Below are 103713 nucleotides of genomic sequence, written 5' to 3'. Positions count from 1 at the left end.
ACCCACCATCAAAATTTGTTAAAAAAAAATCAATTTTCAAAATTTCTTGATTTTGAGTTTATTGCGAATTTAAAAACGAAGCAAAATTTTTTGAGTAATAAGGAAATTTTTCTTATCTTTATAAATTCAAACTTCAACAACTTTTTGAGGTTATATTTTTTGGCGCGTTGAGAGTAAAATTTTAATATGTAACGGAAGTGCGCGCGCATCATTAACAAAATTTTGACAGTATGGAGTTGGCCGTCTAAGATAATTGAAGGCATTTTTTTCTATACAAAGAGAACTCAGAAGAGACCCAGAATTTGAACGAGGTCGTAGTACTATACTCCAGGCATGCGCGCATCATCTATCCCTATTTTATAATAAACATGAAAAATATTTGAAGCCAAACTATTCGTAACGTAATTGGTCGAAAGCAAAAAAATATATGCAAATGATACAAAAATATACATTAAAATAAATATATGAAAAACGACACGCACGCGCATGCGCGCGAAACATGTGCGCTAGTAATATACTATCATATAAAAACGTGAGGTTTACAAAATAACAATTATCATTTTTATGATTTTATTCAAATTATGAAATTTTTTTATCAAATTCAAATAATTTCAAAAATAAATTTAATTATCTTTTCTTAAGAAATTGATAATTTATAATAATAACATAAATATTTTGAACGGATTTCTTGAACCAAGAAATTCTTGTTTGGACAATATTACTTTATTTTCTCAGTGTAGTTGGCTTTCTTTTTCTAATTTTAATAAAAAGTACGAACAGTCTTCAATATATTTATTTTTTTTACGTATGACAAAAAAAATAAGATTAAATTTCGCTCTAAGAATTATGCAATTTCCATATTCATTAGAAAAAAAAAGAAGTATTAAAAATAGTCTGATTATTAATGAGGAATAGATTTTTTTTTCTATCTCGCTGAGAAAAGTTGCCATAAAAAATAGTAATCTCATTCTACCGAATGTTATTACTAAAGGGGTTAATGCAGTGAAAGTATGAGTAATAAAATACAGTTTATATAAAATTTGTTAAAACATTTTTAGAGTTACAAAGTGATAAAAATATTTGATCGTTAAATAAAGTAAATTATTAAATTATAAAATATAAAAATTCTTTACAATATTTTTGAGTTTTCATTTTTGTTAGATAAAAATATATAAATATTGATTCTGTTTTAAACTCATTTATATACGATACATAGATTATACAATAATTTGGTTTGTAGTCTTTGACAGTAGAGATAATTTCCATCAAATTGAGTTTGTGAAGTAGTCATGCTACAGTTATCACGATAACTTACGAAACTTGATGATTAATAATACGTGAAGCTGGTTAAAATTTTCCTTTAAATTTTAAGGAAATTACTTGAAGTTTATTAACAAGTTCATATCAGTCATAAATATATATAATATAAATAAACTCCCGGGAGAAGATAATTTAGATTTTCGTTGATCTACGGAGATCTTATTTTCAAAAAATTAAATCTACGTTACTTTCAGCAAATCTACGGATCATAGTAGATCTACTAGTTGCCAAATTTTTTTTTAAGAGATCTATGAAAATTTATGAAAATCCACGGAAATAGTCGAAGATTTCCGACGAATTCCGAAGCTCTAATAAAAGAAATTGATGATCATGACTTGTGGATTTGCGTAAATCTAGAAAATTCGTAAGATCTGATGAGATAAATTAAGATCTTTTACGATCTGATACAAATCATTTACGATCTGCCAAAATTATCAAAGATCTGAGAACTTCTGAGTCTATAAGTAAATATATTTTAAATTATATTAATTTTTAAAATAATAATTTAAAAAATCTGAATTTTAATTGAAATTTATTTTTTCATAAATAATTAGTTTTCAAAGGCTTGGAATTTAACAGCAAGACTCTAATAAACTAGAAATTATTTAAAACTAATTGCGTTTTTTAAAAAGATTTGAATTACAGTTGACCCTGTGGGCCAACCCCAAAACTTTTCGCTGTTTTCGAGCTCGAAAAAGTTATTGTTGACAAACTTTTGAGCTCTTTGAGCGATTCGATGTTCATATAAAATTAATAAATTTTATTAAATTTCTATGGCAATAGTCTTTGAAAAACGATAAAACTTTGAACAGTATTTCAATATGGCATTTAGCAATTTCAAGGGAAATTTAAAAATATCAAAATGATAAAACGGGCTGCAATAATATCAAAGTTTTAATCTGCATTTCCTGTTGCTTACTTTTTATTAGTTATGCAGACATATTTTTTATTTATTATTAATATTATATTTTATGAAACTATATTTATATTTAATTTAAAAGTGTCGCCTATCGGTCTCGGATATTTTTTCATTTCATAGTTAAACCCCGACAAGCCACAGTGATATCAGCCATTGTTTATATTCGATCGTCGCGTCCTTTTTTTCGTACCTGCAATTATTGAATAAAAATTAATGCCACCCGATATTTCGAGCCACAACAAAACCTATACCGAATATCCGCTGGCACACGGATGGCTTTGACGCTATCGTTAAATATATATATCACTCTATCGATCAAATTATTTTTTGTTTAGTTTATTTAGTATTCATCTCACAAAGTTGCTTGTCAAGGATGAGTTATTTTAAAAATTTTTTTATAACTCAGGACGATATTTTTCCGGTCAAGTTAATGAGCCATAAAATATTTAAATATTTTATTTTTATAAAAACTCAATTTTTCAAGAATTCCACTGAAATCAATAGTTTTTATTTCTTATATATAAAATTAAAATTTTTTCGGGCTGATTCGTTTTTTTACCGCGAAAAATCGCGAGTTGATTTGGATTTTGGTCAATATAGATTTTTTTTAATCCGCATTCACTCTGTTCTAGTTTTAGCGTTAAAATAAATTCTTCTACACGGGAAGAAAATTATGGGAAGTTTTGCTATGCCTTATGGGAATAGTTCCCATAATCGTATCGAAATTGTACCCATACTATTATAGGGATGGTTCCTATATATTATAAGAACCATCCCTATCATAGTATTGGTTAAATTCCTATACCATTATGGGAACTACTCCCATAGTATTATAGGAACCATCCCTAGTATATCATAAATTTTTTTTTTCGCAAAATAGGGTAAAAATTTTCCTCATGATATGGAGAGATTCAAATGGAGTTTCCTCGACTGTGAATTTCTATCGAAACACTAAATTAAGCTTAAAATTACCTTTACTATAACAAGGATAACTTTCATGCACGAATAAATATAGATATAGATATAGACTTGTTTTTATATTTAATAATATTTCTGTGTATTGTAGAAGTGATTTCCACACTTTTGTTTAATTTAATATTTTCATGATACCATGGGAACCATTTTCATAATATTATAGTAATGATTTCCATAATGGTATAAGAACTATTCCTATAATATTATGGGAATCGTTCTCATACTATTATGGGAACCATTCCTATAATGTTATGGGAATGGTTCCTATAGTTTATAGAAACCATTCCTATAATTAGAGGAACTATTCCTATGGTGTTATGGGTATTATTCCCATAATTATAGGAACGGTTCCCTTAACTTATGGTCGTAATTTCTTTGATGGTATAGAAAAAAATTTCACAAAATTATAGGAACCGTATCCATAATTTTCTTTCCGTGTACAGGATTTCCGGTTTTATTAATAAAAGTTAATTATAAATAAAAATTAATAGAAAAATATAATTTAAATAATCATAATTACATTTTATTCTCAAGTCAATTTCATTTTAGTTTTCCTATTTAACTATATGTAAAAGCTAATCATTTTTCTTAGCAATCCGCGACATATATATAGATATATATATAAAGTTAAAATAATTTAAGGAAGCAATAAATGAAAAAAATTTAAAATAAAATTTAAACAGAATATTAAACTTTTCTCCTGTGTATTCAATTTCGCTAAAGAAAATTTAACGGTTGAATTAGCGGCCAGTGAGTTTGAATAAAATGATTTGTGGTTCGGTATATACTGTACATATATACACACTTTATAAAATAGACTATACAATATTAGTTTCAAAAGAAACCGCTTTGCCACCGTTTTATACAGTGGCTTTCTGGCATACAATCTATTGAAAATGAATTTTCACTCTTTTTCAAGGTAAATTATTTTTTTAAAAAATAGTTCTACTTGCTGTCTATAAATATATATGTATAATATAAAAATAGTATAGTTTTTTTAGTATAGTGTGTGCAGTGTATAAGATATATATCGAATGGAAAAGTTTACAAAGAAGGTTTTAAAGAACCTTCGATGAGTTCTTTTCAAGGACGAAGATACTTAAGCCGCCGCCACCACACAAGTTTATACTACTTTTCAACGCCTTTCAATGTGTATACTGTGGAGAATATGCCCTCAAGAAAAAGAGATTGGATAAGTGAACGTGAATGAGATGGAAATGGTAGTGAAAAAGTGAACTCGACATCTATGTAACTTCTTGAGATTTTTTTTACAAAAAAATGAAAAGGAAATAAATTTACAGATTTCACGGCATGCATAAAGACTTAAATAATATAAATTTTTATACTTTATATGCAATAAAAAATATTAAGAAATAAAATACGTGTTATAAGGACGCACTCTGATAAAAAGTACTCGTGACAGGGTATAACGACGTGTGAAAAATATTTTTAGTTCTTATGGTTTCAGGAAACGAAACCACGAGCCATTAAATCTTAAAATGTTTTTTTTTTATCGACAATTGATGTAATTTTCATTTAAAAATTTCAAAATAAATAAAAATGTGTACGCCCTTATGGTTTCTGTTACCATTCTCTGTAACCGTAAGAGCGTATGAAAAATATTCAAAATTATTATTTCAAACTTCCCGCTATAAAAATTTAAAATTTTCAAAAAAAGGCAAGGTCTAATTTTCGAAAATGTTTAAACTTTTTTAGTCCGACGATATATTTGGAGCATTCTGAGCTGGAAAACAGCAGGAAGTTTTGGGTTTGTCCCATAGAGTCAACTGTTTTTCAGATTTTTTCTTTTATCTTTCTATAAATCCATAGTAAAAAAATCAGCAAAAAAACAATTGTATACGACCTTGTGGTCCCCGGAACCTCATTAGTGACAGGTATCAATGAGAAGATATAAGAGCGTTTTAAAAATTTTTTCCGCCAAATTGACGTCTTTCCGTCTAGAAATATAAAAATTGAAAAGCATAAATTCTATAATTTTTTAATAAGCCCTTATGGTCCCAGGGGATGGTGCCGGAAACCATAACCCGAGTCGAAATTTAGCTTCGCTTCAAGTACTCAATATACTTGAATATACCTATTGTAGTACTTGACATTCTTAAGCGGACCTAGATAAGCATTTTTCATACATTATACTCTTATTAATTTAACAACTAAACATGACATTTTCTCACGCAACTGACATTTGTAGGATTTATATAGGAGTTGTTTTTCCGTACAAATTAAGTACTTAGTAAATCCTTCTCTTTCTTGATCCTAGAATTTCAAGGTTTTAGCAAGGTTTTAAATGTTGACTCGGGAATTTTTTTTTATTCTATAGTTGATATTCATTTAACAGTTTTAAAATAAAAAAACATGTATACGCCTTTATGGTTCCCGGTACTATTTTCTGTAATCATAAGAGCGTTTAAAAAATTAAAAAATTTTTATCTTTTTTATTGTCTATACTTCGAGATTCAAAGTATAACAATCATAAAATAAAAATGACAAATTTTTTTAACTTTTCTGGTTTCCAGGTGATATAAGGGCCTATAATTATATTATCTATACGTACCTTTTATGGCACCTGTAACCGTATAGTTCCACGTTAGCAAAAAAAAAATATTTTAAGCTCCAAGTATTTTTTTTCCACCCTCTTATTTACAACTCTTGTGATTATTCAAATTTTCTACCGTAAAATAGTAAAGTGTAATCTTGTAACTTAGAGAGAGTAAAATAAATCATATTTAAGTAAGTAGTAACTTCAGTACATAAGGTCTCTCTAAGTTTAAGAGTATAATGTTTAAGGTTTGTTGGACATTTAGAGTGATTTTTGTTTGTGAGTATGTCGTACAGTTGGTAATAATAATTTTCAAAGTGTCGCGAGTTGGTTGCTCGAGGGCGGAACGCTATAGGTGTTGAGTGAGATACGAAGCAAGTTTGTGGTCGGACTTAACTCACTAGTGCACCACCAACTTCATACCTTACGACTTACAACTACTTCTATTCCAACTATATAATACATATATTTATTTATTTATTTATTTATTAGACCGATTTTAAAAATCGACTATTTTTTTTTCTTGAAACCCGCTATTAAATAGTTGCAGGGAGGTAAAATAAGATGCTTGTTAACAGATGAGCTCTTTATATTAATATTTAGTAGTTGCTCATCACAATTTTCTATTTTCCATTTAAATAACATGGGAAAAAAAAATTTTAAGTTTGGAATTTTATACCTGGGCAATGGCTCATTGCACAGATAAGCTCAGGACATAGTTTTATAGAGAATTAAAGGCTTGACAAAAAAAGTCTCTTATCATTTTTTGATAAATTTATTTGTTCAAAAGTTATTGGAGCTTGAAGTCAAATTTATAGTAAATTTCGAGATCTTTTTACGTTTCCGGCGAAACTATCAGACTTATCACAAAAGATCATAGAGTCTTTTTTTTAGACAATTTTATCCTTTACAAATTTACTCTGATAAAGTTTTTCAAAATCCCGCATTGTTTTCTAGTTATTCTCATTTTAATGTCAAGCTCTTGAAATCGTTCAAAACACTATTTTTTTTTAAAGCTTGACATAAAAATGAAAATAACTGGAAAACCATGCGGAATTTTGAAAAACTTTATCATAGATAATTTGTACGAAATAAAATTGTCTACAAAAAAGATTCCATGACATTTTGTGATAAGTCTGATAGTTTCAATGGAAAAGTAAAAAGATCCCGAAATTTACTATAAATTTGACGTCAAGTTCCAATAACTTTTGAACAGATGAATTTATCAAAAAATGATAAGAAACTTTTTTACACAACATTTAATCCCCTACAAAATTATACCCTGGACTTATCTGTGTAATGAACCATTGCCAAGGTATAAAATTTCAAACTTAAATTTTTGTTTCCATGTTATTTAAGTGGGAAATAGAAAATTGCGATGAGCGGCCTCTAAATATTAATATTAAGAGCTCATCTTTTTATAAGCATCGTATTTCACCTCCCTGAAAATATTTAATAACGGGTTTCGAGAAAAAAAAATAGTCGATTTTTTTGAATCAGCCATATATATATATATATATATATATATATACATATATATATTTATATTTATATACAGATAGTCTGCAATAGTATTCAATACCAGCAGCAGATATTTATTGTAATAATAAATTTGTGTATAGAAGACATATTATTATATGATGAAATTGGTATGATGGGATCGTTATTGGGTGATACGTATTGTTTCAGTAGAGCAAGAAATTTTCGATCAGACAAAAGTTATATTACAGAATACGTAGACATTCAGAAGCTATACGATCAGAAGTTTCAAATCCATCCAATTGGAAATACAATGTTGTAATACGGATACTCATCCGATTATTGCTATGGATTACAATAGGATACACACGTTGATCCAAATAGTTTGTAATACGAGTTGGTAAAATAGTGGAATGCGGGTGAGAGAATCGGGATGAAAGGTTTCACGACTCTTCTATTCAATAAATCCTATTAATAAACAAGGTTTATTATTTTAATCGAATAATAGTGAAAGTGGGGTCAAATGGACTCCAATCAATTTTATTGTTACATGGGGTAAAATAGGCCGTATCATATTTTTTATAAATGAAAATCACAAGGGTTACAATACATTTTTCATCAATGGAAATTACAACTTTACAAAGACAGTATGAAGATTAAAACATGTGCTACTGAAAATTCTCAAAACATTTTTTTAAATTTATTATTTTCATCTAAATAATATAATTAGAATTTTTAAAAATATATTTTACAAAATTTCGTTTAATTATTTTTCGTAGTCAGAAAAAAATTACTATGGTTATTCTTATTCCTATCCCGGCGTTCAAGACCTCATGCTCAGAAATTTAAGTTAAAAATTAAAATTTGATTTATTACAATATAACTTCCGCACTGACTTACGTCAACACCAAAATTTAATAATTAATTTTTATAATTATTAATTCACTTCAAATTATCTACATTCAATTTTTCAATCAACCGCTCGACAAAACCTCATACCGAAAAAATATCTCAGTTTCTAAATGTCCTAAAAATTATGTACTAAAGATCGGAACGTTTTTCGCGAAACGAATAATACTACCTTTAGGCAGTCAAATTACATAAATTTTTAATTTTCGTTGCGCGAAAAATTTTCTGATCTTCAGGTACATTCAAAATTATTTTCTGCTAATTGTAACCGACATTACCCTCAAGTTTATTAAATTTCAAAGTAAATGGAAGTAACTGCTTAAAAAAAAATTTCCAAAATTTCATAGTTGCCGTTCTGTCCTAATTCTCTACATCAATAGACCTTTTTCTCTATGCTCAACGCGAAATAAATTATACTTAGAAAAAAAAAATTTAATTCAGCAAAAAAAAAAAAAAAAAAAAAATTGCTTGCATCAAAAGCAATTTCATCAAACTCTTTTTTCAGTAAAAAATAAAAAAGAAATCATTTCATTTTCCCATACCATGCAGTTAAATTATTTAAAGTACCTTGCCTACTATAGTACTGAACACATGTCAAATGTATATATTTGAAATACTTCACAATCTCATGGTCTAGCATCAAACGTTTAAACATTTATCGTTAAACAGAGTTAATACTACAACGAATAAAATTGCTTTCATTTAATTTAAGTACTCTTTATTTTAACAATGGTTCCTATATATACCACGTACACTCAATTATTTAAAAACCAATTGAAAAAATTCCCAACATACAAATACTATTGAAATACCATCAAATTAATTAATAAAAAAATTCACTTAAAATTCTTTCATGTATTATGTACATATATATATTCATAAATTACCTTGAATTTATTTTTTTATCACCACACAACACAAAGTTTATTTTTCAAATAAATTTATCAGCAAAAATTTTGATATTCATAAAATAATGTATCACATAAAAGGAAAAATTGGCTTAAAAAAAATAGAGAGTCGTCCCTCGTGACAAGGAGATGATCGTGATAATTAGACGTCGTGTATAAAGGTAGACGTCGCGGCGCTTACTGCAGAATCGTCGTGGAGCAACCGCCCTTATAGGCATCAACGTAACCTCCCTCTCCCCGTCGCGATGTACTGGGAATACAACATATCTGTGTATACCTATGTATATATAGATATATGTATATACATAAGGATGTAGTGAAAAGCGTGTTGGATGCATCACGCAAGCGTCATTCTATCGGGGGTAGTCATAGAGCGAACGAAGCAAGAGACCGAGGAAAAGCTGCCGGGACCACATTGCAGTCTCGAGCGTGAACGAGGCAAGGGGAGAACGCGTTCCTCTACATCACTTGGCTGTGATGCCGCTTTACTAACTTCCTGTTAAAATCAAACTTTTACTTAAGTTTTAACGTTGGATGGAAATAAGCTTCTACAGCAGACTAACCAGTGCCAACGACTTATGCTCTTATTTTACTTAACTTTTTTTTTATTTATTTTATCTTCTTCTTTGTTTTTGTGGTCAAAGTGAAATTACCGGAAATCACTATTTATTTTATTTAATTATCTATTTTTTTTTAATAGTTCTGTTTTTAGTTTTTTAAAAACTGGGATTTGGTACTGAGACTTACAGATTTTTTATAATTTTGTGATCATAAAAATTTTTTTTTTATCAATTAAAATTATTGTAAGGAAGCCGCGGGAAAGTGACGTATTATTTTTGAAATAAAAATTTTTTTTATTCAAAATTCTAATTACAGTTCGTAGGAAAAAAATTATATATATGATATTTTTTGACTTTCTGGGTCTTTTTCGGGATTAAAGGGACACCTAAAGCCAAGTTTCTTTCCCAGAATTCTGATTATTATTATTCAGAAAATTCCGCATAAAATGACCTATAAATGAGTTAATTTTAATAAATATTTAAATTTTCTGAATGTAGATAAAAATAAAAAATTTTTTTACTGGTTTTCTGGGCCATTCCTTAAAATTACCGGGACATCTACACAGAAAAAAAGAATTTCTTCGTCCAAAAAATTTTTACTCACCCCAAGAAAATTTTTGCAACACAAATTGAAAATAAAAATTTTTTTTAGTCAGGCATTTTTCTAGTTAGAAAATTTTTGTTTTCATTTCATAATGTAAAATTTTTCTTACGCTAAGAAATTTTCTTGTCTGTGTAGGGTCGACTTAGTTTCCAGACTTCTGATACTTATTTTTCAGAAAATTCTTCACAAAATGACCTATAATTGGGTTAGTTTCGATGAGTATTTAAATTTTTGGAATACAGATATAGATAAAAAAATTAAAATTTTTTGATTTTCTGGGCTTTTACTTGAAATTTCCGCGACTCCTGGACTCAAATTACTTTTCACAATTTCTAAGCAAGTTTTCCATTTTTTGTAGTGGGACCAACTTGTCCCAGTATATAATATTGCACGGATGAACCATTTTGCCTCAAAACAAAGAGTGACAATAAATTGAATCTTTACTCAAGACACTTTTTTGAAGTACCCTCCTGATCTCCCTTTTTATTTATCAAAAAAAAAAAAAAAAATAATAATAAAAAGTCAAAAACAAAATATTTTTGGGTTGCTGTAAAATAAAAAATCGTTAAAATGAATGACAATATATTACACTAAGAAAAAAAAATCTTTGTCTATTCGTACCACAAGAAATTATGCTATTATAAATTTTCAATCTTATATATTTTTGGTTTAAAAATTTGAAAATTGAATTCAAAATAATTTTCTTAATCGAAGAAACCCGAGTTAGTTTTAAAATATTTTGATATTTTTCTCGCAGTAGTGTAAATAAATTTTGATTTTCTTTTGTCAAAAAAATATCAATTTGCTTGAAAAAATATTGTTTTCACAAGTTATTTTTTTTCTCAGTGTACATAGATATTTAAATAAATTTTTTATTTTAAAAATTTCACAGTTATATATAATAATATTAATAATAATAACAACATATATAATAATAGCAATAATATTTACTAATATACTATTATTAACAAGAAACGTATATCAACAGAATTAATAATAATTGGATGGCAATGATCCTTAGACAATCGAATGGTCTTCGAGTAGCGTCTCACCAAAGTGTGTTACTACGTAGTCGTGATAATAGACCATGATACACAAGGGTTGACCGATTATCAAGCTCGACCAGACCACGATATTACCCCATCTGGCGCCAAATCTCCGCTCAACGTGTTTACTTATGAACGACAATGGTATCTAATAACAAACATTGGTTCATTGATATTAATAACATTTGATCTTGTTATGCTTTTCCTAAATTAATTTTAATATTTCAAGAATTTCCGCCGAGAGATCACGGCTGTATATCTTGTGTGGTAGAGAAATCTTTGACAACTTGAGTAATTTTAATATTTAAACTCACTGATGAAGGCTTAACTTCTTTTAGCTACTAAAGTACTTTGCGAATGGTATTACTCATTCTTGACTCCGAACCAGTCTTTATTTATCGACTTAATAACGAACATTTCATTCGAATTCTTAATAAGCCATACATTTATTCATCGTTTATTAATACGAATTTTATTAATTCCTGTAATTCATTAATGCAAATATAACTGAGACGTTTATTAATATTTTGACTCGGTGTCAAATTTTTGAAATTATTTTACGACAAGACCACCCAGGGAAAAATAATTTCGATCTATGTAAATTTACTACTGTAGATTTATATACATAGATCTTAAATTTTTAATAGATCTCAGAAGATCGCTGATAATTTTGGAAAATTGTCAGACTTTAGATCTCGGTGATCTTTAAAGATCTTCGATGATTTTAGATCTATGTCAAACTCAAAAGATCTCTATTGATCTTATTAGATCTTCTGAGATTTCACAATAATATCAATGAAGATCTATTAAGAATTATGCAGAGCTACTCAGATCGGCAAGTTACAAACATCAATTTGTCTTATTGGAGTTATAGAGGTCGCCGATCTTCGATTCTCTTAAATTTTAAAAAATTTTCATAGATCTCTTGAAAAAAAAGTTCTGACAAATTTGAGATCTACCTTAATTACAGATCTGCTAAAAGTAGCATAAGTATAATTTTTTGAAAAATTAGATTTCCGTAGACATATTGTAGATATAAAATTTGAAATAGATCTCAGATCATTGATGATGTTGAAAGATCATCGATGATTTTAGATCTCTAGTGATCTTTGAAGATTTTCAATGATCTCAAATCTTCGATGATTTTAGATCTATGGCGAACTCAAAAGATCTTTACTTATCTCACTAGATCTTCCAAAATTTCACCATAATATCAATGAAGATCTATTTAGATTTATGGAGATCTACGCGGATTAAGTCATAAATATTAATTTTTTAATAAGGCTATAGATCTCGCTGATCTCCGACAATTTCCATGAATTTCTACAAATCTTTGTAGATCTATTAAAAAAAAAATTCTGATAATTTTGAGATCTATCTTAATCACAGATCTGGTAAAAGTAGCGTAAGTATAATTTTTGAAAAAATCAGATCTCCGTAGATATAAAATTTGAAATAGATCTCAGATCACTGATGATGTTAAAAAATCATTAATGATTTTAGATCTCTAATGATATTTGAAGATCTTCAATGAACTCAAATCTTCGATGATTTTAGATCTATGGCGAACTCAAAAAATCTCTATTGATCTCACTAGATCTTCCAAAATTTCACAATAATGTCAATGGAGATCTGTGTAGATTTATGAAGATCTACGCAGATCGACAAGTTATAAATAGCAATTATCCTTAATAAATCTACAGATCTCGCCGATCTCCAACGATTTCCATGAATTTCTACAAATCTTCGTAGATCTTTTAAAAAAAAAACCCTAAAAACTATCAGATCTATTTTGATCGTAAATCTGCTGTAAGTAACGTAGATCTAATTTTTTGAAAAATCAGAAAATTATTTTTTTCCGGGTAGTTGAAATTGAAATTTTTTTTTATAGTGAAAATCAAAAATCATTGATATTTTTATTGCTTAGATAACTTATTTTTCCACATAAAAAGTGCACAGTTCAATTGCTCATATTATAGTAAAAAATAAGTAAGAATTCAAATGCGAAAATATCTAGAGGGTCGAGAGCGGGCGGGCGAAGTGAACTATCCGAAAAATTTGTTAAATTTTTTTTTTACTTTTTTCGGCTGATCCACTTTATGGTCCGAAAAAAATTCCATAGTAACTGGGAATGTGGTTCGACTCTTCCTCATATACATTTATATTTTTAATAGCGATGTAATAACAACTTATTAGACTTCTAATGAACATGGTTGAAAGACTAATCAACTCTAATAAATTTTCAATAGCGTTCATTATTACCATCAATCAGCTTCCATCCATGAGATTAAACCTTTTTTTTGCTTATCATTTTTTTCCAAACATAATTATTATTTTTCCCCAATAAATAATTGTTTTAAAAAGACATAAATTTCATTATTTTTACATATTTTAGATAAAATTTTCCGCATTTATGATATCAGATAAGCTTTAGAATTTATTGATTCGATTATAAAAGCATGAACCTTCGCATAAGAATGAATTCACACTTCACCGATTTTTTTTCATCAGAAGATCCGTTAAATTCAACGGAATATTCATTCAATAATGTTATCGTTACAGACTATTTTAAAGTTGTTTTCGATAAACAATTTATTCAACATAACCGTAAAAAATAAATTTTATTTCATGAATAAAAAAATATCCTCTCAGTAAATAAATATTTTCGAAATTAAAAAAAAAAAAAATCTCTCACCACTTTGTAACAACAATATTATTGAAATTTGATATGTTTGAACCAACGGAAAAAATGGTATCATATGATAGCATAAGCAGGCGGTTGAGAGATATTATGAAACCACTTTTTCGAGGTTAGTCGGATAAGAGGATTTTATTCACATCAAATGAATAAAAAAAATTTGAAACTTTTTTAATATAACTTTGAGAGCAATTAACAATATACAATATAAAAAGGGTGGGCAAAACGGTATCGCTGAGGAAATTATGGATTTTTCTACAATTGAATACCTTTAATTTTTTTTTTTTTTTTTTTAATTTTATTTGAAGTAATTAAATCCTATTTCCAGTTGCCATAAAAGTAATTTTTTCCCGTAGGCGGACAAAACGGACCACCCAAGAAAAAAGTCAACATTTTTTATTTCTTTAATAAAAAAAAAATAACAATGAAAAAATTGTTTATTTCTAATCTAAGTGAGAAAAGAGAATTGCAATACTTTTAGTAAATGAAGATACGGAAAAAAAAATTATTGAAGATAAAGTGTCGAACTCCATTAACTCGGACGGTTAGTCTTTAAAGGAGCGGGAATTTCTTGAAATTTCGGAGTTAACAGATGCCCCTTCTCTTGTAAAAAGTAAACTATACGCATGCGTTCTTATATCTCGAGAATGATGATATATAAATATACATAGGCACATATAAAAGTATAGTATAGGGTAGGGAACAGTGAAGCTCATAGTGGGGGGTCAAGATTAAGGGGAAGTTCCTAGTTTAATGGAGTTTGGCTGTAACATATAAAATTTTAATGTAGCAAGAAGACACCGTATGTGTTTTTTGTGATCAAAAATACATTGCGTCTACTGAAAAATTTATAAAATAAATTTTGAGACACTAGAAAATTGTGAAGAAATAACAAGAGTCGTAAATGACAGTTGAAAACAATTTTGAAAAAAATATCTTTCATCAAAGTCTTATGCTGGTCCGTTTTGCCCACTATTCCTTCTACACGGTGAAAAATTTCCAACAAATTTTATTATGGGTGCATTGTAACACCAGACCATAAGAAAACTGGTATAAAATTTACAAGTGTTCCATAGTAAACAGTATGCGCATCGGTCCCAATCGTGTTGTCTGCGCATACGTGTACTATGCACCCATAGTAAAATTTAATGGGAATTTTTCACAGTGTATACATAACTTTTTTTCTACTTGAATACTAAAAAAAAAATAAATAAATAATAATTTACCTGACCCATCATACCCATGAATGCCCAGATTTTGAAAGTTTTAAGCGGCACACTGACGAGGTATTCGTGGAAAAATGCACTGATGAAAAATACTGTCACACTAGCTGTCCTTTTACCGTAACCCATTTCAACTATAGGAATATATAAATGTCTGAAACAAATATGAAATCAAAATAATTAATATTATTTCATAAAAACATCTGCCGTAAGACAGGAAATGCATTACTAGCTTACAATATTTTTTTGATCGCTCAGCGTTAAGTTTTTTCACACGAGATTCTAAATATTGCTCATAAAAAAATGAATTTAATAAAAAAAAATCTCTTCTATTATGTATATAAATAAGATAATAATAAAATTACATTAAAAAAATATATAAGTTTCATGAAAGTCTTAATAAAAAAATAATAAAACTATAAATTCTGTCAGTTATCTTTCAACTGACGAGTCACGGAATGTAAACGAGTAAAATTTTTTAGAAACTCAAGGAAATTAAATAATAATAATAGTGGCAATAATAAAATAAAATTCATAGACTAAGAAAAAAGTTATTGCACATCAGATCTTTTAAATTTTTTTATGAGCTTTTAAAATTTTTTTTTATTCTTTTATTCTATTTCAATTTCTCGCGGTTTCTTATTTATTTCAATTTTTTCCTAGCTCTTTACATTTCACAGTTGAAATTCAGAAAGATGTAGAGTAGAGACATTATAAGATCTGTGAGTACTGTAAGGAGTTTTGAGTGTAAACCATTGCGATGTATATCGTCTTTTTCCATTACAAACCAGCTCGTAAGAAGAGGCTCTAACATTATATAAAGACTAACCTCAACTTTCTCGTTTAACCTAAGAAGACTTTATTTATTTATTTTTTATCCTTTTTTTAATTTAATATTTTTTTTTATACTTGTCCTCTTTACTTCAGTACTATCTCTTCACTTTGCCCTTTTTCATTCTCATAGAATAGACTTCCATGGACTTGTGCCAGTTGCAGACTTAGATTCTCAACGAGTGATAAAAGACGCTTAAGAGGGTTTGAGTGTGAATAAAACGAGTTCTGAATACATACGCGCTAAAATAAAATTTCATATTTTTTTATTTAAAAAAAAAAAAAAATAAATAAATAATAAAATTCCTATTATTAATTTTAAAAAAATATTGGAAAACGAGTCGGGCCTATCGATGCCTCTAGTGAAAACTTTTTACTTTTTTTTTTTTTTTTTATTTCACAGAAGCAAAAAACCAACATAAAAAATCCATATAAGAATACAGCCTAGACTCCTTTATGGCGTATTCGGATGGCTACCTGTAGGAATCCAGCACAGATCTCGATATATATTCTAACATGAGTTCCTATGGGAATCCACACCATGCCAAATCCATATGGGAATCGAGTATGGATTCTTACCTCAATTTCCCATGGGATTTTGCACCATGTGAAAATTTATATGGGAATCTTGTATGGATTGTTTGGACAAAAAAGCGTCACGTTATTGATACAAATACCATAAAAATCCTACTTGTTTTCATAAACTTTCCTGGGGTACATTACAAATATTTATATAAAGAGCATCAATTAATCAATTTTTTGTTAAAAAGTATTCTGCCAATAGAATATTAATTTTAATTACTTATATAGAACCCCAGATTTCTATATGAGTTTTCCATATAGGAATCAAGGTGCCCATAATTTTCTATGAAGGTTTCCTATATGGGAATCCAAATACTGATGGTTTTCTACATGGATTCTTATATAAATCCATACACTCCTATATTGATTCTATGGATTCTTACATAAATCCATACTTTCCTATATGGATCCCTATGGGTTCCCATGCGATCCCTTGTGAATTTTTATGATAAGGAAAATAAATTAGTCTGCTAAAAAAAAAAAGTTTTCTCAAATTTTTGATAGAGATAGAAAATCATTATGGTTACTTCAAATGATTGATATTTTATATATAAATATATATATATATATATATATATATATATATATATATATATATGTATATATATATTAAGATAAGAATTTCGGAAATACACAAAAATTGAAGGCTCACAAAATAATTGGAATTTTATGTATAAATTTTACTAATGTAAATTTTATGGCATTTTTTTTCTTTTGAGAGTTTCATTTTCTTAAAAAACCATAAATATATAAAATATGGATCACCCTAATATACATGTCTGACTATATTTTTAATACAAGCATTTGATTAGTTAAAACAGAATAAATAAAATATATAATATACATATTTACTATTTTCAATAAATTTAAATATGTTTGACCTTTATAAATTTTTACAAATTTATTTGACTTAGTAATGGCAAGAGGCCAAGCTAAGAAAATAAACACGCTCTACGAAATATACTTTGTTGTTCAAAGACCGGAAAAATTCAGAATTTTAAATAAGAACAAGTTAAATAAATACTACATTTTTTTTACTCCATAACCAATCAATATTCCGGACAATTTATCCGTAAAAAAACAGAATTACTATCACCCTCTCTCTACTTTACATCGCTGAATTTCAGAGTGATTCCGACACTTCTTTTGACAATATGGTCACTAAAAAAAATTTTAATTAAGTTTTCTTTGGTGAATTGAAAAAAAATTCTGTTAATAAAATTTAGTGAAAAAGGGTACGATCAAATATTTAACGATGTTAAATATCTCTACATTTATATATATATATATATATATATAACATAGCCACAGCCTATGGCTTACTCATTTTCTCTAGTATTTTCTTCCACTACAGCCTTTGTAGAAAAGCTTCATCACTGTAGAGATTACATCCGAGAGATCCTTGGAGTGAGAAAATGAGGTTGAGACAGAGAGAAGATAGCAAAGAGAAGCTTTCTATACTCTACAAATATAACTGTATGGTTACTACACATACTAACTTTCATGACAAAGCTATGTATGTATATGATATATATAACAAGTCCTATGACTATTGCAAGTACGACTTAAGTGACTTTAGAGAGTACAATAGGAATATCGAATGAGGATAAAGGAAATTGAATGGTGAGTATACTGGTACCCGAGGTAAATTCCAAACGATTGTTATCAATGTATATATAATAGGGATAGAGAATATTTGACTTACCTCACAGCCCAACGATGAACTCCTAAGTTCCATGTGCGCCAAAACGTGTCAATGTTGTTAGAATTCCACCAATCCCCATAAAAATTACGATCAGCAAAGTGTAACAGTTCCCCCATTAAATTTAAATATGAATGGAAAAATAGATAAAAGAAACATAGCCACATTAAATGATTCGGAATCTGTAAAACGAAAAGTAATTTTTGGAATTAACTTCTGAATCAATAAGTCATTTATGAGGAAAAGTGGGTTAGTGTTGCTTTGATTGACTATAGATCGTAATAAAAAAAATTAGGATTATATACCCATGTAACAATTTTTATCACAAGTTTTTGGTCAAGACACTGATCACTAAAGTCTTCCATTAGATACTACATGGATTTGCACAAGGAATACGACAGACAGTTTAGTAGCAGTCTTGTGTTAATTTTGTAAAAGTGTCTTGGGGAAAACCCCGAGATGTTTACGTCTTTATATATCTATAAATTCGTTACAAGATTTTTATGCATGATTTAAAGTCAAGATTTTGTATTACTTGCTCATGATATTATACGAAATAATATTGCAGATTTCTTACACATGGCTCGTTGATAAAATCACTTACGCATTTCTTGAACAAAACTTGCGCAAGAAATTTATTAAAGACAAACTCACGCATTACTTGCGCAAGATTTGCTCAACAGGCGCTATATAACTATCTCTGCCACTTCGTCCCTTCCTTCGGCCTCTAATATACATAAATATATATACATATTTACATATATAACGCCTGTTGAGCAAATCTGCCGCAAGCCATGCGTGAGTATCTTCAATAAATTTCTGCCGCAAGTTTTGCTCAAGAAATGCGTGAGTAATTTTATCAACAAACCATGTGCTAGCGTGCGTAATTCTTTAGATACACCATAATACAGTTTTTTTGTAAGTCTGCACAAAACTTTCAGTTTAAAACTCTTTACCAGTATCTGTAGCAAGACTTAGTCATTTAAAGCCGCAGACAACTAGAATACTGGTGACCAGGCTTGCGCAAGACTTTAGTCAGATCGTTATAGGGGTTATTATCAGAAATTAAAATGTAACCTTAAAAATGTCATGGAAATGGTAAATAAATAAAACAAACAAACGAATAGTACAAATATAAATAATTTAATGGAAATAAATGGCGAGGTCGAGTGGTTGAGAAGAATTTAGAGGAGCTTCGGGCAGTTTGCGGAGCTCAAAGGACACTCTGGGGTGTATTTCACATGGCTCAGAACTGTGTGGCTTTGTGGCTATCTGTGACGCGTCACAAACAACCCTCAGCTACCGCTACAAGTATTTTGTCTGATGTCTGAACGATGAAAGTCATCGGTCACCAGGGAAAAAAAAAAGTAAATAAAATACCGGATGGAAAGGTTCCTTGGATAGTTAGGAAGAAAATACGATAAACGACAAAGGAAATTAAAACTACTGAGCCAGTCTCGAGGACTTTAAACTGTATTTCGATAAATAAAAAAAAAGGTCAAGTGCAATACAAAATGGCCGTCGAGTAGATTAATGAGTAGTGTTATAATTGTTCCTGACCATTGCGGCTCTTCTGAGTCATAAAAGATGTTGGATTTTTTTTTTTTTTGAGAAAAATTAAATTATTACTTGACCGCAAGATTTTTTTAGTTGAACGATTTGTCACAATGATAATAAAGAATCTTTAGGGTTTAGGGGTCAGAATAAAAGACATCTTGGTATTAGGGTGCAATTGAAATACGAATAACTTCAAAATTCTTAGGATGAACAAGATAAATGGAAGCACTTTACCTACATTTAAACTTCTTACTTGTACTTTGTAGTGTTATATTTTATTATATATTTTTTTTTTTTAGCTCATACTTTTTGATCCTATACGCCTTGTTATACTTTTCCTGCATCTATAGATCCTACTACTTATACTATTTCTTTTATAAACTTGTTTATTTTGTTTTTTATCTTCCTGTAACGTCTTGTGTTTTTTTATTTTTTTTATTACTCACCGGGGATCAAAGGATTCAAGTTTAAATTGCGACCACGCCCGAGAATATTGCACGGGTCAAATGGATCACTTGAGACTTGAGGATGGGAGTATAAAGGACGAGAGTCAAAACAGTCCATTGGACATAGTATTATTTTCAATAGAGTCATTTTAATAATTTTATAGTACCTGGGAGAAAAAAAATTTAGATTGATGTAAATTTACGCAGATCGAAATTTGAATGAATCTCAGATCTTTGGTCATTTCGGCAGATCGTCAATGATTTTAGATCGACAGTCATCTTGAAAAATTTTTAATGATGTCATCATATTTTCCAAGATTTTACAATAATATTAAAGAAGATCTATTCAGATCTCTACAGATCAATCAGTTATAAAATCAGTTTTTCTTACTAAGGCTACAGAGATCACCGAAGATCTACGATAATTTCCAAGAATTTCTACAAATCTTCCTTGATCTCTTGAAAAATAATCCCTAGTAACGATGAGATCTCGATCTCTGTAGATCTACGTAGATCTTAAATTTATAATAAATCTCACAAGATCACTGATGATTACAGCAAATCATTAATGTTTTAAAAATTATGGTGATTTGCAAAGATCTTCAATGATCTCGAATCTTCAATGATTTTAGATCGGTGATCGATCAAGATCTCGCTAGATCTTCAAAGATTTCACAATATCAATGGAGATCTTCCTGGAGATCGCCGGAAATTTCCGACGATTTTTGTGAATTTCTAAAAAGTTTTGTAGATCTCTTGAAAAAAAAGACCCGGAAACTATTAGATCTGTTTAGATCTTTGTAGATCTGCTACAAGTCACGTAGATCTAATTCTCTAAAAAATAGACCAACGTAAATCTAATTTATTTTTTCCCTGGACTTCCGGTATAGAAAAAATAAAGCTAATAATTGTATATACTTATTTACATATTTAAATACTTTTTAGTTAAATCTCAATTATTGTCTTAAATCAACGGATATAAATTTTAAATTAATAAGTAATATTCCCGGACAATGAATAATATAACCAACTTATTACCAGAAGTTATGAATATTTAAAAGAACGTAGTATTGAAGCCACTTAACTTGTCATCATAAGTATCAAATTAATATTTTATTATGTCATATTTAAATAATTTATATGTTTAATCTTTATCATTGTTGAGAAAAAAAATAATAAAATATTTTATTCTTTACTTTTCGTGATTCAATAAATCATTATCTTTTATATCAACAAGAATTGATATCAAAAAAATATATATACAGAAAGGACATTACTAAAATATTAATATTTAAATATTTAATGATGATCATTATATTATTTGGTTACCACTGACAAAAAAAGTAAGATAAATTTTATTGTTAGTCGAGAAAAATATTTTGTGAAATACAGACAGGAAATTTTTTTATCTATTTATAAATATAAAAAAAGATTCTATATATTTGATAAAAAGCAAAAATTGGTAATGTAGTAACTACATATTGATAAAATGTACATTTTATAAATTATCATTACATTTAATGTGAATGAATGAGGCGATTTTTTATCTATATATGTCATATAATATGAAATCAAAGTTATTGAAAATAAATACATTTGACAGTGAATTGGGGTTGCTTGTCCAGTGTTTGAAATTGAATGGATTGTGGCCGTACACTGATAAATATAAAAATATAAAATTTTTGTTATGCTTTATCATATCATTGTGCGGTGTATTAAACGGTATATTTACAATATTTAATCAAAAGAATAATCATGATCGAATTCTATCAACATTCCAAGCGACACTTTACATACATACATTTACACAGCGTTGTGTATTTAAATGGAATCAACTGAATTTTAAAATAGTCTTTAATTACATGAATAGTGACTGGCAAGAATCAAATCATTTGAAAACTAATGATCTTAACATAATGTTCAATTATGTTAAAAAATCAAGACATGTCGTTAAAATGATCTTTATAACATTTTTTATTGCGGGATTCGGTAAAGAAATTTTATTATTTACAACTAAAAACATGGTTTAGATCTATATAGATTTACGTAGATCTAAGTAGGTCGACGTAGATCTTAGATTCAAGTAGATTTGAGAACTATGAAGATGCAAGTAAATCCGGGTAGGTCAATATAGATCTAAGTATTTATAAGATCTGGATAGATCACGGATTTATAAAGGCCTCAGAATCTACATAAATCTAAGATCTACTTTGATCTTAGATTCTACATGGACCTCATATCTAAATGTCTGTAGATCTACATAGATGTTAGACATACATGCACCTGAGATCTGCATGAATCATATGTTCCTTAGATTTTGATATATGTTGATCTACATAGATCTTAGATTTACATCAACCTCAGATCTACATAGATCTCAGATCTAGATATATGTAGATCTATATAGACCTTAGATTTAAACGAACCTTAGATTTCCATTTATCATACCTACATTTATTTTAGATCTTGATATAAGTAGATCTACATGGATCGTACCTACATCAATCTTAGATCTTGATATATGTTGATCTACATAGATCTTAGATTTACATAAACCTCAGATCTACTAGATCATATCTACACAGATCTCAGATCTAGATATACGCAGATGTAGATAGATCTTAGATTTAAACGAACCTTAGATTTCCATTTATCATACCTACATTTATTTTAGATCTTGATATAAGTAGATCTACATGGATCGTACCTACATCAATCTTAGATCTTGATATATGTTGATCTACATAGATCTTAGATTTACATCAACCTCAGATCTACATAGATCTCAGATCTAGATATATGTAGATCTATATAGACCTTAGATTTAAACGAACCTTAGATTTCCATTTATCATACCTACATTTATTTTAGATCTTGATATAAGTAGATCTACAAGGATCATACCTACATCAATCTTAGATCTAGATATACGGTGATCTACATAGATGTTAGATTTACATGAATCTTAGATCTACTAGATCATATCTACACAGATCTCAGATCTAGATATACGCAGATGTAGATAGATCTTAGATTTAAACGAACCTTGAATTTCCATTTATCATATCTACATTTATTTTAGATCTTGATATAAGTAGATCTACAAGGATCATACCTACATCAATCTTAGATCTAGATATACGGTGATCTACATAGATGTTAGATTTACATGAATCTTAGATCTACTAGATCATATCTACACAGATCTCAGATCTAGATATACGCAGATGTAGATAGATCTTAGATTTAAACGAACTTTGGATTTCCATTTATCATATCTACATTTATTTTAGATCTCAATATAAGTAGATCTACATGGACCATATCTACATTAATCTCTTATTTGTATAGATCTTAGTTCTAGATGGGTATAGACCTACATAAATTTCAGATTTACATGAATCTGAGATCTGCATGGATTAATATCAGCATAGATCATAGATCTACATGGATCTCATATCTACAAAGATCATAGATTTACATAGATCTCATATCTACATAGATCTTAGATCAATGTGGATCTTATTATTCTTTACTCGGATCTTAGATCTACTTAAATCATCCAATTTTGTAATCTAAGATCTACCTAGATCTAAACAAATCTGAGTAGATCAAAAAAGATCTGTGTAGATCTAACATCTACATTGAATAAGGTCAACCTACATCCATATAGATTTCAGATCTGCATGATCTAAGTAAATCTAGAAAATGTAGGAAAGTCACCGAAGATCTTAATAGATCACTGGAGCTTTGTATAGATCTAAACTAGTTTTTCAAGTATAACGCAATAAATTTAAAAAAATCATCAGCAAAATTTTTCCTCAGGCTGGGCAACAAATTTATTAATTGAAGTACTTGTTAACAACAAAAATGATTTATTAATATTCGAAAAATGGAATTCAGAAACATGGGATCTATTATCAAGTCCAAAATTATTGAGATTGACATTCCAATTATTAGCAGGATTCAATGGTTTATTCGGAGCAGCGACTATCGACAGCTGTATTGTCTTATTAATTTTGCATTGTTGTGGGCAGTTAGAAATATTGTGTGAAAAAATTAAAAAATCTCGTGGATTAATACGTCATAATCTGATAAATAAAAGTATTTATTGTCGTAATACTATAAGAATTATAAATAACTGCTCCTGTTTACAATGCATTGTTGACAAACATAATTATTTAATTCAGTAAGTAAATATAAATCAACATTATCTAAAGCCCACCAAATACGGATCTACTGCACATGCGCATTCGTTCTGCCATAATACACATGCGCAGAAACTTTCTTATATTCATAACCATGAAATATATATCCTATAAGGTCCTATTATTTAATTTTGTTTTGTAGTTTTGTGAAATTATTGGACGAAAGTATTCATAGTTTGATGTTACTTCAATTAATACCCGGAACAATATCATTCTGCACAAATGGTTATGGGCTTATTAAAGTAAGTTTTTTTTTTTTTTTTATCAAAGATTAATATTTTACTCAGCAACAGGCATATCGCGGAAAAATTATAGTACACTATAGCTTCATTATAATAAAGAAAGGATCAAATTATGCTAGACTCGGACAAAAATATATAAGCCCGATCCTAAATTTCTATAACTACGGAGACATTTTTTATAAGTTTGATAATATTCTATATAATTTATTAGATTTTGAAAGCTGCGAATTATTCGTATAAAATAAGAAAAATCGATTGTTTCTAAACTATACGAAAAATTCGAATTATTAGGACATTATTGTAATTATTTTTTTATGATTCCTATAAATGTTGTGGCAGAAAAAACAAATCGTTCTTACAATAAACTTTTAATTAAATAATATTTTTTTTTGTTCTTAGAGTTATAACAATGCAAATGTATCATTAATGATTTATCATATTATTTATATATTAGCAATTATGCCAATATTTCTAACGTTCTGCTGGGTATCCAATGATTTATTAGAAAAGGTATGATGTTTATATTTTGACAGCACACTGTTACAAAAAAAATCTAAAACACACATATGTATATTTTTATATATCGATACTGCCATTCTAATATGCCCTATCCCATATTTGAGAAATTTTTCAGGAGACGATAAAAACTTTTCACGGTCGGCAAAGAAAAATTATTTGTATTATGTTTACATTGGTATAACCTACTAATTTATTTTCATGTTTTCATAAAATACACGCACTTGTAGTGAATAAATAATTTTTAATTATATGCTGTAAGAAGAGTCAAAAATTATGCATCATTACCTTCTTACTCATGTCGTTAATTGCTTCCTTAAAATTAACTTAAAATTAAAAATGTTAAACTTGACTAAACCTATACGATTGTGGGATACGACATATTAGAATGCGCGAAAATCTGCGTGTGGGATACGACACATTAGAATATTTATTTAAAAATACTAAATAAACAATTTGACCTCGAAAATTTTTACGTAAGCTGCACATTGTTACAATTATTCTTTTTTTCAAAAAAAGTAAAAATGTCAAATTTTGTGGGATACGACATATTAGAATATCAGTATCGATATATATTTTTGGAATCATTATATTTCGTGTTTGAAATGATTTGACATTAAATTTAAATTAAATTTTCTGTAATTTTTCATAGAATGAAAATATAAAACACATGCTATATAATCTCGAATGGTACAATTACAATAATAAAACAAGAAAATTTTTTATCATCATGATAAACCATGCTAATCAAGCTATTAAAATAACTGGAGGTGGATTTTTTGTTATATCATTGAAGTGTTATAAGAATGTAAGTCTTCTTTATGATGAATATGTAGTATAAATTATATACAAAAAAAAGGTTTATTCGCACAAGAAAAGTTTTTTCACCCAAGAAAAATTTTGTTTCTAATTTATTACGCGGAAAATTACTTCGGATGAGTACAAAATTCTTGTGCGAAAAAATCCTTTTTTTCTGTGATGAGGATCATGGGCTGCAGTGGAGTAACTGAATCCAAAAGCAATTCACACAGTCAAACATCGAAATACCCTGGGAAAAAATAATTAAGATCGATGTGGATCGAAAGTTTAGAACAGATCTCAGAAGATTTTTGATGATTTCGGTAGATCGTCAATAGTTTTAGATCGACAGTGAACTTTAAAGATCTCCGATGATCTCGAATCCGAATTTGAAATCTATGGCGAACTCTGAAGATCTCCAATGATCTTAAATTCGATGATTTCAGATCAATAGTGATTTCAAAAGATCTTTCATGATTTCACAATAATATCAATAGAGATCTACGCAGATCTACGAGTCAAAGCATCAAATTCAGGGCTACGGAGATCTCTGACAATTTCTGTGACTTTCTACAAATTTCCATAGATCTCTGTAGATCTGCTAGAAATAACATAGATCTAATTTTTTGAAAAATCTGATCCCCATTGACCTATTGCAGATCATCGTAGATCTAAACTATTTTTTCCTGAGAAACATCAAATTTTAAACAATCCTGAAGTTTTGAATAAAATTTTTCAATGTTCGTATATTTGACTGACAAGTATTCCATCGCGCCCCATTTTTCTCAATAATAATAAGCAACTTAATTAATATTTATTTTAATAATCAAATTTCAGTGGTTTATAAATGGTGTGGAATATTTATCTGTACTAGCAGCGATAATGACAAGAAGTTAATAAATTTACATAATGTACAATATATCTTTAAAATTGTATTTATATTGTTTTTGAATAATAAATATTAAAGTCTGGTCTTCATTCGTTGTTATTGACGAAAATAACACATTCAGCTGAATGAATTATCTTAAAAACACCATTAATAATTTAAATTCATTAACTTAAATTTAAGAGCAACTTAAATGTCAATTATCGAATTTTTATATTTGATGCATGCTCATTCATTTTTTATGATCGAAAGTTTCAATCTAATTTGATCACTGTATCATGTCAAATGTCATTCTAAGTTGGCTGAGTTTGATAATGAAATTTATTATCTATCTGATATTTTCATTTTTAATTTGAATTGATTTTTTTTTTATCGGCTTCGAAGAATTATGCACATGTATATGAATAATTTATTGTGCCAGTTCAAAAATAAATTTGATCAAATAACGCATGAATGTACCATTGGATAAAGTTTGATAAAATCATAATTTAAATTAAATGGAAAATACACTGTAGAAAATTGGGAGCGAATACAGATTTTATTTTAATTCGAATTTACTCCGTCAGTCGAGTTCCGGAATTAAAAAATGGCCAGTGAATCGGGATATTTTTTTGAGCGGAGCGATTTCGAAGTGACGTGGATTTTATTTCAATCCAGAGTTGAATGAAAGTTCATAATAAGAAAGAAAGTAAATTAATATTATATAAAAAAAGTGATGATTAAAAAAAAAAATTTGTCTATCGGTTGACTCTGCGGGACAGCCCAAAAACTTCCCGCTGTTTTTGAGCTCCTTGAGCTCGAAAACGTTGTTGTGTATACATTTTCGGGATTTTCAATCTCGAAAATACGTTTGTATGCCATTACTTTCAAGAAAAGCCGTTTTTTTTTGCTTTTGATGCTCTCACGATATTTCGTGAACGAATTGACTGATTTTTAAGGTTGAAGCGGCAATCGACGTCTTTTATTGAGCTCCAGAGCTGATTAAATTTTAAAAAAGTTTGATTTAGTCGTTTCAAAGATATTCGTAAAAAAATGATTTTTAACATTTCTTTCTCCGACGATATCTCTCAATCGAATTAGCCAATTGTGATGTTCAAGGTAAAAAACAGTATGTTTCATTGTGTTTTAGAGCTGATTATATCTTAAAATTAATCGATCGAGTTGTTTATGAGAAACTAAAAAAGTCATTGAAAAAAACACTTTTATTTTTCCGTACTTCCTAAACATCTCAGAGTCGATTTAACTAAATGATCTAAAATTTCCTAAAAATCTAAGTTCAGGAGGAATGTTTCGAAGCCCTTGTCTGAAGCTTCCATAGAAAATACACTCAGCACGTAAACAATCCATACTCGGGGCTCGGTGTTCGGAAAAAAGATGATTTTCCTTCACTTTGCTTCGCATCATGAGTCGTGCAATAAAATGAGTAATTAAAGTGTGCACATTCAAATTTTCCGAGATTTGTTTTTTTATAATCAATATTTTCCAAGATATCCCTTTGGAGTGAATTTTTGTTGGAATAAAAAAATCAAATATCTTATGAAAGAGCGCAATTTATCTAAAAATGTATTATAACATATGCATAAAAAAGTAATTTGAACTTACCGCCAATTTTAAAAGTCTCTCAGCAGCTTTAGCAACATCCATATTCTGTAACAGCAATAAAGTAAAAATAATTAAGAAAACATATAAATGCATACATAAAGTAGTAACATTGACTAATTTCGTTCAAAAATTTTGTTATTCAAAAATTTAATGGCTTATCAAAATGTGTTTAAAAATTTCAAGCTCTAGGGCGCCACTTTGTCTAGTGTTTTTTTATTGATAATATTTGTGATTGGTGAACTGTATTGCTGAAATATAGAATAAAATTAAAAAAAATTTTTTTGCTAATATCAGCCACTGTTTATAATAACATTTGACGTCAACGAAATAGAAAGCAATTAAAAGAGAGGTGTGCAAAAAAGCTGTTTGGATGTTACACCGGTAAAAGGCCCATAATGAAACATATCTATTTACAGAAAAATACCACGCATGCGCACTTGTTAAGATGGATGCCCATACATATTTAGGATGAAAATGAAAGAAAATGCGATTTAATTTTTCATTAATTATAATTAAACGACACAAAGTTAAAGAGCTATTTTCAATAGCAAATCCTTCTAGGACAAAACGGGTCTTTAAAAAAAAAAAAAAAAGAGTTAAATAATGTTTTTTTTTTGTTTAGATATCGAGTTTTCAAGCCACAAAATTTTTTAGTTTATTTTAATGATTTTCTCATTTCTATTGCACGAAATTAGTTTTGAAAACTGCAGAAATAATCTCTATTACATTATCTGTAGAATGACGCATAATTTAAGATGGTTCTATGGACTAGTAAAGCGATAATAGAAATAGTTCTAGAAAGGAGGCGAAAAAATTTCGTTGACAGTAAAATATTCTCTAATGCTTTGCATTATGAGTCCTGCAATAAGTTGAGGATGGCAAAAAATAACTCATTGAATATTATCTTTTAATAATGGGGCGGAGAATTCGAAATTTACAAAGTAATATTATTTCGAATAATTCCATTTTACAGTTGATATTATTTTTCAAAACTTTGCAAGTATGTAATTTAAAAATTAATATGAGTGAACAGAGCAAGTTGTTGTAAAACAAAATGTGAGTAACTCCTCAGGCAAAATATGCCAAGAACAGAAAACTAAACTTAGTAATTGGACGCAGTGTACTTTTGAACTAAGGGTCTATGATATGAAAATTTTATCGTGAGTTGTATTTATCTTTATTTATTCTACATATGTATATATACATTTATATTTATATATATATATTAGACTGACTCGAAAGAAAAATGTATTTTTAATTTTTGTTTAAAAAAAGACAGTAAAAAATTGACATTTCAACACGAAAAAAAATCTATAATGTTGACCTCTGTCATAAGCGGTTAATATTTGTAATTACTAATTGATAAAACCCATTAATTATTCCTATCAAATCATCTTCGCAAATGAACAAAACACATAAAAAAAAAAGAATAATAATTATAATTAGTGAGCTACATTATTAATTTAATTACAAAAATAATTAAATGATAATCAATAGTTATCTCATAAGCATCTTTTAATTAATTAAATATCCTCTTAATCTTAATTTTAATTTTATTTTTTGTACATTAAATGAATACATCTTTTGCCTGTACACACAGATTGTACGACTATCTCTCTGTAGCAGTACCGCTAGTACAGACTACATGATGAGAAATGTTCTTGTGAATTCCACAGTCAAAAGCACAACGCCATCCATGAAATATCTCAAGCTTTTACTAAAACTCGACAAAAATTCATTTCAAAGTACTTTGTCAAGCAACGAAATACGCGCGACTTTATTTATTCAAGACTAACCTAACCAAAAAAAAATTTTAGAGTTAAAAGAATATCAAAAAGATATTTCAATATTAATAAAAAAAAAAAAAAAAAAAAATTAAATGAACAAACATAGTGGAAAATTTTGTATTTAAATAAACATAAATTAAGCGTTGGAAATGGTCAACATAAGCTTCGTGTCATACTTTAACAAAATGGCTCATATTAAAATTTCATCACATGAAAATTATTTCTATTTTTTTTTAAGTTATATTTTAAATGTCATCAAATCGAAATTTTATTTAAATCTCACGCAACCTGGTCACCAGTGTTCTAGTTGTTTGCGTCTTTAAATGACTGAGTCTTGCTGCAGATACTGGGAAAGAGTTTTAAACTGAAATTTTTGTGCAGACTTACAAAAAAACTGTATTATGATGTATCTTAAGAATTGCACACGCTAGCACATGGTTTGTTGATAAAATTACTCACGCATTTCTTGAGCAAAACTTGCGGCAGAAATTTATTGAAGATACTCACGCATGGCTTGCGGCAGATTTGCTCAACAGGCGTTATATATGTAAATATGTATATATATTAATGTATACTAGAGACCGAGGAAGAGGTGAAGTGGCAGAGAAAGTTATATAGCGCCTGTTGAGCAAATCTTGCGCTAGTAATGCGTGAGTTTGTCTTTAATAAATTTCTTGCGCAAGTTTTGTTCAAGAAATGCGTAAGTGATTTTATCAACGAGCCATGTGTAAGAAATCTGCAATATTATTTCGTATAATATCATGAGCAAGTAATACAAAATCTTGACTTTAAATTATGCATAAAAATCTTGTGACGAATTTATAGATATATAAAGACGTAAACATCTAGGGGTTTTCCCCTAGACACTTTTACAAAATTAACACAAGACTGCTACTAAACTGTCTGTCGTATTTCTTGTGCAAATCCATGTAGTATTTAATGGAAGATTTTTGTGATCAGTGTCTTGACCAAAAACTTGTTACTGATACTTGGGCAATATAACCTAAAATATGGTTTATCATAATATATCCATAAACCCTATTGTAAATAAAAAGTTTTGTTGGTTTTTCTTGTATATCTCTTTTATTCAAATTTGTTCCTTACTAGAAAAGATATATATATACATATATAATTACAACAAACAAGGTTCTATACAAGTAGATTAACAAAAAGATACTTTGTATAAAGTACAAAAGTAGAAAGAGATGGCGAAAACAAAGAGCGAGAAAACTGTACTCATTGTATAAAGTACAGGGATAAAGATAAATAAAATTAAAAGTCACTCAGCGCTTCGACTTATTGCTTTATAAAACATTTGTATTATAAAACGAGCTTCATTGTTGGGAATAATGAAATACTAAGCGACTAAAAAAAGTAATGAAATTAGTCACGAATGTACTGAAGATTCCATCAAGCAGTTGAATAATTTAAGAGTAAAAAAAAAAAGTTTTATAAAATCGATTTTACAATTTTAAGCTTTATTGACTTCTTTCTGTCTTATAAATAAGATACTTATTTTACTGGTCCATGATAATGGACTGGTACTTAGAATTTTAATCATTTATAAAAGACAAGTGATTATTAGTAATGAATAAATTATTTATTTATTTTTAAAATTTGAAAATCAGTTAACACTGCGGGTCACTTTTAGGTAGATTTTTTAAAAATCTAACTATTGTATTTGTCCTCAAGGTCGATTTTTTATGGAATTTTGTCATAACCTATCATAATTGGTTGAGTAGGGTTCAAAAATACCACTCATCAAAAAATTTATATATGTACGTAATGTAACTAATTTTGTCATCACGATTACGCCTACAATTCTTATTGGATCCGAATGAAATTTTCTAAACTTAGTCTATAGACGATTATCACGGTTAAGTTCGAAGATGGGCTAAATCGGTCAATAAGCATAGAAGTTATAACTGTTTGAAATTTTCACGATTTTTCGAAAAAATAAGCTTTTATTCTTTGTTAAACTTAATATAAAAATAAAGAATCTATCCTACGTATGAGTGATTAATGTCGATTAATAATACTGAATTGCATTATTTAAGGGTTAACCCGTAACGGCCACACCTCACCCAGGCCACATAACGGCCACATGGGGTAACTCCCGTTTTTTGAGTTTTTTGACCAATTTATTTGAAAGGTATTAGACCTCAAATTCCACTTTTTTTAAGCCTGGGGTGACTAGTCACCCCATGTGGCCTTTAAGGGTTAATATGCGCACTGTAATACCATACATGAATTAAATATAATCGAATTCTCAAAGATGTCAATATTATAAATACTTTAGACCGTTTAAATATTCTAAAAAACTAATTATCAATTATACAGGTCAGTAAAGCCGTAATACCTTTAATCACAAATATAAAATAGTCTGATCGTTAAATAGATCCACCATCAAAAATAATAATAATAATCACAAAGGCTTAGTCATTAAAAGACGGAAACTGACGTCTTCACCAGCAGGTAGTTCGATTAGCACATTTCAAAGTTTTGGATTTGCTATGAAACTTTAGGATTAATTGTGTGGTTTAAAGTTCTCCTTCTCTCAGTAACTAAACACATTAATATATATAGACTCACATAAATGTATACATACATCAAGAGCTTTGACGAAGACGGTATATCTCCTACATCGGTGACATAATAGTGTGGCTAGATGTGCGGAAACTTTATATATACATATATATATATATATATATATATATATATATATATATATATATATATATATATATATATATATATATATATATATATATATATATATATAAAGATAGTTTAGAGTATATGCACGTTCGATGGTCTATCATCTGGGTATGGGATGAATCGTGTTTGAAAATACATATACTGGATTACATTGTGGTAAGTTAAATAAAGAAGGTCAGGCATAGTATATATATATATATATATATATATATTAGGTTAGTTGGTGCCAGTGGTAGAGTACCCTATAAAGGTTGATAAAGGTACATATGTTTGAAGTTAATGTAGAATAGAATAGGGTTCTCTCGGTTAGAGTACAGTAAGTACGACATGTCTCACCAAACTTTTGCATTTACGATTAACCACTTTCGGTGTAACGGCGAGAACATATATATATATACAACACTTGACTTACTTGACATTCATGCCAACCGACTAACTATCTGTACTGGGCTAACTCTCTTGTGTAAGTTATGCAGTTTTGTATTAATTTATGTATATATTATATATATTGTATAAATTTTTTTTCCCATACGTCCGAGAATAATATTAATTTGATAAAACTTATAAATAATGAGTGCTACTCACCGAAAAAGGAATAAGTGAATTCTTTACTGAAGGTATCATCCATTGTTGACAAAGAGACATTACCACTTGAAAGCCAACGAATACTTCAAAAATCCGTTTCATAAGAAATCTGGAAATGAAAAAAAAATTTTGATTATCAGTCTATTATAAAACTATGAACAATTAAGGGGGACAACTAGTGTGAAATTTTGAAAAAATCAAATTTTGTTTTTTTTTGCATATGTTGATAGTCTATAGCTTCAAAAATGGCATGCTAAAATTTCAAATGCATATCTCGAAAAATTTTTTTGAGTTACAACCATCTGAACAGCAGCCGCTTATCGGTTCTCGAAAATTCATTTTTCAAAATTGCTGCAGTTATAACTCGAAGACGAATCATCCGATCGATTTGATTCTTATTTCAGCTTCTTTTTTACATTTTTCTATGTCCTATAAACCTCCAGTTTTCCATTCGATTCAACAATATAATTTTGGCAGGCCAGAAATCATCAATTTTCACGCAAAATTTTGAATTTTTTATAAAACGCCATTTTGTTCAATTTGAATTTTTTTCTTAGCCTGAGGGTCATGCCATAGAAAATACCTTCTAGTTAAATAAACTTTTTTGTTTTTTTGATTTCATGCACTGTGAAGGTCGCTATCAGTCGCAGCAGTTGGGCACTTTCTTTTTAGAGCGTTGAGAGATTGTGAATAACTCACTGAATTTTGAACTTTTTGGTCCGAAAACTTTGTTGTGTATTTATTACATACCCGCAAGTATATGCTTATAACATTAAAACATCCCATGCAATAGCTTTCTTTAAAAAAATTCCCAAAAATTATCTTTTTTTTCAGGTGGTCACACTAGTCGTTCTCCTTAAACGTCAGTGTTAGGCTATTTAGCTTCTGATAAATATAAAAATAATAAAAAAAATTGATTCGGATTTTTTGAAAAGAGACCATCATAAAATATGAAACCGACTTGCTCCCCACCCTCTTTTTCTGTTAAAAATTGGTATTTTATTTTACCTCTCTCTTCCCTAATTACTATGATAGAAAAAAAAAATAAATAAATAAGAATTGAGAGTTTAAAATTGAATAAAAACAAAATATATATAAAACCAGCTGTCTTATAAATATATTCTTTTATTATTTTTGTAAAGTGAAAACCACATAATTTAGACCGGAAAGGTTAAAACCAAAGTGTAAAAAAGTGCAACTCGTATACATCAGTTGAATCTATCGATGTAGTTGCCTCCTTTTTACGTTTCACAACAATAGTCTTCACTTTACTATTTCAGTAACTGAAATCTAATTCAACGAGTGCCTTCTGCTAGCACTCGTTCTTTTTATTCTTCCTATCCTCCATCAACTTGTTTACTTTTTTCAATACTACCTCTGCAGTGTGGTGTTATACGTTTTATTCTTTCCTCATTTCCTCGTTACTTTTAACTTTTGTTTTATGTGTATATATATATATATATATTTTTTTTTTTTTTTATTTTTTATTTTGATTCTTGTTGCTCATGAAGAACAGAGGAATAAGAACAAGAATAAGAAGGAAGATACTGAAATGAAGAAAATAAAGTTTAACGATAGAAAAGACTTGTAGATGAGCAAGAAACGAGAGATAGCAACTTGAAGCTCATTAAAGAAGCGAAAACTTCTCTGAGAAAAAAAAAAAATTAATTTTTTTTAGTTTTATCTTTTACTTTAGTATTGAATACTGAAATTGAATATAATAAAATAAAAAAGATAAATTTATAAAGAAAGATCTTGTTAAAAAAAAACTGAATTTATAAGAATGTTTGATAAAAAGTTTCAAGAATTTATTGAATAAGTGAAATGATGAACATTAAAAATCAAAATATTAAATGGCGATTGTTAAGGAAATTTCTTTTATTACATTTCCAAAAATATTTGGTATCTATAATTTTATAGAAAGAAAAAAAAACAGTTAAAAATATGACTATCCGAATGTTTTTAATGAGAAACTTAAAATTTTTAATTCTATGACTTTTAAAATAATATTCCCGGAGTTTTAAGTGTACGGTGAGGTAAAAAAATTTGAAACGTTTTAAAATTTAGTGGATTTGTTCGAAACAATATAAGTAACAAGAAAAAAAATTGTTACAGAAAAAAAACCCAGTGCGACTATTTTTTATAAATAAAAATAGTATATTACACACTTAGGGAGTAAAGTAGGACATTCCCACCCGTGTGTGTATCAAATACTCAGATTTTTCATCAGACCTCCACTTGAAAGTTTAAAACTTTGCCGCTGTTTGCGGCAAGAATTGCGCATGCACTAATTTTTATACTTGGTTTATTCATAAAAGGAGAGAATGGCATTCTTTCGACTAAACAGGGCAGAAATTTTAACTTTCAATGCAGGTATGGTGAAAAATAGTATATACACAACGGAGGAAGATTCGACATCCCGATCCGCGTGTTTGCCACTCTCACCTTCGGCTAGGGTAGACAATTACACACGTGGGTCGAAATGTCCTACTTTCTCCCCTAGATGCGTAATCAACTAATTTTCTCCGCGACCGTGTAAACGAACAGCTCTAACATGAAAACTATTTTTTGAATCAGATCGCCCAAAATTTCATTTTGAAGGGGAAGAATCATAAAAACTGTGTACCAAATTTCCAATCAAAATGTGTAAAACTTTTCAAGTAACAAATATTTAAAATCAAAATCGCAAAGATATAAACAATAAACACTATCTATAAGAAAATATTGATACTTTCTCATAGATAAGCATATATTTTTGTAGGTAAAAGCCGCATCTTTTGTAGGAAAATAAAAAGCCGCTTCTTTTGAGCTCTGGCTGAGCTCCACAGTTCAATTTACAAAAAAGCTGTTGTGAAATAACTATTTTTTATTAAAGAATTTTTTACTTCTATGAAGAAGGTCGTAGCGTATTAAAAAGAAAAACACTTAGAAAAGATGAAGTTTTAATGTTATAAACTTTAAAATATAATTTTTTTGCAAATAACTATTCATTTTTTAATTTTTTAGAACTCGCGCGGTTAAAAAATTAAAAAATTTCAAGAGCAGATCTGAAAACTAGACATCTGAAGCTACAATTTGTTTTTTTTTTTTTATTTCTGCTATCCGCCGAGTTACAGTCTGTTGAAAATCACTTCAAAATTTTGAATTTTATAAAATATTTCTTAATTTTTGTGACTAGTGTAAATAACGATTTCCAACTCGTGTTACATTTTTCTTTTATCAATTCGCAATCAGTAAAAATAATGATTATTTTGACAAATTGCAAGACAGAGAAATCTATAGTTTTAATTATTTTATATTGCGGTATTGTCATTTTCTTTTTTTTTTCTTTTAATTAATGTAATAAATAAATACCTTTTGCGGATCCTCTCCGTACGTGGAAAATTTAACTCATAACATAGTGTTGGAGCAAGAATGTAGTAAAATAAATCACCCATATGAAGATTATCAGGATATTGTACTAATGTTATTTTAACGTTATTAGTATCATGATAAATGTCATCATTTTCATCGTTTAGATCACCTGCCGACGCTGTAACAAAAAATAAATAAATCAAACTAGTAATAAAATAAGGTACCTGCTGGTAATAAGGACTCAGTTAATAAGTCCTAACCAACGAAAATCGCTTTCATTCAAGGCTACACACTGCCGTTGCACAAAAATATCGTATTTTTGTAGCAGATTTCATACACGAAGAGAAAGAATAGCTTTGATTCCTATACTAGGATGGTAACCATTACTATGTTACATAGACACGAAAATTTTTGTGAAAATCCTGAATGAATTTGCTGGGAAAAATCTTTAGAATTGTGGCAAAAATATGAGTGATAGCTCATTCGATGCGGAATCAAATTTTGAGCAAGATGTTTTTTTTATTTTTTTATTTATCAAAATTTCGATTTTTTAGTAACACAAAACATAAACAAAACACAGAATCTTAGCTTTTGGTTAATAACTCAATAACTATGAGTGACATCGAAAATCTAAAAAAAGATCTTTAAAGAGGAGGAAATTTCTGAAAAAAAGTCACGACTCCCTGAACTCTAGCTCCATAAATAATAATTTTTATTTAACGTCGAAAATGGGGTTCTGTCTTACTCTAACCTCGACCCGCCATGTGACATCAGCCGCGCGGAATCCTATTTTCCAAAATACTATTGGTTCAAAAATTCATATATATAATAGGTGGTCCTTATTATGATTATTTTTAAGTTTTTATAGTAAAAATTAGAAAAAATTCCTATAAATTTTCAGCTCTTAATTTTAATATTGACCCGACTCCCAAGGGCGGAAGTCTTAAATGAGAAAACACGTATTTTTTAAAATTAAACATTGAATTTTTATAACTTTGGTAATAATCGACAAATAACTTTTAATTTGACACAAGTCTACGTATGTTGATCTCTGTGAATCAAGTATTTTTTGGCTTAGGTGTCATTCATCACATTCTGTGTCTCATATAAAATGTTACTAAATATATAGACTACAATTTAATTCATTAGAGTCTTTATTTAATTTATGAAAGACGTGTTTTCTTATTATGAGATGTAAGAAAATGCTTGTTGGAGTATTTATCTCTGTTATTGGTGATAAAATACCGAAAAAGTGATATTAAGTATAGTAATGATGAAAAAAAAAAATTATGAGAATATTAATATTTATTACAGAGAATATTTTTCAATTTACGGGACATTACCACCTTCGGACTTAAATTTCAACTCTAGACATTTTCTATTTGGAAAAAAAAATCTCACAATCTTTGATAAAAATAAAATTTTTGTAATACATAAAAATATATATATATATATATATATATATATATATAAAAATTTACATAAGTCAAAATCAAAATCAGTGTAATAAATTTTCGTAAAGGCAGTAGACTGTAAAATAAATTTACCATCACGATGGTTTAAATCAAATCATGGATTTTCACTTTTTATTCTATTGAAAGTGTTTTATGAAAAAACAATGAAATATTAACATAATTTAATTAAATTTTTCTATTAAAAAATCCTGATTATTAAAATAATATAATATCGTATTATAATAATAAATTAATATATTTAAATAAATATGTTAAGTATATTCAAAAAATTATAAATTTAAAATAAAGTTTTTTAAAAAAGTACAAATTGATCTAAAGTAGTATGAGGGTGACTGATAGAATTTCTTCAATTATCCAAATCCGATAATCTCAATCTGGAATTCAAATAAGGACGATTCGAGTTTATATATATATATATATATATATATATATATATATAGAACAAATGATCAAAAAAGTAGATGCACATTTTATAGATCGACATCTTTCGATCACGATAAATTCTGTTGAAAAATTTTCTCACCCGTTACCACTTTTTTCATCTATTTATATCTATATCTATAGCTATATAGTGTCCTCTCATTTATATATCCTGCATTTTTCGTCTTATCTTTTACACTTTGGCTTTTCATCCCCTTAAAAAGAATATCCTCGAACTGAACGACAAGATATCAAGGGATTACGGCAACAACGCGCCAAGGATCTTTAACCTCTTTCTCTCTCTCTCTCTTTCTCTTTTTTTTATTCGATTTTTTTTTTACTTCTTGTCTCTTTTCACCCTCTGACTAGGACGTTTCGCTGTCATCATCTTCTCGAACAGGGCTTCTCACTCTTAAAGCTTAAGCTTTCGACGCCTTCTTCTCGTGCCAACAACGTAACGAGCGCGAAGCGTTTGCCCCAAATGAAATTCCCGACATTTTTCTTTATTGCTTGTACTTCAAGATGATCCTTGTTCTATAACATAGACTGCTTCTTTTGATAATAACAAATAACAAAAAAAATATCTGTGTACATAAAAAAAGCTCAAGTTATTTAACGTCGTCGATGCTACTGAACTGATTTTTCTTTTATTTCATTTTGTTTTTCGTACACCTCAAACGTGAACCCATCAAAATTATTTTTTCGACTAATTATCTCTGCACTCTTATGGTTACATTAATATAGATTAAATTGTGTACTAGTATAAAGACAATTTGTTAAGGAATAATTTCGACCTGATACTAAGTTGATTCATTACTCCATTAACTTTAAATGCATTATTTTAATTCAAGAAACCAGTGCTGCCAACTGTCCTGTACGAATCTTCGGAAGCACGATAAGTCTAGAAAATATAACAAATTGTCCTCATTTTTTTTATTAGCTTTGTATTTTTTCTCGCAAGAATACTTTCAAAAATCATTATCTCAATGCTTTTTATTTAATTGTAATTAATGAAAAACTTAAAATCAGTAACTCATGAAAAATTAAGCTGCCATTTTTTACTATAATTTTTTTTTTCCACTAACTACTGGTGGCAGCACTAGTATGACACCAGGATTAGGAAAAAGAAAAAGCGACATCTAAGAAAAAAAGGCGGGATATTTTTAAAAAATTTTAAATAGTGAGAATTAAACTGAAAAAAAAAAAAAAAAAAAAAAAAAACTAAAAAAATTGAATTAAAGATCAAAAATGAAATTAATAATTCAAAAGTTGAATAAAAACTAATGATTAAAATATTAATATAATCAAAGTATTGATAAAAAACTTGAATGTTAATAATTGTCATGAGTGATTAAGGGTGCACTAATGAATTTCCGACATTTTTTAATTTTTGTATAGCCAAGTCAAGGAAATACTAATTAAAGCAATTTTAAATGGGCGAAGTAACCCGTAAATGTACGACTTGGGAATAACTCGTCACAATATAAACGTTTTTTGTTCATTACAATGCCCTCTAATAGGAAAAACCCGAAGAAGTCTTAAAAACAATTTTTTTCTTCAACCAGGGGCATGAGGCCTTATGCACTTTTATGAAAAGTGACCCGTAGATTCATTTCTGTTGGGAATAACCCCTCACAATATAGACATTTTTTGTTCATTACAGTGTCCTCTAGATGAAAAAATTCAAAAAAGTCCCAAGAAAAATTTTATATTCACTTGTTACTCATATGACGACGGATAAAGATGACGCTCTCTATGTGCATTTATGAAAATTAATCCGCAATTTTGCTTTCATTAGAAATAAACCCAGGTAATATCATTTTTCGCTCTTTATAGTGTCTTCCAGCATAAAATACCATAAGAGGTCTCGAAATAGTTTTTCTAAAATAATTATTTTCATTTCTACAAAGCGACATTTAGGCATTTTGCTCGGCACGTATAAGATGTGAGAGTTTTATTTAATATGAAGTAAAACATATTCAGATGTTGTAGCACACAAGTCGAAAAATACGTGCTTACATTTTCATATGAGTGATGCACATAAATCTATCTACATATATCTCATCAAGTATTTTACTCACTCTACTAAGTTAATGATTATTTAATAATTATCTCATTTCAAATGCGCATTTTATACGAACCGTTGGCTCAAAACTTTTGTAAGCGGGATAATATGGGTCCGTATTTAATTTTCCGTAAATCGTGATTACTCGAGACCAAATGGACACTCAAAGCTTTTCCAACAATTATACAAAGAGGTAACATGGACAGACTGGACAATATGGACCTCTTGAAATTCGTCACTAAAATTTTCAAAATTTGAAAACAGGCTTACGAAATTTTTATTGAGACAATTTGCTAATATCTTTTCCAAATGAATAATGAAATTTATGGACTTGAAAAGTAAATCTTCAATTCTAGATTTTTTCTGTTCGCGTGACTGGATAGTCGAGTAAAATAATGCGGCTATTAAATGTGTGTACGAGAGTACACAGTCGCAGGTATCTCTGGATTTGCAGTACTGCGATTGTTAAATCACTAGACTAAAATGCTCAAGAAACCATAAGCTTATTCATTCGAAAAAATTTTAACTGAGTACTTATTTTGAATTTTTTAATGTATCTGAAAATCGGAACGTTTTTCGCGAAACGAAAATAAAAAAATTTGTGTAACTTGACTACTTAAGAGGTAATATGGGGTGGCCTGCCATTTCCGGCTGACATATTAGAGCCTATGCGAAATATTTGAAAAATCTAGACCCAGTACATTTTTTACTTTTCATTTTGTTTTCTTTATTTTCGTCCCGCGTAAAACGTTCCGATTTTCAGTTACATATTTTTTAACTAAAAATAATTCGATTTGAAAAATTTGGAAATATAAAGAACGTAATAAAAAATAATTTAATCAATTTAGAATTTTTTATGATTTTTATCAGAACTATTTGAGATCAAGATCAGAGGATTAAAAATGTTCTAAAAATTTTACCTTCGCTATTACGGACGTTTTCGGAACGAATTTTTTTTTACAGAAAGTATTCAATTATTTAATAATTTATTTTCATAAAACTTAAGAAAAGCGATTAAAAAAATTTATTTAAATACTTAAGGAGTTAAAATATATACATAAATTAAGATCTATCTGTGTAAGCAATGAATAACTTCTTAATGTTGGCGTTTTGCCACAGATTTATCAGTAAGATAAGTTTTAAACCCATTAGATAGAAAGAGCTTGAAGATTATCCGTGTACCTATGGGGTGTGTCTTTGGCGTTCCGCAATTTAAAGGCGTCCGCACAATTGCCTGGTGAAAATTGCCGACGCTTGTTCTTACCAAGAAAGCTCGTTGTCGAAAGCTCGAGCCTCAGAGTTAATTTGCGAGATTCTTTTCTTTCTTTCCAGAAGTTTGCCTTTCCTCATTTTTTTACTTTTATTTTTTTTTTCCCTTCTTTTCATTCTATGTCTTCTTTGCGTTTTATTTTTTCCTTTTTCGTTTCTCAACGGCGTCTTGTAAGATATATGAACCCATGCTAGAACTCAAGAAGGTATTCCAACGGGACACAAAGAAGGAATTACGTTGGATAAAGTCTCGTGGGCGTGATTGAAAAAAAGAAAAGTTATATAATGCTTGTTATAAAAAAAAAAAAAAATAGTTAAGAAGGAAGCGGCTTTAAAAAAATCTTTTCAGTATTCATCATTGAATAGAATTTATTAATTTTGTAATTTTAAATTAATTAGTTATTTATGAGGCCTGAGAAAAAATCATTGTGAGTATTGTCAATTTATTTATAATAATAAAATATTAGTGTTAATGCAAATTAGGAACATAAATATAATTAATGAGCTAATAGCAGTGACGTAATATTATTTGCCGCTAATGGACAATGCTCTCATAACAGCTATCATATCAATGACACTGATAGTGATAATTTTAATACATTAGTGTACATCAATTATAAAATATGATAGACGATCCGTCTTATCAATATTTTGAGGCCTTTGTTTCAAATTCATTTTTTTTTAATTTTCGAGTTCTCAATAAAATAATTGACACTTCTTACGGTAAAAAAAAAAGCATAGAAAATTGATCCTGTACACATACACGCAGAGAAAAGTATGGTAACAATTACAATATATTATGGGAATGGTTCCCATAATGCATGGTAACCGTTTTTTTTAATGTTGATTATAGGAACGGCACTCATATATATATATATATATATATATATATATATATATTATGGTAATCATTATTATAATTATGGGTATTATTCCTATATGATATCAGAATAGTTCCTATGGAATCATGGTAATCTTCACCATGTAACTATGATAATGGTGATCATAATATTATGGTTACGTTCACCATAATATAGGAATAGTTACCATAATATATAGGGCTTATTCCTATATACACTTCGGAACCATTACAATGTGGTTATAGGATTGGCTACTATTTACTTATGGGAACTATTCCTATGAGTATGGTAATCATTACCATGATTCTTTCACATGCGATATGGAAACTGTTACCATAATGACAGGAATTGTTCCCATACTTATGGGAACTTTTCCCAGAAAGTATGGGTCTGTATCCCATAATCCCAAGTAATCATTACCATAACGGTATGGGATGATATTTCATAAACGTACTAGAAACGGTTACCGAAAATGTCTCTCCGTGTATATCCTACACTGTAAAAAAATTTTTGGATTCGATGTAGTGTCAATGACGGTGTAAAAATTTTAGTGTGAAAATTACACCAAATATCGTGTTAAATTCAAGCGGTGTGAATTAAAAATGTTTACTCCGTCAAACGTGTAAATGTATAATTTATGATAATTTTGCGTTAAGAATTTTTTTTTTAAATTAGATCTACGTTACTTCTAACAGACCATTGATGATCTGCCGATATTGTCAGTGATCTTCTGAAATTTATTTCAAATTTTAGATCTATGGGGATCTGGTTTTTCCAAAAATTAGACCGACGTTACTTTTAGCAGATCTACGAAGATCGAGCTAGATCTTATACTCAGGACTTCTTTTTCAAGAGATCTACGAAAATTTGTGGAAATTCACGGAAATCGTCGAAGATCTTCAGTGATCTTTATAGTCCTAATCAGAAAAATTGATGACTTAACTTGTCGATCTGAATAGATCTCTATTGATATTATTGTAAAATCATGAAAGATCTGGTGAGATCGTTATAGATCTCTTGAGATCACCATAGATCTTAAATTACCGGATTCGAGATCATTGCAGATCATTAGAGATCCATTACAAATTTTAGATCTACAATGATCTAAATTATTTATTCCCAGGTTGTCATAAATAACTTCACTTGCGGCGATATAAATTACTAAAAATTTATAACCAATTGTATGACCTTTTTTTACACTGTGAAAAATTTCCAACAAATTTTACTATGGGCGTATTGTAACACCGGACCATAAAAAAAACTGATACAAAATTTACAAGTATCCCATAGTAAACGGCATGCGCAGACGACACAATTAGGACCTATGCGCATACGTTTACTATGGGACTCGTAAATTTTGTATCAGTTTTCTTATGGTCCGGGGTTACAATGCAACCATAGTAAAATTTAACGGGAATTTTTCACAGTGTACAAAACATAACAAAGCATTTCCAACCTAAAAAGAAAATTTTTACTAAAAAATATTGTCTTAATTTGCCTCAGGCACTTTTTTAAAATGTATGACAATATGAAATTAAATATTTTAATACTTAATTGAATAATTAACAAACTTTATATTCTATATTAATGAATCCAATTAAAATTCACAGTTTTTATTTTCATTTTTATTGTCACTAAGATGGCTTCCGCAGACATATATGTATATAATATATGTACGTTTATAAAAATTTTAATAGATCTGTCCGTTGAATCGTGAGCATCACGCGACGATTGTTTAGGTTGATTGACTTTCTGTGAAATATATAGGATAGTAATAATTTCCAGAAACTAATTTTATACAAAATTACTCAACGACACGCAATAACGTGCAGAGATACTTTTATTACTATTCTTAATATTTTTTTTTATTTTAGTCGCACTTAATATTTTTAACTTCCCGCTAAGAAAATCGCAAATTTTCAAAAATTCGGGAAGTTATTGGATTCACCCCGATTTGTGAAAATCGAAATTCCAACAGATGTCGACGTTTTGAGGTTCTAGGAAGCTATTCTGACTAAATTCAAGACGATGTCCGAGTGTATGTATGTATGTACGTATGTAAATATTCTGTAACTTTTGAACGGATGAACCGATTTGATCTTCGAGGCGTCATTCGACCCGGCTTGTTATTTACTATAAACACTGAGAATTTGAGCTTAATCGGTAGGGTACGTTCGGAGATATTTCAAAAATAAAATTTTTTCCAAAATGTTTTTTTTGAATAACTTTTAATTCGCCCAATGGATTGATTCCAAAATTAATCAGCTCTAAAACTTTGTAAGCCACGTCGAATGCCGCCTCAACAATCAAAATCGGTTCATTCGTTCAAGAGAAATCGTTAACGAAAGAATTAAAACAAAAAATTTTTTTTAGTATTTTGGAAATTTCTCAAAAACGACTGATGAATCAATTTCAAAATCTGATTAGTTGTAGAAATCAACAAAACGCGTCGATTGCCACCTTAAACGTCTCAATCGGTTTATTCGTTCGAGAGATATCGTTGTAGAAAAAATGGTAAAAAACGTTATTTTTCGAAAACAAAGGCATACAAAAGTATTTTCGAGCTCGAAAATGTATCCACAACAACTTTTCGAGCTCAAGGAGCTCGAAATGAACGGGAAGTTTTGGGGCTGGTTCACAGGGTCAACCGACAGACCGATTTTTTTTATTGCAATCCTCTCTTTGATATTCTTAATATCAATTTTATCATTAATGTCTTACCCCCGTTTTATAAAAACCTTTTTCAAACATAATCAAAATCATAATATAGTCATAAATCATAAGTAATAATAGATTACGTATACTTACATTGTAGATTGTCGTAGGACAATGATTGTCTTCTCATACGTGGCGTCGAAGGATCCTTCATGCTTAACCGACACCACATGTTTACTTGTACGTATGACCATAATTTTAAAAATAGGACTGCGTACAACATACACACGTACATGGCCCCAACTATAATTTAAAAAAAGAAATATATATAAGTATATAAATTGAATTTTTTATAACTACGAATATTAATCGACTTAAATTATTCATATTTCGCTGAACTAATCCCTCAGCAAAAATACATGTTACACATTTAAACCGATTACACATCACGCAGTTGAAAGAGTTAATTTTGAATGAAATCATTTAATTTATAACAGCATTGTGGTTTTATTATTAATGCAAATACTATGAGTTTTTGAATTTTGTTCATAAATATAATAAATCATAAACAGTTTATAATCATAATTTTTTACAATTTATTTAGATTTTAAATAGCTTATGATTAATAAAACTTTCTACACACTTGCAAACGTTTTAGAAGTGACTACAATGTATTTAAATAACTAAACACTTGGGGGTTTTAAATTAAAACGCTTCGATTTACAGTGATACTCTTATAAAAAATTAAAAAAACTTTTAAATTCAGTGATAATATCAAAAACATTTCCGTTAAATAATTAATTAATTATTCTGATAATTACAGAATATTTTATTTCAAAAATTTGCAAAAAAACTAAATGAAAAAAAAATTTTTTTCAAAGTTCATTTTATTCCAAGTTAGTCTTTTTCTGATTTGTAATAATTAATAAAATAACTTCAATAATGAACAGTAAGTAATGAAGCTGTAGAAAATTATTTTAAAAAAAAATTTTTTTTTTGGTAAAAAAGTGTCTGATTTTGGCCCACTCTCCCCTACCATATATATGAGAGTAAACATTTACATATGTGAATATATACCACTAGAATAAATCTATGTTATTTCTCTCAATTCGTTGTCCTGAATCCTTACACCGGCGGAGAAAATAATACAAGAAGAATAAAGTACTAAAATGGGTATTGTATATATAACTATAGAGATTTGATATATATATATATATATACCCTAGCTTTGTCCCTCAAACTTGATTATCCCATGGGAAATTCACGAGAATACGTTCGTATTATCCAAGCCCTTCTTGTACAAGTAATTCGTCTGACTTTGTATTTACCTACATCACTTATTCTATTTACTCTACGGCACTTAATATAACTCTTCTATTGAAATTACTTAAATAATAGCATTATAAATATAACTTTCAATCTAAACTATAATTACAAATAAATCACACGGGATTTATTATTTTAAAGGTTTTAATTTATTCATTAACTGTTTATATACGATGCAATCATTGAAAACTGACTGTAAATAAATAAAAAATTATAAGTCATTTTTCTTGTCATGCTTGGTTTTATTTTATTTAAAAATTCAATCGTTTTGCATGACTCATAACAACGATGACAAAAAAAAAGTTGTTTGCAACAAACAAGTACAATATATCAGATAAATTTATATATATATATATATATATATGTATATATAAATAAAATAAAACATTTATCCAATCATGTTAAAGATAAGCGCGACTCGTAAATGTCTAGACTAATTGCAGGATGTCGTGATGTAGACATCAAATGCAAACGTTGTAACAACATATTATACATGGGTTTATATAAATTCATAATATTTTATCATAAAATTATTATCAACATTTTTTTCATTCTTATAAGATGTAACATATATATATATATAAAGAGAGAGAGAGAGAAAAAGGGCAAAAAAAACGGAACTGGGGAACTGGGGAAAAATGGACTACATCAAAAATTTGGTAAAACTATTTTTGAAAATTTTTTTAGGACTTTTTCAGTCAACTCAATATATTATTGCCCATAAAAAATATGTATAGTATCTTCTTCGCTATATCTAAATTTTATAAAAATGATTTATCATCACTAATTTTTTTTCGGCATCTATATTTACTAACAGTATTGCAATTCTCTTTTTTTACTTTGATTTGGTATAAACTATTTTATTATTGTTATAATTATCTTTTAAACAAGAGAAAAAAAAGCTTTGTTATTTTTTTTGGGGATGATCCGTTTTGTCAGCCCGGGAAAAAATTTTTTTTTTTATGACAACTAGAAATTTGAATTGATTACTTCAAATTCAAATAAACAAAAAAAAGATTTGCTGTATTCAGATACACAAAAGTCCGTAATTTCCTTTGCAGTCCGGTTTTTCCTGCCCTTACCCTATATAAGTTTTTTTTAAATATTCACATCCTTCTCAATCGAGACCGCAAAGAAAAATAAATTCTCTCCAATCAGTTTTTAAATTAATCTTTTATAATTAAAATAAAATTCTTCTTTTTCTACCACTGATACCAAAGTTATTGGTTTCCATTAAAGAATATGATCTCCGTTAAAGTAATTAAAATATAATTCCATGGTAAAAATTTTAATTAAACAAATATCATTTGATCATTCCTCATACAATTTATAAAATATCTCGATGCCCGATACACGAAAATAAATTACAATTCAAACTATACACTGAGAAAAAAAAAGTACTATTTTCCAAACAAGAATTTCTTGGTTCAAGAAATCCGTTCAAAATATTTATATTATTTTTATTAATTATCAATATTTTGAGAAAAGAGCATGAAATTTTTTTTTGTTAATATATGAATTTGATATTATATTATGAGTAAACAAAAGAATAGCTTTACTTGAATTAAATAAAAATTATTTCCTTCAATTCTACGAATTCTTGAGACAAAATTATATATTCTTGAAAATTATCAAGAATATATGTTCTTATATCAAGTAAATATTCTCAATAAAAGTATTTTTTTTTCTTAGTGTATTTGATTTTCCCATTTACTGTTCTTCAAGGTGAATAGTGCAATGTAATTTATAAAAATTGCGACACTAAATCGTACTTTAAAATAGTAACTGTCTCCACTGTAAGAGGCGTCCTCATAATTCATGACTATTTATATTATACACTGTAAAAAAAACCGGGGTAAGTCTAGGCGGTGTAGGTTTTAAAATTTTCGGTGTTAAATTTCAATACTGAAAGCGGTGTTAAAATAACACTGCCACCGATGTAAATATTTTTTGCCGGTGTTAATAGTAGTTTATCTACGAGCGTCTTAGACTCGATTGTACTAAATAAATAAATTAGATTTGTGACAGATATTTGAAATTTACTGCATTTAGTGCCTATAAATGGCAGGTTATAAATCCGTGTCTATTTATTTGATAAGATTGTTTTGAGTATTCGTTGAAAATAAGAGAGAAGTCGGTAAGTGTATGAACTAAAATGATAATAAATTTTGTCACAAGATAGCTCGTTGAGCTACTTCGATATTTTTTAGTCGTTTGCTATCGCACATGTAACCGAAAAATATTTTTCGATCCGTTGATGACGTCACTATTAGAACGATTAGGTATCTTTCTTACCAGCTGTATCTTATCTAATATTTTCAGCTTTTGATTATAGACGCTAAATGTCGTAGATTTAAAGAGTCTGTCACAAAAAATATTTTTCGATGTTCAAAATATTTAACTTTGTGAATATTTTTACTTACTCGATCACTGCAGTTGAAAAGTTATTTTTTAAATTAATTAAATTATTGCACTCTAAAACCAAGTGTGTTACAAACGTATTATTCGCCATAAGCGAAACTATAATTTTTTGTAGTCATTTAAAACACGTTTCACGGTGTATTATATCTATAGATTGCTTATGGCGTTTCAATGTTATTTGGTAAGTGTGTAAATTTTGACTACACATTTAGTAATCAATATCTAAATAAAATATCAATCAATTATCTAAATAAGTACATAGCAAAATTGAAATTTCCTCGGTATAATATTCATTAAATTTTTATATTTTTTAAATGCAATAATTTTTTTTTTCTAATTTCTATATGTAGAAATTTTCTTTTACACCGATTTAACACCCGTATTTTAACACCACCAAATTATACCACCTACATTGGTGTTATTTCATTTTAACACCACGTGGTGTTAAATTTAGTCTATTTTTAAAATCGCTCTTTTTATATATATATATACATATCGTACAGCATTTCATAATGAAAAAAACCCGAAAAGTATCCTAAAAATATATATCACTATCAAAACTCAATTAATGATACACGTTATATCTCACACTACAGTACAACACTTAAAAAAAGTAATAATAATAATAATTCTTTTAATTTTTGTTATATACATCACTCTATATAAAATATCTAACATATATTTTATTATTAGTAATGAACGAGTTAAAAAATCAATTATCGATAGAAGTATTTTTTAAGCTTATCGGAAAGATACTCGGATATTTCCAGAGTCATTAGGTTTAATGACCATTATAGATTTAATTAATCACTGTTCTGATGATAAAATATAAAATAAAGAAATATTACGATTATTAAAGTCTCTATAAAGAAAAAACAAAAAAAAAAAAGATACTTGGGAGCATTTGTACTTCTTTGTGTTGTCATCAAGTTTTAAAAGTAAAATAAATATATAAAATTTATTTAAAGTCATACCAACGCTTTGACGAGTTGATAATTTACCAAGTTAAAAATATATTAAAACTATGTTATATATAAATTATATAGTTATTTTAATTGTTACATTTTTGAAAAATAGTGTGATAGCCTCTAATCATAATTTAGATTTAAAAAATGTGACGTCGATTCATAATTATTTGAAAAAAATAGAACAAATAGCAATAAATGATTATAAATTTGAGTTTAAATTAAATGACAAAGAAAATAAAAAAATATTGGATACAATTTATACCGATAAATATATAATATTTAATGAATTACATCATATGTCAGCGAAATTTAATGATCAGTATGATGATTCTGAATGGACAGATGTCATGTCAATGATTGGAGTCTATGGGTTCAAAATAAAGCCTGCACATATGGTTCATTACTTTTTTAATTCCGAAAGTAAAATATCGAATTTGTTGAAGACAATCGACACATCAATGGAATTATTTAAATCGATTGGTCAAATGAGTTCGTACAGTGGAAGTGTTGGAAATTTTTGTAATTTTTCATTACCGATTCTCAATTCATTTTTTGATAATTTACGTCGTGAAAGTATATTTAAATTGTATACCAAATTTATTGGCCGTATGGTCAGAACGGAAATGGGTTCAATAATTTCATTACAGGTATTTATTAATTGTTAATAAATCAATAATTAAGAGTCTTTATGTAAATGCGGTTGGATGACAGCCGAACTATAGATAGATATTGAAGATTTAAATGAGCATTGATTTCATTTTTTAGACTAATAATAAAATCGATTTATGTGGCAAGCTTGTGTCATTTAATAGAGCTCTGTGGAATTATTATCATTTGATAATGATGGGACATATTAAATATTGCGTAATGATGTACTTCAAATGGGCGATGGAAGTACGATGTGAAAATCGTATGTATTATTTGATCAATAGTTGGGTATTTATTCATTTACTGTACTGACATCTTCAGAGATCACCATAAATCTAAAACCATACACGATCTACTGAAACCACACTGTTAATCGAAGTGTTTTAATTTAAAACGCCTAAGTGTTTAGTTGCCATTTACATACATTGTAGTCACTTTCAAAACGTTTGCATGTGTGTAGAAGTGACTACAATATATTTAAATGGCAACTAAACACTTAGGTGTTTAAAATTTAAACACTTCGATATACAGTGCATCAGATGTTTTTTGAGATCTATTCCAAATTTTAGATCTACGTAGATCTTCAGTCGTAGATCTAATTAGATCTACAATAGTAGGCGTACTTATATTTAATAGTATATTACACACCAAAGGAGAAAAGTGGGACATTTTTACAACGTTTTTTACAACCCTCGTTTTCGACTCGAGTAGGCAATCACACATGCGGCTTGAAATGCCCAACTTTCCTCCCTAGGTGTATAATGTACTATTCCCTGGTTTATAGAACATGTCTTTCAGCACTTAAAAATACTATTCAATAAAAAATCACGGTTTAAATTAATTATTAACATTATATTACAGAGCCTATAGATTACAATATCGAATGGTTGAAAATAGCATCGGAGCAAGCCCAAAAAATAATGAATGAAACAAGAAAAACCATTCGTAGCATAAAATACTACATTTATAATTGTGATCCAACACCTGACGATAAAAGTAAATGTACACGGAAAAAACAATATAGTAATGGCAACTCTCTGGGATAGTACTGAGTACTTTCTGTAAAAAAAAAATTTCAGGCAGCACTACATGCTACGTATACTGTACTCAGTACTATTCCAGAGAGTTGCCACTACTATATTTTTTCCGTGTAGTTAGACACCTCTAATAAATTTAATTACAAAAAAAAAAAAAACGTATGTGATCAATACTATTTTCAAATTAATCAAGGGTATGACAATACGGACATTGAATTAAAAAGAATGATTCAAGCGATTATTATCAACGAAAAAGACTTAAGTACAACGCAATCTTGCAGTCATAATTGTGATCTCGAACTGATTGGTGACACCGTCAATAATACCGACTGCCAACAATTTCGCGATTGTCGATATTTTGCTCACAATATAGATATATGTAAAATGGTAAATAGATATTCTTATTTACATATGGGAATGCTTGTTGGTAGCACTGACCTTCGGTATACGTAACAATCTTTACACTTTATTAACTTAATATTAATTTGATACCCTAGGAAAAAAAGTCAAGACGTTACAGGTGGTTTAGTGATGACAATGGCATCATTTATGGGCACCAGAAAACTTGCCATGAATATATAAAATCAGTACCGCGTAAATTTACATCTACAGATAAGGAATTTTGTGGTCACTGTCTCTGTACTTGTATAACAAAACCTAAAAAATCTCTGTACGTCACTACAGCGATGAGTTTTAGAGAGCAAGTAACAGATATTAAGAATAACATGTTGAGTATTTTCTAAATATCACGAATCGGAAATAAATTAGATTTAACGAGTTAAATTTTTTAGGGTAATAGTTGGGATACAATTTACAGAACAAGATTACATGATTCAAGTTCAGTTAATAGAAGGCCAACTATCACCTAGTGGGATAATAAAATACGATCGATGGACATCGCTGGAAAATTTTGATTACGATGAAACAAGTGAACAATATTATATTAGAAATACCAATGGAACACATACTCCCCTCTCAGTAGGAATCGATTACGCACATCCTGAAATTATTAATTTGGATGACGTAATAGCTCCTTCGGGTTACCTGGTCACCGGGATAAGATTCAGATTTGCCGGGGATTCATTTGAGAATCCGCAATTACAAGCAGGCCCGATTCAGTTACAAATTCGTGTTACGCCTTGTGATTATCCCCGAGGGAAACTTATTGATATTCATAAGACACGTTGGATTGCTGCTCAATCTACAACCCAAAGGTCAGTTTTTCAACCCTATACTGGTTGAACTAAGAATCGAGCCATACTTCATATCACACTTTTTCGCGCTTTATTCCAAACAGAAGAAATAGTTTTTTTTTTAACATTCAGCGGAATGTAACCTAGTAAAAACAAACAACACTCTCGTGTGTTGGCAGCATTAACCTATGGCTTGTAAGCAAATTGAGACATCAAAAGCCTATTCTACAATAACAAAATACTATGTTCTAATAAAATTTTTGTAAAATTAAATCTTTTAATGTCAATTAAATGATTTAATGAGTTTCTGCCGAAAGTTATCCACCGAAAAATGATCTAAGTCTTCATAGATCCAAACCATTTTTAGATCTGAGTTTTACTAATAGAGTGTATTAATTTCAGGAATGAATTGAAACTAGAAAAACCGAATAAACCAACAAGATCACAAAAAAACAATCCTGACTCATTACCAAATCAATTTATAAGATTTCGTGCTTCTGATTTGCGCAAAGATGCCGGACAATCTACGGTTCCATTTTTCGATGGCCAACTAGTGTACATCGATGATTTCTCACCAATCGGAGGAATTGGAATATTCCATCGTGGTAACAAAGGATTTGGTGGTTATGTATCTTTTAGAATTTATGATCCTGATGTATCGAAATTTTTAAAAAATAAATATTGATATTTTATTTTAAGTTACATCAAATTGTGGTAATTTATCAATTTAAAACTTCCCGGGGAATACAATTTAGATCTACAGTGATCTTACAAATATTTCTAAGGATCTCACCAGAATTCAAGGAATATTTTTCAGAAATATATTCCCCTACAGCGCCAAAAGCGGACACTTTCAGAGAGTCAACTGTGAAGGTCTATTTAGATTTATGCAGATCTATGCAAACCGTCGAGTTACAAACATCCATTTTTTGTTATGAAGGCTACAGAGGACGCTGAAGATCTTTTGAAAAATGAACCCTAGCAACCATGAGATCTTCTTAATGTCTGTAGATCTGCTAGAAGGAACGTACATCTAATTTTTTGAAAAATCAGATCTCCATAAATCTACTGTAGATCAACGTAAATCCAAATTAATTTTTACCGGGATTTTTTTTTTTTAACTGAAAACTGACTTATGCCAAATAGATAAAAAAGTTTATTTTTAGAGATGAAAAAAATCTTAAAATATTTAGGAATTTCCCAGTAATCAAAAGTAACTCGAGTCCATTTATCTCGACGTACTTCCCAATAATATAAAAATAACTTTATCTTTTTATTTATTGTTTTTTTTTTTTTTTTTTTTTTTTAACAACTTTTTTTATTTCCGAGTGTCATTAAATTTTTATAACGAAATTCGTCTATTAAAACAATTTAGAAAACAGTTTTATTTATATATATTTCAAACACTTTATAAGACAGTTTAGTACTGCCTGGGATTACGAGCTGAGCGACAAAAAATAACAGTAGAAAAAAAAATTTTTTTCGAAAATGTTTATCAATAAATTTTCGAAAATTTTTATACTTCTAAAATTAACTAATTATTTAAGTTTTGCTACGGCTGCTTTAGATTTGAATGATATTGAATCAATATTCAATTATTTCAACGGAATAGAACACAATGCAGTAAATCATTATTATTTGAACGTAAAATTAAACGATGAAATCAATGGAATAATAAATAGAATTTATAATGATCAGATAAAAATACTTGATGAATTGAAAAATATGTCAAAAAATTTTGAAGACGCTGACAATGACAGGGAATGGAACAGTGTTATATCTTTTATTGAAAGTTATGGACTCAAAGATAAATTAAAGAAGCACAATATTTACCAGTTATCAAAATTAAAAGAGACTGTGAATTGTATAGATAGAAGAATTGACCATATGATAAAAGCAATCGATAATATTAATGAGATTCGTAAAAGTAACGTTGAACATAATTTTTGTTCACATATATTTTCAACTGCTTTCATTTTCTTACAATCACTTTCATTTGAATCAGTTTTTGATAAATATAGAGAGCTGGTTCAAATCATTAGATTTGAAATGGAGTCTATAATCAATGTTAAGGTAAAAAAAGTTATATACACTAAGAAAATATTAAAAAATTTCAACTTACACAAAAAAAGAGGTTTTTCTGTGCAACAAATTTTTCTCGCGTGTGTACTTGTTCACCCGCGCCGAAGGCTAGGGTGGCAAACACGTGGATTGCGACGTCCTACTTTTACCCCTTAGTGTGTAATATACTAATTTCTTGCTTTACGAAAATTTTTATTTCTAATTCTGAATGAAAAAATTTTTTGAAGCAAATAAAAATTTTTAGTGTCAAGAAATCTTTTTTTTTGTTCATGAATTATTCGTGTCGAATCAAGTACGCGCAGATAAATTTGTAGGTAAAAGTACCCGAAAAATATGATACTGTAAGGACATGTAAAAAATAACTAAATTTTTCTCATGCATATTGTAAAATATACTATTTGACAGCATATAAATGGAGTGCGATTTTTACTAAAAACATTGTAAAAATTTATTTACTGGTTAGATGTCCTTAAAGTACCAAACTTTATGGGTAATTTTTACTCAAAAATTCTCTTCGTGTAGTAATACTTGATTCAAATTTAAAATCGAAGAATTCGAATTATTGGTCAAATTTTATTATTAATATTCAAAATTTGTTGAAGGGTAAAATGGATAAAAGAAATTTTTGTGGCGAAAATAAATCATTTCAACATCCAATTTATAACAATTTTAGACAAATAATGTTAATTCATATAAAACTGAAAGCATTGAAATATTTCAATTGGATTACCAACAAAAGATGCGAAAACAGTATTTATTTATTTTTTTTTTCTTAAAAGAACTGCATAGAATTATAATTAATTATATTCGTTATGTAGATGCGTTCGAGTATACATACAACCATACCAACGAAATAGTATATGAATCTAGAATAATTATTAATGAAACCGTCTTTACAATGAACAGTATCAACTATCATGTTTATAATTGTGACCTTTCAAACCCAGGTATTCCATCAATTTAATGATATCATAGTGTGAATAGTCTAAATTATATAATAGTATATTGTATGACAAGGGACGGAAGAAGACAATTTTAATATATTTATCATATATTTTGACCATATATGTTATTTTCATACGGGTGTTCATTGAACTATATCACAGTTAAAACAACTATGATATCATCGTACATTTTACAAGTATATATTAGTTATCTGAACTGAGGGCAATAGTGGAGGCTTCATTGAACTATCTTTTTCATAGTTCAGAAAACCAGTTTTTTCTCTCATTTACGTATATAAAATTAATAGTCTGAAGTTACTATTAAATAAATGACAAGTATCAGAGTTAAAATTGTGAATGCCTGCGTCGGGGTGCAGAAGCATTATTTGTTTTTTCCCGAGAGACAAAACACATATGTTCCTGCCCACTGACTGAAGGCAATCATGGTTTACGCGGTTGCTAATATTCATTCGCGGCATATATTTGAATTGTAATATTACACTTAAAGATGAAAACATTGAATTGGAACGAATGATGCAAAAGATTATAATTAACGAAAGAAACTTGAGTCCAACAAATTCGTGTGATCTTCAGTCCATTAATTATATGGCCGACCGATCAGAATGCCGAGAACTTCGGGATTGTACAAATCTTTCCGGCAGAATTAGTATTTGCGAATCGGTAATCAAGTTTTACTTAGCTACGTTATCATGTTATGAATAATCTAGACAAATTATCTATTTTATCAATCAGAACGATCCAGTAAGACGTTACCAGTGGCTTAGTCTAAGCAATGGAATTGTTTACGGCAATAATGATACATGTCATGGACGTATAAGCTCCATTGGTAATGATAGATCTAGCTCATCGGATAGCTTTCAATGCTGTAGTTTCCTTTGTACCTGTCTAATAAAACCATCACAATCACCAAGGGTCGTTACTGCTATCAGTTTTAGAAACCAAGTATCGGACATCAATAAAAACAAGTTTGCTATTTGTTTCTTTTTTTATTAGACAAAATAATAATTTCATTAACGAAATGGATTGAAAGATGAGCTTTGAATTCGGTCGTTATTTCAGGGTCGTCGTAAGCATTAAATTTGTAAAGACATTTTCGATGATTCAAGTTCAAATATATGAAGGAACATTGCTGCCTCTTGGAAGAATTAGTCTTGACCAATGGAAACCATTGGAAAATATTAGTTATGATGAACGTGGAGAAAAATATTATGTTACAAATAACGAATCGTGGCAACTTCCATTACTACTGGGAACTCATTATGCATACCCAGAAATAATGAATTTTGATGACATTGTTGCACCTCCAGGTTACGTGGTCACGGGAGTAAGATTTAGATATGCTGGAGATTTATTCATTTATCCACAATACAAGTATCTCCCTATTCAATTACAAATTCGTGTTACGCCTTTCGATTTCGTTAGAGGTAAACTTGTAGATATTGATAATACACGTTGGATAGCTGTCGAATCCCAAAATGCGAGGTCATTATTATCTATTTCTATATCTTCTACTGTATCTATTAGTATCAATAATAACATCTACTGATTGCTTTGTGCTCATTTTAGATATGAACTGCCGCTAGAAAATCCTGACAAGCCAACAAAATCACCAAAAAATGATCCTGATTCGGCGACAAATGAATTCATTAAATTTCGTGCTTCTGATGTCAGTAAAGATGCTGGACAAACTACAGTACCTTTTTTTGATGGACAAAACGTTAAAATACTCACAAGACCTATGGGCGGCGTTGGTATTTTTCATCGTGGATGTAAAGGATACGGCGGATATCTGGCTTTCAAACTCTTTGACATAAATTTGTCTAAATTTTTAAAATATGACCTTTGATATCTTTATCCATAAATTCCGTCTGGAAATCTGGACTATTAAAAATAATTAACAATAAGCGAGCCTAGTATACAGTTTATGATGTAATAATGTTATGATTTTACCTGAATTTATTCAGCTACGAATAATTTTCAATGGGAATCAAAATAAATTATTATTAAGAAGTATGTTGTCTTGAAATTGAAGTTGTCTTGAAATAGATTAAACATGAGGATTTTTTACAAAAGGGATGTTTACTGAAACCGAAGGCAAAGACTGCCATCACACAAATTCTGAAATTGTCATATATTCCGTAACAGTTATTTTTCATGATAACCTTAATTGAATCAAAGTTTAAACGATTCCAGCCAGTTGTAATTTGACAATTTAAGACCAATGGCCACTGATTCAAGTCAACATTGATTCCGTACTAAATCGTCATCAATTTCATACTGGATCCACACGAAATGCGCATCAGCTCCACACTTACTCCTGAAATTTTTTTAATAATTCGACTGACTGTTGAGACATTGAACATTTTCCTGATTACAAAACTCCAATTGAATCCGATTGAAACTCAATCGGATTTCTATCAGATTCAATCGGAAACAAATATTCAATCAGAATCGCTCAAGAGCGTTCTAAGCATCTGATTGAATTTCAATCGGAAAAAAATATTTATCATTTTCTGATAAAATCTAATTCCAATTTTTTCATCTGATTGAATCGGAAAACAATAACTTTTCTGCCAATTAACTTTCAATCAGATTAATTCTGAACTTTCCCATTGAATCTGATTAAAACTGATTGAAAGTCAATCGGAAATTTCCGATTAGAAGTTTCCGATCGGGTTCAATGGGAGTTTTTAATCAAAGATAATGCCTTAACTCATTTGTCATGAAAAAATAAGGTACCGGCGGGTAGTAAGGCCAAGCTAAGGGAGATTTTGAATAGAATCGAAAATATTGTATTTAATTATCGAAATGTATCATTAATCTTTATTTCAATACATTAGCCATAAAATGTAATGAAGTAATGGTAATTTTTACCATAAACAAACAAAAAATTATACTTTTACAAAAACCATACGAATAGGCCTTATTTTACTGCGGTAGGGTAATAAGGCCTACGAGTTAAACAAACTGGAATAGTTTAACTATACTTAATAAAATTGGTATTAGAGATGAATCATCACTTAAATTTAGCAACAATACTTTTTAAGAGTCAGAGGACTAGATTGCTTTGCTCAACAGCACTTGAAACTATCAGTATCCTTTTTAAAAGTCAGAAGACTAGATTGTTTTTAATAATTTCTTCTGCGCTACGACAGCATATGATGGATGATGAAATATAGAAGACAGGGAACGTGGTATCGGAACTCGATAAACTTGTGGTAACTTTCTATGCAAGACCCTTCTACTAGCGTAGCCTTTAGTGTAGGCGATTATTTGAAATATCATTTCTGTCACTTAGGCCTTATTACCCGACAGGCCTTATTACCCGCGAGACCTTACTTTAAGTAAAATAATAATGTCAATTTTTGTAAACTATTTTTTTAAAATTCCAAAACTTTTTGTAACAACCCAGCAAATAGGTAAGATCGGCTTAAAAATAAAACACAAACTAATGTTTTCAACAATAATTATTAATTTCAAACTCGATGAATAAATGTAACACAATATTCTACAAAACATTTTGTCACCTTGAAAAAATAAAGTGCCCAGACAAAATCTTAATTAATTTATCAATTAAGAACATCATTATCTCTTATCTTATCCTGCTAGTGATAACTGTTTATCATTGAGGAGCATTTATTTGATAAAACTAAAGTAATTCAACGTATTTGATTGAATGTAAAAGTGAATGAAAAAAACATCGAATTAACGCGTTTTCATTACTTAAATGAAATTTCATCGTGATTAAAATTTTTTTTTAAATTACTGAAACAATCCGAGTGCTGAAGCAACAAACTAACAAAAGATATACCAGCAGAAATGAAATTAGTACTGAATTTCACTTATGGTAGGAAGAAACCAACTTGTTTTTGCTCCCAAGATAAACTATGTAACTTTATTACCACTAATTGCAAGTATTCAAGATAAATTTATATCTTGGTACTTGTCAAGAGTATTAGTGGAAAATTTCATTGATGTACAAGCATTCAAGTTTGAAATTTCAATGCAGAATTTATAACAAATATGTTTCCATGTTCTTCTGATCTCCGGATTTTTGAATCAAAAGAGAATTTAAATTGGTTGGTTTACATTTTTTAACCACTGAAAGGATTCATTGAATACTTGCTCTGAATAGAGAAGTTTGTTGCTGGAGACTGGTACCATTTCATATTCAATTTATGAGCATCATAAATTTCGTGTGAAAATAGAAACAGTTTAAATATTTCAGTTTATTGATTAACAAATGTTTTGAAGTAGAAGGTTCAATTATCCATTTAATTGAGAGCAAGGAGTGTCTAGAGAGGACTTTACTATAAATACCGTTATTTGCGTAATCGTTTCGTTACAATGATTGCTCTGGGTCGGTGGGTCGTTTAACTGATCCCAGTAGCCGTTGACAACAACGCCGAATATTTGAATGAAAGACGCCAAGTTTGAGCAGATTTTCGATAGTTCGCAGCACATATTTTGTTCCCATCCAAAAAAGAACTGTTGCTGCAACAGTTCTTTTTTTTCATGCAAGTAATAGATACAAATAAATGTTATCCTGTTCGATGAGATCAGATGTCTGAGATCAGTTGACATCGAACCCTTAAGGTCTTAGGGATCACCTGACTCCAGTAAGAAATAGTTCAGATTATTGACTAAATACTTTTTAGGTTTCATCTCTACTCCATTTTTATTGATTTCATGCCATCAGAAACACGACAGTATATAAATGTTCATATAAATGTATAACGAAAACAATCGAAATTTAAAAATAATCTGCAACATTTTATTTATATATTATTCTCCTTTACATTTACGAATTAGAATCAATTGCTACGATAATAAATTTTATACAGTATAATGTACTATTGAAAAGATTGAATAATCGATGAATAGAAATACCATTCGCGTTTAGTAATTTTTATCGTTTTATTGCTTTTCGAATATTCTTCTATTTTTGTTACAAATCGACAAACGAATTCTCACAGGAGTAAAGTTATATAATGCGTAAGAATTTACCGAGTGGTATGTATTCTAAAACCACAGACATATATTTGGTAATACATCTATATATATATATATATATCCACATCTATCTATACATTTTGAGGTAGATACTGTAAGCGAAATTCTTGGTTAACCGTATCCACTTTAGAACGTTGAACAATCGGTATCTCGGGGTTTTAGTCATTCCGATAATATCGATTATGAATATTTTATTTTTTTTTGTTTGATAATATTAAAATATTAATAAATTTTATTCATAAGACTAAAAAGGTATTACATGCATTTTTCATTAGTTCCATTATTTTATATGATTTTATTCCTATTTATTTTCCTAAGTGAAAAAATCCGTAGATTCATATCGTTATATAACTTTAGTCTAGAAATTATTTATACGAATGAGCCATCATTGAAAGTAAAAAAAAATGTGAACTTTTAAAAAATGATTTAAAAAAAAAAAAGATTCCTGAAAAAAATAATTTTGGTGTAAGGTACCCGCGGGTAGTAAGGCCTGTCGGGTAATAAGGCCTGACAGAAATGATATTTAAAATAACCGCCTCCGCTAAAGGCTACTTTAGTAGAAGGGTCTTGCATAGAAAGTTACCACAAATATATAGTCCCGAGACCACGTTCTCTGTCTTATATATTTCATCATCCATCATATGCTGTCATAGCACAGAAGAATTTATTAAAAATAATCTAGTCTTCTGACTTTTAAAAAGAATACTAATAATTTTAAGTGCTGTTGAGCGAAACAATCTAGTCTTCTGATTTTTAAAAAGTATTGTTGCTAAATTTAAGTGATGATTCATCTCTAATACCAATTTCATTAAGTAGAGTTAAACTATTCCAGTTTGATTAACCCGTAGGCCTTATTACCCTACCGTACTAAAGTAAGGCTTATTCGTATGGTTTTTGTAAAAGTATAATTTTTTGTTTGTTTATGGTAAAAATCACCATAACTTCATCACATTTTATGGCTAATGTATTGAAATAAAGATTAATGATACATTTCGATAATTAAATGCAATATTTTCGATTCTATTTAAAATCTCTCTTAGCTAGGACTTATTAACCGCCGGTACCTTACGTTGATCTACAGTAGATCTGGTTTTTTTTTTAAATTTGATCTACGTTACACAGAAAAAAAGAATTTCTTAGAGAAATGTTTTGCATTATTAAATGAAAATAATAATTTTCTTAGGACTGGAAAATTTCTCTCACCCAAAGAAAATTTTTATTCTCAATTTATAATTCAAAAATTTTCTTAGGGCGAGTAAAAATATTTTACGTCAAGAAATCATTTTTTTTTTGTACTGATAGCAGACCTGCGAAGATCAAAATAGATTTCAGTTGCCATCAGGGCTCTTTTTCGAGAGATCTACGAAAATCTATGGAAATTCACGATCATTGATCTCCGGCGACCTCTATAGCCCCAATAAGAAATCTGATGCTTATAACTTGTTGATCTATGCAGATCTATACGGAAAAAAATGAACTATATAAATTGATAACAACTAATATAATGATAAAGTGATCAGTAAATACTATCATTCTAAATAGTAATGTTTTAATTTATGATTTGAACATGAATAATTACAGGATAAGTATGAAAATTTATTGTCTATGCAAGAAAAATAACTATTTGAGCTTCAAAAATCGTAAGTTTTATGGAAAATTAACGATACGTATTATAAAATTTATTATTTTGAAAGTTAAAATTCCCCATATTGACACCTGGGTTCCGGGTTATAATTTGAAACCCTAATTTTTAAAGATTAATTTTTTCCGTGTACAGAACTAGATCTTTATAGATCTAAACTACTTTTTCCCGGGATATTAAATAGGTTAATTTTCAGGTTTATATTTTCAATATTCGAATAAAAATAATAATAAAAAAATAATGTAAATAATTAAATAAAATTATAAGAAAAAATAACTGTGTGGTTTTTGGCAAGATGGTAGTTGTATACTCACAGTAACTCACAACAGTGATTACATTTCCTTGCCAGTTGGATACTGTGCCAGAAAGTGCTAGCAAACGATTTTCTTGCGAGAAACTGGTATGGTATAGTATAGTAAATAGCACAGTAGTAAAGCTCCTCGCTCGCCAGGAGTTTTACTCGTGACGTAAGTAGCGAATTACGCCTACAATGTAAATCATGTCGGCGATATATTTATGAAATGTTAAACAAAAAAGTAACAAACAAACTGTTAGTTCTTTTACGACTTTTCTTATTGTGATTTCCTATACTAAGTACTTTCATGTTTTATATCTTAAGATAAAATAAATTATATAAATTATTGGTGACGTTAATTACTGATTTCTGAATGCGTAAATTTAAATAGAAAAAAAGAAACATATTTATATATTTATTTTTTTTCTCTAGTTTAAGGAAAACGAGTTTTTAAAACTGAGAAGGAATCGATAAGTTAAATGTAATATTCATGAGTAGCAAGTGTAAAATGTTGTGGAATTGCTTGAGGAAAACTTTTCCGTAACTCTATGAAGCGACGTGACAATTGCACATGAGGGTGAGGTACCGGCTATTTCTTCAGTATGTATTTGAAATACGAATGTGCAAAAATGAAAAACTGTTTCCTATCGTTAAAAAAACTTTTTCTGGATATATTATATACAGAATCTTGAATATATACATATCTTTTATCAGAAATAGTTTTAGATTGCATTTCATATTGAATTTATAGATAAAGAAAAAAAATAAGCAACCATTACTGCGCGGAACAGTAATCCAGTCGATATAATTTAGGGAACAACGATATCTCATATAGAATTATAAGGATTACTCTGATGATGACAATTAGCTACTTTTCTCACAGTAATGAGTACTGTTTTGGACAACACGGAGAGAATAGAATTGTCAAAATGATTATCCAATGTATTTTCAAATGACGTATTATCACAAGTCATATACCTTATTTAAGAATACTCACATGTTAATTTAATAGTCTATAGTATCATAAAAGTATACCCAGACAGCATTCAAGTCGAAATGACAGCTTTTCGATGTCTTTTTGAAGGTGTCCTCAAAAAGTCTTATAGTGACTTCTAAAAAGTGTCGTTTTTAAGAGCTTTAAATTTTGAGTTCTTGAAAACTCCATAAATAAGACGTCAGTTTTGTGACGTCTAAATGTATTCATTTTTAAACTTCTTTATGAAGTCAAAATTAGGAGCTCCTTAAAGACGTCATGGTAAATTCACATTGAAGTCTTATTAGCGAAGTCAGAAAAAAGAACTCTTTTTAAAGAAGTCTTATCGAGTTCGCTATGTGCCGCATTCGACATCTTGAGAACTTCTTAAAGTCTTCTTTAAGATGTTGATGAGACGTCAAAATCATAAATAGGAACTCACTCAGAAATCAAGACAGGATCCGTGAGCTATTCATTTGTTAATCATATTTATTTGATATGATCTTATTTAATTAACTCTAATTTGACTTGAAAAAAAAAAATGAATATTTATGAACAGATGAAAGATAAAACTTTAAGGCATATATTAACTATATACAATAATAATTTAACCATATCTAAGTTGCTTCAGCTTCCGTAGACAATTTCCGCTACCTCATCATACATCTCCATAATAATTAACTGCTTAGGCCGATTTACATTACTAATTAAACTGAAACTTATTAAATATATATACATATATCACGCTCGTAACTTCTCAAAATACGTGTTAAAATAATATGTATATATATATATATATATATATACATCATATATTTCAAGATAAATATAACATAAATTCGTTATCAAGTGACATGACAAGTTCTTGAATTATAAATCAATTTAGTACGGCAATTTATCATAAGTTTGACAATTCAATTTATGTTAAATTACGACTAAAGATATATATTATATGATCTTTATAAACGTTAATAGATGAAACTAATTTAGATTCTATTATATTTCATTTTTCTTAACACCTCGATCGAAAGTACGTATCTGCGGCATTAATTTCGAGGAAGAAAGTCCAAGATTCGTGAGTAGGTAAAACTACGCGCACGCCATCTGTAATAGCCGTAGCAATTTTTTTTCATGCGCACCGATACGTGAAATCGCATTTTATCCTTGATTATTTAATAATATAGTATATTACACAACTAGGGAGGAAAATAGGGCATCTAACTCATGTGTGAAATTTCCTACCCGAGCCGAAGGCGAATCCTACCTTCCTACGTAGCGTGTAGACTATTTTTCATCAAGTCTGCAACTAAAGTTTAAATTTTTGCTGCCGTTTGCGAAAAGAATGGCGCATGTAGTATTTTTTATCATACGTTTTCATATAAAAGAAGAGAACGACTTTCTTCCCTCTAAATAAGGCAGTAATTCAAACTTTCGACGCAGGTATGGTGAAAAGTAGCATACATGACACGGGCAGAAGTTTAAAAGCCATGGACTGCGCAAGTGATGTCCTCTGCTTTGCCTCAGGCATCAGGATGCGCAGTGCGAGAATTTCAAACTTTCTGCCTTTGTAGTGTAATATACTATTTATTGTAACTAATGCATTAATCAATTCAAATGTCATTAATTATTATATTCTATTAAATTCAGAGTTGGATTTTAAGTTATTAAAATTTAAGAATGTATGAAAATTTGAATAAAGTTAATCCTTAGGTTAATTCTAAGTATGTTTAATCTCAGCTCTACACTTCGGATTAAAAATAAAAATGCCGTTGAAATTATATGGTTTATATTGAAAACGAGTACGAGGTACTTGCTGGTAATCTAGAGTTTCATGAGAACATATAACCTCAACGGCACCACCCAATAGAACACAGCATGCACTTCTAGTTAAGTCTCAAGCACATCTACACCCTTCTCCGTTAGCAATTTTCATGGTACGTCGAGTCCATTCTCGTTTGAAGTCGCAGTTAGGAGTAAAAGTGTCGTTTATTTTTTTATGTTTCAATTTTTTCTTTTTTTTTACTTCTTAGTCTGTCTCGGAATCGTTTTCTTTTTTTTTTACACTGGTTTCTATTTATCTCACTCTATAATTATTATTTTTACACAATTAAAAATTCATGTTTCTATTTTAAAGGTTTTAAATAAAAATATTTAAGCTCCGAAGTTCATAATTAAATTCAATTGTTTACAAATTCAAAAAATGAAGTTCTATATAATTTTACCGGATACTTTTCAGTAGAATATATACATGTTGTCGTCAGCCCGTTGCTGTAGTAAAAAAAAAAAAAAAAAACATTTTTTTTCTCAGGACTGTTTGGAATTTCTTCAACTAGTGGACATAAGAACCAATATAAAAAATCTGAATCACAAAATATATTTTTGCTTATAAAAGTCAAAAAAATGTTTTTCAAAAGTACTTAGTCGAAAATTATTTTTACTCATGTATGTTTTTAAAGTTCCAAAAATCATCGATTCAAAGTTTAGAAGCATCTCAAATTTGGAAGTTTACAGTTATTAACATTTTTCTAAAATTTTCAAAACTATCTTTTTTTTACACGGAAAAGAACAAAAAATTTATGGGTCACTATTCATAAAAACATGGTCTATAGTGATCATCCTCATGTGTCCCTTATCACTATGGTTAAAAAAAAAATTCTTTTACGTTTTCATGTTTTTTTTCTACATTTATATCAGGAAGCTATAACTGCAGTTGAATATTATCGAGATCATTTGCAGAAATAGAGTATTTTTATGTCATAAGATGACTCATTCAATTTTATAGTTAAGGCATGAAAATCTAATGAAATATTAGCAAAAACGTGAAAAATAATCACCAAAAGCAATAATTTTGCAAGGCATTACTAATGATTAATGGTTTTTTTTTAATAGTCTTCACATGAAAATCTAAGAAAGCACTACTGATATCCCGAAATTGAAGCAGACTATAAAGTAAGTATGCAATAATATTAAGTTATCAATGTTAAACGTTACGCAGTGATAGAAAAATATTTCCACACCGAAAATTTTTAACCGAGACTAGGAAAAAAAAATGAAATTTATCGAATTTCGGATTATTTTGTGAGTATAACAATAAAAAAAATATACATATATACAAATATATACTTCTATAAGACCTACATTGAATCTATGAGTTTAAACAGCTATTCATTAATTAAAAGAGTTGAATTTGTAGACACGCTATTGATCTCAAATAGTCTTATTCCGACTGGCTCGGAACGATGAAACTCGAAATTCCAATGCGGGTATTTATGAGAAATATAATATATGACATGGAATGGAACACGATTTCAGACTTTTTATCGGAAATCGTTTTGTTTTATCCATTGCCACAAAAAAATCTAGAAAGCGGTTGACGCTGCGGCCAGCCCCAAAACCCCGATTTTTCAAGCTCAAGGAGCTAAAAAACCTTATTGTGAATACATTTTCGAGCTCAAAAATACTCTTTAATACATCGCGTTTTTCTTAAAACCGATGCGGTTCATTAAGTTCTAGATCCAATGCAATTTTGAAATCGATTGGTTCATTGTTATCGGAAATCTTCAACAAAGGCCGTTTTTTACCATTTTTTTCACCAATGATATCTTTCGAATAAATCAACTAGTTTCAGTTTTCATGTGGCAGTCAACGCGTTTTATTGAGTTCTAGAGAACCTCAAACCTCGACATCTAATGAAAACTTGATTTTCGAAAGTCAGAATAAAAACAATAACTTCCCGAAATTTTCGACAATCGTTGATTTTCATGACGAGAAGTAAAAAAATAATGGAAATTGATTAATTTCAGATTTATTGCATCATGGACAATGCTTCATGGACATATACTACAAGGCCTTAAGAATAAATTGCATTATAAACATACTGTTATCACGGACAATGATGAAAATCATGTTGGATATGATGTTGAGGCTGATGAAAGCAATAATCATGAAATTGGTGTAAAATCCCAGAAAAGTCTTAAATATAGTATCAATATCGATCCAGTAGGAACACTAAGTAACACATTTAAGTACGGAGTTGATGTAAGTAAAAAAGTCGGAGGTTTGTCGAGTACAGCAATACAAACGGGAAAAGAAGCGATAGTGTCTGCAGCTGAAAAGTTGGGTAGTATCGTTTCAAAAAAAAGTAAAGTAACAGTTGATTACAAGGTCGAAAAAAATGTCATGAAATCTCATGAATTACATGGGTCTATGAGTACAAACCATGGCGTTGAAGTTGCAACCGGATTAAAAGGATCGAGCGGAGAAATAAATATTCAACTATATAAAAACGGTCAACATCAGTATGGAACAAATTATGATCACAAATCATCAGTTACAGCTAATAATGCGTATCAGACAAGCCTACTCAATCCAGGAATATCAGTGTTATCGAGCCAATCGCTATACGGAGGTACCACTGGAACGAATGTCGGAGTAAATTCAGAGCTACATCAAGGAGAATCGACAGTTAATTATAATCAGGAAACAACTGGATTTAGTGGTCATGGATTTCAAGCCCATGGATCGAAATCAACGGAGCACTTCAGCTATGGCAGTCCTCAACTGACGATTGAATTGAATAAAAACGGTCAACATCAGTATGGGACAAATTATGATCACAAATCATCAGTTACAGCTAATAATGCGTATCAGACAAGCCTACTCAATCCAGGAATATCAGTGATATCGAGCCAATCGCTATACGGAGGTACCACTGGAACGAATGTCGGAGTAAATTCAGAGCTACATCAAGGAGAATCGACAGTTAATTATAATCAGGAAGCAACTGGATTTAGTGGTCATGGATTTCAAGCCCATGGATCAAAATCAACGGAGCACTTCAGCTATGGCAGTCCTCAACTGACGATTGAATTGAATAAAAACGGTCAACATCAGTATGGGACAAATTATGATCACAAATCATCAGTTACATTTAATAATGCGTATCAGACAAGCCTACTCAATCCAGGAATATCAGTGATATCGAGCCAATCGCTATACGGAGGTACCACTGGAACGAATGTCGGAGTAAATTCAGAGCTACATCAAGGAGAATCGACAGTTAATTATAATCAGGAAGCAACTGGATTTAGTGGTCATAGATTCCAAGCTCATGGATCGAAATCAACGGAGCACTCCAGCTATAGCAGTCCTCAACAACTGACGATTGAATTGAATAAAAACGGTCAACATCAGTATGGGACAAATTATGATCACAAATCATCAGTTACAGCTAATAATGCGTATCAGACAAGCCTACTCAATCCAGGAATATCAGTGATATCGAGCCAATCGCTATACGGAGGTACCACTGGAACGAATGTCGGAGTAAATTCAGAGCTACATCAAGGAGAATCGACAGTTAATTATAATCAGGAAGCAACTGGATTTAGTGGTCATAGATTCCAAGCTCATGGATCGAAATCAACGGAGCACTCCAGCTATAGCAGTCCTCAACAACTGACGATTGAATTGAATAAAAACGGTCAACATCAGTATGGGACAAATTATGATCACAAATCATCAGTTGCAGCTAATAATGCGTATCAGACAAGCCTACTCAATCCAGGAATATCAGTGTTATCGAGCCAATCGCTATACGGAGGTACCACTGGAACGAATGTCGGAGTAAATTCAGAGCTACATCAAGGAGAATCGACAGTTAATTATAATCAGGAAGCAACTGGATTTAGTGGTCATAGATTCCAAGCTCATGGATCGAAATCAACGGAGCACTCCAGCTATAGCAGTCCTCAACAACTGACGATTGAATTGAATAAAAACGGTCAACATCAGTATGGGACAAATTATGATCACAAATCATCAGTTGCAGCTAATAATGCGTATCAGACAAGCCTACTCAATCCAGGAATATCAGTGTTATCGAGCCAATCGCTATACGGAGGTACCACTGGAACGAATGTCGGAGTAAATTCAGAGCTACATCAAGGAGAATCGACAGTTAATTATAATCAGGAAGCAACTGGATTTAGTGGTCATAGATTCCAAGCTCATAGATCGAAATCAACGGAGCACTCCAGCTATAGCAGTCCTCAACAACTGACGATTGAATTGAATAAAAACGGTCAACATCAGTATGGGACAAATTATGATCACAAATCATCAGTTGCAGCTAATAATGCGTATCAGACAAGCCTACTCAATCCAGGAATATCAGTGTTATCGAGCCAATCGCTATACGGAGGTACCACTGGAACGAATGTCGGAGTAAATTCAGAGCTACATCAAGGAGAATCGACAGTTAATTATAATCAGGAAGCAACTGGATTTAGTGGTCATAGATTCCAAGCTCATAGATCGAAATCAACGGAGCACTCCAGCTATAGCAGTCCTCAACAACTGACGATTGAATTGAATAAAAACGGTCAACATCAGTATGGGACAAATTATGATCACAAATCATCAGTTGCAGCTAATAATGCGTATCAGACAAGCCTACTCAATCCTGGAATATCAGAGTTGTCGAGCCAATCGCTATACAGAGGTTCCATGAGTGTGAACATCGGCGTTAGCAAAAGTATTGCTGACAAACACCATTTCGAAGATAAAGTAGAGCTGAAAAATAATCTAAACTCAAACTCTGAGGGTATACTTCACAAACCCTTTAAGCTTGTTTCTCGTGTTGCTGGAAAACTTCGAGACGCTGCTGAATCTGCAGCAAAGACAGGAAAAACTAGAGCTCAAACTGCAGCTCAATTATTAAAAAATGGTATTACAATTAAAAGTGAAATATCATTGAACCACGAAGTCGATAATCACGTATCGAGTTCTCATCATTGATAATTCATGAATGAGTTAGAAATAGATTTGTGTCAATTAGACAATTTACTAAAAAATTAAAGATATTCTCTCATCATCAAACTGTTTCAATATTTATCCTTCCAGTTTTTTTTTCATTTTAATCATTTGAATTTATATATTTTAATAATTTTATCCATAAATATAATTGTAAAATATTATCTGGGCACAGAAAATATAAATAATTTTGTAAATTAAACTCAACAAACTCTATTTAAATTTGTAATTTACCATGAGATTCAAAAAGCATAAACATGAAAGATGAATTTTGGCAAAGTAATTCATGTGATTCGAGATTCACCACAGAGAAGTTTCTGTTTTTGCGGACTCTACATTCCGCAAACTTGATAACAGCTTTGAATTCTCATGCTGCTACTACTTGGTACTGCTGCTATTACTGTACCAGAAATACCTGGAGGCTATTCAATTTCGGGAAGCTGTAGTGTCCAAAATGAGTTCTTAGTAATATTGCTACTCTATAAGTATTCAACATTCATTAAACTGTATTATTTCTATCAAAACTTTTGTTACGACAATGCAAAAAAAAAAAAAAAATCACATTCAGATTATTTGTGAATATTGCATTCAAGCTGTTTTCATATCCACTCGGAATAACAGATTATACTTCACAATTATCCCATCTTTGCATAAAAATTTACAGAATATTACCTAGGGAACGGACCACAATGAGGGCCGACCCCAAAATTTGATAAAAAAAATTTGTTTCCTTAAGTTTTGCCAGATTTTCTGATTCATGCATTTTATTTTCATTTTCCGCAGGAATAGCAACTGTTCTACATCAGTGACTTAAAACATCAAATTCTATGGTAATTAGAGATAGATCCTATCGTTTCAGGTTTTAGGGTTCACCTAAAGTTTACAAGTTAAATGATATATTCATGCTTATAAACCTTAACCACGTGAGGTTAGTTAGACGTCAGTTATCTGTGAGTATTCCGCAGGATTAAGAAGTTATTCAGTAGGTTTCCAATGTATGACCAGTGAGTATTGAATGGCTATTCTCTGAATATCTTTAGAATAACTTCCATTCACAACTCGTCGATTTACCAACTGGTTAACTTACATGTTTTTTGTTAACCTGTAGTTTTGCTGATAGTTTTTTGCATTAAAGCACCGAAAAATATCATAATGCGAAACTATTTTTGTAGCGCAATTTTAAATAAACTTGCTATAATTTTGTAATAATCAATAATTACGACATGATTTTTCTTTGTCCGAATTGTTAACATCTTTTTAAGTAAAACGAAATTTTTAATGTTTTGTTGCCAACGTCGTCATCTTAACTTTTTTTCTTTTGAACTCAAAGTGTAGAAAAAAAATTTAAGACTTCTCGTTTCATAATAATACATTTCAACATCTATACATCAAAAAATCTTTGACATATTTTCCCTTACTTCCTTCTTTTTCTAGTTACTTTGATACATATATATATTTATATAAGTATTGAAGAAAAAAGAAATACCTTCTGTAAAAGAGACTTTATTTCAGTTTCGTACAGAGGTAAGAAGAGGAGTCTTGAAGACTAAGTAAGTAAGGGTGTTTCTAAGTGCATGCGAGCATACATGAGTCGTTTGGTACATGTTGAAAGGTCGACTTGGGTTCTACTAGTTTTGAGGATGCACTTATATAATTTTCTATAGATATATATATGAAACAAGACTTTTCAACTTTTATACATAAAAGTTTATATTGATTTGTGTGCATCAAACGTTTATTTTTTTTTCTTCTCTGCGAGGTATTGATAAATTTTTTTTTTTTTTTTTACTTATTCTATATTATTATTCGGCTAGTTAGTTTGTTAGTGATAAAAATAAATACTCGAATTTTTTGTATTCAAATTTTAACAAAAATATAAAATCATTTAAGAGTTAGATTTACTGAAACAGCATGACAATTCTAGAGTGTTTTTTAATAGTTAAATTCAAACATACATACGTATATATATATACAAATATATACATATATATATATGAGTACGCATCACTCTATCATTCGTACCGACGTGTATCAAGCAGATGTGACGTGTCCAACTATACTACCTCGGGATACGTCAAGTAATTGCATTTGCATGTAAACGCGAATGACATATATTGTATAAAATGTATAGCTGTACATAAAAAAGTTTAAAATACCAAAAAAAGTTTGAAGTTTTTTTGTGCAACATTTAAACTTTTTCTTATTGGCGCAATAAAAATTGACAAATTATAGCAGGAAAAAAACAGTCAAGTGAAATTCGTCAGAAAACCGTTCTCAATTGAAAAAAAAAAAAAATCGGTCTATCGACTGACCCTGCGGGCCAGCCCCAAAACTTCCCGCAGTTTTCGAGCTTCTTGAGCTCGAAAACATTTTCGTAACTATATTTTCGAGCTCTTCGAGCTCGAAAATACTGTCGTATGCTATTGTTTTAGAAAAAAACCGTTTTTTAGCATTTCTTTCTCCCACGATATCTTACGAACGAATAAACCGATTGAGACAATTTAGGCGGCAATCGTCGCGTTTTATTGAGTTCTAGAGCTGATCAAATTTTGGGATTGATCGGATGACTCGCTCCAAAGATAATCGAAGAAAACCGTTTTACACCATTTCTTTCTCGATCGATTTCTCTCGAACGAATACACCGATTGAGATGGTTGAGGCAGCAGTCGACGCGTTTTATTCATTCTTGTGCTGATTAGATTTTGGAATTGATCGATCGAACCATTTCTGAAAAATTTGAAAAAAACTGAAAAAAAAAAAAAAAAAATTTTTTTTTCTTCCATATCTTAGAGTCTATTTGATCGATCGATTTGAAATTTTCAGAAAAGTTGACGGCCAACAAACTCTTTCGATAACCACCTCAAATATGTTAATCGGTCAGTTCATTAAAAAGATATTAAAAGTTTACATCCATACACACACGCACACACACACACACACTCGGACATCCTTCTGAAAATAGTCAGAATAGCTTCCTGGGACCTCAAAACGTCGACATCTGATGAAAACTCGATATTCGAAAATCGGGGTGAAACCAATAACTTCCCGAATTTTTTAAAATTAATAATTTTCTTAGCGGGAAGTTAAAAAAAAAGAAAACAATTTTCACTAGATTATATTGAAATTAAGCTATTAGGATTGTCTTGTAACACAATTTGCATAAAATTTTCCCTAATCAACCCCAAAAAAATAAGTCGACTAAACTTTTCAATTAATGTTAAATAAAAATTTTCAGTAGATTAATAGCTTTTATTAATTTAAATTCTACTAAACTTCTGTTAATTAAAAAAAAAATTAATTTCTAACTAAAATTCCTATTCCACCAATTAACACTTTTTACCGTCGAATAATTCACCAAGTCTACACCCGAGATAAATTATATCCACAGTAACAAAAAAAAAGTAATTACCGGTTTATTAAATTAACCGTTTACTTGATTAGTTTATTCGCATACGCGGCAACGAGAAACAAGGGATTACAAGGTTGGTCGGAGGTTCAATTTAGGGAAATTAGTTACAAGTTTCTTGATACAATAGACGCGGTACGATTGACCCTCTCTAGACGCAAAAGCTCAAACTCTCTACATAACACGTTGAAATATCCGGAATACGAGAGCAAGGAGACTTTGGTAAACCACATGCCCGTTTACATTTACATAGCCGCCGTTCAACTGTCTGTTACCTAACATTCAGTACTTTATATATATATATATATATATATATGTATACATACATATAGAACTATCTCTCTTTTAGCGATTCGTACATTACTGACTGTTTACTATCCACTATCATCTGCAAAATCTACTCATTCTATAATCTCTGTTATGTTATACCAACTGTAAGTACTGAGTTTGACGGTTTGATAGAAATGATAGGTCATGTATATATGTATGTATGATAATCAGTAAAGCTTACAAACAGATAGACTACTTACTCAAACTAAATCCAGAATCCTTCACATGAATGAGTACCATTGGCATCAAAACCATTACTAGCAAATTTATTACATGGAAAATAATACCCGGTCCATGTGTGATTATATCCTGGGAAATGAGAAAACAATACGTTAATCAATTTACACGTCGAAAATTGTTACAAATGATGTAAATCGTGTTATCAAAGAAAGGGGTTTCTATTTTGTCCTCCCCTTCTCTTATGTAGGGTACAAAACTACAGATATCGAAGTTTCAAAATATCATTAGAGTATTTTGAAACTCAGAAAACTCAAATAACGATTTCAAGATCCATACGTAAAAAAAGGTGTAGTCGAATTTACCACAATCGGGGATACATACACTACACTGACTAGTAATATATAAGATCACTACACATTTAGTAATGATTTCTAGTCTATTGTGATACACAAACTGTAGTAACATCTATTACTGTCGTTGGTTAAAACAACTCCTTGGTAAATGACAGCTGTGGTTCGTACTACTCCACATCATAGTTTCTAATTTTTAATCCTTAATTTATTTATTAAATATATATTAATTGATATTTACTATTTTTCATGATATTTCAAAAGTTTAAAAAATTTTTAAATTTATATCATATTGTTCGCACAATGAGTTTTTAAATATACTAAAATGGATTTGTAAATAATTAATTCGAAATGTTGGATCCACAAAATTTTGAAAGTAGATTTTTTTCTATACGTCATGATATTTATTTTTCATTTTGAATTATCGTTATGACAAATTAATTCTTGTATTACTAACATAGTTGCATTGAATATTTAATTTTCGTTGATATAAAATACAAACACATAATTTTAAAGGTTATAATTCACACATTTAAAGATGTAGTAATTATAACTAAAATTGTGGAGCTAGTATAACTACACAGTGGGGTAAAAAAGTTGAAGGTGGCGCTGTTGTTTTCGTTTGTCAGCCATTTTACTCCACATCGGAGTAGATTGTACAAATTATGTGATATTGTATACTCTGAAAATAGTAATACCAACTAATTCTTATAAAATTGTGTAGTTAAAGAAACCACCGGATATTTTCTATACTACATTGAGTAGTTACTGAGCCTACAAATTTTCACCCCAGTCGAATAGTAGATAGAACTACAGTAGAGATTGATCTTATACAGTGTCATTCATGCTACTCCATTAGTCGATACGATGACCACAAAGTGTAGTTCTATTACTACTAGTTTAGTGTAGTAAATTTAACTCTAATATTTTTTTACGTGCATCAGCTGAGACCAAAGGAAATATTTGAGGATGGTATATTGGGACCGTTTTTCAGATTTTGAGCAAAATTTTGACGGTCATTTTAATATTGGACCAAATCAACGTGAGTTTAACTCGAAATTAATATGACTAAATTTAAAAAATAAAGATATATTATATTTATAATTTTACTTACTAGTGATAAGCCTTTTTCAATCAATAAGCAAAGAGTGACAGGTACGACTGAATCTGTAAAAACAAAAAAAAAATAATAATAATAATGTACAAATGTTTATTTATAAAAAATATATATTTGACATTTATAATGGAAAATACATGAACGCATTTGAGCTAATGCTGTGAAACAGTTTTAACCCGCAATTATCCAATCGTACCATTGGGGTTTCATTTTAAAATATTATTTGCGAACATAAAATCGAATAATTGTAAAACGAAAAAAAAAAAATTAAAATAGATATTTGAAACTGTATGATAAAAAAAGAAATAACATAGAGTGTAAAGTTTTACGTAGTGGTTCCAATTCACGTTATGAAGGGATGCAAAGTGAAATATTTTATTAATAAATAAAATTTTATCGAGTAAAATAATATTTATTCTATTTGTTATCGATATATTTTTATTTATGGTCCCAGCTTGTTGTCAATATAATTAATCCACACCAAATTTGAGAACCATTCCAGTTCATTTACTTTACTGTTCATATAGGAAAGAATGGGCGAAATGAGACAGCAATTTGTATTGCAAAAAAATTTTTTTTAAGATATGGTGTCTCACTTTGTTCCACTTCACTCTATATCTACATACATACATCTATAAATTTTTAAACGAATGGTATTTTTGAAACCTACTCTACTAATTAAGATATATCATTCTGGGGAAAACAATTTAGATCCACTTTGATCTACAGTAGGTCTACGAAGATCTGATTGTTCAAAAAATAAGATCTACTTTTCTTCCAGTAGATCTACGGCGATCAAAGTATAGTATAACAGTGGTACCAATATTGGCCCGTGTCAACTAATATAAGCTCGCGTTGCTAAATAATTGATAAATTCAATAATTAAACGATTGATTGGATAATTTAGATAATTATAATTATTGTGCGTGTGGTCTTTCATTCTGTAATTATTACACGTGGCCTGAAATATTTAGTAAGATAATTTTGAACTAAAGGGAAAAGACACCAGTGATTGTGAAATGAAAAGGTTTTGTAATCGTTAATTATAAGCATAGCTTTAGTTAACCAAACCTGGAACATATAATTTTCCCTTTCAATGAGGTTTATTCAATGGGGGTGAACAGTCGTCTTTGCGCGGAAAAAAGGCAGGCTTTAAACCCTGAAAACACTCATACAATGTGCTAATATGCTCAACGAACAACTCGAAGGCCATCAAACAAATATGTCTTAAAACATAATTTTGCAAAATAACATGTCCCATCTAACTAATGATTTTATAGACAAATTATTCACTAATTTAATTTAAATATGTAGAGTAGTATCGAATTCTGTTTGGGAATATAATATAATGCAGAGCGACTATAACGAGAACATAAAATATACGCCACTTACTGCTGGCAGTAAATATTTCGTAGCAAAATTTGCTAGTAGCAGGCTTCCTACATGACAGTGTGGCCATTGATTTTCCTTGTCGATGTAGCTTAACGTGGTTTTCTGGTAAAATAGCTTTGGCGTCGATGATTCTCAATATAACACTCAACTCGTTTGATTACAAATTTACACAGATTTGATTCCATGAATACGACTAGACTTTACAGTAAACGAACTGACTAGACTTGATCAATATACTAGGTTTCATGTTTATAATAGATGTACTGACTAAACGATCAATGTACAATGAGGTCGAAAATAGTACGAAAAGCAGTATCTGTGATACTATAAGTATTAAATGAGTTAAGAGGTGTAGAGTAAAGACCTCGCTATGCGACCTCAGCCCGTCTCTACACTTCCCAACTGGTTGCCGGTTTTCGATCTGCATAAATCTAAATAGATCTCCATTGAATTATTGTGAAATCTTGTAAGATCTAGTGGCATCTTGTGAGATCACAATAGGTCTGAAATCACTGAGAATCTGCTGAAATCATCAATCATCTGAGATCTATTCCGAATTTTAGATCTACAGTGATCTAGAATACTTTTTTCAAATTCACAAATATAAAACAAAACTTTTCATGATTACAAGATAAAATGACTTACGGTAACAAATCCACTTCTTAATTACGATACGATTTCATTTGTTACTACGCGGTTTGTTACCGTAAGCTAATTAATTTTGTCACAATAACAAAAAATTTCGTCATTCCGTCTTTTGTTACGACAACGAAACTATTTTTTTCGTGTTTCAATCATGAGAACAATGCAATACTTAGATTTCAATATGGCGACAGAAATCATAATATATTTATAGGTTTCTATTCTATATATATCTTAACAAAGAAACATAAGTGATGAAATACATAATAATTAAATTGTAAAATTAGACAATTAACAAAGGTTTGAATTACTTTGTAGATTGTTTAATGAACCTACTACTGTACTTACTAAAGAGCTTATATAACACGAAAGTGCAAAGAGATAATATTACTGACTTTACGTTTTCGCCCCAACTGCCAGGAGCTTCTTCAACGACATTCTACTGACTCACAAAAATTAAAAGACTTTGGATAAAGGAATGAAGAAGTAACTTCTTATTTTTTTTTATTTTTTAATACTCTAGAGTAAATTTTTCGTAGTTAAAATTTTCCATGCTACGTCAAAGACGTTTTTCATACATTCATAACTTTATAATGTAATGATAAAATAATTATAAGCACAAGTAAAAGATGAATAAAAAATGAGTAAGAGAGTCGCAGAATTTTACATTAATGATTGTCGTAAAATGCCAGAGTAAATAAAAATAATAAATGTAAATTTAAGATAGTCTAAAGATAATTATTTTTTGAATAAAATAAACAGATCTTAATTTACTACACGTAGAAAATATTTTTAAAATTACGATATTCATGATAAAAGTCGAATAAACACGGTTTATAAATTTAAATTGATGTTTTTAATGTCTTATCTTGAAACGCGTTATCTACAGTATAGTTTTGCTAATAAGATATTAAACTCCTTTAACATTAAGTATACTCGGCTCTGATTAAAAACTCCGATTGAAACTTATTGATTCCAATTGAAAGTCGTCAATAGATTGTAATCAGAGCAATTGAAATACTTACGACGAGCGCTCAGAGCATCTGTCTGTGGAGATTATCAGACCAATTTCATTTTGTCCCGCCAGTAATTTCTATTATTTTGGCCCAAAAAGGCCGAAAAAATATCGTGGTATCGATACTCGCAATTAAAACAAGAAAAGTTGATTTGTAATTTATAATTAAGCAGAAACTATAAATACAATTCATTATTCACTCTAATTTTTATAAAACTTAATCAAAAAGTCAGAACTGTCATTTATGTAAATAAAATTACTATTCAATAAATGACAAGTATCAGAATTTAAATAGTGAATCCTTCAGTCAGCGAGCAGAAACATTATTTGTTTGTTCCCAAGGGGCGAAACAAGTTTTTTTCTGCCTGCTGACTGAAGGCATTCACAATTTACACGTTTGCTAATATTTATTTGTAACATTGAACTGAAATTAGCTTGCTTCGACTGACTGTAGTGACACTGAAACTTCAAGTTTCGATGCTGGTATCATAAAACATGCTTCATTCTACACATTCCTAATACACGGAGAAAAAAGAACAGTAACCATTACTGCGCAGAACAGTAATCCAGTCAATTTAATAATTATAAGTATAGTAAAATAGGCTTTTACTATATTTAATCTCTCGCCCAAACACGCTCATTGGCTGGATTACTGTTCTGCGCGGAAATGGTTACTGTCTTTTTCTCTCCGTGTAGATACCCTCAGCCAAGTACACGGAGAAATTATTCTTGTTTGGAATGCTATGGTGTCATAATATTGCCGGACTATGTTAGCCACCTGTCAGAAATAAACACATGCACAAATTGCTGTGACCATAGTAATATTTCCAATGGTTTCAGTAATTTTGTATGTATTTATTTCATTTTCCGACAGGTGGCCAACATGGTCCGGGGCACTACTATGGCACCATAGCATTCCAAACGGAACTAATTTCTCCGTATATATGTTGAGATTCTAGAACTAGTTACATGTTTTTCCGGCAGTACGTTGTATTATTTTACCCAAAAAAGGCCTGGAAGATCAGAGGACAGAGAAAGGGGGTTAATATTTCAATACGATCTATTACATAACAGATTAGGGTGAAAAAAATGATCCTAAATGCGTTAGGTAAATTGGGTACCGTCTCCTTACGTCAAAAGTAAATATCATCGGATCCTATTACGGGTTTCAGTTTACTTAGCATTTTAATTTGAATTTTTTTAATACTTCGAATATTTCGTCGGAATTATTCCATTTGGTTTGCTCTGCGGAATTCAAAATTTTCAGGATTCGTACATCCCCTAATTTAATTTAATGACATTTTTTCAGACATTATTATTAATGCTCATGACTCACGTAAAGCAGATTATAATAATAATAATAATGACATTTATTATTATTATTATTTTATATTTACATTTTATTTGATAAAATGTACAAATGAAATACGTGATAATGACCTGTCCATTTGACATTTCGTGGCCCAAAAAGAACGACAATAGAAATGGGAAAATTCGTGGCTTTAAAAACGAGACAGGATGTGAATGTGAGTATATAGAATAATATAATGCCACTATAATATATAATAAAATTTATATCTACATATACATATATGTAAATATATAACAAAAAACAAGTGAATTGAAACGGTGAAAATAGCGACTAGCTCACAGTGAAATATTTCACAAATAAAATGATGACGTATTTTTATTTTTTATTATTCTTCAATACTTTAAGCATTAAATTTCAGAGCAATTTGAGCACTAAAATATCGTAAAATATTTATTTAGTAAACTCTTAATAATGAAAACAAATTATTATATTTTTATATTAAAAATTGAATTATTGATATTATTTTTTGTCAATAATTGTATTGAATTTATTTACATTTTGTTAATTTAATAATAAAGTCGATAAAACTTATTTTTGTTAACAACTAAATTTACTTTAAAAAAGTAAGCATTTAAATTTAAAAACTAGGATTTATTTATTTTCTTCATGTGCACATGACTAATGTTGAATGTACGAAAACCCTTTAGCTGATGTGACGATAAATGTTATTGGAATTTTTTCATGACACCACAAGAGCACGTGAAACGTTTTTTTTTATTTCATGTGTATTTCTTTGGGTTTTTCTTCAACTGACAGGATATAACGTACTGGTGTACGATCTGGATAAATGGAGCGAGATAAGGGGAGATAGTAGAGGGTTATAAAAAAAAAGAGAGAGATAGATGCAATGTGTGGAATGTACGATATGGGAATTTAGACAAGAAACTTGTGATAGTAACGGTTGAAATTAAATTATTAATTTGGAAAAAATATGAAAGAAGTGAAAATTGCTGATATATATATATATATATGAATTTTCAGAATGTACGAATCGTGTTCTGATAAGATTGAATATTACTTTTCGATTTGAAGTTCGAATTATTTTAAAGTTTCTGAGTTATTCAAAGTATTTAAGTTTTCAAATTATTTGCTAATTTTTAAATAATTCAAAATCGATTTGAAATCGAATTCAAAAATTGACGAGTCATCAAAATATTTCAAATAATGTGATTTGAATTATGAATCTCTCTACTTGTATTAATAAATATATGGTTGCTCATTCGTAGCGTTTAGTTTTTTTTTTTCACAGTAAAGATAATTATCACACTCTTATTTAAAATAAAATAATACATAAATAAATACTTACAAAAAATCAACAATAGTGACGGATATTCTTCGCCACCACCCTGTTTACCGCTCAAAAATAAAAACCATTCCCGGGGATCCACTCTTATTCCATATCTGTAACAGAATAATTAGAAATAATGTATCATAGCTGAAAAATTTACGAAAAGTAGGCCATTGACTTTGCACGGACCATGGAGAAATACCGTAAGTCATTAACTTGGCGCGGACCATGAAGACAGACCGCTTGCTATTAGCACTTCGAAGTATTCTAGCAGCAGCGCTACCCCCTCCAGTCTCAAACAGGCTTCTGATTGGATCGCAATAACCGAAAGTTCCCACTCTTGCCAGAACATTCTAGAAGCCACTTCTCGGGTATAAAAGGAGGAAATCTGAAGCCGCAGCGTAATTTTTGTTTACCAGTCCGACTGGAAAGAGTACCCTACAGATAGCGAGGAAGGCTATTAGCGATTACTAAGCCATAAATATTCGCGCGCGCAAGGCTTGAATATTCTCCATAAACAAATTAGCTCTTTTCAAAGCTAATCAACAAGACCTCCAGGTCTCGTAAGATTACTTTCAATTCCAATAGTTTTTCTCCAGGATATTCAATCCGACTTCTCAGGGTCAAGTAAAATACTCTTCTCAACGGTTCTCAGAACCAAAATGGCCTTTTTTAAGGTAACCAAATAAATCTAAGGTACGAATTCACTTCAATAGAAAAAACTATTCAACCAGTAGACTCGTTAAACGAAAATAAAAATCATTTAGTACGCTAATTTAAATATCGCATCACAGAGAAGTAATAAGTGAGGTCAAAAATATTTTAATTATTATGTGATACCTTAATGACGAAAATCAGAGTAATATTTTAACTATGTTAGCTAATAAGCCGCAGGGTATTGTGCCAACACATGAGTGTATTACATTCCTGCTAAATTTATATGAATAATTTTGCCATCATTATTCATAGCAATAAACAGAAGCAATGTATGAAATATTATCTTGTTAAGTTATTTGTAGTAAATTTTTCACTGTACATAATAGTAATTTTCATATCTGCATTTAAATTACGAGTTTTCATACCCGCTCAACTGACTAAAACTTGCCAATTTTAAACTAAAGCATATTAGAAAATTGAAAATGATTGCCCTATCAAAAAAATCCATATTGTGTTGCATGGGAATCCATAGGAGCCCATATAAAAAAATGTAAAAGTATGTGAGAATCCATAAGAATCGATATAGGAGTGCGAGGATTTATAAAAGAATCCATGTAGAAAATCATGAGTTTCTGGATTCCTATATAGGAACGAATACATGGATTTCTGTGTGGGAAATTCATATAGGAACCTAAGATTCCATATAAGTAATTTCTATAGAATCCGGGGTATCTGGATTTCTTTATCAATTGTCTATTGATACGCCGAATGTGAATAAAATATCAGATTAATATTCCTATAGGAAATCATATGAAAATCCATCCGAACACGCTATGTGAGAACCCACGTCGAAATCTAGGCTGGATTTCCATGTGGATTTTTTTGATACGGTAATTACTTTCCCAAGGACACAAGCCGTCGAATTTTTGCGTATGAAAAGATATAAAGCTAAAGCTAGCGGCCGTAATAAGTAACGATCAGGCAAAAATTGCTGGCTGCTACTTATTACGACCGCTAGCTTCAGTTTCATAGAAAAGATTTTTAAGTTTTCGAAAAAATCTTGTTAAATTCAAGGAGAGAGCAACTTTATGGAGAGTCATATTATGGAGATTCTACTGTGTAAAAATTTAAGAAATTCCACTGTAATGACTTCTTGAGAGAAGTAAAAAATTAAATCAGTGATTTCGAAAATAGCAACCGTAATTTGTGATCATATATTATTTACCATATGTCAATTAACGAACTGAAAAACCGAAAGTCGATCAATATTCTGTCGATATCAACTTGAACTGGCAGAAAATAATAAATTATTTATTTTCCGAATTAAATAGCCAGATATATGGGAGTCATTTTTAAAGTAATGAAAATAATAAGCCACGGAAATAAAAAAACTCATGAAAGGATACTGAGACTTATATATTTTAAATATTCCAGTTTTATTATCTTTTGTTCTTTTACAGATATATATGTTTTATATACAATGCTATCAGATTTCTCCTTTGTAAATAATAAACATTATGCTCTCAAGGGATATTTCAAGACCTGAGATACAATAAAATGAAGCTGAAGAATGTATACATACTCAACATCCGTCGACAGGAATAGATCTCTTATTTCATCATTGTGTTGGGATCAAGGGAATTTATTTCTCAATATTATTTTTCCTTTCGAAAAAAATAATACTTATATTCAGCGATACTTATTTTTGTATTTCATTTTAGATTTTCTTTTTTAAATATTTATTATGTCAGAAAACTATTCTTTTTTAACCATATAGTGAAAAAATTAGATTTTCCCTTATATTATAATATAACACTATCATAAAAATCCATAAGGAAGTTCATTGAATCTATATGAATTTTTTAAAAAGCCAGCTATACTTATTTATCAACTTGAATTAATTTATTTAATATGAATCAAATGGTTAAATATTGATGTTATGTAAAATTGAGAAAATTAATCTGTATAAAATTTTAAGTGGAGTATAAAACTAATATTTATTCAATTTAATTGACAGTGTGAGCCTCGGGCGTACCGATATTCAAGAGAACTATACGACAACGGTTAACTACTGTAGAGAATTCCTTCCTGTGTATATAAATTCTTATAACCAGTTACGATAACATCAGATTTACATTTCAACGAGTATATAATAAACTATTATTATATTTTAAACTATAGAGTGCAGCAAAATTTTTTTTTATTATTAATTTTGTAAACAGATTTAATGAAAATCAATTGACAATTAAATGTATTACTCAAATGATCAATTAAATATGTTTCAAATATTTATACTCCAAGTTGTAGTCCTTCCCCCTCCCCTTTCTTGTCTTATAGCCATTTTTTGGCATTGCGCCGAGACTTGGACTCGAACACTAGACTTGAAATTTTCAAACTCAAGCTTTTCAGTATTTTAATCTAGACGCTTACTAAGAACCACTAAGATTTTTTATTAATTTATACAGACTGACTGACAGCTAAACTGTCGTATAATTTATACCCACGTTAAAACTTGAAGTGTCATATTATTTACACGGAGGAAATAATTATTTATGATTTAAGTCAGATAAGTAACAGATTATGGCATGAGTCGGTTCCAGAATTAGCTGACAGGTGACGCTGTGTTATAAGGGAACGAGTGAGAATCTTAATATAGCGTTCGGGCGAAGCGCCTGTGGCGCAAACCATATTATATTGAGCTACGATTTTCAAAATGGTTCTAACCTCCAATTGTGGTAATCTGAATGACAAGTATAGTACTTAAAGCAGGGCTAGCTATGTCTTCTAATCGACTGAAATAAAAAATCTGTAGTATCGGTAACTACACTTTTGGTCCTAGAAACTACATTAAATGGTCACATGAATACATTTGGTGTAAATTAGTCACTAGTATGTATAGCTTAGATGTCTTCAACTGTAACAAATTCTACTACACTCTTTTTTTTTACTCGCAATTAAACAGCAACTCCTGAACACTATAATTATTGCACGCCTCAGCGCGAAGCGGAGAGGTTGATCTTTACTACCAACTTATCAAGGTCACGTGATTACCTCGCAGTAAACTGTATATATCATTTTTAAAATAATGCATAAATACATTACGGCAAAATCTATCTCGTTTAAAACAATGTGATTATTATTCGAAAATATTGTATCGGTTACATAAGACTCGTTGCATAGAAATATCAATATTGCCATTCTAATACGTCGTATCCAACAAAATTTGATATTTTCACTTTTTTTGAAAAATGGAATAATTGTAACAATGTGCAGCTTATGTAAAAATTTTCGAGGTCAAATTGTTTATTTAGTATTTTTAAATATATATTCTAATATGTTGTATCCCACACACAGACTTTCGCGCATTCTAATATGTCATATTCCACCATTCGTATAGGTTTAGTCACGCTTAACATTTTTGATTTTAAAGTTAATTTTAAGGAAGCAATTAACGACATGAGTAAGAAGATAATGATGCATAATTTTTTACTCTTCTTACGTCATATAATTCAAAATTATTTATTCACTACAAATGCCTGTATTTTATGAAAACATGAAAATAAATTAGTAGGTTATACCAATGTAAACATAATACAAATAATTTTTCTTTGCCGACCGTGAAACGTTTTTATCGCCTCCTGAAAAATTTCTTAAATATGGGATACGACGTATTAGAATGGCAGTATCGATATAGTATAGCTTACTATACGAAATATTTATAATTGCAATAATTTTTTTTTCATAGACTGAATGCTATGTAATATTCAATTTAATTTAAATAGTATTTCTTTATATTTATGTATCTCTATGCGAATGCTATGAATATGGACATAATGAAAAAAACCGTTATTACTTCAATCTAAATTTGAAAAGTCGTTACATCACATCGCAATTATCAGCGAAAATGTTACTATAGTCACATACAATTTGTCATCTTTCTCAGTACTTAGCAATTACTGGTCATATATTTTTTATATTTATATTTTTCTATATCTAACGAAGAGCAATTACGTTGCCAGTGATTGCAATATGTGTTAAAAAACAGATAGATAGTTGAATAAAAAATGAATGTAAAAAAATATGTACATGCATACTATAAAAAAAAAAAAATATATATATATATATATATATAAATAATAAAAGATAAATTTTTTTCTCATTATACTGGTCTATGTACTTTTTCAGCGGGATATCTGTCTAATCAAGACCGATTCATCTTATCCAAGATCAAATAGATTATATAATAATCTTGATAAATGGAAGCAAAATTTTTTAAACAAAAAAAAGTTCTGTTTTCAAGAATTTATTATCTTAATTATTTAAATAGAAAGTTAAAAATTTGAAGTTGAGGTAAAATTAGCGAGTATTAAAAAAAAAGTTTGATCGAATTTTGAGTATTAGAACTATGCAAGTAAAACTAATTCTGAGAATTTGAAATTATTAACAAGTTGATTAAAATAAACTTATAAATTTTTGTAAGAAAACGATGAATAAATTTATGAAATTTAATAATTTTAATTAACTTTGGTACATTATAATAATTGTTATAATTACTTGATAAAATTTTCCAGCAGAAGTCGTACACCTCCGAGACCAAGAAGAAGGAAGCCCCAGTTAATGAATCCTGTGAAGTTATCGAAGCCTGAACTCCAGGAGAAAAGGCTGTCTCTCGGTCTATGGCAGCTGCAACGGATAAAAATTAACATTTATAAACTGTAGCAAAGTATAGCGTATAAAAAAAAAACACGTAAATAAATGAGTAAAAAAAATTAAATTTAAATCAAGGAGGGAATATATAAATGCTTGGCACATAAAATTCTATCACTAAGCACTGCATAAAGAAAGTATCCTTTGTCTTGTACTTTATAAACACTTGCTGTTGAATTTACCAGCTAGAATAATCAGCTCAAGAGACTCAGCAATACAAGAGACAGAATAAGTGAAAAACATACTAGGGTTTGTGTACAAGAATAAGATAAAAAAGTAACAGCACAAGGAAATGAACTTAAATCTGTCTGCTGCGGGATTAATTTTTTAAGAACGATTGTCTTGAAATGATCCTTATAGAATTTTTACTTCTTTACGACGCGACATACTTATAACATATTTATAAAAAGTTCAACATAAAATATTTGGATGATTCTATATGCTGTATGCACCGGTATATTTTACTTAAAAAATCATCTTAAAAATAATTGCCAAGACGTACACGGAAAGAACAAGATGGTATTGGCTTCTATCCCGAATTATATCCACTTATATCTGAGGTAAAGAAAAATTTCAGATAATAATCACTTACATCTGGATTGTACTCAGTTACATCTCAGCCATTTTTTTAGCGCATGCGTGTCTGGTATACTAACCGCGCATGCGCTAGAAAAAAAATGGCTGAAATGTACCTGAGTTATATCTGAGATAGAACCCCATATAGCAATCTTTTTTAATTCTTGAGCAAGTCTGCTTTCAAGATCAATAGGTGCTAGTCTCTTTTTCTACGTATGCATCTTGCTGCAGATACTTGTGATCAGATTTAAATTGTAAGCCTAGTGCAAGCCTTGCAAAAGACAGTCGTGTCAGATTATAACTCAATTCTGAAGGAAGATTAAAGTTAAACACGGTTGCGCATGGCTTGCTCAATATCTGCTCAAGGTTCAAAATTGACTTTGAGCCTTGAGCAGATCTTGAGCAAATCATGCATAAGTAGCTACTGTAAGTTTCTGGTGCAAGAAATGCGTCAGACACTTTTCATTCCACCGTGCAAGATATCTTTAACATTCTTGCGCACGATACCATGAGCAAGATATACAGACATCTTGACAAAGATTTTTTGATACACGATTTTGCGAAAGACGCATACGTAGAAAAAGACACTAGGAACTAGGAGTCATACTCAAGAATTTTACTCCAGAATATTGCTCAAACACATGTTACCAGGGACTGAATTTAACGTTTTGAAGTTTAGAATAGACAATACTTTTTCCACCTTTTTTTAACAATTTTTTTTACACGTTAGTGTTAAGAAGCTTTGAATTTATGTAATGTACGCCTTTTTGTATAGATTTATTTTTTTTTCTATGTAAAAAATTCCATTCACGACTATATAGGCTAAAAATATATACGATGAATAGCTTTTATAAAATTTTCAACTCTTTTTAACTATATTTTTTTTTAACGGAATGTACACATAACGGTCAGAATTACTGTTTGACCGACAGATTAACGAATAAAGCGGCTTTATTTGTTTGAATAACAAAACAGGAAATAAAAAAACAACAAATAACAAACAACTATGCATTTGAACAAAAAAAATATACATTTAATCCGCAGAATTTTGGATTAATGTCTATTGAAATATATTTCTCGTTGAAAGCACCATGATACCAAATCCTAAATCTCATACACAGAGCAAAGAATAGAACGAAAAAAAAAAAAAATTTTTAATACTTCGTTTTATATTAATAACATATTAAATTATTGTTCACATCGAGGATTGAAATTAAAGAATTTAATTCCTGTTCAGCCAATCAAAAAAGTCGATTTCACACAAATTATTTTTTTCTACGGAGAAAATATCTCACTGTAACTTTCAATGTCTTTCTGGCGTATTTATAAAAGACTGATTTAATTAATTGTATATGATACTTTTTAATGGAATAATTAAATGTATGTATTCTAATTTTAATTGCATATTAAAAATTAATTAAAATTTTTTATGCAAAAAAAAAAGTTCACATATATTCGTAACTTTAATTTCCACGATAATGAAGCAAAAAAAATGCTTTAAAAAAAACAATGAGTGTTAAGTAAACATTGACGTGAGTAAATAGAACGTTCGTTCGTTAAGGGATAAAAAAGTAAAAGAGTATGATGAAATGAGATGGGAAAATGGATGGAAAGCGAACGAGAAAAATACAGAGTAAAAAAAAAATACTTTATACCTATATACATATATATATTATTAAAAAACTAAAAAAAAAAAAAAGGATGTACTACAAAGTTTCAAATTGCATAAAATGTTGCCTCCAAAAGTAGCTCATGTTTGCAGGTCATTATCTTCTACTCAGAATATAAGACTTAAGATTTCATTCTCAATTCCTTTTTTTCTTTTTTGTTTTTTGTATACTCTAATGAAGTTGCATCTTAAAGGCTTATTACTATACTTTACTAATTTTCTTTTTTTTTTTATCGTTGCAACTCTTAAAATAAAAAAAATTCTCTTTGTCGAATGAAATCATATTTGATATAGAAGTAGGAGAAAAGGACCATCTTGGAACACTTAAAAAACATATGACTATATGGAATATATGGAAAATCCAAAAGTGCATCATCACTCTTATTTTATAATATTAATTAATTTTTTTTATTATGAATTTTTATTTAACTTATAAATTATCCATTTGATTTTTTCATTTCTTATTTTTAATTTAATATTTTTTTTAAATATCCCGCCTTTTTGTCTTAGATGTCGCACTTTTTTTCAAACCTATACTATTATGCTAGTGCTGCTGCCAGTAGTTAATGGAGAGAAAAAATGATAAAAGTAATAACAACAGTAAAAATAAAAATGGCAGCTAAATTTTTTAAATAATCAGTATTACGTTTTTAATTAATTAAAATTAATCTAAAAGGATTTAGAGAGAGATTTTCATAAGGGTTCTTGTGATGAAAGATACAAAGATAATAAAAAAAATAGTTAGGCCGATTAATTGTGTTTAATGAAAGTTATCGTATTTACGAAGTTTCATACGCAACAGTTGACAGCACTGGTTTCTTGAGTTGAAATAATTTATTTCAAACTAATAAAATAACGGATCGACTTAATATTAGGTTCAAATTGTTCCTTAACAAATTCTCTGTATGGTAGAGTACAATTTGACCAATTTTGGTGCAATTAAGAGAGTGTAGAAATATTTTTGTGAGTAAAATAGTCGGAAAAAAACCGTTCATAAAGCACTCTTAGGGCGTTTGCGCTTGAGGTTTACAATTTTCAATCAAAGGTATATTCAAATTTCTCGTTAATTAATTATTGAAATATTAATAGATCAATGGGTGTGTTCGGCAGAACTAAGTCCTGAGTAAACTTAGTAAGATTTTGTATCGTAAAAGCATATTTACCATACCAAATCTTACGAAGTCCTTAGTAAATTTGCTCAGTACTTAGTTGAGCCAAGCATGCCCAATAAGATTGTGCTATTTTAGGCATTGAATGAATTTTTAATTTTGACCTGAAAATATTTAAGGGATTTTTTTATAAAAAGAATTAATAATTAGTACTTGTTTTAGAGCAAGTAGTAAATTACACAAGTTTGAAATAAAAAAAAGTAAATAAATAATAATATCAGATGTAAAATAATTAAGAGTTTAAAATTTATTTTGTAGATAGAAGTAAAAGTTAGTTAAGCACGTTGCTAGTAGTTAAGAATCAAGTTTCTACAGAGTTCGGAACTCCTGAGTGGCCAACTAATTACAAATTTGACTCAGTGGTAACTTTTCACCTTTTGGGTGATTGTGATGATGACCACGGTAGTTGAAGTCCTAAGAACTACCAACCGCGTTGCAGTGGTACACAATTAAATTTTATATCAACTATTTCGTAGAACAATACGAAGTTAGTCATTTTTTGAATTTTCTTTAAACTGAGGGAAATTATAACTCCATTGTGTAGAGAATATTAATAGAAAATCCTACTAGAATCGTTTGGATTCTGTAAACAACATTTGTTGAATACTGAAGTAAACATAAAAGTACAATATAGTATCAATGACGGGCAGCAAAAAAAAAAAGATTTGATAATAACAATAAACATATTTTTTAAAAATTTGCTTTGTTTTGTCTTGATTTTAAAATAGCACTTCGACTACTAAGTAGTGTCTATCGTTATTTCTCAGCCTTTGTATGGACCGAAATAGAGAGTGTTGATATCAGCAGAAACTCCTCGTGTTATTACTTAACACTATTATCACGGTATCGAAATAATACATACAATATTTTGTGAATGACATACTGTCGCAAAAGCATACAAATGAAAATATTATTATTCATCAATGACTTTTCGGAATACCCAAAGTACTATATGAAAGTTTGCTTTGTTTTTCCGCAATGAAGTGGCATTTTTGGCAAAATCATAGTGAAAATAACTATTGAGAGATCCGAGTTATGCGTTGTCTATTATCGTGACTTAAAGTTGGCAGCTTTCGATTATTAGATTCAAATAAAAAAGTGACAGAAAAAAATAAATCTATAATCATCGGTTTTCACAATAGAAATACTGAAAGCACATATAATGTAAAATACATTATTCCGTCAAATGTCACCACGATTACGTTACATTCTCTTGTGTCCTATCAACAGTATTCATTTTATGTCATTGCAGACATAAAAATATTATCTTTGTCTCTATCCTCGTGATATCTAACTGTTGTTCTGTATTATTTACGACGTGATTGGAGATAACTTAATAATTCCGTGGCATATTGTCGCATTTTTTCGATAAAACACACTTCTTATTGTTATATTTTTTTATTATGATAATTATACTAAAATAAAGCAATTGTTTATTTTATTTTTTTAATTTACCAAAACTTTCAGTGAGAATTTTAAAAATAAAAATTGTCACTGTTTTTAGTTACTTGCCATCTTCTTAAAAGTTATAATTTTTATTTTTACTTATATCCAACTCTTAAGTTATCTAGGACGTCTTCAGCCGACTCAGAAAAGTTACCCCACCGTAATTACCAATAACTTTGTTAAGTTTTTAAATTAATGTCACAAAAACTTTTTAGCTATGACTAATTTCATATCAAGCCCAACAAAAAAAAATTAATTTAACAACACCGTTCTTTTAAAAACAATTTGCATTTATAATATATTTTACCAATTAATAAGTGAATATAATTTATACTTATTAAATTTACCCAGCTAAAAGGGATTACGGAATACGATAATCTACGTTCTCAAGTACATATACCATATTTGCCCTACCGACATTCCCATTCGGGTTAATTTACATAAGGGCGGATTTATCTACATGCACTAGCCGCTTGTGTTCCTTACAGATCTTGAGTATTTGAATGGTTAATTAAGGATCGAGGGATTTATACGATTCCTACAATAAATTCACTTTAATTTAGACCACGATAAATTCATAAAAATAAAATACTATTTTTACTTAATTAAAAACTTTTTTTCTCTACTATGCACGTTCTAATTTTTTAAAAATATATCATAAAATTTCCAAATAAATACTTACATCGAAGTATTGTTTTATATATGTATCTATATGTAGCCGTAATATATATTTAAATGTATGATACTCGAATATCGTACTGAGGAAATTGAAAATTAGTTTTGTAAGAATGGCCTGAAATTGTCGACGCCTGTTGAAATCTCAATTTTATATATTAAAAACTATAAATCATATCCTTTAAATTATCGTAAATATGCTAAACTGCCGCCTCGTCTATTCCTGTTTGTGTAAAACTTTATCGCGACTTTAACAGTTCTATTTTTCTTTCAATAGCTTATTTGATGCAACGAATTAATGTATGAAAAATAAATAAAAAAAAATTATTCAGCAAAACTACAGGCTACTCTCAGTGAAAATATCAAAGCAGCTTCAGTCGCTTCCACCCACCTCCCATATACCCCACCTGCCCTTATGACGATAGTAAAAAAAAAAAAAAAAAAAAAAATCCCCGGGACTTTTTTGAGTTTCTTTGGTTGAAAGACACATGAACCATTTATTTGGTGTGGAGTTATTTTTCACAGGAAGGAATTCGCGGGCCAATATTCACAATATTACAGAGACAGTGTCTTTTTTTACAATCCTCCCTTATCTGACGCCTGGCCATAAGTCAAAAAAAAAATTATCTCAGGAATTTGTGAAGTTTTTACTACTAGAAGAGACAACAATGAACAGGAGACCTCAGTATTATTATTACCAACAGGAGTGAATTTACCTGAAGATCGGAACGTTCTTCGCGCAACAAATAAAACAAATTGGAAAGTAAAAAATTTACTGGATCACTAGATTTCTGAAATGTTTCTCATATAGATGCTGGTATATCAGCCGAAAATCTTAGGCCACTCCTGATATTTGGAGTTACCTCTTAAGTAGTCAAATTACGTAATTTTTTTCCTTTTCGTTGCGCGAAAAAGGTTCCGATCTTCAGGCACATGTCTACGGTCAATTTTTCATAAAAAATACATGGGAAACATCATCCTGTTATCCTTTTATGGATCATAAATACCATAAGCTCGCAATTTCAGTGCAGATGATACAAAAAATTAATTTTTTTACTAAAAAAAATCTCATTGACTACAAATTTCTATAGAAAAATCATCAAAATATATAAATATCTCTACAAACATACTAAGCAACACCTAAGAATAAATTACGTCCAACACTGTCACGTGTTTATTGATTTAAATTTGAAACCCGCGCAAATGCTCTGTCAATATCAATTGCCTACTTTACCAGCATCAAATCATAATAAAAACAAACGACCATCACAAATATAGTAATCATTTATAAATGTAAAAAAAACCTCATGTCATTAAATTTATGTCATCATGACACAATTCAATATATACATACATTACATATTTATATAAATTAGAAATAAAAAAAAACTTCTTAACAAATATTTATACGCATGCGGCTATACATCCATATGTATATATATATATATATGTATATATATATATATGTGTGTGTGTGTATATACATATATCTAGATGTCATTGGCAACTGGATTATTCTCTCATATAAAAGTCCATTCCAATAATAAATATTTTTTTTTATCTACCGATAATTAACATTCCCTACTTTTTTTTAATCTTTTTTTCTTAATATATATTATATATATTATCAAATCTACATAATAAGATAATACATATAAATATATGTATTTACGTAATAATACTTGAAATTAATTGTAGGAAAAAAAAATTTATAAAGTAGATCAAAGTCAATTGCGTTGAATTTAAAAATTTAAAAAACCTGGGAATAAAAATCATTAAAATTAAATATATATGTACATAAATATATATGTATGTATAAAAAGTAAAAAAAAAAAAAATGAATACTGACGGTTTATCTGGCTGTGATTTTCGTAGCATGTAATCCATTCGTTGAATTTCTTCAGCTCTGGTAACACTTTTAGTGCGTCTTAACCTCACTTTAGATTCATGATCACTGTCCGGCATTATTAATACGTATTATTTGTAAATAACAATAATATATAATAAATAAAATAAAATTAAACTGTAAAAATAATTTAAAAAATAATGACACGTTTGTTTAATGGAAGCAATTGTTATTTGAATATCAACAACACTGACGTACTGGAGGTAAATTCTGAGTATAAAAGTATAAAAATATAGATATTTGATTCGGATAACGTTGTATAAAATGTATGGATATAAATTTTATTATATGATAATAATTATAATGGAAGTTTTAATTTTCTTGAGGGTATGAAAAGTTGATTGTTTAGCGATACACATTACGAGTGTTTGATTACACGTGCGTGAATTCAAGTTGTTGCGTTTACGGCTTGAGAGAACCGCTGATACTGTTGAGAATACGATCGCAGCGCGGTCTTGTGTTGTGTCAATGTTTATTATATATTATATATATTATATCAGGGATTATGTGGTGGCGCTAACAAAAAAAATGAACTTTGATATCACGGTAATGTTATCATTAAATTATTATTATTACTTAAATTGAGTTACGTTTCATTATTTTATTCGTCAGTATAATAATAATAATAATGATTATTATTATTATTATTTTTTATTTTTTTTTTTTAATTTCTTAACACTAAATTCGAAATAATACTGAAAGTTAGCCGATGTCAAATAATTTTTTGTTTTTTTTTAAACAACAAAGAATAAAAAAAAAATATTTGAAAAAATTGCACCTATAAATTTTTCAATTTTTACATGTGAATATTTTTAGTTTTTTTTTTTTTTTCGTAATTTATTTGTTGAAAAAACAAATCCGAAAATTGTTAATGGTCTGCTAACCTCAGGATCATAAATTATTTGAATAGAACTATAATGGGGGCAAGTCCAAAACAAAACCAATTTTTATTATTTTCCATGTTTGAGGTGTCTCATTAATTTTGAAAATAAAAAATCGTTTCAGGCTCCAATTAAATGAAATTATTGCTAGTAATTATTAAAGAATAAATTTTATTTATTAATTATTATTTTATGATTTAAAATATTTATCAGTTTAATTTCCTGGAAAAAAATGATTTATATCTATGTAGCTTAACTATTATATATATATATATATATATATATATATATATATACATTGTATATATGTAGACCTACTGTTATAGATCTATGTAGATCTACTACTATAGGTCTATGTAGATCTAAAATTTGAAATAGATCTCAGAAGATCTCAGATGATTTCAGGAGATCATCAATAATTTTAGATCTATTTTGATCTCAAAAGCTCTATACTGATATTTCAAGATCTTCCAAGATTTTACAATAATATTAATAGAGATCTATTCAAATTAATAAAGATCTATACGCAGATTGACTAGTTAAAATATTAATTTTTTTTTACCAGGGCTACAGAGCTCACCAGAGATCTCCAATGATTGTTCTCCAAAAACCTTTTTTTTTTTTTTGAAAATTTTATTTTTTTTCTTCACTATAAAATGTACACTAATTTTTCCGTGTTTACTTGACCCTAGACTATATTTGAAAAAAAATTTATTCAGCTAAACTCTTTTAATAAACAAATTTAAAATTCAAATTTTCTGACCTATAATCAACGGATTGGATTTTTATATTTTAACATCAAGTGTGTCATATGATTATTATTACAAACTACTCTGGAGAGTTTTGCTACCCGAGTTGAAATAGTCATCTATAAATATGTACACATAAATATGTATTTATTTATTATTATATCTAGATGCTTATCTTCATACATTATTCTATACATTTTTATCTATAATAAATAAGAAACCATATTTATATATATGTTAATTTTCATTATTGCTACAACCTAAAAAAAAATAGAAAAAAATTTCTAAAATATGAACATTATTGAAAAGATTTCTCATACCGAGGATTTTCCTCAGCTAATATATGTTTTTTATTTTTTATTTTCCAGTTATTTATCTACGAAGTAATCAATACAAGGTAATCCACGAAAAAAAACTACACCATCAGAGTTTAGCCGTACGGCAGTCTAATGAATTCAAATACTCTCATATATATTTTATTACTAATCAGTCAATCAAACATTTCTTGCATTAACTGAACATGTTATCGAAGACGCATTTATTACTCATGGAACATCTTAAATCTACCAAAGTATGAATGAATAATTAAAATTAAACATGTGTAAATATCTTTTAACCAGAAGTTTATCCTAAAGGACTCGAGTAAATTTATCAAAGAGTTTAGTGTTAACCACAAGTCTGATTGGCGCTTTTCTGATGTAGAATTTAACGTTCGAAATCAAGTAAAGCCGACTCTGTTCAAGCAATCTCTTGCAAGAACTACCTATACTTACACTTACCCACTTCTAAACGTGTATAAGAACTTTCTTAACATCCTCAATTTCAAAGGATTTCCTACAAGAACTTTTGATGAAGCCTCGATCTCTAAACAAACATTCAACTACTATTTTATAACTTTTTTATCTTTTATAGTAACTTTGTTAATTTTTTTTTTCTACCCACCATAAAAGACTCTTTATTACGTTACAGCGTCCAACAACAAAGTAAACAAAACTAAATTTACCATTTTTATTTAATTGTTTTAAAGTTTGTTCTTTTTTTTTTTTTTTACTTAAAAATTTATGACTTTTTTTTTGTTAGTGATATTTATTTTGATATGTTTTTTAAATCAAGATATCATATCGAACTTTATATATATTGAAGTTGTCGTTGCTCGCCTTCATTTTTGTGACAGCCAATTTTCCAGGTTTATTTCCAGATATCAAGTGACATCTCTATCAAATATAAATATATATATATATATATATGGAATGTGGGGAAAAATTAAAAAAAATTTGAAAATCCAAACGTGCACAAGTCACTCGGTCATTCAAAAAGTTATCAATAGATGACGTTACTGAATGCAAGAAAGTATATTAAAAAAAAAAAAGAAATGAAAATAATAATAATGATAAAAAAAGATGGCAGCTAATTTTTTCATGATTTGCCGGTTTTAAGTTTTTATTAATTAATTATAATTAAACCAAAAGGATTTGACTAGTGATTTTCAATAGGGTTCTTCTAGTTAAGAATTCGAATGTAATAAAAAATAAAATAGATTAGTTGGTTGTGTATTTTCTAAGTTATTGTGTTTACCAACATCCTTACATACTGACAGTCATCACAAGTTTTTTTAACATTTTTTTTTTTTCAATCATTATATCTAAAAAAGAGCGACTTAGAATTGTGTTCGTTTTATCCACTAATAAATTATCTTTTAAACGGATCGAATTTTATTCTAGTTGAGAATATTTAAGTGTGGAAGTATGATTTTTACGTGAGTAAATCAGCTGGGATCAAGTAAGCTTTAACAGCCCTGTTTGAAAATATTGATTGGAAATAATTAAAAATGATGAAATTCGAATTCTTTCCAATAATTTCAATTCTTTCGTTTGTACATATAGATATACAGTTTGCATGGAGTGACTGCTTCTTAATTCTTTTTAATCAGGGAGAACATATTTCGTTGCTTCGCGATTAAGTTGTACAAAATCAAAATTAGTTGGAATTTTTAGAAAAATATGGGGCAAGTTGATCAGTCCTGACAGCTTCTTATATAAATTAAATAGCTGAGAATGTCAGAAAACTGAATCTGACGTAAAATGGGTTATTATGTTTTTTTTTTATTACTTACTTAAAAGATCGAAATAAATTTTGATTGTCATAGATCAAGCAGTAAAAAATTCAAGCAGTTTTTTTTTACAGACGCTCATTTTATCTCAGATTCGACTTTTTCCAATTTCCAATTAAATAATTCAGATAACAAACGTTCAGAAATAATAAAAAAATTTTTGTTATTAAAATTTAAAGCAACCGCATTTTTTGAATTGGTCAACTTGCCCCTTTTTGTAAAGAACCGTAATTGAGCTCGTAAAAATAAAACATCACTTGACGGCTTTCAGTTTGCTGCGGTGTCAGTGGCAATTTTGCTACAGTAATCACGTGCAGAAATGACATTTACTCCCGCATAATGAAAGCTAATGAAAAAATAAATTTATGATATATTATAATTAAAAATAAAAGCAGTCATATAATTACCGTATACAATGCCCAGAGTAATTGATCCACCGTTTAGAATTTAAAAATCCCGCTTTCATTTTATTTTGAACCAAAAAATTTATTTCGCATTTATTAATAAATATTAATAATAATAATTATAATTATAATATATAAATGTGGTTGAATAATTTATATCTCTATTAAAAATATGAAACCAGTATTCATTAAGTTTTTTGAGTAACTCAATATTTTTTAAAAGTATTAAAATGTTCAGTAAATTTAATTAAAAGCAATGTTGGACCAATTAAATTAAATTGAAAAAAATAACAATAATAATAATGATAATAATATGGATGATAAATATTTAACATATGAATTTATCAATAATATTGGCTTAAATCCAGTAAAATTTAACTGACGTTTTTATGTTCTTACTCGACAGCACCAAAAACTGAACAATGTGAATCGGCGATAACGGGTAAAGTCATAGCCCCGAGGGGTTTTCGAGATATCACCAAAGGTGGTCTATCATTTTGAATGTTAAATCCCCGGGTCGGCGATATAATTCATTCGAAAAAATAAAAAGGCATGCCAAGGCGACGATAAGTGATAACAACTTTTTATACTCATTTTAAAATTTTTTTATTTTACCCTTTTATTCACAGTTACGTCACAATATAAATTTTTATTATTCATCGCTGAATCAATCTTTATATCTGATAAAAATGTTAAATTGCTAATTTTCATTCTGTTTTTAAAATCACGGGAGACTGGGTTTAAATAAGGTGCGTTTTTTTCTATCTTCAGGAAAAAAATAATCCTGGGTCGAAAAATTAGATCTGATTTTAGTCGAACTGGACTGCATTTGGACTAATCGATCTGTTTTTGATCTTCCATAAAAATTTTAAGCTGTTTTCAATCTGTTGTTTTAAAAAACAACCTGGATGTAGATCTACACAGATCAAAAATTTGTAATAGGTCTCAAAAAATTTCGGTAGGTCATCAATAACTTTAGATCTATGGTGATCTCTAGAGATCTCCAATCTCGAATTTTCGATAATTCTAGATCTGTTGTGATCTCACAAAATTTCTACTGATCTCAACAGATCTACATAGATCGTCAAGTTAACACATAAATTTTTCTTTTTAGGGCTCCAGTAGTTACCAGAGATATCCGAGGATTTCCGTAAATTTCCACAAATATTCGTAGATCACACGAAAAAAAGGACTTATGAAAAAGTAATTATGAAATCTATAATCTCCATAGATCTTCTAGAAGTAACGTAGATCTAAATTTTTGAAAAAACAGATCTCTATAGATCTGTAGATCATCGTAGATCTAAATTATATTTCCTAGGTCTTTTTACCTGCCGGAATTTTTCTTAAAGTGGATAATTAATCTGAGCTTGTAAAATTGTTTGACGCAATAATTCGAATTTATGTATTACAAAATCTATAAAATATATTTATAAACTTTTATTTTTTGTTATTGTTTATTGTTTATTTAAGTTTTCTTAAACTGGTCGGATTTATTTATTTTTAAAGTTAGCTGCATAAGTTTTTGCAGAAGACAACCGATCGATGAACTCCAAAGACCCGGGGTGAACGTGGAAAGAAACTTTTACAATATTGCTTGGAAAGGCTGGACAATTGAAGCAACAGCCGGAGCTGTATTTCCAATGTTTTCAATTCAATGTGTGCTTGGTTATCCCTTGTGTATCCATCCACGTAAGTTATTTATTCTTTTTTATTTGTTATATAGATTTATTGTAAATTAAATGTAATTGTTTACAATCAATAAGCTTTCCACAACATATAAACATCATGTATTTATACACTACAAAAATAACAGTGTTAAAAATCGACTCAATTTAACAAGGTGTAGACGATGTTAAAAATCCGGTGTAAACTGCGCCCGTTCAGAGTATTCATTTTGGAAAGCTAAAAATGTCAGTTTTTTTTATGAAAATTAATAAAAAATACTTATTAACATAATAATTATTTTCATCGTAACCCGGATGTTTTTTATAACATAAAGCATGTTTCAAAAATGTTGCGTCAACAATTTGATAACTAGATTCTTTACTTTCAACAATTTCGTTTGCAAGCAGACTCGATTTTCACCACCAAAAAATGAAGAATATTTACACCGGCGACGGTGTTATGTTATCACTGAAAATTTTAACACCTACACCGCCTGAATCTACCCTGGTTTTTTTTTTAACAATATATAGACCGTTACTAATTTATTTTGTCAACTAAATCCTCTTTCACCGCGTGTTAAGATAACAATACTTTTAATCCATAAACTCAGGTGTATATATATATATATATATATATATATATAGATAAGCGGATCAAAATGCTTTTCAGTAAGTCATGTGTTGGACGATATAACATGTTTACAAGCGCTGATGGGTTTAGTCACACCCATCGGAGTTGACGTATATCGCGTCCATGGCATTATATTATATATACCAATATATACTATACCGGGTTATGGTTGTATAGAAATAGACGCTAGAGACGTAACGCCTGCCACTCTGCTCACCAAGTTGATCCCTATATAAGCCAAGGCTAAGAGACTATTAGCCCGGCTAGGCTATACTAGATATAAGACGTAAGTCCTTCTACCAACATGGATACTTACATGATCCTTTTCTGTCTTGAGGCTAGACCGACTCGACACTTGAGAAAAGCTTATGTGTTACCTGTTGTTGATATTGTACTTTCACGATTATTGTTATCTATTTGATAGACTGTACTATTAACTTTAAAGTTACTGAATGTGTACCTAAAACTACGTAATCTTTTTTAGGGTGAATTTAATAAGTATAAATTATATTCACTTATTAATTGGTAAAATATATTATAAATGCAAATTGTTTTTAAAAGAACGGTGTTGTTAAATTAATTTTGTTTTGTTGGGCTTGATATGAAATTAGTCATAGCTAAAAAGTTTTTGTGACATTAATTTAAAAACTTAACAAAGTTATTGGTAATTACGGTGGGGTAACTTTTCTGAGTCGGCTGAAGACGTCCTAGATAACTTGAGAGTTGGATATAAGTAAAAATAAAAATTATAACTTTTAAGAAGATGGCAAGTAACTAAAAACAGTGACAATTTTTATTTTTAAAATTCTCACTGAAAGTTTTGGTAAATTAAAAAAATAAAATAAACAATTGCTTGTAATTTTAGTATAATTATCAAAATAAAAAAATATAACAATAAAAAGTGTGTTTTATCGAAAAAATGCGACAATATGCCACGGAATTATTAAGTTATCTCCAATCACGTCGTAAATAATACAGAACAACAGTTAGATATCACGAGGATAGAGACAAAGATAATATTTTTATGTCTGCAATGACATAAAATGAATACTGTTGATAGGACACAAGAGAATGTAACGTAATCGTGGTGACATTTGACGGAATAATGTATTTTACATTATATGTGCTTTCAGTATTTCTATTGTGAAAACCGATGATTATAGGTTCATTTTTTTCTGTCACTTTTTTATTTGAATCTAATAATCGAAAGCTGCCAACTTTAAGTCACGATAATAGACAACGCATAACTCGGATCTCTTAATAGTTATTTTCACTATGATTTTGCCAAAAATGCCACTTCATTGCGGAAAAACAAAGCAAACTTTCATATAGTACTTTGGGTATTCCGAAAAGTCATTGATGAATAATAATATTTTCATTTGTATGCTTTTGCGACAGTATGTCATTCACAAAATATTGTATGTATTATTTCGATACCGTGATAATAGTGTTAAGTAATAACACGAGGAGTTTCTGCTGATATCAACACTCTCTATTTCGGTCCATACAAAGGCTGAGAAATAACGATAGACACTACTTGGTAGTCTGAGCACGTACATTATTAGCCATTCTCCTTCTCGTTGTCTAGAGTTTCTTGAAAGTTACACAAACCGTGGCAAAATCAAACTCTAAAAGTTTTCCACAAACGACCCCACTCGATTATTCGACTTACATACTCGAGATCCAATAGCCACTTGGTGAACATCTGGTTAATAACTTAAATATTATTTCGGCATTTACACGTATGCGTTACCACCGATTTTTCATTCTTATCAATAATTCATATTCGAGCACAATCACATAATAATATCCAGGAAAAAGTAACTCTTTTTTTCCATCTATAATCTAAATCTGTGCTATCGAAATAATATTTTGAAATTTTATAGGCAAGAAGTATTAAAAGAAAGGTTAAAAATTGCAAATTAAAATGGCGGATGAGCATTCGAGAGTCGTATGTTTTAAAGTAACGGAAGGTACATAGAGAGGGCGCGGTCGATGATCATCCAATACTTTTATAGGGTCGTAATGTGTAAACCATGAGATTCACTCAAGAGTTTGACTTGCAACGTGAATTCACGAGTAGAAAAGTAGAAATAGAAGTTTGAGAGAAAAGGGAAAAAATAAAAATAGTGAAAGAGTAAAAGACGTGAGTGTCATTCCCTCAAGGTTTGCGTCACTTTTACGATCTAAAGTAAAACGTCCATAGACCACATGAGAGATGCAAGAAGAATTCGCTAGCATT

The 103713-nt window shown here is 29.3% G+C and overlaps 2 protein-coding genes and 1 long non-coding RNA gene across 4 annotated transcripts; 1 reads left to right on the top strand and 2 right to left on the bottom strand.

Moving 5' to 3' along the window:
* Positions 1-11087: 11087 nt before the first annotated feature.
* LOC103568794 (diacylglycerol O-acyltransferase 1) lies at positions 11088-95464 on the bottom strand. Its single transcript, XM_014439350.2, has 12 exons — positions 94973-95464; positions 87436-87564; positions 82243-82337; positions 76513-76565; positions 75069-75177; positions 45910-46059; positions 37013-37190; positions 33659-33767; positions 28569-28613; positions 18317-18495; positions 15202-15352; positions 11088-11425 (listed from the first exon to the last, which is right to left on the bottom strand). The coding sequence occupies exons 1-12, from the start codon at positions 95086-95088 to the stop codon at positions 11249-11251; spliced, it is 1491 nt and encodes a 496-aa protein (XP_014294836.1). The 5' UTR covers positions 95089-95464; the 3' UTR covers positions 11088-11248.
* LOC103568791 (uncharacterized) lies at positions 57207-63533 on the bottom strand. Of its 2 annotated transcripts, none has more exons than XR_001345040.2 (3): positions 59436-59842; positions 58347-58713; positions 57207-58277 (listed from the first exon to the last, which is right to left on the bottom strand). It is a non-coding gene; the product is annotated as an uncharacterized LOC103568791 (long non-coding RNA). The 2 variants fall into 2 exon arrangements; XR_548889.2 differs by lacking the exon at positions 59436-59842 and adding an exon at positions 63366-63533 and having other exon boundaries at positions 57208-58277.
* Positions 67288-71198, top strand: LOC103568792 (filaggrin-2). Its single transcript, XM_008545762.3, has 2 exons — positions 67288-67397; positions 68123-71198. The coding sequence occupies exons 1-2, from the start codon at positions 67369-67371 to the stop codon at positions 71115-71117; spliced, it is 3024 nt and encodes a 1007-aa protein (XP_008543984.3). The 5' UTR covers positions 67288-67368; the 3' UTR covers positions 71118-71198.
* Positions 95465-103713: the final 8249 nt, after the last annotated feature.

Source organism: Microplitis demolitor, chromosome 6 (assembly GCF_026212275.2).
Source record: "Microplitis demolitor isolate Queensland-Clemson2020A chromosome 6, iyMicDemo2.1a, whole genome shotgun sequence".
Lineage (NCBI taxonomy): Eukaryota > Metazoa > Arthropoda > Insecta > Hymenoptera > Braconidae > Microplitis > Microplitis demolitor.
The sequence above is the reverse complement of the archived record's forward strand: the minus strand, read 5'-3'. Positions and strand labels throughout refer to the sequence as shown.

What these genes read in the sequence shown, in the direction of transcription:
- LOC103568794 (XM_014439350.2), bottom strand. Translation starts at nt 95,088, where the DNA reads ATGCCGGACAGTGATCATGAATCTAAAGTGAGGTTAAGACGCACTAAA. An exon ending in CTGCTGGAAAATTTTATCAA is followed by an intron (nt 82,338 to 87,435) that starts GTAATTATAACA and finishes ATTCTGTTACAG; the next exon opens with ATATGGAATAAGAGTGGATC. An exon ending in TTGAAAAAGGCTTATCACTA is followed by an intron (nt 75,178 to 76,512) that starts GTAAGTAAAATT and finishes CTCATTTCCCAG; the next exon opens with GATATAATCACACATGGACC.
- LOC103568792 (XM_008545762.3), top strand. Translation starts at nt 67,369, where the DNA reads ATGAAATTTATCGAATTTCGGATTATTTT. An exon ending in ATCGAATTTCGGATTATTTT is followed by an intron (nt 67,398 to 68,122) that starts GTGAGTATAACA and finishes GATTAATTTCAG; the next exon opens with ATTTATTGCATCATGGACAA.